Source organism: Carcharhinus amblyrhynchos, chromosome 22 (assembly GCF_965287045.1).
Source record: "Carcharhinus amblyrhynchos chromosome 22, sCarAmb.v2.hapA, whole genome shotgun sequence".
Classification (NCBI taxonomy): Eukaryota; Metazoa; Chordata; class Chondrichthyes; order Carcharhiniformes; family Carcharhinidae; genus Carcharhinus; species Carcharhinus amblyrhynchos.
In genome coordinates this window covers 41,118,435-41,262,613 of record NC_137345.1, presented here as the reverse complement: position 1 = coordinate 41,262,613, position 144,179 = coordinate 41,118,435, and the positions used below count along the sequence as shown (strand labels likewise).

Sequence of the window (144,179 nt, the reverse complement as noted above, 5' to 3'; positions counted from 1 at the left end):
TTAGAGTTTAGAAGAATGAGGGGAGATCTCATTGAGACGTATAAGATGATGAATGGGATGGATAGGATAGAGGTGGAAAGACTCTTCCCGCTCAAAAAAGACAGTAGGACTAGGGGGCACAGCCTCAAGATAAAGGGGGGGCGGTTCAGAACGGAGTTGAGGAGGAACTTCTTCACTCAATGGGTGGTGAATCTCTGGAATTCTCTGCCCGTTGAAGTGGTGGAGGCTGCCTCGCTAAATATTTTTAAGAAGCGGGTTGATGGGTTTTTGATAAGAGAGGGGATTAAGGGTTATGGGGAGAGGGCGGGAAAGTGGAACTGAGCCACGACAGATCAGCCATGATCTTATTGAATGGCGGGGCAGGCTCGAGGGGCCAGATGGCCTACTCCTGCTCCTATTTCTTATGTTCTTATGTTCTTATGTTACATTCTGCACTCTCTTTTGTGACATGAATCAATCAATTCATGTCACATGGATGGGCGTAAAAGCACAGAAACACACCAATTTGATTTATTATTGTCACTTGTATTCTGCCCTGACCATCAGTAATGGAGGAGGATGATAGTTTTGTCCCTTCATCCAAATAAAGACTGTTCCTTTAGGTGGACGTAGGGGGTTTGTTCCTCTGAAGAAGAAGCATTGATGTCCTTCACTGATTCTGCTCCGTCCCATACTCAAAGTGCCAAAGTGAAAAGGAACAGGGATGGTAAAGAGTGCAAATGGGATTGTGAAAAGGAGTTGGGGGAGCTTTGTTCCATCCCTGTGACTGTTCACGTACAGTATGAAGTCTCACAACACCAGGTTAAAGTCCAACAGGTTTATTTGGTAGCAAAATCCACTAGCTTTCAGAGCGCTGCCCCTCCTTCAGTTGAGTGGGAGTTCTATTCACAAACAGGGCAATATAAAGACACAAACTCAATTTACAGAATAATGGTTGGAATGCGAGTCTTTACAGATAATCAAGTCTTAAAGGTACAGACAATGTGGGTGGAGAGAGAGTATTAAGCACAGATTAAAGAGATGTGTATTGTCACCAGACAGGACAGTTAGTGAGATGTTGTAAGCCCAGGCAAGTCGTTATGGGGTTATAGATAGTGTGACATGAATCCAAGATCCCGGTTGAGGCCGTCCTCGTATGCAGAACTTGGCGGCCTTCACAACACACGACAGCGCTGAGTCGCTGAACAGAGACTGATAGCCAAGTTCCGCACAAATGATGACAGTCTCAACCGGGATCTTGGGTTCATGTCACACTATCTATAACCCCATAACAACTTGCCTGGGCTTGCAACATCTCACTAACTGTCCTGTCTGGACACAATACACACCTCTTTAACCTGTGCTTAATACTTTCTCCACTCACATTGTCTGTACCTTTAAGACTTGATTACCTGAAAAGACTCACATTCCAACCATTATTCTGTAAATTGAGTTTGTGTCTTTATATTGCCCTGTTTGTGAATAGAACTCCCATTCACCTTACAAAAGGGGCAGCGCTCCGAAAACGAGTGGCTTTTGCTACCAAATAAACCTGTTGGACTTTAACCTGGTGTTGTGAGACTTCTTACTGTGTTTACCCCAGTCTAACACCAGCATCTCCACATCATGGAATTGCAACACAGAATTCGTACACAGAAGACGTACATATCCAAGCTGCAACTTGATAAATCACACCACCATACGGAATGCGGTTTTTACAGCACAGGCCTGCTGAAAAATCGTTGGAAAGTGACACAACGTTTAGTTAACCGAGCAGAACCAGCACTTCAGTATCTCTACACAGGCCCCTTCGAACATGGGCAATCCCCTTGAGAACTGTCTGTTAAACACATCAATTAGAGTTAATTTGTGCACTGAAGCTATTTTCTCTTCTCTCAATTCTCTGAGAGATACAGCTTTTAGGGTAGGCCCATTACTCTGCTCTCTGAGGAAGTGGCTGAGACAGAGATTACAGAGCCATCCACAGAGCCTAATGGCTGTTTATTTTAACACAGGCTGCTGCTCCGGCCTGTAGCCTTGGTTCAGGATTTTCGAATCAGTCTGATCATTCTGACAGATCTCTGGTAAAAGCCTGATGGTTATGTGAGAAAGCCGGACAGTCAATCTGCTGAGTACAGGGGTACAGGAATTGTCGAGGCAGCAACTGCATCCACCTGACTGAGTAAAGCTAGTTTGGAACACACCAATTTGATTTATTATTGTCACTTGTATTGATATAGAGTGAAAAGTATTGTTTCTTGAACAATATACAGACAAAGCATACCGTTCATAGAGAGGGAAAGAAGAGGATGCAAAATGTACTGTAGGGATTGTATGCTTTCTATTTTATACCAATAATGTGAACTTTAGACCTTAGAATCTGTAGCACATTGAAAGACAGAGAGAATGAGAGTGTTGGGTGGAGACAGGGAGTAGCATATAACAATAGTCAAAGTCTATTTATTTATGAAAAATGTTTATCACTAACTTTGGTTGTTGCTAGAACTCTTGATGGTCCAATGAATAGCACAGGAACCCTGCTTTTTCTCAAAGATTCAGACAAATTATTTAATATATATCTTTACTTGGGGAGTGAATTTTCAATACTATTGTTTCAAATGATTAGAACTCAAACTCCTATCCCCACATCTCTGTTTCCCCACTTTGCTTTCCTCTTTAAAACACTCCTTTAAAACTATCGCGTTGACCAAGCCTTTGGTCATTCGACTTCATGATCGGAATTTTATCGTCCCGCCCGCCATGGGAATTGGAGCAGGGTAGAGTGGACTGTGGAGAGGTCCGTTGACCTCAGGTGGGATTTTATGGTTTTGGGAAGAGCAAGGCTGGAAAATTCTGTCCAATATCTCCTTATGTTGCTTTGCATCACACAAGCTCCTTTCAATGGCCTTCTCCAACAAGACAGAATCTAACCATCTCCTCTTGACATTCAAAGGCACTTTCATTGCTAAGTTCTACCACTATCTGCATTCTGTGGGTTACTACTGACCAGAAGCTGAACTAAACTAGCCACATAAACACTGTGGTTACAAGAACAGGTCAGAGGCTAAGGATCCTGAGTAACTCACCTCCTGACTCCCAAAAGTTTGTCTATCATCTACAAGGCACAAGTCAGGAGTGTGATGGAATACACCCCACTTGCTTGGATGGGTGCAGCTCCAACAACACTCAAGAAGCTCAACACCATCCAGGACAAAGCAGCCCGCTTGATCAGCATTCCATCGAAAAACATCCCTCCATCACTGATGCACAGTGTCAGCCATGTGTACCATCCACAAGATTCACTGTAATTCTTTGTATACAAATGACAAAAACAGCAGGAAATGTTGGGTAATAACATTAAAATAGATTCAACAGTTAAATTACTGGGGTGGTTGATACCATTTTGAAAAGGGGACACCACCCAGGTGCTTTAAAAAGTTAGTCATGGCACAAATCAATTCTTGCCTCCCAGACTGCTGGATCCACTACAGTTTGCCCATCACTGCAACAGCTCTACAGCAGATGCCCTGCGACTCATGTACGTTCCTTTGACAGTACCCCACAACTGTTACTATCTAGAAGATAGTCCCCAGAGCAGAAAAGCGACGACATCTTCTCTGGAGCCTTCAACATATCATTGATGGAGACGAACATCTCGTCAAGACAATCCCCACACCCCCACTTTTTGCCTTCAAACAACCGCACAACCTCAAACAGACCATTGTCCGCAGCAAACTACCCAGCCTTCAGAACAGTGACCATGACACCACACAACCCTGCCACAGCAACCTCTAAGGCGTGCCGGATCATCGACATGGATGCCATCATCTCACGTGAGAACATCATTCACCAGGTACATAGTACACACTGTGGTGATTTGGCCAATGTTGTCTATCTGATACGCTGCAGGAAAGGATGTCTCGAGGCACGGTACATTAGTGAGACCACACAGCCGCTACAACGGATGAATGAATGCTGCTCGACAATCACCAGACAGGAGCGTTTTCTTCCTGTTGGCAAACACTTCAGTGGTCACGGGCATTCAACCTCTGATCTTCGGGTAAGCCTTCTCCAAGGTGGCCTTCATGGCACATAACAACGCAGAGTCGCTGAGCAGAAACTGATAGCCAAGTTCCGCACACGAGGACAGCTTCAACCGGGATCTTGGGTTCATGTCACACTATTTGTAACCCCCATGACTTGCCTGGGCTTGCAAAATCTCACTAACTGTCCCAGCTGGAGACAATACACATACATCTCTTTAACCTGTGCTCAACCCTCTCTCCACTCACATTGTCTACACCTGTAAAGACTTGATTACCTGTTCAGACTCGCATTCCAACCTTGTAAATTGAGTCTGTGTCTATATCATGTTTGTGAACCCAATCCTGATGAAGGAGCAGCACTCTGAAAGCTCGTGCTACCCAAATAAACTTGTTGGACTTTAACCTGGTGTTGTGAGACTTCTTCCTGTTCTAACTTACAATAGCAATCGAGGTGCTACTTATATCACAGGACCCCCAGTTTCTACATACCAAGCGCCCCATTGTCTGAAATAAGTTTTGGAAACCAGGGTGGTGTCCTCTTTCAAAATGGTGCCAATCACCTCAGCCATTTTAACTGTGGAACTTATTTTAATATTATTACCCTGCTGTTTATGTAATTTGCAAAGAAAGAATTAGTGTTAAACCTGGATTGGAAGCACATTGCTTGTTGCTCAATCTATGGCTAACACATGCATACAGCTTTAGGGGCCAACGGGGCAGTTTGGGGGATTAATGTGTTTAAAGCAGGAATTAAAGGGAAGAGGCCAATTAAAGGGGAGTGTCAGAACAAGTGAATAAAATTCTGAAAGCCTTTGGAAATGGCCCGTTTGTAACTCTTTAGGATGATTTGTCAAGACTGATGAGAAAGTAGACTCAACATTGATGGACAAAAGATTTCGGAATGAGTTTGCAGACAAAAAGAACATCAACAGCAGCTTCATTTATATAGCGCCTTTGACATACAGACCGGAATTTTCCTATCCAGGCCCCCACAGGAATCGTAGTGGGTGAGGGGCGGACCATGCAAAGGTCCATTGATCTCTGGCAGGATTTTCCAGTTTTTGGGATTGCGCAGCTATAAAATCCCACCCCCAGAATGTCCCATGGCACTTCGCTGAAGAATTATTAGACAAAATATTATGAGCCGCAAAAGGAGTTCTTGGGACAGGTGACCAAAAGTTTAGTGAAAGAGGGAGATTTTAAAGAGCATCTTAAGGGAGCGATGGGGAGGCAGAAAGGCGTAGGAGGGAATTCCAGAGTTTAGGGGCCAGAGGAGATTAGAGATGGGGAGGGGTGAGGCCAGAGAGGGATCTGAAGGTCAAATCAGAGGCATCGCTGGTCAGGGAGCCAATGTGTGAACATGACAGTCAGGATCAAGGTAGCAAAGCTTTGAATAAAGGACCTTGGGAGTGCATATCCACAGATCCTTGAAGGTGGCAGCGTAGATAGATAATGTGGTTAAGAAGTCATATGGGATGCCTGGCTTTATTGGTTGAGGCCTAGAATACAAAAGCAGAGAGATCAGACTGAAACTGTATAAAGCACTGGTTAGGCCACAGCTAGAGCACTGTGTGCAGTTCTGGTCACCACATTATAGGAAGGATGTGTTTGCACTGGAGAGGATGCAGAGGAGATTTACCAGGACACTGTCTGCGCTAGAGGGTCTGAACTCTAAGGAAAGATTACATAGAGTATCATAGAGTCCCTACAATGCAGAAAGAGGCCATTCAGCCCATCGATCTTGCACCAACAATAATCCCACCCACCCATTTATTTATACTGCTAATTTCCCTGACACTAATTTAGCAAGGCCAACCAACCTAACTGGAGCACCCAGAGGAATCCTATGTAGGGGCAGTTGTCCTTGGGGAAGCAAAGGTTGGGAGGGGACCCTATAGAGGTATATAAGATTATGTGGGGCATAAATAGCATGGATAGAAAGGCACTTTTTCCATCACTGACCCATTTCCATGGGTCAATAACCAGGGGACAGAGATTGAAGGTGTTACGAGAGGCATGGACAGAATGGATAGTCAGAAACATTTTCCCCAGAGTGGAAGAGTCAGTTACCGGGAGCACAGGTTTAAGTTGCAAGGGGCAAGGTTTAAAGAAGATGTACAAGGCATGTTTTTTCCACAGAGAGAATGGTGGGTGGCTGGAACTCACTGCCGGAGAGATAGTGGAAGCTGATATGGTAGCGACTTTTAAGGGGCGTGTTGACAAATATATGAATAGGATGGGAATAGGAGGATAAGATCTTCGGAAGGGTAGGGACTTTAATTAATTTGGGCAGCATGTTCTGTTCAGGCTTGGAGGGCAGAAGGGTCTGTTCCTGTGCTGTAATTTTCTTTGTAAGAATAGAAGGCTAAAAGGAGAGTTGAGGAGAAATGCTTTCATCCAAAGGGCAGCAGGAGTCTAGAACTCACTGCCTGAAGGGATGGTTGGATCAGAAACTTGCCCAACATTGAAGTATGGAGATAGTCACTTGTGCTGCTATAACCTCCAGGGCTGTGGGCCAAGGCTGGGAAATGGGATTAATGTAATCAGATCTTTGTTGATCAGCATAGACATGACAGGGTCAATGAACGGTTAAGGTGTATTCATTAGCGTCACAAGTAGGCTTACGCTGCAATGAAGTTACTGTGAAAATCCCTGAGTCGCCACCCTCCGGTAACTGTTGAGGTACACTGAGAGAATTTAGCACGGCCAATACAGACAGGGGGAAAACACACAAGCTCCACACAGATGGTGACCCAAGCCATGAATGAACCCTGGTCTCTGGCACTGTGAGACAGCAGTGCTAACCACTGTGCCACCTTGCTTCTGTGTGGCATCCATGGGTGAATTTTCCCATTCTGCCCACCATGGGAATTGGTGAGGGCGAGGGGCAGACCATGGAAAGGTCCGCTGACCTCAGGTGGGATTTTCCACTTTCAGGGCAAGCCTGATGACTCTGGTTGTCAGAGCAACTCAGAGCACCTGATTATCTAAAATCTAATTCATTCATGGATGTGGGCGTCACTAACTAAGCCAACATTTGATGCCCATCCCTAATTGCTCTGGAGCAGATAGTGATGAGCTGCCTTCGTGAACCACTACCGTCCCTGTGGCATAGGTACACCCACACTGCTATTAGGGAGGGAGTTCCAGCGACAATGAAAGCGTGGTGATATATTTCCAAGTCAGGATAGTGAAGACTTGGAGGGGAACTTCCAGATGGTCATAGAATCGTAGAATCCCTAAAGTGCAGAAGGAGGCCTTTCAGCCCATCAAGTCTGTACTGAGCACAATCCCACCAAGGCCCTATTCCTGTAACCCCACATATTTACCCTGCTAGTGTCAACTTAGCATCAACCTAACCTGTACACCTTTGGACAGGTGATGGTGTTCCTATACATCAGAAAACTCATAGGGATATTAAAAAGTATTTTTTCTTATTTTCTTTGAACATTTCTCTTTACCAGATATAAAATATTGAAAATGGGAGGAAGGCTGATTGGCCGATAGTCAAGCATCATCCAATTGGATAATGAGTCTTTCTGCTTTTTGATTGGTTGCAGGAAGACATGACATCACAAGGATAGATTTGTTGGTTAAGAATGTGGGGGAGGGGGGCAGATCATAAAGAACATCACAGTAACAGGCCCTTCGGCCCTCCAAACCTGCACCCATCACCTTTACATATCTAACCAACTGCTTATATCCCCCGATTCACCGTTTGTTCATGTGTCTATCAAGATAAGTCTTAAATGTGACTAATGTAACTGCCTCAACCACCTCACTTGGCAGTGTATTCCAGGCCCCCACCACCCTCTGTGTAAAAAACTTCCCCCGCACGTCTCCACTGAACCTTCCCCCTTTATCCTGAACTTGCGCCCCCTTGTAATCGTCATTTCTGACCTGGCAAAAAGCTTCCAACTATTCACCCTATGTATGTTTCTCATAATTTTATAAACTTCTATCAGGTCACCCCTCATCCTCTATCTTTCCAGAGAGAACAATCCCAGTTTATTCAGTCTCTCCTCATAGCTAATACCCTCCACGTTCTTCTGGTGACCAGAATTGGACACAGTATTCCAAATGTGGCCTAACCAATGTTTTAAAGAACTGTAACATAACCTGCCAACTTTTATATTCGATGCCCCATCCAATGAAGGCAAGGGCGCCATATGCTTTCTTCACCACCTTTTCCACCTGTGCTGCCACTTTTAAGGATTTGTAGATCTGTACTCCCACATCTCTCTGTGTGTCTGCACTCCTGACTGTTCTGCCACTTATTTTATCACTCCCACCTGAATTGGATCTACCAAGATGCATCACCTCACACTTGTCCGGATTAAATTCCATCTGCCATTTCTCTGCCCGTGTGATGAAACTTCCAAGAATACATTAACCATTTGGCAACCCTACCTTTAAGCTGCAGTGCGTGCAGTGGGCCCAGTTGATGCTGATATCCTGAATTCTCCCCATTCACACCATGGCATGGATTCTGAGCATCTCACATTGCTCAACACTGACACCGAGCAGACATGTTTCCATAACATTAGCAGGGCTTTCAAAGCTGTTTTAAAGATATCGTAGGAAAAACAACCCGCAAATTTAGGGCGCAGACGGTATTATCCACAGACAGGCTGCTGCTGTTATCAGTGTACTGACCATCATTCACACATTGGGGTACATTCCCATGGGTTTCACAGTCACCGAAAGAAAAGAAGTGAAACAACTTGCATTAATGCAGGTCCTTTCACAGCCTCAGAATACAAATTGCAGCCAGTGAAGTACTTTTGAAGAGTTGTAGCTGTTGTAATATAAAATGCACAATGCAAATCACAAGACACTGAAAGATGAGAAAGGTCATTCAACACATCTTAATTGAACCATTCAAATGACCTCCCATTATTAACTAATTGTCTTTTAAATGCTTCCAGGCTTTAGTGTCCCTTCTATCACTCTCAGGCTGAAAAGCTTCCTGACATGACTCCTAAAATTACCATTTAATAGTTTTGACTTTGTCCGTCCTAATCTCACATTAAAGTACAGGAGTATTCTGGATTATCTATTTCCATTCAATTTACCGAGTTAACACTGGCCCGTCATGACCCCGACCACCCAGTCACTGCTGCTTCTCTCCTTTCTGCCTTGGGTCAGTGGGTAGCAGGACTGTTCAGGAAGTGGTTCTACAGGAACTGCACAACGTCACTCAGTCCAGTTAACCAAAACGGGTTAATTAACAAAGCAAACAAGTTGGGTTGCGCCTATGACTGGAAGCAACTGGTCTGTGGCGATTGTTTAAAAGAAACCCATGAGAGAATGAATACCTTTCTGCAGGGAGGAATAAGCACAGGGGTTAACAGACGCCACAAGAACTCAGTTTCTCCGGCTGCAGCAGTTTATCATCATACAATTCTTCTCGGGTCTTTAGTACAGACAGTTCAATCATGATGCACATGTTATTGTGTTAGCTCCCTAATCCGCTTTAACAGTGGTAAGCCAAGGGTGAGGAGGACGACTGTAATATCTTCACTATAAAAACTGGCTTCAAGTTCAGCACTGAACAGGGATCAAAGCTGGGCATTTACTGGGACCCCTCTGGATCAGGAGACTTCCTGGGGAAAATTGATGCTGTGAGACAGTCTGTTCAGACTATTGATACTTTCTACAGGTCTGCCAGAATGTGGATAACAAACTAAACTCCTTTGGCTGCAAGGTCGGATAATGAACATCACGGAATTGTCACATAAGGACAAGTCATTGTAGATCATTTCATAGGAAACGTGGTGTATATTTGTTGATGCCCATTATTCACTGTAATGCATACGGTATTTAGTGTGCACAACAAAATATTACAGGCGGCACCGTGGCACAGTAGTTATCACTGCTGTCTTACAACGCCAGGGACCTGGGTTCAGTTCCAGCTAGTGGGTCACTGACTGTACGGAGTTTGCACGTTCTTCCCGTGTCACTATAAGTTTCCTCAGGATGCTCTGGTTTCCTCCCGCAGTGCGAAAGACATACTGATTAGGTGCACTGGCCATGCTAAATTCTCCCTCAGTGTACCTGACCAGGCGCAGAAGTGTGGCGAACAAGGGATTTTCACAATAACTTCATTGCAGAGTTAATGTAAGCTTACTTGGGACACTAATAAATAAAACGAAACTATGCAGAGTGTAGCACTCACTGCAAGATATCGGCCGGAATTTTATTGCCCCTTGCCTGCCACAGGAATCGGAGCAGATGAGGGGAGGACCATGGCAAGGGCGTGGGATTTTACGGTTTCAGGGCAAGCGAGGCTGTAAAATCCTGCGTACTGAGTCTGTTATTCACTACAACATACGCGGGGCTGTTTATTTACTCTGATATCTACAGTGCCTAGAATCACCACAGGTCCTGTCACTGACACAATATTATATACATAGTCTGTTATTCACTGTAACATACAGAGAGTTTGTCAGTCACTGTAATATAGACACAGGTCCTGTCATTCACTATACAATATTAAGGAGGGACTGCCATTCACTGTTGCATAGACAGATTCTGTCACTCAGTGTAATATATATAGGGCTCCTTATAATATAATATACCCAAGGTAGATTATTCTTTATAACATCTATCTGTCATTCACTATAATATATATAAGGCCTAGCAAACACTTAAGTAAATACAGCGCCTATCACTCACTAGAATAGTAATGAGGTACTGTCACTCACTATAATAGTAAGGAGGTACTGTCACTCACTAGAATAGTAAGGAGGTACTGTCACTCACTAGAATAGTAAGGAGGTACTGTCACTCACTAGAATAGTAAGGAGGTACTGTCACTCACTAGAATAGTAAGGAGGTACTGTCACTCACTAGAATAGTAAGGAGGTACTGTCACTCACTAGAATAGTAAGGAGGTACTGTCACTCACTAGAATAGTAAGGAGGTACTGTCACTCACTAGAATAGTAAGGAGGTACTGTCACTCACTAGAATAGTAAGGAGGTACTGTCACTCACTAGAATAGTAAGGAGGTACTGTCACTCACTAGAATAGTAAGGAGGTACTGTCACTGTAGTATATACACGGCAGGTTATTCATCTTTATTTATACAAAGCCTGTTATTTCCTGCAAATGAAGCCTCTGATCTTTCAGTGTAACATCTATGAGAAACTGTTGTGTTGTGTAACATGATCAGCCCGATTTTGCCAAATTCATGTCAATTTGCAGAGCTGTGGATGGAGGAAGCAGCAGGAGCTGGAGGGAGCTGGCACGTGAACCAGCCCAATCAGTCCAAATGCCCATGACTGGCATAGCTGGGTATTATACAGACAGAGGCTGGTTTACTGACCTTTACACATTCCCAGCACAGATTAGGAAATAGCAGGCGCGCTGCTGACAGCTTCTCACCCACAGTGATCGCAGACTAGCCGCAGTTTCCAAAACGTATGGGCAAGGCTGCCAACTAGTATTGTGTGCTCAGAAAGTCAACTCAACGGTGACTCTGATGTAGAGTCATCCAAACTTGAACCTTTGGCTCTGTTCTCTCTCCACAGATGCTGTCAGACCTGCTGAGATTTTCCAGCATTTTCCATTTTGATCTCAGATTTCCAGCATCTGCAGTATTTTGCTTTCTCTGTGGCTCAGTGTGTGAATGTACCCTCAAAATGGAATATACAGCAGGAATGTACCACCCAGCATGGAATATATTTGCTGGAATTGGCTTAATTGCCCCAAGAACATCCATGTATTTAATCGTTTCAAATAAAGTTCTGCCATTTGTGTAAGGTGGCAGAATTCTCCTGCAGCAATCTCTGACTTTGACTTTGGTGGAAAACCCCAATTAATTCCAAGCATTAGACTGTTTTCTCTGGTGTACACGAGTCTGGAAAATGATGGTCAGTAAGAGACTGGCCAGCTTATCGAGCCTGCCCCACACTAATGTTAGCTGAAGCATCATGAAATAGACATGCCCCACAGTAACCTGCACAGATCCCTTTCTGAAGTTACAGTGTAAGATTAGAGATTGGGGCAGTGCAGTGGCACAGTGGTTAACATTGCTGCCTCACAGCACCAGGGACCCGTTGTGTGGAGTTTGCACATTCTCCCCATGTCTGCGTGGGTTTCCTCAACATGCTCTGGTTTCCTCTTACTGTCCAAAGATGTGTGGAATAGATTGATTGGCCATGCTAAATTGTTCCTTGGTGTCCCAAATGTAGGTTAGGGATTTTAGTGAGATAAATGAATGGGGTAATGGGGATAAGAGGTGTAGTGGGCCTGAATAAGATGCTCTGATGGAGAATCAGTGCAGATTTGATGGGCCAAATGGTTTCCTTCTGCACTCCATAAACAGTGCTTATTCAGATGGGTTCAGATTCCTGTTGAATCTGCGAATACTACAAAACTTCCAGTTCCCAGATACACAACCAGCTCCAAATACAAAATATCTGTTATTGTGCTTTTAATCGGGCCTACTGTCAGAATTCAGTTTATCCACATTCACTAGAATTTTGCAAACCTCATTAAAACTTGCCCATAATCTATAATCACTTACTTGTCATAGACAGAATGGAACAGAGATTCACCAGTCTGATTCCTGGGGTGGCAGGATTGTTCTGTGAGGAGGGATTGAGGATCTGGGCCTGTGTTCTCTCAAGTTCAGAAGAATGATCTCATTGAAGTTTACAGAATTCTTACAGATCTCCAGAGGGCAGGAGCAAGAAGGATGTTTTTCCCTGGCTGAGGGTAAGGGTCTAGTGCCAAGGGACACAGTCTCAGATTAAGGGGAAGTTTATTTAGGATTGAGATGAAGAGGAATTTCTTTAGTCAGAGGGCAGTCAAGCTTTGGAATTCTTTACCCTGGGGGACTGTGGAGGCTCAGTCATAAAGTATCTGGGAAGCAAAGGTATCGAGGGTGATGAGGATAGTGTGGGGAAAGGGCATTAAAATGAAAGGATCGGCCATGATCTTATTGAGTGGCAGATCAGGTTCGATGGGCCCTACTCCTATGTTCCTATGACCCAGGCTTAAATTTCCAGTGCAATACTGAGGGAGTGCTGAGTTGCCCATTTTAGGATGAGACATTAAATCAGAGCCTTATCTGCCTGCTCAGGGAAGATTCCACTTGGAAAGAGAACAGGGAAAGCTGGGGCAGGAGGAGGGGAGACAGTGCATCTGATGGGCACAAGAGACCCCCAAATAAGGTTCTGCACCCCTTGTCCAACACCAGCCCACCCAGTAAAAGCTGTCAGGCTATTTGCTTGGTTTAGGTCTCCCGCTGGACAGGTAAAGTAGCTCCAGGGGGAGCAAGGCGTCACTGAGGCCCAATAGCCCAAAGGCGAGTGTCATTAAATGGGAGACAGATAGTGACGGGCGGGTGGGGCAGCAGGCAAGCCACGGGCTGCATTTTATGAGCCACCTGCCCTCAAACCCTCTGGGGCGGTAAAATTTCACCCGCAGAGACTGACACAGTAAAATCCATTCAGCACGTTCAGCAGCCCAGAAACAGCAGACCCCGGTCAATCTGACCACTGCTGGCAGGACTCTCCAGCAAACAAGTGCCCACTGCCAGATCAAGGTAGGCAGGATTGTTCACTTCCAGTGCAGGCAGCACGGGGGGATTTTCACATCTACACCCACTGTCGGTGAGGCGCCCAATTGCCTTCTCTGATTTCACTTGTAATCATAGAATCCCTACAGTCCATTCAGCCCACCGAGTCTGCACCAGCTCTCCAAAGGAACAATTTACCCAAGCGCACACCCCACGCACCGTATCCCCGTAACCCTGCACATTTACCATGGCTACTCCCCCTAACCTATATCTTGGAACACTAAGGGGCAATTTAGCATGGCCAATCCACCTAACCTGCGCATCTTTGGACAGTGAGAGGAAACCCACACTGACATGGGGAGAACATACAAACTCCGCAGACAGTCACCCAAGGCTGTCACAGTCACCCAGGTCGCTGGCTAACTATTGAGCCAAACTATCACTGTGCCACCACGCCAGTTGAAATCATCTGTTGGGATGGAATAAAAGCAAGGCCCAGCTAGCTCTCCCTCCCATCGATACCAAATCGCCTGATAACTAACTGCCCCTGAATGGCTCTGCTGTGCATCCAGTAGTGCCAACTTGCCCCTCTCCCCTTGGCTCTGTCATTGACCTCCACTAACCTTTGCTTCCCTCAGACATAACATGGAAGCCAGACAGCTTCCCGCTGCTTTCCCAATGAATCAACAGAGGATACAGACTCTTGTACCAATTCCCAATAACACAGCATGTGGTTCAAACTGTCTCAGCACCCCGTGTTGCAGTGCATGTTTATATCTGTGACCAGGGTTGTATACGATCATTCAAACTGCACCTTCTCAACCCCGTCAAACATCTCATTAGAAAATTAGACATTCTAAAGCTATTTAGTATACTGGCCTTAGCCCTAGTAGAAATATTAAATGTGAAACCTTGTTCAGTCTGCATTCCAGTATATCTCCGACTGTGACGCTGTTTACTAAGAGCAGACTTCACGAATATTTGTCTTCTGCACTTACCAGTGTGTTGTGTGTCCAAAAGAGATTTCTTCCCAATTTCACACAGCCAGCCAGCTGACAGAGAGGAAGGTCTTACGCAGCTTGCTGGCCTCTGTATGGGGCTCTCTCTGTGTGTGTGTGTCTGGGTGACTGCAGGTGTTTCCGACTGTTCCACGCTGCTTACTGCCAGGAATCCTCGATGCAGCACTGAGAGTCCTAGGTTTCAGCCATGACCAGTGACAGACCTCACCACCCACCCCCCACTTATTCTGGGCGATCAACTCAGCCCTCCCTATTCTCTGCAGCAAGGTGGCTGCTTAGAAGCTGATAGTCAGTGAAAAGAGAACTATTTGAACTGATTGACTGCTGGGGCTGGGGCTGGGGCAGGGGTGGTTTGCTGGCTTTAAGCCAGTTGCACGCACTCAAACCAGTGACAGTAGTGGGTTGGCCCACAAGAGTAATTAGCAGGAATTACAGATTGAGAGTTCTCCCAACTGCAGCCTAAATAGAAAATCAATGGCCTTAACCCATTAAACAATCTGACGGTGCTTTAATCAGTAAAATGAGGAAGCTGTACTTGGCACATCCATTAACTCTTTCTGTACCGAACTTTTCTATCACATAATCTCAGGGGTAAAAAAAACCTTTCAACTAATATTGATATTAATGGGTGTACTTTGTTCATTATTTGGACATGAACCTCTTGAGTTAGCTGTGCCTGCTTGAGTCTCGGAGTCAGAAGGCTGTGGGTTCAAATCCAGTTACTTAAACACTAAACTTAGGCTGACTCTGCAGGGCAGTGCTGAGGGAGTGCTGCGCTGTAGAACAAGCTTCTTTCAAATGATAACCAGGCAGGAAAACAGAAAATGCTGGATAACTCCAGCACATTGGCGGAGAGAGAGAGAAAAACAAGAGTTTGAGTCGATATGACTCTTTTTCAGTCTCAAATTGTTAATGCTGTTCCTCTCTCCCCACAGATGCTGCCAGACCTGCTGAGATTACCCTGTAACTTCTGCTTTCATTTCAGATTTTCAGGATCTGCAGCATGTTGATTTGGTTTTAGTGTTAAATATAGATTCCATATCTGGAATATCTGGGTGGGATTTTTCATTTCATTTCCTTGAGTGGATATAAAACATCACTGGGGAGTCTGTGCCCCACCCCCCTGCCAGCTGCTGTGCTTTTATCAGGGGTGGGGTGGGTGCCATTGGCTGACAGTGGGATCTTCTGGTCTTCCCACTGTCGATGGGATTTTCCTTTGACCCCACCCCATGCCGATAGGAATCACACAGCGGGATTGCACCATCGTGGGACTCCTAGAGAGTTGGAAGATTGTGGCATTATGTGACCTCAAGAAGAAATTAGATACAGTGCCCAGAGCTAAAGAGTTCAGGGAAATGGAGAGAGGCGGGAACAGGATATTGAATTTGACGATCAGCTATGATCAAAATGAACGGCACAGCAGGCTCAAAGGGCCAAATGGCCCACTCCTGCTTCTATTTTCGATGTTTCTGTTAATGTCACTGCTTGAAGAGATGTAGTAGGTTTCTGCTCAACATCTATCCTTCAACTAAAATCATTAAAATTGATTATCGTATTACTGTGTACAAATTAGCCATCACATTTCCTACATTACAACAATCACTACACTTCAAAAGTACATCATGGTTGTAAAATTCTTTGAAACATTATGGATGAGATTTTCCAGTCCTGGACAGGATTTTCCAGTCCTGAACGGGATTATTCAGTCCCTGACGGTATTATTTAGCCCTGAGTGGGATTTTCCAATCCCAGATGGGATTATTCAGCCCCTGGTGGGCTTATTCAGTCCTGGTGGGGTTTTCCAGTACCGCTGGGATTTTCCAGTCCTGGGTGGGATTTTTTAGTACTGGTGGGAGTTTCTAGTCCTGGGTGGGATTTTCCAGTACCAGTGGGACTTTTCAATGCTGGGTGGGATTTTTCAGTCCCAGGCAGGATTTTTCAGTCCCAGTGCGATTTCCCAGCCCCAGTGGGATTTTCTAGTCCCAGTCAGGATTTTTCAGTCCCACCCATCCTGGGGCTAGAAACTCCCACCTGAGGTTAGTGGACGATTGGCTTGACCATCACATTTACCACCCTGCCCACAATGATTCCCAGGACCAGCGGGACTGGAAGATGAAGACTCATGAGTTTGAAAAAGGTTCCAAATATATAAATGCAAGCCTTTCTGTTTCATTTGTAAACACTCCTGTGCCCCTTTTGCCATCTTCTGACGAGAGTTGCCAGCCCTGCTAGATTCTCCTGAATTCTCCAGGAGTTGAAGATTTTCCTCCTGGGCAGCAGAAGATCATGAAAGATCATGAAGACATTTTTAATAAAGGAGCTTATTTCGTTTTCTTTAAACACTTTCATTGGTAATGTCCTGAATGGGTGGCAGAGGCAGAAGCCTTCAACTCCTTTAAAAGGTGTCGGGCTGTGTACCTGGATATGTAACCTGTGATGGGATTAGACTGAGGGGACTCTTTTTTAATTAATGTGGACACCATAGACCAAATGGCCTCTTTTCTGCTTAAACTTTCTATGATTATTGATTAGGAAGTATCAACGTTGAAGGAATTAAGACTGGTAGATAGGAACCATTCAATTGAAATATCTGTTTGGTTTCCTGATGATGATGATGCACTGGGAGGGGGATGATTTTTGGTTTCATTTGATTTATTATTGTCACGTGTTGGGATACATGTTTCTTGTGTGCTATACAGACAAAACATACTGTTCATAGAGTACAAAGGAGATAAGGAAAGGAGAGAGTAGGGTCACGGTCATAGCTAGGGTGTAGAGAAAGGTCAGCTTAATATATGGTAAGTCCATTCAAAAGTCTGATGGCAGCAGGGGAGAAGCTGTTCTTGAGTTGAGGACCCAGGGCAGAAGCGTGGGGTCGGAAGGGTTCGAGTTAATGTGATGAAACCTCACGGAATATGCCCAACCAGAGTTGCCATTCCTAGTTTTGACTTGAGATCCTGGTGACAGAAACTAAGACCACCGCCTGAGGAAATGGTTGTCACTTGGGGACTGAGGAGTTTGACCTTATAAACATGCCGTGGTTGGTGGACTTAATAATCACCCTTCTTCATTCCTCAACCAGGGGGTGTATGAGGTAAAAAAATCCCATGTGACAAGGTAAGATCGGGGATGTGGGTGAGCCATTCAGCCTCAGCTGGGGCCGAGGATCTCTATTCAGATGGATGGTGATTGAATTTCACCTTAATTCCATTTCCTCTGCCCCACAAACCAAAAGCAGAATATCACAGAAGCCAAACATCCGAAATAAAGACAGAAAATGCTGGAAACGCGAAGGAGAAATAGAGTTAACGTTTCAGATCTGTGACCTTCCTGCGTGACTGGGAAACCTTAACGCTGTTTCTGTCTCCACAGATGCAGAGTACCTGCAGCATTTGCTGTTTTTATATCTGCTCCAGATCATTCGGCACTCTAACCTAACAAAAATCTATCAATGTCATTCTTGAAAGCAGTAATTGTCCCTCCTGCGTCCACAGTCCTTTAGGAAAAGAGAATTCCGGAAATTTCTGCTGCCTTTTGTGGGGAAAATGTGTTTCCCAATTTTCCTCCTTACTCTAACTTTAAGATTACATGTCATAGAATCATACAGTGCCAGAGAGGCCCTTCAGCCCATCAAGGCTGCACCAGCACGAGAGAAATACCTGAACTCCCGCCTAATCCCATTTACCAGCACAGCCCTGAATGTTACAATGTGCCACGTGCTCATCCAGGTACTTTTTGAAGGGTGTGAGACATCCCGTCTCCACCACCTTCCCAGGCAGCGCGTTTCAGACTGCCACTACCCTCTGCTTAAAAAAGTTTCTTTTCCCTGCATTTGTGATTCCCTCACCAGAGGAAATAGTTTGTCTATAGCTACCTTATCAAACCACTTCATCATTTTAAAACATCTCAATCAGATCAGGCACAATCTTTTATACTCAAGGGAAAACAAGTCATTTCTATGTAACTTGGTCCTCATAATTTTACCCTTTTGGCACCAGGATCATTCTGGTCACAGAATCATAAAATACTACAATGGAGAGGCCCTTCGGCCCATCGAGTTTGCACTGACGCACAAAAGGCCTTGAGCTGTCCACCTGATCCCACTTGCCAGCACTTGGCCCATAACCTTGGTAAATCGGTACTGCTCCTCTTGAAATAGACATATTTATCCAGAACTCAGTGCAATAACCCAAATGGAATCTGACCAAGTCTCTGTGTAAGTTAAGCACCACTTACTTCCCCCTTTGTATTCCAGGGATTATCTTTGCAATCTGCTTTTTTCTGGAAATCCTTTGTGGAACTTGCTCAGTGGATCTCAAGTTGTTTTTCCTCTAATTTCCAAAATCTTTCCCAAATCTTCCATTGGATGGATAAACAAGCAGCGGTGGACACCACTCATGCAGGTCTCATTGAGCACTGACTTAAAGAATGTATCAGCGCTGAGCTGACCTCACTGGAGGCTAGTCTGAAAGCACCATTTGTGTCCTAAGATATTTGCAGTCCCCTCACTTCTGAAATGTTCTATGCACAATAAAGGTTAATGACCCCCATTTGCACCTTTTCAAATTCAAATTCCTCAATGATACATGTTAAAGAAAGGTTGTTAGAATGCCTCGCCTACCAAGAGGCACGGGTTAAATCCCACAGTCCAGGCAATGGAAAGGCTGAGTCAGTATTCACTTGTGCTGGCAGTAATGTTTGCTGACTGTTTCTCTGCTCTTGCTGCATCTTTGACTATCTTGTAGCAGTGACATTCTGTCCTCATACAGTTTCTTGCTGAGACCACAAGGAATCCTACAGCAAAGAAGAAGTCCATTCGGTCAGTTGTGCCTGTGCCAGCTCTTTGTAAGAGAGATCTAATTAATCCCACTCCCCCGTTCTTTCCTCAGAACACAACATTTATTGTTTTCCCTTTTTTAGGGATACAAGTACCTCTTTTGGAAGGATATTTCTATTTATGGGGAGAAAGCAGGATTAGGCTATTGAGTTGGACGATCAGCCGTGATCATAATGAATGGTGGAGCAGGCTCGAAGGGCCAAATGGCCTCCTCCTGCTCCTGTCTTCTGTATTTCTATGAAAATTAATATTGAATCAACTTTCACTACCTGTTCAGGGAACAGATTCCCACTGACAGAGTATTAAGAACATAAGAAATAGGAGCAGGAGTAGGCCATCTAGCCCTTCGAGCCTGCCCCGCCATTCAATAAGATCATGGCTGATCTGTCGTGTCTCAGTTCCACTTTCCCGCCCTCTCCCCATAACCCTTAATCCCCTCGCTTATCAAAAACCCATCAACCCGCGTCTTAAAAATATTTAGCGAGGCAGCCTCCACCACCTCAACGGGCAGAGAATTCCAGAGATTCACCACCCTTTGAGTGAAGAAGTTCCTCCTCAACTCCGTTCTAAACCACCCCCCCTTTATCTTGAGGCTGTGCCCCCTAGTCCTACTGTCCTTTCTGAGCGGGAAGAGCCTCTCCACCTCTATCCTATGCATCCCATTCATCATCTTATATGTCTCAATGAGATCTCCCCTCATTCTTCTAAACTCTTAACGAGTACAAGCCTAGTTTATTCAGCCTCTCCTCATAGCTCAACCCCCTCAACTCCGGCATCAGCCTAGTAAACCTCCTCTGCACTCCCTCCAAGGCCAAAATATCCTTGCGTAAGTACGGCGCCCAAAACTGCACACAGTACTCCAGCTGCGGCCTCACCAATGCCCTATACAGCCGCAGCAAGACCTCCCTACTTTTATATTCAATCCCCCTCGCTATGAAGGCCAGCATCCCATTCACCTTCCTGACCACCTGCTGCACCTGCAAGCTGGGTTTTTGCGACTCATGCACAAGGACCCCGAGGTCCCTCTGCACCGTCGCCTGCTGCAGTTTTTTGCCCCGTAAGAAATAATCCTTACTACCATTATTCCTACCAAAGTGGACCACCTCGCACTTGCCAACATTAAATTCCATTTGCCATTTCCTGGCCCATTCGCCCAGCCTATCTAGATCCTTCTGCAGACTCTCCACACCCTCCGCGCAAATCATAGAATCCAAACAGGGCAGAAGGAGGCCGTTCAGCCCATCAAGTCTGCACCAACTCTCTGACAAAGCATCTTACCCAGACCCACCCCTGCCCTATCCCCATAACCACACATATTTACCTCACTAATCCCCCTAACCTACACATCTTTGGACTCTAAGGTGAAATTTAGCATGACCAATCCACCTAACCTGTACATCTTTAAAATAGAGCACCCAGTGTACAAAGAGTACCTCCTTCATCCTTTGCTGCCCTGGAGACATTGTACCCAGCATTCAAAGCAGAGTGAGCTGTCCACAACTTCCAATGACCAGTTTTACCTTCCCCTTCAATGATGTGTCATCCATGAACAAGCTACTTAGCTCTGGAATATCCCACTTTGCAGTGCACCTGAATTATAAAATCATAGAATCCCTACAGTGCAGAAGGAGCCCATTCGGCCCATCGAGTCTGCACCTCTCCGACAGAGCATCCCACCCAGGCCCTTTCCTTGTAACCATGTGTTTTCACCCCTCCTAATCTAAGGCCCCGAACCTACACATCCTGGGTCACTAAGGGGCAATTTAATGCGGCCAATCCATCTAACCTGCACATCTTACGACTGTGGGAGGAAACCGGAGCACCCAGAGGGAACCCATGCAGAAATGGGGAGAATGCGCAAACTCCACAGGGAAAGTCACGCAAGGCTGGAATTGAACCCAGGTTCCTGGCACAGTGAGGCAGCAATGCTAACCATTGTGCCACTGTGATGAAGACAGAAACCACCTTGGGTGCAAAGGAGTCAAAGAGGGAACTTCAACAGTTGACTCATCACATCAAGCAGCTTTTTGAAGTGAAGATAGAGAGAAAAGAACCTGTATTTATACAGCAGCTTTCCTGATCTCCTGGTGTCTCATGACATTTTACAGCCAATAAAGTATAGTGTATTTGAAATGCGGTCATTGTTGTAATGATAAGTCAAGATCCCTTTTAAAATCAAAACTATAAATTTACAACCGAATGATTCAGGCCAGGAAAACCCATGCTGACTTAAACCCATTGCGATCCACAACTAGTCTCAGAGACCCCATCCTAGGGAGAGGGAAGATAAAACCTATTTAGTGGCTGATAACTGTTCAGAGATGCAGAAGCTGAGTGAGAACTTTGCCTGATTGTGATACACACTGCTGTCATAGTTATAAGCTGACACAGAATGTGCAGTGATTGTCCCTTTAAGAGCAACACAGCAGGGTAGGGTTGCCCTGGCCTGGGTGACCAATCGGGACTCAGAGTGGGGAATCACGCAAGGGGTGGAATTCTGTGTCGGGTGGCACAGTGGCACAGTGGTTAGCATTGCTGCCTCACAGCGCCAGGAACCTGGGCTCAATTCCGGCCTCAGGTCACTATCTGTGTGGAGTTTGCACATTCTCCCTATATCTGTGTGGGTTTCCTCCGGGTGCTCCAGTTTCCTCCCATAGTCTAAAGATGTGCTGGTTAGGTTGATTGACCATGCTAAATTAACTCTAGTTTCAGGGGTGTTAGCTGGGTAAATATGAGAGGTTACAGAAATAAGGTCTGGGTGGGATTGTGGTTGGTGCACACAATAGATTGAATAGCCTCCTTCTGCATTGTAGGATTTTGTGATTTTCTATTTACGGTGTGTTTGCTTTGTTACAAGAGTCAATTTGTCTGGAAACCATGCAGCTCAAATGCTGAAAATGCAGGATAATAACTGATTTTAGTGAGGGATGTGTTACTTTGGAGAGTTAGTGGATCTTTTGTTCATTTAGGTTCTCCTGAGATTTTAGGAGCCAGGTGGAAGAGAGTAAGTCTGGGGTGCACGGGGTCCTTGATTACGCTGGCTGTTTTTCCAAGGCAGTGGGAAGTGTAGACAGAGTCAATGGATGGGAAGCTGGTTTGCGTGATAGACTGGGCTACATTCACAACTTTTGTAGTTTCTTGAGGTCTTGATCAGAATAGGAACCATACCAAGCTGTGATACATCCGGAAAGGATGCTTTCTATAAAAATTGGTGAGAATCTTATTCATAATTCAGCAGTTAAGAATTGTGTCTTGTTATGTTTCAGTATTGTTCAATTGTTCAAAGTTAAGCTAATTCATTTGTTATAGTTAAACTGTGTTATTAAATAAAGTTTGTTTTGCTAAAAGCTCCCTAGTTTATTAGGCTTGCAGTGAAACATCTTCTCCTTACAGTAATACCAAAATACAATGTTGCTAGGGTCTAGTCTGACTTCATAAAATATCACAGGATTTTTGATCTGGTACCCTAACATAGGCAGAGACTTTCCAGAACTAGGTGCAGAAATGCTGCTGCTCTTATAGACCTTTTATTGAGTTTATTTATTAGAGTCATAAGGAGGCTCACATTAACACTGCAATGCAGTTACTAGTTGCCATACTCTGGTGCCTGTTCAAGTACACTGAGGGAGAAGTTAGCATGGCCAAAGCACCTAAGCAGCACATCTTTCAGACTGTGGGAGGAAACCACAGCATCTGGAGGAAACCCATGCAGACAAGGGGAGAACGTGCAGACTCAGCACAGACAGTGACCCAAGCCAGGAATTGAACCTGGGTTCCTGGTGCTGTGAGGCAGCAGTGCTAACCATTATGCTCCCTTCCCCCCACCTCCCATGAAGTCTCTGAAAGTGCATTGTTACTACTTAGTTAAGTGCAAAGGGGACTTGACTATGAAGTGAGCTTTGGATGATGCTGTTCTGTTAGATTCAGAGAATTAGCACAACTCCTACACGTCAAAGTGCATTGTCCCCTTAAACTGAAGCAACAAATATTAGGAGACGCGTGATTCTTGTTTCAAGAAAAAGAGCTATAATTAACCTTCCATCATTTCCAATTTGAAAATATATTAACAGCTTGCATAATTAAATAAGAGATACTGTATAATGTTGACAGTCAGAATTCTAATTTAAGAAAACACTATGAGATCTCAATGATTAATGTGAGAAAGTTTTCCAGCACAATGCTGTTGTGTTCATTAGCGAATCATTACTCATGCTGAACAGAAATGGCACTTAACTTGTAATTAGTCATTAAGGAGCTACTTGAACAACGATTCATGTCTTTCTTGAGGTAATGAATGAAAATTAATGACCATAATTTGACATCGCTGTGAATTGAAAAACTCCCCAGCTGAGCACTGTCAAGCTGTTTACATCAAGCTGCCATCGTCAACCAGTTTAAAAACTCTTCCAGCAGAATCAGATCCGATGGTTAATCAGGTTGTCTGTGTGAATATTAGGACTTTCTTCCTGGGGCCTTCTTTCTTCCCCTGCTCTGTCCTCCATCTCCACCCCAAGAGCAATAGTGGGCTAGAGTTCTTCAGATGCACTCCCACACTTAGTTGAGTTACTTTTTATATTCATTTGTGGGACATGGGCATTGCTGACTGGCCAGCATTTATTGCCCATCCCTAGTTGTCCTTGGAGGGCATTTGAGAACCAACCACGCTGCCTTGGCTCCTCAGTCACATGTAGGCCAGACCATGTATTCTTATTTATTCTTTAGTGTTACAAATAGGCTTACATCAACACTACAATGAAGTAACTGTGAAAATCCCCCAGTCGCCACACTCCTGCGCCTATCTGGGGGAATTTAGCATGGCCAATGCACCTAACCAGCGCGTCTTTCGGACTGTGGGAGGAAACAGGAGCACCCGGAGGAAACCCACGCAGACACGGGGAGAACTTACAGACTCCACAAAGAGAGTGACCCAAGCTGGGAATCAAACCTGGGTCCTGGCACTGTGAGGCAGGTGCGCTAACAACCGTGCCACTGTGTAAGGATGGAAGATTTCCTTACTGACTTACCTTCAGCTTCTGGGAACTGCATCTGCAAAAAGTTATATTGGCCAGGGAATGAGCTCAAACATAGATTCATCAGAATGTTACCGGGTTCTGAAGCGAGATTACACAAAGTACATTTATATTCTTTGAAATTTAGGAAAGCCAAGGTCCGATTTGACTGAGGTTTATCTGCTTTTGAAAGGAATGGATAGGGTAGAGTGAGGAACATTTTCTGCTTCTGGGGGTGGCCAAGACAAGAGGAAATAACCTTAAAATCAGTGTCTGGTCACCCAGCAAAGAAGTGAAGAAACATTTTGTCACATGGAAGGTGTTAAAAGTGTGGAACTCTCTCAGAGTGAAACTGTAATTTAATTCATACTTGTATATTGATAGAATTTTTTTTGCCATCCAAGGGTATTAAGAACCAGTAGGTGGGATTTTATGTCCTCACTCATCCTGAAACAATGAAATCCCACCCAAGGTCAACGGACCTTTCCATGTTCCATCCCTTACCCAATCCCTGTGACGGGCGGGATGGTAAAATTCCGACCATGTAGGCAAGATAAGTAGATAGAGTTAGGATGCATAATCTTGATGAATAATGGAACAATTCTGAGGGCTGAAGGCTTGACTACAGCTCCTATGTCCCTGTGTTTCTAACATTACCGTCCAGCTTCCTGCCTCTATTCCAGCCAAGTCTAATCCTGTCCTTAGGGTCAACTGCACTTACCACTTTGGGTTAATGGAGTCCTGGTTGACTTTTCTCTTCCTCTCCCAGGGGAACCATTCTACCTCAGTGGATGCACCAGCTAGGATTTGCTATCACTGCCTGAACTGGAGGGGGTGGTTGGGGGTGGGGGTTGATTCTACAATCTCCAGAGTGAGTATGGCTCATGGAGGTGGGCCTTTCCTTCCTTGAAGGAATCAAAAACTGGTGCTTTTAACCCACCTACAGGAAAATATTTCCAAATTGCAAAGCTGGCTGCATTAGAAAATCTCATGAAATCTACAATATCAGCTACAGGAGCGGTGTCAACAGCACAGACCAAAGTTTGAAGGAAAGGCCACCCAGTTTATGCTATTAATGTGAGACTTGCATTCTAATCAGTAATCTGTAAACTGTCTGTGCTGTTATATGCTCTGTCTGAGGCCAGAACTCTCCATTCACCTGACGAAGGGACAAACCCCGAAAGCTTGTGAGTTTACTATCAAATAAATCAGTTGGACTTAAACCTGGTGTTGTCAGACTTTTTACTGTATTAATGTGAGATCCATTTAGTCACAAGGGAATTCGCTAAACCCTGTGTTTTGATTGCACCTACACTGATTTCAAGAAGAAATTAGTTCTAGCTCTTGGGGCTAAAGGGATTAGGAGAATAAAGGGGAGGAGGAGCGAGGAGATCAGGATATTGAAGCCGATGATCAGCCTTGAATGGCTGTGCAGGCTCGAAGGACCAAATGGCCTACTCCTGCTTCTAGTTTCTATGCTTCTATGACTCTCTTCAAATATCAGCTTGGCCACATTCATAAGAACATAAGAACACTCCTTCTCTGTCTGGTCCGACCATTCCCTAAGAGTTAAATGTTCCTCCTATTCTGCACTCCTGTGCTCCTCCACCTTCCATTCCTCCGCTATGGCCCTAGTTTCTTTCCTAAACCTCTTCCCCTGCTATTCCGCCTCCCCTGTTCCTTTAAGCCAGTGCTCAAAACTTACTGCTCTGACCAGGCATTTGACCAATGGTTTCATTCAGTATCAATTTTTGTCTCATTAGCATTCTGCAAAAGTATCACAGGACCTTTCACCATGTTTGGGGACTATATAAATGCAAAATTATTGACAGCTCTCTGATCCCATGGCGGACAGTACTCCCATTGTTTTGCCAATAAATTGCTGGGCAAATCTAGCTTGTTGGTTCTGAATAAGATAAGACAGAGTTTAATAAATAATATTTTAAAAATAAGATGGAGTTTAATTCGGACAATGTATGTAGGAATTATACAGTAAATGGTAGAAGTCTTAGGAGCATTGACAGGCAGAGAGATCTGGGCATACATGACCACTGATCGCTGAAAGTGGCAATACAGGTAGATAAGGTAGTCAAGAAGGCATATGGCATGCTTATCTTCATCGGTCGGGGCATTGAGTATAAAAATTGGCAGGCCATGTTGCAAATGTACAGAACCTTGGTTAGACCTCATTTGGAATATTGTGTACAATTTTGGTCGCCACACTACCAGAAGGATGTGGATGCTTTAGAGAGGGTACAGTAAAGGTTTACCAGAATGTTGCCTTGTCTGGAGGGTATTAGCTATGAGGAGAGGTTGGATAAATTTGGTTTGTTCTCACTGGAACAACGGAGGTTGAGGGGTGACCTGATGGAAGTTTACAAGATTATGAGTGGCATGGGCAGAGTGGATAATCAGATGCTCTTTCCTAGGGTAAAAAAATCAAGTACTAGGCGATGTAGCTTTAAGGGGTATGGGGAAAATTTAGAGGAAACGTGTGAGGCAAGCTTTTAGACCGAAGGTGGTGAATGTCTGGAATGTGCTGTCCGGGGAGGTGGTGGGAGCAGATACAATAATAGCATTTAAGGGGAATCTAGACAAATACATGAGTAGGATGGGAGTGGAAGGATACGGACTCTGTAAGTGCATAAGGTTTTAGTTTAGGCAGACATCATGATCTGCACAGTCTTGGAGGGCCGAAGGGCCTGCTCCTGTGCTGGAATGTTCTCTGGCCAAACTGCACTGCAGGTGGGCGAACCAATCACCACAACATTGTCTATGGCTTCCTCCCTCCATCCCAGAAAGACTTATTCATTCTTGCATTACCTCAAGAATTGACTGCCTTCCTCACTGGCCACTCCAACTCAAAGAACAATACAGCAAAGGAAACAGGCCCTTCGGCCCATTTAGTTATTTAGAATTCCTGTTTCAACCAAGGCCCTGCTCCCCCCATTTCCTTATTTCCCTCAGTAGCCAAGCCGGGGAGCACTGAAAAGGCATATTATAGAGCTCCTATCTTTTCTTCCACTGAGGTGCAGCTCGCTGTAGGTAGGACCAAGATGGCACATGTACCTCCTGAGGCAATGTGGTGAGGGTGGGGGGTGCGGGGGTGGGTCGGGAGGAACTGGCCTTTTGAAAGTACCTACAAATTAAACAGGATAATGGCATAAGCAAGTGAAGTATTACTCATCTGGTCCATCAGGGTGGGACACAAACAGGATGCAATATTGCCCAGACGCAAGGAAGTCCCACATTAGTGCTAATTACTCTGTGATCCGGTGCTAGCTAGAGACATTGTTGATCTTTGCAATGGGAAAATACTGTAATGGAGAGGTCAGTAAAGGTTAACATTAGTCCCCACTCCCTTCACTCTTTCAACACAAACCGGTGGCTTTTTTTTGGTTTGGAAAGTTAAAAAAAATACTTAGAATTCAAAAATAAGGCAATTATTTCTGATTCATCGCCCATCTCCGAAGCCATCAAGCTGTGTTTCCAAGTCCCAAAGGGAAGGAGTATATGTCTGAAGAGAGAGTGATCTCTTTGAGCAGTGGAGGACTGCAGTCATTCAGCCCATGAGCGATGTAACAGCAAACTACGGCATCTCATAGGTGTTGAAATTTGACTTGAGGCCATTTTATGCCAGCCTAAAATAGTTGCTACTGTTTCACGTATGGCGGCACGATGGCACAGTGATTAGCACTGCTGCCTCACAGCACCAGGGACCCGGTTTCAATTCCAGCCTCGGCCACTGACTGTGCGGAGTCTGTAAGTTCTCCCCATGTCTGTGTGGGTTTCCTCTGGGTGTTCCGGTTTCCTCCCATAATCCGAAAGACATGATGGTTGGGTGCATTGGCCATGCTAAATTCTCCTTCAGTGTACCTGAACAGGTGCCGGAGTGTGGTGACCAGGGGATTTTCATCGTAACTTCATTGCAGTGTTAATGTAAGCCTGCTTGTGACACTAATAAATAAGATGTATATTTGCCTCCACCACCCTTGTGGGCTGTATATCCCAGATCATTATAACTGGCTGCATGAAAACCTCCTCAATTCCCCTCTGTTTCTTTCACTAACAATTCTAAATCTGTGTCTCTGGTTACTCAGGGTCCTGCAAGTGGAAATAGATTTTCATTATTTGCTCTATCAAAGTCATTTCCGAACCCCTCTATAAAATCCCACCCCCCCACCACTATCCCTTAAAGCTCTCTGCAGTAAGGAGATAATTCTGCTTTCTCTAATCTCTCCACTTAACTAACGACTCTTGGAGAACTTTGAAGACTCAGAATCAGCTTGGTACGTATGGTTCCTGCTCTGATCAAGACCGCAAGAAACTACAAAGGGTCATATATGAAGCCCAGTCCTTCACACAAACCATCCTCCCATCCATTGACATTGTCTATACTTCCCACTGCCTCGGCAAAGCAGCCAAGGGCTGCTCTTGGATGTTTCGAGTGTAGCCTAGTACTTCACGTCGTTTGTGTATGCTTAAAACTGGACCAGCAGATGGGCACCACGACAGCTCAGTGACTATCACTGTTTGCTGCGCAGATACATGGATTTGGGCCAGTGTCTGTGGGAGTTTGCGCATTCTCCCTGTGGTTGCGTGGGTTTCCTCCGGGTGCTCCGGTTTCCTCCCACACCCCAAAGATGTGCTGTTAGGCTGATTGGTGTAACAAATTGTCCCTAAATTATTCTCCCCTTAATCTGGTTTCCAATGGGGGAACCATAAGCATAGACATGGGTCAAGGGGGAAAAACACATTGTTAAGATGACGGCGCGGGCTCGTTGGGCCGAAGGGCCTGTTTCCTGCGCTGTGTTGTTCTTTGTTCTTTAAAAGTCTGAGGTCACATACCAACTGACTCAAGAACAGCTTCTTCCCTGCTGCCATCAGACTTTTGAATGGACCTACACCTACCTTGCATTACGTTGATCTTTCTCTACACGCAGGCTATGACTGTAACATTACATTCTGTACCCTGGCCTTTCCTTTTCTTTGAACGGTATGTTTTGTCTGTATAGTATGCAAGAAACAATACTTTTCACTGTGTGCTAATACATGTGACAATAATAAATCAAATCAAATCTAATCAAGACTCTTCATCCTTGACATAAATCTAGTAAAACCCCTCTCCAAGACCTTGGCATCACTCCCAAAGTATGGCACCAGAATGGAACAGCCGTCTCCAGCTATGACCCAACAGATGAAGTTTAGTTCCTTGCTTTTGTTCTCTATTTTTTTCTGTCCCTTGCTAAGGAACATTGACCGTATCTCACAACTAACCAGCGAAAGTCAGCTAACTCAGCAATTGGATCTAATTCTACATTTACAGGGTAGCCCATCAGAAAGCCTCTGTAAAGTCACAGCTGAATCAACTCTCTTGTGCTTCCTAACGGCCTCTATCGCTCCATCCATATTCTTGCACTGGAATACAAAATCATAGAATCCCTACAGTGCAGAAGGGGGCTATTCGCGCCAATAAGCCTGTACTGATAACAATCCCACCCAGGCCCTATCCCTATAATCCCATATATTTACCCTGCTAGTTCCCCCGATATTAATGATCAATTCAGCATGGCCAATCAACCTAACCTGCATATCTTTGGAATGTGAGAGGAAGCTAGAGCATGCAGACATGGGGAGAACACGCAAAGTCCATGCAGGCAGTGATCTGAGGCCGGAATTGAACCTGGGTCCTTGGCACTGTGAGGCAGCAGTGCTAACCACTATTGCACTGGGCTACAGATGCAATTGGAAAGAATAGATAGCAATGCCGCTGCTGTGAATTTACCCTACTCCTTGTTACACTCAAGCCAGGGCTCCAGCTATCTAGGCAGAAAAGACCTTCCAGACCTCCCACAAACACCATAAAACATTCTGTGACCAGAAATAAGAGTCAGATTGACTGTTTTATAAACACAGAATAAAGCAATGGCCTTCCAACACTTAAAAGCAAAATACTGCAAAGGCTGGACACATCAAATGTAAACATCTTCCGTCTTATTCACCATCTTGGGGGAAACAGTTGGCTTGGTGTTTATTTTGCTGCACTAATAATCCAGAAACACACATGGGATCAAATCCCACAACGCCAGCGGGTGGAATGTGAATTCAGTTGATAAAAGCCGAAGTTGAAAAGCTAGTCTCAGTAATGGTGACCATGATACCATCACTGATCGTTATAAAAACCCCACTGCTTCACAAGTGTCCTTCCGAGAGGGAAATCTGCCATCCCCACCTGGCCTGGCCTACATCCAACTTCAGACCCATAACAATGTGGTTGACCCTTGACTGCTGTCTGAAATGGCCCAGCAAGGTCAGTTCATGGGCAATAAATGGGCTGACCTTGTCATTGATGCCCACATCTCGTGAATTAATCCAATCACTCAATGTGAACTACTCTGAACTCACAGGATTCCATTCGACACAAACATTATTATTAAACCTGCTGACAAGAGTTGCATTGTTGGCAAACCGATCTCCAAAGTTGGGGGTTTGAGCAGCTCTGACATCTCATTCAATTCCTCGTGCCTTTAACCCTATCACAGACATTCCCTTGCTCAACACTTTCCCTCTTCCTGCCTCTAATAGTTTCTTAAGATCTGTTGCAGCCCTATTTTTTTCTAGTTCTGATGAAATATTGTTGATTTGAAACCTTTACCTCTGCTTCTCTCTCTGTAAATGCTGCCAGACCCGCTGAGTATTTGCAACGTTTTCTATTTGGACGTCAAATACTTGTCTGAAAGAAACTGTAGCATATTAATATGTCAGTCTGAAACAGTGAAGATAGGAGCAGGAGGAGGCCATTTGGCCCTTCGAGCCTGCTCTGTCGTTCAAATTAATACTTGTAATTCCGATTTTGAAGAATTTCACCAAGAATTCATTACTCTAAAGCACAGTCTCTTCTGATATGTTGTTAAATTCAACTGTTCTGTGCACTGCAATGTCCCTGAGCAGGAGCGTGGTGAATGACCAGCTGGGTCAGAATGATTCGGTCAATGGTGCTCACTGTTAACTATACACAAATGCCACAGCAACTTCAGATGAGGGGCAGATGTGGAGTTACATGTGTACATTCAAAGTTGGCTGCACAGATTACACTGCCCCACTACTAGCTTCACAGAAACGGCATCCAGCTGACTGCCCATGCCTTGGGCAGCATGAGACTCCTGTATGTAGACAATGGACAAGAGTTAAACTCACTATCAGAAATTAGAACTTGTTCATTTCAGTCTAAGTTGTCTTTTTGCAACATTGCAATACTCTGAGGCCAGTTCAGAGAATCCCTACAGTGCAGAAGGAAGCCATTCAGCCCATTGAGCCTGCACTAACATCAGTTCCACCCAGACTCGAACCCTGTAACCCCGTGTATTCATCCCTATAATATCCTTGGCACAAAGAGGCAATTTAGCATTTTCAATTCACCTAACCTGACATCTTTGTCTTTCTTTGGACTGTGGGAGGAAACCCACGCAGACACAGGGGGAAGGTGCAAACTCCACACAGGCACTCACCCAAAATTGAACATTGTGCAATCATCAGCAAACATCCCACTTCTGAGCTCATGATGGAGGGAAGGTCATTGATGAAGCAGCTTTGTGGTTGTGCCTAGCACTCTATCCTGAGGTATGGATGTCTTAGGGTTGACCTCCAACCACATTCCTTTGAGCTAAGTATGACTCCAACCAGCATGGAGCTTTCTCCTTGATTCCCATTGGCTCCAGTTTTGTCACGGCGCCGTGATATCATATTCATTAAATGCTTAATCTCACGGGCAGTCTCTCTCTCTCTCTCTCTCTCTCACTATTGTCCACTGGCTTATATCTTAGTGTCTTTGAGGCAGTGATGATGCTTGCGAAAGGTCACTTTGAGCCCCTAATCTTTTATTTTTCAATGTTAGTTAAATCGGGTATCAGATTGGCTCATTGAAGGGAATCCCACTTCTGAACCAGGAGCTTGTAGGTTCAAACCCCAGTTACCTTATCATCTAGGCTGATTCTCTAGTGCAGTGTTGGAGTGCTGCATTGTCAGATGTCCTGTATTTTGGATAACTTGTTCCTGGATTCCTTGTCTGTCCTCACAGGAGAACATAAAGAAAGATATAAAAGAAGGAAGGAGAGAAGGGGAGATCACTGCCTCACATCTATCCCTGAAAACAACATCCCTAAATCAGACCATTAATGCATTGTCTTTTGTAGGATCTTGATTTGCATAAAATTAGCTGCCACATTTTCTGTATTACAACAGTTACATTGACTGGCAGCCTGAAAAGCGCAATAAAAATGTAATTTTTTTTTGTCACCAACACAGGCTTAGTCTCTTTAGCTTTTGGTATCTTTGAGACAGGAGTGGCACTTGCCGGGGGGAATGCAAAGGTTTGGATCGGGGTCTTTGCGTTTTTGTCAGACAATGATACTAAATTCTACCTCCATGAGCTGCTGTCAAAACCACGCGTATGATCGCGAGAAAGAAATGCTTAAAATAAGTCACATTAAAGTAGTGTCCTTTCTCTCTAGATCCCTGGCTGGCTCATGCCCCAGTGCAATGCGATTGGTGACACAAACCTGATGCCGTCTCAGCACTGGGACAGAAGAAGTTTGTCAGCGAGGAGCGGCCCTGAGACAGCAGTCTTCAGTTTTGACTCTGTCGGTTCTGAGTATTGTCAGGGACTGTTGATGACATACAAGCGGGAGTTCAGGAAGCCGATTTTAGTTTTTTTTTGTGTGTTTGGATTGCCAATGTGGAGCTTCTTTGTCGGAGGTGAGCGTCACGGGTGGGAGCTGATGGGTGGGAACGAGTCTCTCACTCTGTCCATGAGGATGCTTTACGTCCCCTCCCAGGACGCTGAGATCTTTGATGCAGTGTTCAATGGCAAGGCTGCGGCTTTGAGCTGTTTTGCTGAGGTTATGAGAGCGTGACGGGGGTCAACTTTCTCATCAAGTGTGACAGGTTTGACAGGCAGCTCTCTCTGGCAGGCAGCCTCCTGCTTCCTTCTCGCCTCTCTCTGGGGTACCTGGTATTCAATCAACCAGTCTGCGATTTTCTCCACTGACAGGCTAACCAGATCAGACGCTCAGCTGAATTTTACACTGACTTTAAACCATGGAAATTCCATCCGAAATGTCGGAGGATAACATTGGCAAAGTGTGGACCTGATCTCCACCTGCCCTAACGCACTGTGTGGGTCACACCCCAAAAACTCATCACAATAACAGCAGCAGGACTTCCCAAACCCATGGTCCCTGCTATCGAGGCGGGCGAGGACAGCAATGTCGTGGGAAAGCTACCACCTCCAAGTCACACAGCAGGCTGACCTGAGACCATCTCAGCAGCAACAATGCTGGAAAGACTGAAGAAGGAGGTCCACCAATCCCCCCTGGGGGCTGATATTAATAATTACAACCTTGCCAACACCACCACATCCTGGGGCACAAATAACGAGGAACAATTCTGTCCCATTGTGTTAAGCATCAGCCTAGGTCAGTTGGTAGCCTCTGAGCCAGAAGGTTGTGGTTTCAAGAGAACACAAAAAAAATCCTATGAGGCTATTTAGAGAGTAGGCCAGGCTGACATTACTCCCTCATCTAGCAGCATCCAAACCAAATTATATGGGCCAGCCATATAAGTACTGTGGCTACAGGACTAATTAGAGACTGGTTATTCTGCAGCAAGTAACTCACCTCCTGACTCCCCAAAGCCTGTCCACCATTTACAAGGCACAGTATGATGGAATTCTCTCCAGTTGCCTGGATGGGTGCAACTCCAACAGCACTCAAGAAGTTCAACACCATCCAGGATAAAGCAGCTGTTTGACAAGCACCCAACCCAACATCTTCATTAGTCATTCCCTCCACCACTGATACACACAGTGGCAGTAGTGTGTTCCAGCTACAAGATATATTGCAGCAAATTGACAAGCCTGCCTTGACAGCATCTGCCAAAATCTGTGACTGCTACCATCTGGAAGAACAAGGGCAGCAAATACATGGGAACGTTACTACCCGGAAATTCTCTTCCAAGTCACTCACCATCCTAGCTTGGGAATATATCACTGTTCCTTCACTGACACTGGGCTAAAATCCTGGAATGCCCTAACAGCGCAGCGAGGGTGTACCTATACCTCAGGAACTGCAGTGGTTCAACAAGGCAGCTCACCACCATCTTCTCAAGGGCAATTAATGCTGCTCTAGCCAGTGACCCCCATTTCCCATCTAAAAAATAGTAATTGTTGCTCTGTGGGCCCTTGTTGTGTGGAAAGTATCTGTGAAAATTTCCTACTTAACAATCACTGTGCTCCAAAATTAATCCACCTGTTTCATAGAATCCTTATAGTGCAAAAGGAGGCCATTCGGCCCATACTGGCAGGTCTTGGCAATAACACATTACTCATCCTGTTTAGGAAGGTTCAATCCTAAGGGAACTCTGACAAAGGGTCATCTAGACTCGAAATGTTGGCTCAATTCTCTCTCCGCAGCTGCTTTCAAACCTGCTGAGATTTTGCAGCGTTTTCTGTTTTTGTTTTAGATTCCAGCGTCTGCAGTAATTTGCTTTATCCAAAGCCTGTGCCGGGTTACCCACTCTCAGTCAGATTGACTTGGATTCAGTTTCCCACAAGTAAGAAGAAAAAATGACAAGGAGAAAAGGAAAACACTTCAATTACATTTCTAAGATGTGAAACACGCTTTTCATTCTGTATCTCCAGTGTACACTATTGTCTCTGCACCATGTACATCCCACACACAGTACTGCAACATACAATAGTGGACATTGAGGCTGTGCTGGGGCTGATTTCAATGGTACAAAACTAAGTTTCTATGTGCTCCTGTTCCCCCATTTTTGTTACTTAGTAGGCTAGCTGGTAGGCGTAGCATAAATTTGTGTATCCTAGCAGCAGTGCAGTGCCCATTGGCTGACCACCCTGTAGGTATTTTACCAACAACTGGCAGGAGTGGAACTTGTGGAACAGGAATGGGACAGGAATTTGGCAACCTGCTTTCCCATGGGCCAATTGCAATCTTAACGACCTCTTCCATCTACTACTGAGATTTTACCCATACCAATCTGTGCCAGGGCCAAGTACCATGGGCTCTTGTACCCATCAGAGGTGCTGACAAGCTACCATTTCCCCCCTTGCCCCTCCCCAGTATTGTGTGTACCCCTGAACAAAGCCGCCCCACTCCATCGATCCCCTTGCCAGCGCCTGCCAACCCGGCCCCCCTGTGAAACCTTGCACTTACCTCCACGCTTGATGGTTCCTCATCGTTGTCTGTGATCCCAGTTGTGGCCACGACTTCCCGTGGTGCCCGCTGGGACTAGAATGTTGCCGGTGATCCAGCAATGCAGAGGTGGCCTCACACCTGATCCGCCAGCTGGGTGGCAGCAACAGTATCTCTGCTTAAAGTTCCTCTCAATGAGCCTCAAATGTGATGGAAGCAGCAATGGTGAGATGCTCTATTGGAAAGTCAGCACCTCAACTCATCTCTTAACTCCACCCAGCAGCTGAGAGACTTTTACATGTTTATCGGCCGTTTATGTTTGCAAGCCAAAAAGCTCAACATCATCCAATGTAAACCAGCCTGTGTGATTAGCCCCTCATCCAGCACCTTATACATTCACCCCCTCCACCACTGAAGTCTTGTGACTACATGGTGCTCCACCCACAATATGCACTGCAGCAACTCTCCAACTCTTCAACACCACTTCCCAAATCTGTGACCTCTAGCACCTAGGAGGACAAAGGGCAACAGACACATGAGAACACCAACGCCACATGCAAGGTGTCCTCCAAACCACACACCATCCTAACTTGGGATTTGCTGCAGCATTACTGGGCCAACGGCCTGCAAATCCTTCCCTAGCAACACGGTGGGACCAACTCCACCACAAGAGTTGCAGTGATTCAAAGGCACAGAGAACAAGCAATAAATACTGGTCTCCCAGCAACATTCGCAAGGAATCACGGAACGCCTACAATGCAGAAAGAGGCCATTTGACCCATCAAGTCTGTACAGACTCTTCAACAAAGCATCTTACCCAGGCCCATCTTCCCCATCCTAGTAACCCCACGCATTTACCTCGCTACTCTATCTAATTTACACATCTTGATACAACAAGGGGCAATTTAGCATGACCAATCCACCTAAACTGCACATTTTTGTAGTCTGGGAGGAAACCAGAGCACCCGGAAAAAACCCACACAGACACAAGGAGAATGTGCAAACTTCACACAGACAGTTACCCAAGGATGGAATTGAACCCGGGTCCCTGATGCTGTGAGGCAGCAGTGTTATCCACTGTGCCACCGTGCTGCCCAGATAGCAAAGAACAAGCAATAAATACTGGCCTCGCAGCAATATTCACATCTTAGGAATTTGAAAACATGCACATTTGCCACTTTCTTAACAAAAGAGGCCTCAATCCATGAGAGAACTGCGTGTCCTCTGCCTGTTACCCACCACCTTAATGACTACAGCACTGTGGGATGGTTGTGGCCCAAGTGTGGCTCTTTGAGGGCCACTAGCGTTGCCAACCCTGGTTGGTGGCATCCTTGGAGGGTTCATCAAGTTGGCAATGGATCAGTTGGCATCTGATCATGTGACACACACCTGTCGTTTGGCCATGTTATTGCTCCTACCTTGCGAGGATTGAGTTTGTTGCTGCTGAGAATTCCACACTAGCAGCTGTTGCTTGAGCAGGGCTAAGAACCAGGAAGCCACCGGTGAACAAGTGTAGAGAGTGCACGGACGTGTGCTGCAGATTTGCTCACCGGGTCCCCTATTCCACTATTCCAGAGGAGCTTGCAATCTTGCTTCCAGATATTTGTAAAGCAGTTACGACAACATTGCAGAGTTGCCTGGATGGTGAGGGTTGGTTTCCAAGGTTGACGAGCTATTTTTGGCCGATAGGTCAGAGGTTCGACACCATGGAGCGACGTCAAACAAATCTGAATTTCCAACCATGAGCTCCCGTGGTAATGAAAAGTTTACACTCAATCACATAATGACACAAACACATTTCTCCTCTATGCTGACGAGGTATTCTCTGTTATGGCAAGGTCCACTCATTATCTCTGCTCTTTGTTTTAATAACAATACTGCCCTGCTGTATTCTGTTGCTCCTTTAGCTGTTTCTATATTGCTGCGGGTGTGTGATGTTTGTGCATCATATTTACTGCGTTCCTTTATCTCCACAGCACGGGATTAGCAATTCCCCAGGAGCTACACTAAGTGGTGCAGCGATGGCCAATCTACTGCTTGGTGTGAGCACTGGGACTGCTTCAACAACAACAACTTGCATTTCTATGGCACCTTCAACGTTGGAAGATTTACCCACGGTGAAATGGAATCAGATAAAAAAGCCAAAGAAGGAGATATTATGGGTGGAATTTTCCCATCCCGCCTACCACAGGAATCGTGGGGGCGGGTTGGGGGTGGGGGCGAACCATGCAAAGGGCAATTGACCTCAGACGGGATTTTCCGACTGGAAAATCCCACCCATTGGGAGGGTGACCAGAACAACAGCTGAGGCAAAATCCTGGAACTCCCCCTCTAACAGCACTGTGAGTTTATCTACACAGTAAGAAGTCTCACAACACCAGGTTTAAGTCCAACCAGTTTATCAGAAGTCAGTGAGACTTCTTACTGTGTTTACCCCAGTCCGGCGCCGACATCTCTATATCAGTGTATCTCCACCACAGAGCAGTTCAAGAAGGCAGCTCACCACCACCTACTCAAGGGTAATTAGGGATGGGCAATATGTGCTGGCCCAGACAGCAACACCCACACCCCAGAAATGATATTCAAAAGTAACTTTGAGGGAGGATGTTAAAGGCAGAGAGAGACTTGGAGAGGCAAGAGGGCTTAGAAAGGGAGATTCAAAACTTGGGCCTCAATGACTGAAGCCCTTGGCCAGCAGTAGTTGGGGAAACAAAGTGGTGACTGCACAAGAGGATAGAATGTTGTAAATCTAGAGAAGGCCACAGAACTAGGGAGGGATGAGGCCATTAAAGTGTTTGAGGCTGATGGTTTTAAAGTTCAAGGTGTTTGTCTCTTTACCATATGGAAAAATAGTTACAGTATTGCTTCAATTGATGGCATTTTTGTTTTGGTGTCAATGAAACATAGAAAATAGAAGCAGGAGGAGGCCATTCAGCCCTCTGAGCCTGCTCCACCATTCATTATGATCATGGCTGATCATCCAACTCAGTAACCTGATCCCACCTCCTCTCCATATTCATTGATCCCCTTCGCTTCAAGTGCTATATCTAATTGCATCTTGAAAACATTCAATGTTTTGGCCTCAACTGCTTTCTGTGATACTGAATTCCACAGGCTCACCTCTCTCTGGGTGAAGAATCATCTCCTCATCTCTGTCCTAAACAGTCTGTATCCTCAGATTGTGACCTCTGGTTCTGCACACCCCCACCATTGGGAACATCCTTCTTGCATCTACCTTGTCTAGTCCTGTTAGAGTTTTATAAGCGTCTCTGAGTGTCCGATGGTTAAGAATTCAAGTTCTAGACTAGGGTCTAGAACTTGGTGGTTATTTTCCAGACGTCGCTGGATTCCGGGGAAATGCCGGAAGATTGGAAAACGGCTAATGTTACACCGTTGTTTAAGAAGGGTGCCAGGCAAAAGGCAGGGAATTATAGGCCGGTTAGTTTAACGTCTGTGGTAGGTAAAATGTTAGAATCCGTCATCAAGGAGGAAATAGCGAGGCATCTTGAGGGGAATTGCTTGATAGAGCAGACGCAGCACGGTTTCGTTAAGGGGAAGTCGTGTCTGACAAATTTACTTGAGTTCTATGAGGATGTGTCTAGGGCGGTGGATAGAGGAGAGCTGGTGGATGTGGTCTTCCTTGATTTTCAGAAGGCATTTGACAAGGTACCTCACAAGAGGTTATTGCAGAATGTCAGGGGACATGGAGTTGGGGGTAGGGTGTTAGCGTGGATAGAGGACTGGTTGTCAAATAGGAGGCAGAGAGTGGGGGTCAATGGGTGCTATTCGGATTGGCGGATGGTGACTAGTGGAGTGCCCCAGGGGTCGGTGCTGGGGCATCAGCTATTTACCATTTATATAGATGATCTGGAGGAGGGAACCGAGTGTATGGTGTCGAAATTTGCTGATGACACCAAGATTGGTGGAAAGGCAAATTGTGCGGAGGGTGTGGAGAGTCTGCAGAAGGATCTAGATAGGCTGGGCGAATGGGCCAGGAACTGGCAAATGGAATTTAATGTTGGCAAGTGCAAGGTGGTACACTTTGGTAGGAAGAATGGTAGGAAGGATTATTAATTACGTGCAGAAAAACTGCAGCAGGCGACGGTGCAGAGGGACCTCGGGGTCCTTGTGCATGAGTCGCAAAAACCCAGCTTGCAGGTGCAGCAGGTGGTCAGGAAGGCGAATGGGATGCTGGCCTTCACAGCGAGGGGGATTGAATATAAAAGTAGGGAGGTCTTGCTGCGGCTATATAGGGCATTGTTGAGGCCGCAGCTGGAGTACTGTGTGCAGTTTTGGGCGCCGTACTTATGCAAGGATATTTTGGCCTTGGAGGGAGTGCAGAGGAGGTTCACTAGGCTGATGCCGGAGTTGAGGGGGTTGAGCTATGAGGAGAGGCTGAATAAACTAGGCTTGTACTCGTTAGAGTTTAGAAGAATGAGAGGAGATCTCATTGAGACGTATAAGATGATGAATGGGATGGATAGGATAGAGGTGGAGAGACTCTTCCCGCTCAGAAAGGACAGTAGGACTAGGGGGCACAGCCTCAAGATAAAGGGGGGGTGGTTTAGAACGGAGTTGAGGAGGAACTTCTTCACTCAAAGGGTGGTGAATCTCTGGAATTCTCTGCCCGTTGAAGTGGTGGAGGCTGCCTCGCTAAATATTTTTAAGAAGCGGGTTGATGGATTTTTGATAAGAGAGGGGATTAAGGGTTATGGGGAGAGGGCGGGAATGTGGAACTGAGACACGACAGATCAGCCATGATCTTATTGAATGGCGGGGCAGGCTCGAAGGGCCAGATGGCCTACTTCTGCTCCTATTTCTTATGTTCTTATGTTTTGAGTACTTAATCTTGGAAGACTTTTCAGTATGGGACTGAGGGAGAATTAAACTGCTGGATGATGTCTTTGGGTTGAAATGAAGACTTCCCAGTTGTATTTAAAAGATCTCAAGGCAGCGTTCCAAGAGGAGAAGGGGAATTCTCTTGTTCCCTGAGCAACATTCATTCCTCAACAAACACCATTAAAGCAGCTAACCTGGTCATTACTGTTTGTGTCAACCAGCTATGTGTAAATGGTCTGATTCACTTTCAAAGTTCTTCATTGGGTGTGAGGTGCTTTGGGACATCCTGAAGGCATAGAAAAAACAATTGTTTGTTGGATGGATTAACACAATCTCCTCTGAGCCAGGTGGGAGCACTCCACCTTCCCACTAGGGAAGCTTTCAATTCCAGGATGATAGTAAAGTGGTCAGAGGTTTGAGTGTCCAGCTCTTTTTCTCTTAACCCTGAGCAGAGGAAGCTCGGCCTGTATGATTCAGCGTCATTTTCTGAAACAGTTTTCAATGGGGTTGAGTGAAAGAAATGGACAATGTGAACCTAGGTGAGCTTTACAGGTAGACAAGTTTGCAATAGTCCTCAAAGACCCAGATTAAACCTGCAAGCCTCTAGATATTATTTGTGTTAATCCAGGAAAAATAGATCAAAAATCATCCATTACTTATTTGACTCTGGGGAAAATACCTAGAAGAAAAGAACTTACATTTATATAGCACCTTTCACATTCTCACAGATGCTTCAAAGTCAGTGAATTAGAATTATAGAATCCTGCAGTGCAGAAGGAAGCCATTCAACCCTTCGAGTCAGTGCTGAGCACAATCCCACCCAGGCCCTATCCCATAACCCCACGTATTTACACTGCTTACCCATTGACAGTAAGGGGTAATTTAGCTTGGCCAATCAAACTAACCCACACATTTTTGGATTATGGGAGGAAACCGAAGCACCCAGAGGAAACCCACGCAGACATGGGGAGAATGTGCAGACTCCATACAGAGAGTGACCCAAGCCGGGGATTGAACCCGGATCCCTGGCGCTATGAGACAGTAGCTAACCACTGTGCCACCATGCTGCCCTCAAATTGCTCTGGAAAGTCAGGCACGGCCACTATCTAGGCAAACAGAGCAGTCAGTTTGTGCACAGCAAGATCCCACAATCTTTAGAACCCATAGAACTCCTACAGTGCAGAAGGAGGCCATTCGGCCCATCAAGCCCGCACAGACAACAATCCCACTCAGGTCCTGTCCCTGTAACCCCACATATTTACCCTGCTAATCCCCCTGACAATAATGGACAACTTAGCATGGTCAATTTACATAACCTGCACACGTTTGGACTGTGGGAAGAAACCGGAGCATCTGAAGGAAACCCACGCAGACCTTGGGGAGAACATGCAGACTCTGCACAGACAGTGACCCAAGCTGGGAATTGAACCTGTGTCCCTGGCGCTGTGAAGCAGCAATGCTAACCACTGTGCCAAGTGCCCTGTTTGAATGAAGCATTGAACCCTCCTGCTCCTCAATCCTAATCCCAAAAACTATTGCCAGTAAATTGCCTCAGCCTCTGAACTTTGTTGTTGCCTCTGCGAGCACCATTGTTCCTGGAAACTTAAACGCATTGCTGCAGCCCTCTCCTAGATAGCTGCCAATCAAAATGCCAGATCAGTGGTGGGCCTGGGGCCATTTGCAGCTTATCTGGGTTCTGAGCGCAGTCCATGGGACAATTTGTTGACCATTGACCATGTGCAGGTTTGCCACATTCCATTGATTCCTGTCCTGGGCCTCGGCTCCTCTCTGTGCAACTGGATCCTAGACTTTCCAATCCACAGACCGTAATCAGTAAGGATAGGCAGCAACACCTCCTCCACAATCATCCTCAACACTGGTGACCCACAAGGCTGTGTTCTCAGCCCCCGACGATACTCCTTACGCACCAATGACGGTGTGGCCAAATTCCCCTCCAACTCAATTTTCAAGTTTGCTGATGACACCACCATAATGGGTCGGATCTCAAATAATGACGAGACGGAGTACAGGAATGAGATAGAAAATCTGGCGAACTGGTGTGGCAACAATAGCCTCTCCCACAATATCAACAAAGCGAAGGAGATAGCATCAGCTTAGGAATTGTAGGAGAGGCCATGTCCCTGTCTACAGCAATGGAGTGAAAAGTCTGACAACACCAGGTTTTAGTCCAACCTATTTATTTGATAATATACTCACAAGCTTTTACAGGCTTGTACTCGTTAGAGTTTAGAAGAATGAGGGGAGATCTCATTGAGACATATAAGATGATGAATGGGATGGATAGGATAGAGGTGGAGAGACTCTTCCCGCTCAAAAAAGACAGTAGGACTAGGGGGCACAGCCTCAAGATAAGGGGGAGGCGGTTTAGAACGGAGTTGAGGAGGAACTTCTTCACTCAAAGGGTGGTGAATCTCTGGAATTCTCTGCCCGTTGAAGTGGTGGAGGCTGCCTCGCTAAATATTTTTAAGAAGCGGGTTGATGGGTTCTTGATAAGAGAGGGGATTAAGGGTTATGGGGAGAGGGCGGGAAAGTGGAACTGAGCCACGACAGATCAGCCATGATCTTATTGAATGGCGGGGCAGGCTCGAAGGGCTAGATGGCCTACTCCTGCTCCTATTTCTTATGTTCTTATGTTCTTAAGCTTTCGGGGTTAGCCCCTTCGTCAGGTGAATGGAGAGTTCTCCATTCACCTGACGAAGGGGCTAACCCCGAAAGCTTGTGAGTATATTATCAAATAAATAGGTTGGACTAAAACCTGGTGTTGTCAGACTTTTCACTGTGTTTACGCCAGTCCAACGCCGGCATACCCACGTCATGACTACAGCAATGGATACAAAGTAGAAAAGGTTGAGAGCTTCAAGTTTCTAGCTGTCCAGGTCACCAACAACCTGTTCTGGTCCCTCCATGCCGATGCTATAGTTATGAAAGCCCGCCAATGCCTCTGCTTTCTCAGAAGAAAGAGGAAATTTGGCAAGTCTGCTGTGCCTGTCACCAACTTTTACAGAGGCACCATAGGAAGCATCCTTTCTGGATATACCACAGCTTGGTGTAGCTCCTGTCATGCCAAGACTACAAGAAATGACACAAGGTCGTGAATGTAGCCCAGTCCATGACACAAACCAGCCTCCCATCCATTGACTTTGTCTATACTTCCTATTCCCATTCGGAAAAGCAGCCAGCATAATTAATGACCCCACACACCAAGACATACTCTCTTCCACCTTCTTCCGTCAGGAAAAAGACACAAAAGTCTGAGGTCACGTACCAACCGACTCAAAAACAGCTTCTTTCCTGGTGCCATTGGACTTTAGAATGGACCTACCTTGCATTAAGTTGATATTTCTCTACACCCTAGCTATGACTGTAACACTACATTCTACACTCTCTCCTTTCCTTTTCTATAAATGGCATGCTTTGTCTGTATAGCGCACAAGAAACAATATTTTTTCACTCTACATCAATACATGTGATAACAATGAATCAAATCACAGTGGTCAGAGGCACAATGGTTAGCATTGCTGTCTCACAGCATCAGGGGCCCAAGTTCGATTCCTGGCTTGGGTCACTGAAGTTTGCACATTTGCATGTGCTAAATTCTCCCTTAGTGTATCCAGACAGGTGCCAGAGTGTGGCGACTGGGGGATTTTCACAGTGATTTAATTGCTGTGTAAATGTAAGCCTACTTGTGACACTAATAAGTAAATAAAATAATTAATTGGCGATACTCTGTGAGATTGCCTATTACTGAATACAATATAGAAATCTGTAATGGGACTCTCTGTTCTCAGTCTCTCCTTACACTGATATTTAACAGCTAATTGACTCTCATTCAGCACATTGCTGTGACAGTTTAACTGTTCTGCTGTAACAATAAATTGGCCACCACTGATTGCTATTGAGCGACAAGCCTGATTACCATTCCCCACCCTTGCCTAGTGGTCTGTGGGGGACAATGAAAAGATCAGTCTGCAAATGGTCTGACTCCAAGAATTACCTTATCAATAGTCTTCATTGGTAGCAGATTAGATAGGTAGATTGATAGCAGGAGCCTCTCATTACATCTCTCCCCTCAAAGGATTTGGGTATGAATATACAGATCCAATGGAAACGAAACTCGTTCCCTTTATGTGGTCTGATCTTGTTGCAAGACAGCTTGGGAACATCAGAGCCTTGTGTATGTGTGTGTGTCAGTGTGTGTGTGTGTGTGTGTGTGTGTGTGTGTGTGTCTGTGTCTGTGTGTGTGTGTGTGTATCAGTGTGTGTGTGTATCAGTGTGTGTGTGTCAGTGTGTGTGTGTGTATCAGTGTGTGTGTGTCAGTGTGTGTGTGTGTGTGTGTATCAGTGTGTGTGTGTCAGTGTGTGTGTGTGTGTGTGTGTGTCTGTGTGTGTGTGTGTGTGTGTGTATCAGTGTGCGTGTGTATCAGTGTGTGTGTGTATCAGTGTGTGTGTGTCAGTGTGTGTGTGTGTGTGTGTCAGTGTGTGTTTGGAGTTAAGAGAACATTTATATTCAGTCTGTTCATGACCCTTCCAGGGTAATACTAGCAAAATGATATCATCTGTGGTCTGAGAGGTTTGATGACCTCTGCAGCCGAATGTACTCATGGTGGTCAGAGGTGCTACCTACACTAGCTCTGATTTTAGCCGATATTCCTGTGTAGTACCGAGGGAGTGCTGCTTTTTTGGAAATGCCATCATTCTTAAACCAAATCTCCGTCTGCCCTCGGGGGACGGGGGGGACGGCGGGGAGGGCAGGGGGGTAAATAAATCACAGGGCACAATTTTGAAGAATGACAGGGAGTTATCTACAATGGCCTGGCCAATGTTAATCCTCAAGCAACTGCAAGAAAACAGATCAGCTGGTCATCATCACAGCATTGCTTGTGGGATCTTGCTGTGTGCTGATCAGGGGCAATGTTTCTTACATTAGAATGGTGGCTACACCTTGAAAGTACTACATTGGCTGTGAAGAGCTTTGGGACAAGCGGAGGTTGTGAAAGTTGCTAAAGAAATGCAAATCCTTCTTCCTTTCATAACCAAAGTCAGGAAGCAGCACAATACCTCAACTCAATAAGCACAGGCTGGATGATTTGCTCTTGTGTGTGCCTTAGTACTTACAACACCACCCCATCTGTATGGAATCCTACTGTGCAGAAAGAGGCCATTCGGCCCAACGAGTCTACACCGACCACAATTCCCATATCTCCGTGCATTTACCCTAGCTAGTCCCCCTTTCACTAAGGGTCAATTTAGCATGGCAATCCACTTAACCCACACATCTTTGGACTGTGGGAGGAAATGGAGTGCCCGGAGGGAACCCACATAGACATGGGGAGAATATGCAAACCCCACACAGACTGTGACCCAAGCTTGTTAGGCCACAGCTAGAGTACCGTGTGCAGTTGTGAACACCACGTTATAGGAAGGATGTGTTTGCAATAGAAAGGGTGCAGAGGAGCTTCACCAGGATGTTGCCTGGGTTAGAGTGTTTCAGCTATGAAGAGAGGCTGGTTGGGCTGGTGTTATTCTCCTTAGAGCAGAGAAGGATGATGGTGGACCTGATTGAAGTGTACAAAATTATGAGGGACATAGATAGGGTAGATAAGAACAAACTTTTACCCTTAGTAAAGAGGTCAATAACCAGAGGCATAGATTTAAGGTTGAGACAGAACATTTAAGGGGATTTGAGGAAAAACACCTTTCCGCTCAGGAGGTAGTGGGAATCTGGAACCCACTGAACATAAGAACATAACATAAGAAATAGGAGCAGGAGTCGGCCATCTAGCCCTTCGAGCCTGCCCCGCCATTCAATAAGATCATGGCTGATCTGTCGTGGCTCAGTTCCACTTTCCCGCCCTCTCCCCATAACCCTTAATCCCCTCTCTTATCAAGAACCCATCAACCCGCTTCTTAAAAATATTTAGCGAGGCAGCCTCCACCACTTCAACGGGCAGAGAATTCCAGAGATTCACCACCCTTTGAGTGAAGAAGTTCCTCCTCAACTCCGTTCTAAACCGCCTCCCCTTTATCTTGAGGCTGTGCCCCCTAGTCCTACTGTCTTTTTTGAGCGGGAAGAGTCTCTCCACCTCTATCCTATCCATCCCATTCATCATCTTATACGTCTCAATGAGATCTCCCCTCATTCTTCTAAACTCTAACGAGTACAAGCCTAGTTTATTCAGCCTCTCCTCATAGCTCAACCCCCTCAACTCCGGTATCAGCCTAGTAAACCTCCTCTGCACTCCCTCCAAGGCCAAAATATCCTTGCGCAGGTGCGGCGCCCAAAACTGCACACAGTACTCCAGCTGCGGCCTCACCAATGCCTTATACAGCTCCAGCAAGACCTCCCTACTTTTATATTCAATCCCCCTCGCTATGAAGGCCAGCATCCCATTCGCCTTCCTGACCACCTGCTGCACCTGCAAGCTGGGTTTTTGCGACTCATGCACAAGGACCCCGAGGTCCCTCTGCACCGTCGCCTGCTGCAGTTTTTCGCCGCGTAAGTAATAGTCCTTCCTACCATTCTTCCTACCAAAGTGGACCACCTCACACTTGCCAACATTAAATTCCATTTGCCATTTCCTGGCCCATTCGCCCAGCCTATCTAGATCCTTCTGCAGACTCTCCACACCCTCCGCACAATTTGCCTTTCCCCAATCTTGGTGTCATCAGCAAATTTCGACACCCTACACTCGGTTCCCTCCTCCAGATCATCTATATAAATGATAAATAGCTGAGGCCCCAGCACCGACCCCTGGGGCACCCCACTAGTCACCAACCGCCAATCCGAATAGCACCCATTGACCCCCACTCTCTGCCTCCTATTTGACAACCAATCCTCTATCCACGCTAACACCCTACCCCCAACTCCATGTCCCCTGACCTTCTGCAATAACCTCTTGTGAGGTACCTTGTCAAACGCCTTCTGAAAATCAAGGAAGACCACATCCACCGGCTCTCCTCTATCCACCGCCCTAGACACATCCTCATAGAACTCAAGTAAATTTGTCAGACACGACTTCCCCTTAATGAAACCGTGCTGCGTCTGCTCTATCAAGCAATTCCCTTCAAGATGCCTTGCAATTTCCTCCTTAATGACGGATTCTAACATTTTACCTACCACAGACGTTAAACTAACCGGCCTATAATTCCCCGCCTTTTGCCTGGCACCCTTCTTAAACAACGGCGTAACATTAGCCGTTTTCCAATCTTCCGGCACTTCCCCGGAATCCAGCGACGTCTGGAAAATAACCACTAAGGCATCCACTATAACCTCCGCCATTTCTTTCAGAACCCTCAGATGCATTCCATCCAGTCCTGGGGACTTGTCCACAATCAGCCCCTCCAGTCTGTTGAGCACCACCTCTGTAGTAACAGTAATGTCATTAAGACCCTCCAGTCCTACCACCTTTCCATCGCTAACACCCGGCAAATTATTCACGTCCTCCTCCGTGAAGACAGAAACAAAAAAGTTATTCAAGACCTTAGCCATATCCCCATCCCCAACCACTAGGTCCCCTTTCTCATCCTCTAAAGGACCAACGTGCACCCTAGCCAGCCTCTTCCTTTTTATATATTTATAAAAACTCTTGCTATCCTTTTTTATATTAAGTGCTAGCCCAGCTTCGTAGCTTCTCCTACCCTCCTTTATCAACTTCTTTGTCAATCTTTGTTGACATTTAAACCTTGCCCAATCCTCTTCTCGCCCACTGCTCTTAGCTACTCTAAATTCCTCCGCCTAAATTCCACTGCCTAAAGGATGGTAGAGATGGGAACCATAGACTGCCCTACAGTGCAGGAGGAGGCCATTTGGCCCACTGAGTCTGTACCGACTCCCCGATTCTATGTCTCTATAACTCTCCATCTTTTTGTCAACTGAACCATGAGAGTTCTGGTTAAATATCTTTCTTGTAGTAGTTTACAGCTAGTGACACCCTATGAAGACAGCGTTGGGGGGTGTAAATGCTTGGATAGCTCATTTAAAAGGCCAGTTCGGGCATGATGGGATGAAAGGCCTCTTTCTGTGCTGTAGTTTTTTATGGCCAGCTGAAATGTGCTTTTGGATGCAGTATATCGATAGGGTGAATTTTCAAAGCTGTTTAAATTTGGGCTGGATCATACCTTACATTGCAGGCAATTTATGTCCACATTTTGTGAGGCCAGTAACATGCTCTCTGCTATAAAGCTGCTAGTTTGAGCCAAGTGCCTTCAGACCAGCCCTAACGTGACTTCCTCTGAATTCTGACCTCTTCCTTCATTTCTCCTTTCCCGACTCCACTGATTTTGCTTGGGCTTCTCTTCCATAGTCACAGAATGATATTCAGCAGCAGAAACCCTGGCTAAATGCCCTCATATTTGCTGGCCTTGGGTGCTGCCACACTGAGGACATTGATTTAACCCAACAGCTTCTTTGTAGCACGGATTGTGTTCTGGGTTTAGGCAATATGGGCTGAGGTTTGCTGCAGTGTATCTTGTAGATGGTGCACTCTGCTGCTACTGAGCATCGGTGGTGGAGGGATTGAATATTTGTAAATGTGATGCCAATCAAGTGGGCTGCTTTGTCCTGGATGGTGCCAAGCTTCCGGAGTGTTGTTGGAGCTGCACTCATCCAGGCAAGTGGGGAGTATTCCATCACACTCCCAACTTGTGCCTTGTAGATGGTGGACAGGTTTCAGGGAGTCAGGTGGTGAGTTACTTGCCGCAATATTCCTAGCCTCTGACCTGCTCTGGTAGCCACTGCGTATATGTGTGAGTTCATTGAGTTTCTGGTCACTGGTAACCTCAGAATGTTGACAGTCGGGGATTCAGTGATGGTAATACCACTGAATGTTAAGGGGCCTTAGTTAGAATGTCTCTTATTGGTGATGGTGGTCATTGCCTGGCATTTGTGTGGCGCAAATGTAATTTGCCACCTGTCAGCCCAAGCCTGGATATTGTCCAGATCTTGTTGCATTTGAACTTGGACTGCTTCGGTGTCTGAGGAAATGGTGCTGAACATTGTGCAATCATCTGAGAACATCCCCACTTCTGACCTTATGATGGAAGGAAGGTCATTGATGAAGCAGCTGAAGATGGTTGGGCCTAGGATTCTATCCTGAGGTACAGATGTCCTGGAGTTGAGATGACTGACCCTCCACAACCACAATCAAAACCATCTTCCTATGTACCAGGTATGACTCCAATCAGTGGAGAGCTTGTCCCATTGATACCCATTGATTCCAGTTTTGCCAGTAACAACCAGTTCTGTATAGCTGTGTATAGTTATGTTCATCCAATAAACCTATCATAGTTCAGACGCTAATTGTGACAGCTGTTATTCCTTAGCCAGCCATAACCAACATACAACATTGTGGCAGCAACGAAGGACCCAAAAATCTCCAGAAATCAGCTTTAAAACCGTTTGCAAGCCTGCCCTGAAAAAAGCCACTAAATCTGAAGACTTTGGGAAGACACTTGAAAATTGCCACAAGCAGGCAGCACTGAGCAATTTCCATTTTTAGTGAGTGTGGATTTTGACGTCCAGGTTCGAGATGAGTGCCATTGTACATGGTACCTGTCTACGGGGCAAAATGTTCAAACATGACTTCCCACCAGGAGTGAACAGAGCTTAATAGAAACTTCCAGTAATTGGTTTAAATCTCTGCAAAGTCTATTAAAGAAAGGTTAGCGGCCACAGCAGTCTGTCAACCCAACAAAACTCCATCACTGCAGCAGTACTTTAAACCTCTTGAAAGCTTAAAACAGCCGTGGATTTGAAATTCAGATTGTCTGAATGGTTAAGGGAGATGGAAACACCAAAGCAAACACAGAATTCGGCACAATATGGAGGAAGAGAATTTTAAGTTTCCAAATTGCCTCCTGATTGGATAATAGGTCTGAGGCTGAAAAGGTCAATATATTGGAGCAATTGCAAATGATTTTATAGCAAGGCAAGCTATTAATGAAACATCAAATCAATTTAAAGAAAACTTAAAAGCTTTTGATAAAGATTTTAATTTCTGGAGTAACAAGATATTAGAATGAGCCAAGTTTAACGACAGGGTCCAGAATCCAGGTGGATTAATAGATGCCTTTATCAATGGCCTGTATTGACTGGCTGAAGGTTGTGAATATAATGATTTTAAGATTGAGCTAATACAACACCACACTGTAGTTGACGTTACTGATGATACCCTATCTGACCTACTGCAATCCAAAGAAGACTTAACCTTGAAGAAGATGATAGAATTATTGAGACAAACAAAGGTCTGCAATCAAAATCGAGCAGTTCTCACAAAAGAATTTTTTAAAATTTGATTTGATTTATTATTGTCTCGTGTATTAGTATACAATGAAAAGCATTGTTTCTTGCACGCTATCCAGACAAAGCACATAGTTCATAGACAAAGAAAGGAGAGAGTGCAGAATGTAGTGTTACAGTCAAAGTTGTGGAGAACTAAAACCTCTAGATTTACAGCGGACAATGAGAGGATATTGATACACAAGCGCATCAATGAAATTGAGGAATCTCAACAAGATCAGGGACACTCATGTTTTCCCATTGAGATCAAAGATCTCAGATGAACATTGTAAAATGCAGATATTTGTGTTATTAAACATGTCACTAATTTCAAATTTGATACAGGAGCAAGTGTAATGGTCTAATCAGGCAAAAAGCTATGGTTAGTCACCAACTAATGTGGAGAACTAAAACACAGGTTTATGGTCCATGAAGGAACAAGCTACACGTCACAAACAAACATTGCAATACAAGTACAACAGATGCTTGGGAACATTATATTCCCTTAGTAACCAGCAGTTCTCTCCTCTGAGCTCAAACACCTGTATAGACCTCTACCTCATAAAGGCAGCCGAAGAGGTCAATTAACAAACACTCGATGAGGAGACCAAAGTGGAGCCCCTCAAATTCTCCAACTACACTGAAGATCTGGATTGGGACTTTGGTGCTGATGTACTGACACTTAAAAGGGCTGATAATCCCATCGTTTCCCAGCAAGATGCCAAGAGGGAGAATGCTCATGGCTTAGACTGTGTAACACCTAGTCATTGAGTCATAGGGTGACAGAGGTTTACAGCATGGAAACAGGCCCTTTGGCCCAACTTCTCCATGCTGCCCTTTTTTAACCCCTAAGCTAATCGCAATTGCCCACATTTGGCGCATATCCGTCTTAACCTATCTTACCCATGTAACTGTCTAAATGCTTTTTAAGAAAAAAATTGTACCTGCTTTTACTGCTACCTCTGGCAGCTTGTTCCAGACACTCACCACTCTCTGTGTGAGAAAGTTCCCCTCTGGACCCTTTTGTATCTCTCCCCTCTCACCTTAAACTTATGCCCTCTAGTTTTAGACTCCCTACCTTTGGGAAAACACATTGACTATCTAGCTGACTTGTGCCCCTCATTATTTTATAGACCTCTATAAGATCACTCCTCAGCCTCCTACGCTCCAGAGAGGAAAGTCCCAGTCTATTCAGCCTCTCCTTATAACTCAAACCATCAAGTCCTGGTAGCATCCTTGTAAATCTTTTCTGCACTCTTTCTACTTTAATAATATCCTTTCTATAATAGGGTGACCAGAACTGTACACAGTATTCCAAGTGAGGCCTTACCAATGTCTTGTACAACTTCAACAAGACATCCCAACTCCTGTATTTAACGTTTTGACCAATGAAACAAAGCATGACGAATGCCTTCTTTACCACTCTGTCCATCTGTGACTCCAAGGAGCTGTGAACCTATACCCTAGATCTCTTTGTTGTATAACTCTCCCCAATGCCCTACCATTCACTAAGTACAATCGACCAAAATGCATCATGTCGCATTTATCTAAATTAAACTCCATCTGCCATTCATCACCCATTGGCCCAATTGATCTAGATCCTGTTGCAATCCTAAATAACCTTCTTCACTGTCCACTATGCCACCAATCTTGGTGTCATCTGCAAACTTACTAACCACACCTACTAATTTCTCATCCAAATCTTTGATATAAATAACAAATAACAGTGGGCCCAGCACTGATCCCTGAGGCACATCACTGGTCACAATTTGAAAATCAACCCTCTACAACCAAGCTCTGTCTTCTGTCATCAAGCCAATTTTGTATCCATTTGGCTACGTCACCCTGGATCCCGTGAGATTTAATCTTATGCAACAACCTACCATGTGGTACCTTGTCAAAGACCATGCTAAAGTCTATGTAGACAACATTAACTGCACTGCCCCCATCTATCTACCTTCTTGGTTACGCTTTCAAAAAACTCAATCAAATTTTTGAGACATAATTTTCCACTCACCAAGCCATGCTGACTGTCCCTAATCTTTAAATGCCTGTAGATCCTGTCTCTCAAGATACCTTCCAACCATTTATCCACTACAGATGTGAGGCTCACCAGCCTATAGTTCCCAGGCTTTTCCCTGCAGCCCTTTTTAAACAAAGCACAACATTTGCCACTCTCCAATCTTCAGGCACCTCACGTGACTATCAATGATTCAAATATCTCGGCTTGGGGACCTGTAACTTCCTCCCACAGTGTCCTAGGATACACTTCATTAGGTTCCAGGGATTTACCTACCTTGATGTGCTTTAAGTCTTCCAGCACCACCTTCTCTGTAACATGTACACTCCTCAAGATGTCACTATTTATCTCCCCAAGTTCCCTAACATCCATGCTTCTCTCATTTAGGGTCTCAGCCATCCTTTATGGATCTGCACATAGATGACGTGTTGATCCTTAAGAGGTCCTACTCTCTCCCTATTTACTCTTTGTCCTTTATGTATTTGTAGAAGCTCTTTGGAGTCTCTTTGTCTTATCTGCTAAAACAATCTTGCGTCCTCTTTTTGCCCCCCTGATTTCTCTCTTAACCTATACCTCTCTTCACGGGATCCATTTGATCCCAGCTGCCTAAGCATGTCATGTGACTCCTTCTTCTTCTTGACCAGGGCCTCAATATCCCAAGTCATCCAGAGTTCCCTACTGCTACCAGCCTTGCCCGTCACTCTAAGAGGAATGTGCTTACCCTGAACCTTGGTTTCTTATGTATCTGTATATAATTATGTTCATCCAATAAAACTGTCATTGTTCAGACATTCCCATGTCTCAGCAATCATTCCTTAGCCATTCACAACCAACACACAGCGGGTGAGTTTCTCCGGCCTCCCAGCTGCGCGTTTCCCGCCAGTGGGAGGTGGCTGGTTGTTTACACGGCGGGATCCTCTGATCCTGCTGCTGTCAATGGGAATTCACCTTGATGACACCTCACACTGGCGGGAAACCTGTGGGCGGGGGCACGCTGCCAGCGGGACTGGAAAATCGCACTGGTGTGAACGGCTGGAAGATTCCAGCCAACAGTTTTCTCACTTGAGGATGGGAGAGGGATGGCCTGTGATTGGACAAACTTCTTCCTGGATCTTCCACTTCACCTTCTGATATTTTGATTCCAGTGGGCTGGATAGAGAGGAGCTGGTAGGCTGATGGTGGAAGAGTGGCTATAGGAGGGACAAGCCTGATATAAAAGGACTTTCGGCACTATGTGGCCCGGGAATCAGTCCCAGTGTCCAGGCCAATATTTGTCCCTCCATCAACATTACTGGCTACCCAGTAATCCCTGACTACTCTACAACCCTGATTCCTCCATCTACCTTCCTATCCCATTCACCCACTTACCTTACACACTTATCTTCTCTCTGCAGATTCTCAAAGTGGTTTTGCGACAGTTAGACTTACCAGGGTATGGGAGCTAAATGCTCTAAGGGGGGAAATGGCTTGGCATCTCATGGTGATCCTGCACTGCACAGAACCACTCGCGGTATCAGTGCCCTCCACATTTCTGGAGAGGTCTGGTTAGGAAGCCTGGGCGGGAGATGCAGAGCCTCAGTGAAAGGTAAGTAAATGGGAGCAGAGTAATAATCCAGCAGTGAGTACCACTCCTCAGACAATTTAGCACATTGTATGTTTACCCAGTGCGACCATCACCCACACACCCCGGACATTCTCTCTTTCATCTTCTTCCGTTGGGAGAAAGATACCAAAGTCTGAGGTCACATACCAACCGATTCAAGAACAGCTTCTTCCCTGCTGCTGTCAGACTTTTGAATGGACCTACCTTGCATTAAGTTGATCTTTCTCTACATCGTAGTTATGACTGTAACACAGTGGGTGGGATTTTACAGCCTCACTTCTCCCAAAACCATAAAGTCCCACCCAAAGTCAACGGATATTTCCATGGTCTGCTCCGATTCCCGTGGTGGGTGGAACGGTAAAATTCCAGCCTATATTCGGCAGACTCTCCTTCCCCTATGTACTCTATGAACAGTATGTTTTGTCTATATAGCGTGCAAGAAACAATATTTTACACTGTAAAGCAATACATGTGACAATATATCAAATCAAATCAAGGCGATTTCATCGTCTTTCTTTTCAGACAGCTAGGAAATCTCAGTAGTAGTGAGAGACTGTGGCTGGTATAAAGCCTGAATGAATAAATAGAAAGGGTCAGGATTACTCAGCAGGTCAGGTAGGATCTGTGAAGAGAGTTAACTTCTGGTTAACTTCTGGTTAATGAACAGACATCCATCAGATGAAATCTCACTGATCTGCAGCATTAATTCTGTTTGTCTCTCTCCACATTCCAGCATTTTCTCTTTCTAGTTCAGATTTTGGGGGCATGCAGCGCTTTCCTATGTATTAAACTGGGATTAAATGGGGTTAACTATTTTAATTGCGGTCACTAATGCAATGAGGCTGAACTGAATGTTAAGTGGAGACACAACACCATTCTGAATATAAAACACAACATGCTGGTATTAACATGATTTTTTTTCTGATGGGAGCAGCCAGGATTCAGAGCAGCTCGATTATTCTGCTGAGTTCCATCACTAATCACTAAATCAGACCCTCTCACCCAGTCAGTGTTGCCTCATAGAATCATGCAGTGCATCCCAGAGGCCATTTGATCCATTGTGTCTGTGCTAGCTCTTTGAGATAGATCTGTCAGATTAGTTCCGCTTCATTCCCACCTTTTCCCCATGGTCCTCCCAGATATTCCTTTGCAAGTGTTGATCCAATTCCCCCACTTACTATTGGACCTGCTCCCACTACCCCTCAGAGCCAACACATTCCCACTCAGAGCTCACTGCATGGGAAAGATTCTCCTAGTCTCTCATGCATGTTATGAGGAAGATATAAGGAGGAAAATTTTCCCATTCTGTCCATCACGGGAATCCTAGCAGGAAGGGAGCAGTCCAGGCAAAGGTCCGTTGATATTGGGTGGGATTTCCTGGTTTTGGGGTGATGCAGCCAGAAGATCCCACCCAAGGCGTCTGCAGAAGGATATCAGCAGGTTAAACAGATGGTATACTTTTTCCTTTATTCTACCAAAGAGATGGTGGAACACAAAATTGGTTACTTGTGGCTTTCTTATCAGGAGGTCATGTTACTGTACTGGTGAACTTGGAATAGGAACCAAGCTAGGAGACTTACATATAAACATATGAATTGGGAGTAGGAGCCACTTGGTCCCTCGAGCCTGCTCTGCCGTTAACATGACCGATCAGACTGCAACCTCCCGCCTTACCCCTTGTAATGGGGAATTTCTTTTAAAAAAGTGGCCAATGTCTAAAAACTTAGACACTATTCAAAAAACACGCAAAAGGCAAAGTCTCTGTTCAAAAGACGTAACAAAATTTATTTAAAACACAAAAGTCAAACAGGACAAACAATACATTAATGTACGGCTGTTTGGAGTTCTTCACAGGGTTAGACAGCTCAGGTTCAGGGCTGTGAAACCCCTCCAAAGATCTGAGGCACTCGGTCAAAATAAAGAACAATTAAAGCTTTTGTTATCGAAGACACACATCTTCATTAGTTTAAAATTAATTTCATTTAGTGTTAACATGTCAGTCCAATTGCAATCTGCTACTCAGTACAATGATATCTCACTGGTCCATTCAATCCAGTTTGGCTAAACCCATTTCTTTGTTGCTATGTGACCACGGATGCTTCCCATAGATGAACTTTTCCTACTGGCACATTGCCAAGACAGAAAGATAAGCAGGATGTGATTCTCCCATTGCCACCTGCAAATTTCCTGGCGGACCGGGTCGGCAGACGTGCATGTTGGCCACTTCGCGGGATTCGTGTGAGCGTTCCCGACACAAACACATCTCCCACAGCCAGAGAACAGGCGCAGTCGGGACCGTGCTGGAAACCAGCGGGAAGGGAGATAAGTGATTTTAATCTGTCTTAAATATATTTTTAATCTATTTTAAATGTCATGGAACTTGCCGGGCCCGATAGCATCTCCCACCCCTCCAGGAGTATTCCACTCTGACAGGGTTTAGAGTAGCTCCCCGTGTTTGAGGAACTGGCGAGAGGCCCCACTGGAGTGGGATAATCGGGCCCCCCCCCCCCAGGGGGGTCGGGTGGTGGGGGTGGTGCCCCCTGGGCATGGGCACCCTGACAGTGCCAGTCTGTGCCCCCCCTATGGGGGGGCCTGGAGATTGGGGTTCTCCTGGATGGGCTGGCCTGGGAATTGTCGTGGGGGCTGTGATTGGGCTGTGGTGGTATCAGGAGGGGAAAGCACTGCGGGGGTCCCGGGCTGGCCAGTGACGGGCAGAGTTCTGGAGCTGTCAGCCTCTGGCGTGTATAGGGCCCCGCTCTGCCCCCCCCCCCAACCCCCCACCAAGGTGTTTAATGATATTCACGATTGGGACCTCTGCATTGCACAGAGTGCAGGGATTCAAGTCTAAAGTTTCACTGAAAGAACACTTGTGTTCTAGACCAATTTTCCCACCAATTCAGCACTTTTGGGAGAATCACCCCCCTGATTCCTGAGCCCTGGAAATACATTATCTTCTGTCTGGAGAATGTATGCCACTAAAATGTTACAACATTTCTCCCAAAAATTGAAACTTTCTAATGTTTGCTTTTGCTGAAGAATAGATTCCCAGCTCTAATCTTCTGACCATTTACATTTTGCTCCTTTGAACAATACATTTTATATTAAAATACATTCAATACTTTGATATATATCCATTAAAATCATATTCATTTGATTTAATACTGTTATTACATTCTCATGTGAGCAAACTGTCCACATTAACTTGTTTTAAAGAATCATTCTCGCTATTCTGTCTCCTAAAAAGACTACACCTGTCTGAATCTCGCTGGCTGTTTTCAAATTACCTTCCACGCCCCTATAACCTTTCACCTCCTGGTTTATCAAGAATCTACCCACCACTGCCTGGAAAACAGTCAAAGGGCTGAATTTTCTGGCCTCGCCTGCAGATGGCATTTTCCAGTCCCGCTGCAGTGAACGGAGACTTGGCTAAGTGTCAACCTCTCCATTCTCGCTGGCAGCAGTGGTGACCGTGAACAGCTGGAAAATTCCCGCTAAAGACCCTGCTTCCATTGGCTTTTGAGGAAAGGAGTTCCAAAAACTCACTATCCTCTGAGAGAAAAACATCTTCTCATCTCTGTCTTAAATGGGCGACGTCTTATTTTTAAACAGAGACTCCTAGATTCTCCCACAAGCCTCTCCACATCCACCCTGCCCCAAACCCCAGGATCTTCAAGGTTTCAATCCATCCACCTCTTACTCTTCTAAATTCCAATGGATACAAACCTGGCCTGTTCAACCTTTCCTCATAAAACATTTCGCCCATTCCTGGTATTAGTCTGGCAAACCTTCTCTGAACTGCTTCCAAAGTATTTATATCTTTCCTTGAATGACTCATCTGATGAAGGAGCGGCGCTCTGAAAGCTCGTGCTACCAAATAAACCTGTTGGACTTTAACCTGATGTTGTGAGACTTCTTACTGTTCTTCAAATAAGGAGACCAACACTGTACACAATACTCCAGATATAGTCTCACCAATGTCCTGTACAACTGAAGCTGAACCTCCCTAATTCCGTGTTCAATTCTCTTCACAATAAACGATAACATTTCCTAATTACTCGCTGTATCTGTGTACCCGCCTCTTGTACACTAGGTCCCTCTGAATCTCAGAGCTCTGCAATCTCTCAACGTGCTTTGTTTCCTTTTTACTCTTCCTGTCAAAATGGACAATTTCACATACTGGTATTCTATTTGCCAGATTTTTGCCCACTCCCTTACCCTATCGATGTCCCCTCGTAACCTCCTTACGCCCTCTTCACAACTTACTTTCCTTTTTTAAATTTATTCATGGGGCATGGGCATCGCTGGCTGGGCCAGCATTTATTGCCCATCCCTAGTTACCCGACAGCAGTTGAGAGTCAACCACGTTGCTGTGGCTCTGGAGTCACATGTAGGCCAGACCGGGTTAGGATGGCAGATTTCCTTCCCAAAAGGGACATTAGTGAACCAAATGGTTTTTTCCAACAATCGGCAATGGTTTCATCGTCACCTGTAGATGAAATTCCAGATATTTTTTATTGAACTTTGCCACGCATTTGCCCACTCACTCAACTTGTCCAAATCACGCTGGATCAACTCTGCATCCTCCTCACAGCTCACCCTCCCACCCAGCTTTGTGTCATCTGCTTTTGGCGATATTACATTTAGTTCCCCCATCTAAATTATTAGTATACATTGTGAATAGCTGGGGTCCCATTCTGGAAAAATTCCTAGAAATTGGGTGATCCCAGAGTGGCACGGTGGCACAGTGGTTAGCACTGCTGCCTTACAGCTCCTGGGCCGAATGGCCACCTTCTACACTGTAGGGATTCTGTGGTTTCTATACTTTCTCTCATGACAAGAAAACATTGAAGAATATAGAAATGGTGTTAACTGCTTCTCTCTCTTGCTGAGATTATCCAGCATTTTCTGTTTTTCAGAAGGCTTTCAACAAATCCCACATAAGAAATTAGAGTATCAAATTAAAACACATGGGATTAGGGGGAATGTGTGAGATGATAGAAAACTGACTGGCAGACAGGAAACAAAGAGTAGGGACCCGGGTTCGATTCCTGGCTCGGGTCACTGTCTGTGTGGAGTTTGCATGTCCTCCCCATGTCTGTGCGAGTTTCCTCCGGGTGCTCCGGTTTATGCCCACACTCCAGAGATGTGCAGATTTAGGTGCATTGGCCATGCTGAATTGCCCCTTAGTGTCCTGGGGAGTGTAGATTAGAGGGTACTGCTCTAGTCACTGTCTGCCATTCCGGTAAAGACCTGTTTATTCCTACTCTTCGTAGCCTTCTGAAAAACAGAAAATGCTGGATAAACTTAGCAACATCTGTGGAGAGAGAAGCAGTTAACACCAATTCTATATTCTTCAATGTCTTCTTGTCATGAGAGAAAGCATAGAAACTATAGAATCCCTACAGTGCAGAAGGAGGCCATTTGGCCCATTGAGTCTGTGCCAACAACAATCTCACCCTATCCCTGTAACCCCATATATTTATCCTGCTAATCTCTCTAACCTAAGCACCCCAAAACACTAAGGGACAATTTAGCATGGCCAATGCACCTTACCCCACACACCTTTGGACTGTGGGAGGAAACTGGTGCACCTGGAGACATGGGGAGAATGTGCAAACTCCACACAGACAGTGACCCAAGACAGGAATCAAACCCAGGTCCCTGGAGCTGTGAGGCAGCAGTCCTAACCCACTGTGCCGCCCTGGGATCACCCAATTTCTGGTAAATCATTCCAGGTATCCAGCATCCGTAGTGTTCTGCTTTCATTTTAGCTTTGTGGCATATCTGAAAGTCTCAGGACAAAAATTAAGCTCAGCTGATTTACTCTATCACTTTTTAATTGTGACACACTTTATATCCCTTCATTTTGCTTTTAATCATTTCATCAGAACATAAGAACTAGGAGCAGGGGTAGGCTGTCTGGCCCCTCAAGCCTGCTCCGCCATTCAATAATCTCATGGCTGATCTTTTTGTGGACTCAGCTCCACTTATCCACCTGCTCACCATAACCCTTAATTCCTTTACTACTCAAAAATGTATCTATCCTTGCCTTAAAAACATTCAATGAGGTAGCCTCAACTGCTTCACTGGGCAGGGAATTCCACAGATTCACAACCCTTTGTGTGAAGAAGTTCCTCCTCAACTCAGTGCTAAATCTGCTTCCCCTTATTTTGAGGCCATGACCCCCTAGTTCTGGTTTCACCCACCAGTGGAAACAACTTCCCCGTTCTAACTTATCGATTCCCCTCATAATTTTATATGTTTCTATAAGATCTCCCCTCATTCTTCTGAATTCCAATGAGTATAGCCCCAGTCTACTCAGTCTCTCCTCATAAGTCAACCCTCTCAACCCCAGAATCAACCGAGTGAACCTCCTCTCTCCCCCCTCCAGTGCCAGTCTATCCTTTCCCAGTTCAGGAAACCAGTCTCTTTTTCCCTGCTGTGATCTGGGAGACAAGAATTCTCTCCGTGAGATGGCACATTAGCTCCCCTTGCTGGTCAGGCTCTAGTACAGCAGGGTATTGCAGCTGCGAATGGAGCAAAGTGTCTGAGGTGCTTTATCCAGGGGTTGCAGAGTAGTATTTGTCAGGTGCACAGTTGTCTGCTCCCCTGATCAGTCAGTGTAAAAGTTAAGTCATTGGCTGCGACCAAATTAGCCACATGTGCAAATTCCCCCAATGGCCACTAAATCTTTGGGTAAGCCTTCTCCAAGGCTGCCTTCAAGACACACGACGCAGAATTGCCAAGCAGAAACTGATAGCCAAGTTCTGCACATGTGAAGATGGCCTCAACTGGGATCTTGGGTTCATGTCACACTATCTGTAACCCCCACCATTTGGCCTGGCTTGCAAATTCTCACTAACGATCCTGGCTTGAGACAATACACACCTCTTTAACCTGTGAGTCTCCCTCTCATGATGTGGGTATGCCGGCGTTGGACTGGCGTAAACACAGTAAAAAGTCTGACAACACCAGGTTTTAGTCCAACCTATTTATTTGATAATATACTCACAAGCTTTCGGGGTTACCCCCTTCGTCAGGTGAATGGAGAGTTCTGGCCTCAGACAGAGCATATAAAGCACAGACAGTTTAGAGATTACTGATTAAAATGCGAATCCTTACACCTAACCTGCTGTTCAAGACCTGAAGTGGCTGATAATGTGAGTGGAAGAAGCACTGATCACAGTTTAAAGAGATGTGTATTGTCTCCAGACAGTACAGTAAGTGAGGTTTTGCAAACCCAGGCAAGTCACGGGGGTTACAGATAGTGCGACATGAACCCAAGATCCCTGTTGAGACCGTCCTCATGTGTGCGGAACTTGGCTATCAGTCTCTGCTCAGCGACTCTGCGCTGTCGTGTGTTGTGAAGGCCGCCTTGGAGAATGCTTACCCGAAGGTCAGAGGCTGAATGCCCGTGACCACTGAAGTGTTCGCCAACAGGAAGGGAACAGTCTTGCCTGGTGACTGTCGAGCGATGTTCATTCATCCGTTGTCGTAGCGTCTGCATGGTCTCCCCAATGTACCACGCTTCGGGACATCCTTTCTTGCAACGTATCAGGTAGACAATGTTGGCCGAGTTGCAAGAGTATTTACCATGTACCTGGTGGATGGTATTCTCACATGTGATGATGGTATCCATGTCGATGATCCGGCATGTCTTGCAGAGGTTGCTGTGGCAGGGTTGTGTGGTATTGTGGTCACTGTTCTCCTGAAGGCTGGGTAGTTTGCTGCGAACAATGGTCTGTTTGAGGTTGTGGGGTTGTCTGAAAGCAAGAAGTGGGGGTGTGGGGATAGCCCTGGCGAGATGTTCGTCTTCATCAATGATATGTTGAAGACTCCGGAGAAGATGTCGTAGCTTCTCCGCTCCGGGGAAGTACTGGACGACGAAGGGTACTCTGTCCACTGTGTCCTGTGTTTGCCTTCTGAGGAGATCGGTGCGGTTTTTCGCTGTGGCGCATCGGAACTGCCGATCTATGAGTCGAGCACCATATCCTGTTCTTATGAGGGCATCTTTCAGGGTCTGGAGGTGTCTGTCACGATCCTCCTCATCTGAGCAAATCCTGTGTATATGGAGGGCTTGTCCATAGGGAATGGCTTCTTTAACATGTTTAGGGTGGAAACTGGAGAAGTGGAGCATTGTGAGATTGTCTGTGGGCTTGCGGTACAGTGAGGTGCTGAGGTGACCTCAGCCTAAGAGGAAGGAATCCAATTGGACTCCTCCGGAAGGCCGCTGCCCTCGACTGGACTTGTATGCCCAAACCATCAGGAGGTGCGTTAACACCAGATTCATCAGCCGCACTCACAAGACAGCCCCGAACATCACCCAAGCACAACGCAACGCCATCCACGCTCTCAAGACAAACCGCAACATTGTCATCAAACCAGCAGACAGAGGAGGGGCCATCGTCATACTGAACAGAACGGATTACTGTAAAGAAGTGTACCGACAACTAAACAATGAGGAACACTACAGACAATTACCCACAGATCCGACCAAAGAACACACTCGTCAACTCAACAATCTGATCAAGACCTTTGATCCGGACCTTCAGAGCACCTTCCGTGCTCTCATTCCACGTACTCCCCGCATTGGAGATCTCTACTGCCTCCCAAAGATACACAAGGCAAACACACCTGGCCGTCCCATTGTATCGGGCAATGGGACTCTGTGTGAGAACCTCTCCGGCTACGTCGAGGGCATCCTGAAACCCATTGTACAAAGAACCCCCAGCTTTTGTCGCGACACTACGGACTTCCTACTGAAACTCAGCACACACGGAGCAGTTGAACCAGGGACACTCCTCGTCACAATGGATGTCTCAGCGCTCTACACCAACATCCCCCACAACGATGGCATTGCTGCGACTGCCTCAGTACTCAATGCTGACAACTGCCAGTTTCCAGATGCAATTTTACAACTCATCCGCTTTACCCTGGACCACAATGTCTTCACCTTCAACAACCAGTTTTTCATCCAGACACACGGAATAGCCATGGGGACCAAATTTGCACCTCAATATGCCAACATCTTCATGCACAGGTTCGAACAAGACTTCTTCACTGCACAGAATCTTCAACCGATGCTATACACTAGATACATCGATGACATTTTCTTCCTTTGGCCTCATGGTGAACAATCACTGAAACAACTATATGATGATATCAACAAATTCCACCCCACCATCAGACTCACCATGGACTATTCCCCAGAATCAGTTGCATTCTTGGTCACACGCATCTCCATTAAGGACGGTCACCTCAGCACCTCACTGTACCGCAAGCCCACAGACAATCTCACAATGCTCCACTTCTCCAGTTTCCACCCTAAACATGTTAAAGAAGCCATTCCCTATGGACAAGCCCTCCATATACACAGGATTTGCTCAGATGAGGAGGATCGTGACAGACACCTCCAGACCCTGAAAGATGCCCTCATAAGAACAGGATATGGTGCTCGACTCATAGATCGGCAGTTCCGATGTGCCACAGCGAAAAACCACACCGATCTCCTCAGAAGGCAAACACAGGACACAGTGGACAGAGTACCCTTCGTCGTCCAGTACTTCCCCGGAGCGGAGAAGCTACGACATCTTCTCCGGAGTCTTCAACATATCATTGTTGAAGACGAACATCTCGCCAGGGCCATCCCCACACCCCCACTTCTTGCTTTCAGACAACCCCACAACCTCAAACAGACCATTGTTCGCAGCAAACTACCCAGCCTTCAGGAGAACAGTGACCACAATACCACACAACCCTGTCACAGCAACCTCTGCAAGACATGCCGGATCATCGACATGGATACCATCATCACACATGAGAATACCATCCACCAGGTACATGGTAAATACTCTTGCAACTCGACCAACATTGTCTGCCTGATACGTTGCAAGAAAGGATGTCCCGAAGCATGGTACATTGGGGAGACCATGCAGACGCTACGACAACGGATGAATGAACATCGCTCGACAGTCACCAGGCAAGACTGTTCCCTTCCTGTTGGCGAACACTTCAGTGGTCACGGGCATTCAGCCTCTGACCTTCGGGTAAGCATTCTCCAAGGCGGCCTTCACGACACACGACAGCGCAGAGTCGCTGAACAGAGACTGATAGCCAAGTTCCGCACACATGAGGACGGTCTCAACAGGGATCTTGGGTTCATGTCGCACTATCTGTAACCCCCGTGACTTGCCTGGGTTTGCAAAACCTCACTTACTGTACTGTCTGGAGACAATACACATCTCTTTAAACTGTGATCAGTGCTTCTTCCACTCACATTATCAGCCACTTCAGGTCTTGAACAGCAGGTTAGGTGTAAGGATTCGCATTTTAATCAGTAATCTCTAAACTGTCTGTGCTTTATATGCTCTGTCTGAGGCCAGAACTCTCCATTCACCTGACGAAGGGGGTAACCCCGAAAGCTAGTGAGTATATTATCAAATAAATAGGTTGGACTAAAACCTGGTGTTGTCAGACTTTTTACAGTCTCCCTCTCTCCACTTGCATTGTCTATACCTGTAAAGACTTGATTACCTGAAAAGACTCGCATTCCAACTATTGTCTTGCAACTGAGCCTTTGTCCATATATGTCGTGTTTGTGAACCCACCTCTCCACTCACCTGGTGAAAGAGCAGTGCTCCAGAAGCTTGTGCTATCAAATAAGAATATAAGAACGTAAGCATTTGACATGTAGACAAAGGGGTAATGTAGAAAGACAGCAGACAAGTCATGTCAACTTCAAATTTTTAGACGTCCAAATCACCAAATAATTGGACTTTAACCTGATGTTGTGAGACTGCTTACCATTCCCACTCCAGTCCAACGCCGGCATCTCCACATCATCGCTAAATCTCACGAAAGACCCAGAATGGAATTTGCGCAGTGAGATTTTGGTTATCTTCCCCTCCCCCACTCCGAGGAAGCGATCAGATTCATGTCCAGGAAGGGTGCGGGCCTGATTTAGAGTATTTTATAATCATATATTTGCATGTAGTTATAGGGCTTAATGCTGCTACTTCCGCCCTCTCTGTATCGTCCCATCCAGCTGGCATGATCTCACGCCAACATGGATCACTATTGGTTTTCAAAAATGAAAACGAGTTCTGATAACCATACTGGGGGTGCTCAGGTAAATATAGCCCCCTCCTGGTGAGGACCATAGTCAGGCAGTGCCAGCTATGAGCCCTCTGGGGAGCTCCACTGGGAGGATTCCATGTAAGGGAGTTGGGGGAACACACCGCAATGCCTGTGAGTTGAATGCCCTGACACTTGCCTTGTGGGGTGGGGAGATGTAGTGCCCAGGTACCTTTGTGGTGGGGGAGAGCTACCCCAGTACATGCGTGGGTCGGTGTCACCCTGATGCTTGTGGATGGTAGGGGTCCGCTGTGTGTGTGTGTGTGTGTGTGTGTGTGTGTGTGTGTGTGTGTGTGTGTGTGTGTGTGTGTGGAGGTGGCGAGGGGAGTTTACTTCAATGCAGATCAGCTATAGTGTGCCCCAATCTCTGTGGGACCGGCCTTGCCACCTCTATCAGTCCGTGTCCCACCAGAGTCTCAGTGCAAACTACAATCCCAGGAAATCTGGGGTAAAAACTCAGCTGTGCATCTGGAGGGGGACAGTGTGAACCTGACACCCCCAGATTTTGGGAAAATTCCTCCCACCTTCAATACTGCAATCATATTCTCCTTCACTACGTACTCTCCACACTTGCAACTCCACTAACCTCCCTTCTCTTGGTCCTCAAACACTAACTCTCATTCCTCAGCCACTCTCTTCCCCTTCTCCCAACTATGCTGTCTTACTCATGGAAGTTAAAAAGAGGAAAGGCTTGTATTTATTTTACATGTCGTATGACTACTAGACATCTCAAAGTAATAAACAGCCAATTATGTACTTTTGACATGTAGACAGTGTGGCAATGTAGAAAGATAGCAGACAAATCATGTCAACTTCAAATTTTTAGATGTCCAAATCACTAACAACGTGGCCTGGTTCCCCCCATGCTGACACTATAGTTAGGAAAGCCCACCAATGCCTCTACTTTTTCAGAAGACGAAGGAAATTTGGCATGTCCGCTACGACTCTCACCAACTTTTACAGATGCATCAGAGAGAGCATTCTTTCTGGTTGTATCACAGCTCGGTATGGCTCCTGCTCTGCCCGAGACTGCAAGGAACTACAAAGGATTGTGAATGAAGCCCAGTCCATCACGCCAACCAGCCTCTCATCTATTGACTCTGTCTACACGTGAGAATACCATCCACCAGGTACATGGTAAATACTCTTGCAACTCGGCCAACATTGTCTACCTGATACGTTGCAAGAAAGGATGTCCCGAAGCATGGTACATTGGGGAGACCATGCAGACGCTACGACAACGGATGAATGAACATCGCTCGACAGTCACCAGGCAAGACTGTTCCCTTCCTGTTGGCGAACACTTCAGTGGTCACGGGCATTCAGCCTCTGACCTTCGGGTAAGCATTCTCCAAGGCGGCCTTCACGACACACGACAGCGCAGAGTCGCTGAACAGAGACTGATAGCCAAGTTCCGCACACATGAGGACGGTCTCAACAGGGATCTTGAGTTCATGTCGCACTATCTGTAACCCCCGTGACTTGCCTGGGTTTGCAAAACCTCACTTACTGTACTGTCTGGAGACAATACACATCTCTTTAAACTGTGATCAGTGCTCCTTCCACTCACATTATCAGCCACTTCAGGTCTTGAACAGCAGGTTAGGTGTAAGGATTCGCATTTTAATCAGTAATCTCTAAACTGTCTGTGCTTTATATGCTCTGTCTGAGGCCAGAACTCTCCATTCACCTGACGAAGGGGGTAACCCCGAAAGCTTGTGAGTATATTATCAAATAAATAGGTTGGACTAAAACCTGGTGTTGTCAGACTTTTTACTCTGTCTACACCCCCAGCCTTGGAAAAGCAGCCAGCAAAATTAAAGACCTTACACAACCCGGACATTCTCTCTTCCACCTTCTATCGTCGGGAATAAGATACAAAAGCCTGAGATCACATACCAACCGACTCAAGAACAGCTTCTTCCCTGCTGCTGTCAGACTTTTGAATAGACCTACCTCACATTAAATTGATCTTTCTCTACACCCCAGCTATATCTGTAATACTACATTCTGCACGCTCTCCTTTCCTTCTCTGTGAATGGTATGTTTTGTCTGTATAGCGTGCAAGAAACAATACTTTTCATTGCATTCCAATACAGGTATCAATAATAAATCAAATCAAATCAAATCAACAAACTCCCACAAACAGCGTAGTGATAATGTCCAGATAATCTGTATTCATGATGTTGATTGAGGGACTTTTTTTTATGGATTGTGGGTGAAACTGGTGAGGACGGCATTTATTGCCCATCTCTAATTCCCCTGGAGAAGATGGTGCTGAGCTGCCTTATTGAACCGCTGCAGTCCGTGTGGTGTAGGTACACCCACAGTGCTGTTAAGGAAGGGAGTCCCTGGATTTTGACCCAATGATGGCAAGTAGCTTGGATGGAACCTCCAGGTGATGGTGTTTCCAAGAATCTGCTGCTCTTGTCCTTCTAGATGGCAATGGTCATGGGTTTGGAAGGTGGCCAGAGCACCAGGGACAAACCTCCAGTTTGGGAAATAACCCTCTACAACCAATCTTCTGTTGTCAAGGCAATTTTATATCCAGCTGGCTACCTTATCCTGGATTCTGTGGGATTTAACCTTATGCAACAACGTACCACGTGGAACCTTGTCAAAGGCCTTGCTAATGTCCATGTCGACAACGTTGGCTTCACCACCTTCATCTATCTTCTTTGCTGCCCCTTCAAAAAATCGAATCAAATATGTGAGACATGATTTTCCACTCACAAAGCCCTTACCTCTCTAAATGCTGTAGATCGTGTCTCTCAGAATATCTTCCAACAACCTGCCCACTACAGATGTGAGGCCCACCGGCCTGTAGTTCCTAGGCTTTTCCCTATAATCCTTCTTAAATAAAGGCACAATATTTGCCACCCTCCAATCTTCAGGCACCTCACCTGTGGCGGAAGCTAAGCTACGACACCCTTTCTATGGCAGCAGCTGCTGTGTTTTGTAGAATTTTCATTTAGTTACAAAGCTTTAGGACATTTAAAGAGCCTTTCACTCTGTTACTGAATGAGTGTGAGTGAGGTCAGTGTGCAAGTGAGTAGGGTGGTGGGTGACAGGCTGCATTGGGTGGCAGGGTGAATAGAGTGGTGAGGTGAGTTTAGTGGGACTGTCAGGGGTGTGGGCTGGAGAGTCGGGGGATGGAAGGTTGGGGGCATTGTTGAGAGTCAGGGGAGAAGTGCAGTGAGTGGGTCAGTGGGGTGCCAGAGTGTCAGGGGCGGCATTATCTGTGGGACTGTCAGCTATATATTTACCCATGGGTTAGGTTTGATTTTTTTCCAGTCTAACCTTTTCCTGATAACTATTCAGGTCAGTGAATTAGAACATTCCTCAATCTCTGACTGTAATTCAGAGTTGGAGGCGTTTGCAAAGGATTCAGTCACAGGAGAATAACCCACCCGAAGCTGAAACTTCCTGAGAAATTGCTGTAGAGTGTTTGCGTTGGATCTTTCAGACACATCCTCTGGTGATATCTCTGGTGTACGACCAGAAAATCTGGGTCACAGATACATATATGTATGTACTGTAAAATGTGCCTGTGCACATGCCAAGGCCATACACACAAAATACACACATACTTGCACCCAAACAGACAGAGACATGTGTGTGAATGCACATGTAGACACAATGGGTGGAAATTTCCCATCCACCCGCCACAGTAATTGTAGTGCGTTGACACGGGGAGGAGGGTGGAGAGGGGTAGTTGGGGGGAACCATGCAAAGGTGCGTTGACCGTTCACCTCTGGCAAGATCTTCCAGTCCTGGGGCCACTGCGGCCACATAGTCCCACCCTATCACAGGTGCACGTGCCCACATTCAATGTGGAGTATAACGTTAGCAAATGTGAGGTTATCCACTTTGGTAGAAATAATAGTAGGAGGGATTATTATTTAAAAGGCGAAAAACTGCAGCATGCTGCAGTGCAGAGGGACCTGGGGGTCCTTGTGCACGAATCGCAAAATCCCAGTCTGCAGGTGCAGCAGGTGACCAAGAAGGCAAGGGGGATAGAATATAAAAGCAGGGAGGTCTTGTTGCAATTGTACAGGGCACTGGTGAGGCTGCAGCTGGAGTACTGTGTGCAGTTTTGGTCCCCGTATTTGCGAAAGGATATATTGGCCTTGGAGGGAGTACAGAGAAGGTTCACCAGACTGATACCTGAGATGAGGGGGTTAGCTTATGAGGAGAGATTAAATAGACCGGGCCTGTACTTGTTGGAGTTTAGAAGGCTGAGGGGGGATCTTATAGAGACTTACAAGATAATGAAGGGGCTAGATAGGGTAGAGGTAGAGAGATTCTTCCCGCTTAGAAAGGAAACCAGAACTAGAGGGCACAGCCTCAAAATAAGGGAGACAGTTTAGATCAGAGTTGAGGAGGAACTTCTTCACTCGAAGGGTGGTGAATCTCTGGAATTCTCTGCCCATTGAAGTGGTGGAGGCTACCTCGTTGAATATATTTAAGACACGGGTAGATAGATTTCTGATCGATCAGGGAATTAAGGGTTATGGGGAGAAAGCGGGAAAGTGGAAGTGATCCACTTCAGATCAGCCATGATCTTATTGAATGGCGGGGCAGGCTCGAAGGGCTAGATGGCCTACTCCTGCTCCTATTTCTTATGTTCTTATGTAATGGTGATTCCCGTACAGCGTTCAGGAGCAGACTGAAAGGCTAACCATTGCAATCCTCCTGCAGCCCAGATTGAGACTCTGCCTGGGCTCAGCGATCAGTCCTAGCCTCTACCTGATGGGTATGTTCCAGATACCCACACAGGCATTGTCAGTGTCCAGACAGACTGGCGCACTGTGAGAAAGATGAGTTACTGCCTGCAATTTCCTTTCAGATCCATCTGCCCATCTCCTGTACGGGAAGCTGCTGGCTACAGGCCAGAAGTTAATGACAACTGTTTTCCAAAATGCATTGACTCTACATTCTGCAACATTAGAAATCCCTTAACTGCAGAATTCTAATTGATGAATTCGAACTCTTACAGATTGCTTGATACTTGCTGAAGTTGGATGCCATTTGTCACGTATCTGCCCAAGTGTTAATCGATGATACTCAGCATCTAGTCACGCTCTCTCTCTCTCTCATGTACAGTATTAATTGATTCTGTCTCCTGAAGGTCATTAAAAATATGAATAGCAGAGTCCAGCCCCTGTACCCAGCCTGTGGAAGCCCCCAGAAGGCCAACATTGAACTTTTAAAAAGTATATTCGCTTTTGAGGCTAAAGGGGTCAAGGGATATGAGAGGAACGGGGATCAGGATATTGAATTCAAAGATCAGCCATGATCACAATGAATGGATAGCAGGACAAAGGGCTGAATGGCCTATTCCTGCTTCTAGTTTCTACGCATGTGATGTGTCTCACCGGCTAGGCCAGAATTTATTGCCCATAAAAAGGGCAATTTGTCTGCAGCATCTAAATAAAATTTTTAAAAATGAGTGTGCCTTTTAACCCAATGTGATGCTTCCTTGCATGTTTCCAATTCGTTTTATTACGTGGTGCAGTACAATCACCGACTGAGACCTTTCGTACCAATCATTCGTGCTCTGAAAGATGAGCAGTTCTTCCAGTACCTAGGAGACTGCTCCCGTCACGTGTGTTTTGCCCCATTTACTCAGCTCCTCCACCTCCTACTGCTCCATTTGCTCCTTTATCCCCTCCAGGGGTTGGGAGGGGGAGGGAAAAAGGAAGTCCTAAATTCCCTTTCCCCTCCCCACCTCCGGGTCACTGGCCCGTAGCATCGCTGAGGTTGCACCAGAGTCGGATTGCCACTACGCCCTTACTTACTGGAGACGAACCCTCTCCTTCATTGTCCCAACTTTCCGCCCTCCCAGGCTGGGCAAGAGTAACGCAGGCCCGCGGGTTTCTGAGGCCTTATGTTGAGTGCAGCTGAGGCGGGGCCAAGCTCCTGACTTTACAGCACTAGCGGGTCCACCTGGTGCTCAGGACTTCAATAATCGGGCTCTGATTTGATGTCAGAACTCCAACTGACTATGGTAGCACAGTGGTTAGCATTGCTGCCTCACCGCGCCAGGGACTCAGGTTCGATTCCGGCCTCGGCTCACCAGCTGTGTGGAGTTTGTACATTCTCCCCGTGTCTGCTTGGGTTTCCCCTGGTTTCCTTCCCACTGTCCAAAGATGTGTGGGTTAGGTAGATTGGCCATGCTAAATTGCCTCTTAGTGTCAGGGGGACTAGCTAGGGTAAAATGAATGGGGTTATGGGGATAAGGCCTGGATGGGATTGTGCAGACTCAATGGGCTGAATGGCCTCCTTCTGCACTGCAGGATTCTATGATATTGCAGTCAAAAAAGAACAACTTACATTTATATAGCACTTTTAATGTAATGAAGTATCCCAAAGCACCTCACAGGAACATTATAAACAAAGATTGTGCTGTAAAATACAGTGGCCTGGGGTCTTGACTTTAATTCTTTCACAGAGTGAGTGTTGTTGGCAGATCCCTAATTGCCCTTGAGAATGTGATGGTGAGCTAGCAGCACAGTGGCATAGCAGCTAGCACTGCTGCCTCACAGTGCCACGGATCCAGGTTCAATTCCTGACTTGTGTGACTGTGCAGAGTCTGCACATTTTCCCTGTGTCTGCGTGGGTTTTCCCCGGGTGCTCCACTTTCCCCTCAGAGTCCAAAAATGCGCAGGTTAGATGGATTGGCCATGCTAAATGCACGGAGTTAAGGGGTAGGGCGGGACGGCGAAAGGGGGAAGGGGAGTGGTGGGCTTGGGTAAGATGCTCTTTCGAAGAGTCGATGCAGACTCAATGGGCCGAATGGCCTCATTCTGCACTGTAGAGATTTATGGTTCTATGGTTTAACTCCCATACAGTCTGCACACAAACCAAATACATACTAGCCTCCTGCATCCTTTATGTCCAAACCCTCAGGCCACGAACAGACCTCATCTGGGACACTCCAACTGGACTGGGAGTGTCTCAAATCTGCAAGCAAATGCTTAGACACAGCAGGAAGAAAAATGATTTTTCCTTGTCTCTTAGTTTATCAGGAGCTTTTTTTTAACTTGATCTTATTCTCAAAGACCTGTGCTACATTTTCAAGGCATTTTTCAGGCAAAGTATAAACCACATTAAAAGTTGACAAATGTCTTTGATGGCAAGTTCTGAAATATGCTGTGAACCGTGTGCGTGAGTGACGATGGAAAGACTCAAAGAATATACAGGTGCGGGTTTGCTGTTTTCTAGAAACTGGATTGTTCACATTAATTTACGCCAATGTTAAATTCATGAGATTAACGGTTAGCACTGCTGCCTCACAGCGCCAGGGACCCAGGTTCAATTCCAGCCTGGGGTCACTGTCTGTGTGGTGTCTGCACTTTCTCCCCATGTCTCTGTGGGTTTCCTCCCACACTCCAAAGATGTGCGGGTTAGGCGGAGCGGCCATGCTAAATTGCCCCATAGTGTCAGGGGGAATTAGTGGAGCAAATAATGTGGGGTCATGGGGATTGGAACTGGCTGGGATTGTAGACTCGATGGGCCGAATGGCCTCCTTCTGCACAGTAAGGATTCTATGATCCTACGAGATTAGGGGGATAATTGAGGTAACCCGACATTGGCCAAATCAGTCAACACCGGTCGCAACTTCAGGTCCAAATTGCGTCTGGGGGAGAAATTCCACTGACAGCGTAATGTGGAACATCTGAGATTTCTCCACGGGACATAGCCGATATCTAGCCAGCAAATCAGGTCCAACAGTCCCCCAGTTCTGACGGCAAGCTATAAATCTTTAGATCCTAATGCGAAGACGATGAGTGGGACTTTTACAGCCTCACTCCTCCCAAAACCATAGAATCCTGCTCGAGGTCAACGGACCTTTCCATGCCCTGCCCCTCACTCGCTCCAATTCCCGTGGCGGGTGGAATGGTAAAATTCTAGCCTATGATGTCCCTGCAGAGAAATGACATTTGTTGTGCTATAAGACTGGGTCAAAATAAATGTGCTATTAGCAGAAGCAGCTCTGACACCTGCTACAGATCCTGCTTAGGCTGCAGTTTCTCCAGAAACAAGGGTGAGACTTTGCTGCGGAGCCTCAAGTCCTTTTGCAGCCCCTCAGAGGAGTCTTTTAAGGGTCATAAAGAAAATGAACTTTAACCTTTCAATGGCCAGTTCGTGGTGGCCATAAGAACACAAGCGAGACTCATTTTGAAATTTGAACTGGGTAGGGAGTGCTGCAGGGTAAGCGCTGGCCCTGTTAACCAGCAAGTTGACAAGAGTGCGAGTCACGAGGTTGTTTGGCACACAGCTCACTCATCTCTGCCCGGTTAGGGCACGTTCCAGAGCTGCCTGTCTCTCACACTCGCTCCCTCACTCACCTGGGGTCAGGTCAGGTCAAGCCCCCGAGGTTTACCTGTCACTCACTCAGCCTCGCTCGCCCCGGCCTACTGCAGGCTGAGCTCTCAGGTTAGGCTAGCTGTCACTCAGGCCTAGCGTCAGACAGTCCAAATCATTTCTGGGCTGTCTCCTGAGACTGAGACTGAGATGGGGGCGACAAGGGGGGAATCAGACATGAATCTATCAGCTGTGGAGCGAGCTGAATTCATTTCCCAGTGAAAAAGCAGGAATAAACAACTGTCAAATCACTCATGATGTGGATGTGTTTTTATTTTAGTTGCCAAACTGCAGTCTTCAGTAACTGGGATGCAACTGGGAGTGTCACTCAGTCAGCCTTTCTCAGTTCGGCCTACTGCAGGCTCAGACTCAGCTGCTGTTCTTTTTTTAACGACCAGTTTTCAATTTCCATCGACTTAGAAAATACTGCCAAGGTTTTTTATTTCAAGTCAAATAAAAGTGACATTGGAGCCAGATAACAAGTCCCTAGAAAAGGTTTGAGCCATCACTCTGTGACCTTCAGTGGGTTGAAGATCGAGGTGAGTGAATAATCAGCGCTTGCTTTGTTGTTTAAAGTTTATTTATTACTGTCACAGATAAGCTTTACATTAACACTGCAATGAAGTTATTGGAGAAAATCCCCGCGATTTTGTACAAACTACTGTTGCCAGCAATAGAACAATTAGAAAAAGAATTTGTATTTATCTCGCACTTTTCACCACCTCAGGACACTACAAAGTGTTCTGGAGCCAATGACATAAGAACATAAGAACATAAGAAATAGGAGCAGGAGTAGGCCATCTAGCCCTTCGAGCCTGCCCCGCCATTCAATAAGATCATGGCTGATCTGTTGTAGCTCAGTTCCACTTTCCCGCCTTCTCCCCACAACCCTTAATCCCCTCTCTCATCAAGAACCCATCAACCCGCTTCTTAAAAATATTTAGCGAGGCAGCCTCCACCACTTCAACGGGCAGAGAATTCCAGAGATTCACCACCCTTTGAGTGAAGAAGTTCCTCCTCAACTCCGTTCTAAACCGCCTCCCCTTTATCTTGAGGCTGTGCCCCCTAGTCCTACTGTCTTTTTTGAGCGGGAAGAGTCTCTCCACCTCTATCCTATCCATCCCATTCATCATCTTATACGTCTCAATGAGATCTCCCCTCATTCTTCTAAACTCTAACGAGTACAAGCCTAGTTTATTCAGCCTCTCCTCATAGCTCAATCCCCTCAACTCCGGTATCAGCCTAGTAAACCTCCTCTGCACTCCCTCCAGGGCCAAAATATCCTTGCGCAGGTGCGGCGCCCAAAACTGCACACAGTACTCCAGCTGCGGCCTCACCAATGCCCTATACAGCTGCAGCAAGACCTCCCTACTTTTATATTCAATCCCCCTCGCTATGAAGGCCAGCATCCCATTTGCCTTCCTGACCACCTGCTGCACCTGCAAGCTGGGTTTTTGCGACTCATGCACAAGGACCCCGAGGTCCCTCTGCACCGTCGCCTGCTGCAGTTTTTCACCACGTAAGTAATAGTCCTTCCTACCATTCTTCCTACCAAAGTGGACCACCTCACACTTGCCAACATTAAATTCCATTTGCCATTTCCTGGCCCATTCGCCCAGCCTATCTAGATCCTTCCGCAGACTCTCCACACCCTCCGCACAATTTGCCTTTCCCCCAATCTTGGTGTCATCAGCAAATTTCGACACCCTGCACTCGGTTCCCTCCTCCAGATCATCTATATAAATGGTAAATAGCTGAGGCCCCAGCACCGACCCCTGGGGCACCCCACTAGTCACCAACCGCCAATCCGAATAGCACCCATTGACCCCCACTCTCTGCCTCCTATTTGACAAGGAACTAAGTCACTGTTATGAAATGGGAAACATGGCTGTCAATTTAGGCACAGAAAGATCCCATAAACAGCAATGCAATACTGAGTAGATAGTGATGCTGCTTGAGGTATTGGCAGTATTCAGAGTACCTTCCTCTTCGAAGTAGCACCACTTGACATCTGGTTAGGAAGCGAAGAGTTGGCATAAATGGGTATTTTTCCAATTAGCACACAGTGACTAGTGGGGTTCTGCAGGGATCTGTGCTAATTACTTATTAATTATGTGAATGAGGGCACTAAATGTATTATCTCCAAATTTCCAGATGATACAAAGCTAGATGGGAGGGTGAGCTGTGAGGAGGATGCAGAGATGCTTCAACAGACTGAGTGAATGGGAAAAGGCAGATGCAGTATAATGTGGATAAATTATAAGGTTATTCACTAGGAAGACAGATTATTACTTGAATGGATGTAAATTGAGAGAGGTGGATACTCAGCGAAATCTTAGTATCTTCATGCATCACTCACTGAAAGTAAGCATGCAGGTATAGCAGGCAGTAAAGAAGGCAAATGGTATGTTGGCGTTCACAGTGAGGGGATTTGAATATAGGAATAGGGATGTGTTACTGCAATTGTACAGTGTCTTTGTGACACTGGAGTATTGTATGCAGTTGTAGTGTACCTATCTGAGGAAGGAGTCCCTGCTATAGATGGAGTACAGCAGAGGTTTATCAGGCTGACTCCTGGGATGGCAGGTCTATCATATGAGGAGAGATTAAGTTGGTTAGGATTGTATTCATTGGACTTTAGAAGAGTGAGGGGGGATTTCATAGAAACTTATTCAGATTAGACATGGTAGATATAGAAAGAATGTTCCCAATGGTGGGGCAGTCAGAACTAGAGATCACCATTTGAGGATAAGGGATAAACCTTTTAGGACTGAGGTGAGGAGAAATTTCTTTACCCATACTTTCAGATCTGGTGTTGCAAGGTTGGATGTTCCATTCCATTTGCTCCTCTTCAACTATGTGCCTCTCAAACAGACATCTTCAAGATCCATACCAGTCAGTCTCTGAGCACAGGTAGCCTAAAGTGATAGACTCATGGTATGAGCTTGAGTGAACCAATAGCCTGAGACACCACATGGGACCCTCAAGGTCTACAGTCTGAGGAGATGGCCATCCCATTGAAGTACTCAGGGCGAAGGGTTGGCATTTAAATCACCGTGATGCATGGCAGACTCTGTCCCCACATCACAAAGTACTCAAACATTTTTATAATTGGACACACACAGACTACCATCTTCTGTTACATCAGGCAAACAGTATATAAATGCCAGAAATTAACCATTAGATGTAAATAGAACAGTAGCTCCCAGTTGGTGGAATCTCATCTAAACTTTCTGGTAACAGCTTTAAACCCACTGCGCTCTGTCCTTACAGCTTTTTCTGGTCTTCCTCATTCTTGTAATCAATGCCAAAAATATTGGATGGGTTTTTTTATTCATTTGTGGGCCATGGGCGTCGCTGGCTGGCCAGCATTTATTGCCCACCCCTAGCTATCTTTGTTCAGAGGGCAGTTGAGAGTCAATCTCTTTGCTGTAGCTGTGAAGTCACATGTAGACCAGATCGGGTAAGGACAGCAGATTTCCTCCCCCTAAAGGACATGGGGGAACCAGATGGGTTTTTCTGACAATCGACAATGGTTTCATGCTCATCAGTAGGTTCTTAATTCCAGATATTTTTTATTGAATTCAAATTCCACCATGTGCCGTGATGGGATTCGAACCCGGGTCACCAGGATATTAGCTGAGTTTCTGGATTAATAGTCTTGCAGTTGTACCACCAGGACATCACCTAGTCTTCCGGTCTTCTAATCCTGCCAATGGTAACAGGTTCCTGAACGACAGAGGATGTGAATAACATTGACTGCAGCAGGGCTGGGTGATCTCACCACCAGCCAACGGCGGGCTACTTTCGCTGCTGTGAAACATGCGGCGGGGGGGGGGGGGGGGGGGGGCGGCGGGGGGGCAGTGGGAGGGGATGGGGGGAGAATCCCACCCATTATTCTTTTTCACTAATCTCTGAGCCTTCACTCCTTCTTCAGTCACCGCTCCTCACAGACGTACATGTTCACAAGTGGCAATCTGTCATAGGTATCTCATGGACAATTATTCTTTGCATCGGGGCAGGAGAAGCCTCTTGACATGGTCTCTATAGGCCCTACAAAGCCTTTGGGCCTAGTTGACAGAAAGAGTCTTCTCCAGTTACTGGAGAGAATTGGTTGGCCACCCACCCCCACACCTGTCAACATCCCACTCTGCAATGCACCTCAGTGTGATTCAATCCTTCCAGTGAACAATCTGATAAATCCCAAGCGATGTCAAGCAGGGATGTATTTTGGTGCCAATACTTTTTGTACATTCCAACACTACTTTCTACTCTACCCAGTGCCAAAGATGGATTAGTCCAGCCCAGACCTTCAAATGTGGCATTTATGGAGCAGAAAGGAATTTCATTGATGAGAGAATTTCTCTTCACCATTGACCGAGTGACAAGGAACTTTATTTTTTCACTAGCTTATGATGAATTTGGACTAAGCATTAGTTTAAAGAAAACAATGATTGGGGCACAAATTGTATTGAAGGCATTAGGAGTTTCAATGGTTAACACCAGGGCAGAAATTGTACACAAGTTCTCTTATCACAGAACAACTGTTTTGGATGATTTTTTTTTAAACTCCCACATAGAAAGGCAGCAAACACCTTCAGTTGATTAAGGATCTAAGGAAATTATCAAAGAGTGCCAAGATACAGATTTGGAATTGACTGTGACAAATTGCATTGAAATCTGGACCACCTACAGCAGTGTTCGAGAAGATGAAACTCCTTCTACACCCATTGTCTCTGCTGCATTCTGTACATTAGGTGGGGTTTAAGGAAAACTTCCTGATTCTGAAATACTTGAGTGAACCAAGTTGTCAGGTCTATTACCCTCCTTCAAAACACTGATGACCTGATCATCTTGATCAGATGGGTGAGGAGCCTGTTGCAAAAGGATGTTAATCTTGCAGATTTAAGCTCAGGTTTCACAACAAGGAACTTAAAAATTTTTAATACCGATACAACAAGCAGGGAAGATGTGGCTTGCAGCAAGCTACACTAAGGAGACAATGAGGCGAATGAGAGGAGTGAGGAGAGATCAAGAAAGAAAACACAGCAAGATTCAAGAGTTACGATCTGGAATCAATCTGATTTTTATCCTTTGCTCAAGAATTGTATCACTCCAAAGTGGGTGGAAAGGTGGCCCAGTGGTTAGCACTGATGCCTTTCAGCACCAGGGACATGGGTTCGATTCCAGCCTCGGGTAACCAAACCTGTGCAGAGTCTGCCTGTTCTCCCCGGGTGCTCCAGTTCCTCCCACAATTTAAATGACGTACCGGTTAGGTGCATTGGCCATGCTAAATTCTCCCTCAGTGTACCCGAACAGGCACCAGAATGTGGCAACTAGGGGATTTTCATAGCAATGTTAATATAAGCCTACTTGTGACACAAATAAAGTAACTAGATTGCTTTGGTGTTTACCCCATTAGCTTCTGAGTAAAAAGGTTGCCATATATTTAAAACTTGATCAGCTCTGCTGGACAGGTGACATTATCACACGATACTGTGATGCAGGGTGTTACAGCACTCTGATTAGAGTTCTTTTTCACTCTCTGCCCTGTCTGTATTCAGGTTCCTGATGCCAGTATTCCATACTGACTGCCAGCTGCATCCAGCTATGGGCGCAGCACAAACAAATTTGGCATCCTAAGTAAATGTTTTTATTTATATGATGGCGCTGAGCTAAATATTCCTACCAGAGCGGTGACTGACTCATGAGCCCGGCTACACCCCATCTACAAGTGAAGAGTTGCCACCTTTTATTAATATTGTTGTATTTCTTCTCAGCCGTTTTCTGTAATTCCTACACCTTCTTTTCACCTGTATTATATGTGGTCCAAAGCAAAACAGTGACCTCCATTACCTTCACTGATTGTCCCTGTGCTCAGGCTGTGATTACCAGTCAGCTATTCAGCCGGGAGAGCATTACTACCAAGACATGTCCTGACGTGCATGCATACCCACTTCAGTGCAGGGGTAACTGGCTAATAGTCAGGGATCTTCCCCCTCAGCATCCCAGAAAAACTGAGGTCAATTACACTTTCCTTATTGCCCTCTTAGACGGAAGGATAGAAGTTGGTACCATCGCAGGCAGATTACTCGACAAGCACAGTGTGACACTCTTCCCTCATTAGAGAACAACAGTGTGGGTTGCTGGATCTCGTTGAAGAATGTTGTTGGATCACTTGTTCAAAAGCTGATTCTGTTCTTCAAATGCCCATCAAAATAAGGAATTACCACAACAAAATGGCTGAGCAAACGCTCCACTCTGAACTTGTCTCTAACTTTTTTTTTCTTCATTGGTGGGGCACGGGCGTCATTGGCTGGCCATCATTTGTTGCCTGTCCTTGGTTTGCCTTTCTAGGTCATTTTAAGAAGGCAGTTGAGAGTCAACTACATTGCTGTGGCTCTGGAGTAGGCCAGACCGGGTAAGACAGATTTCCTTCCCTAAAGGACATTAGTGAACTAGATGGGTTTTTCCAACAATTGGCAATGGTTTCATGGTCATCAGTAGATTCTTAATTCCAGATATTTTTTATTGAATTCAAATTCCCCCATCTTCCTTGGCGGGATTCGAAGCCGATTTCCAGAACAGTAGCCGAGCTTCTGGATTAACTGTGTAGTGATAATGTCATGAGCCCATCGCCTCCCTTCCTCTACTACACTTGTAACGATAAAGAGGCTGGGCTCAGTGAAGGGAAGTTGACAGAAAGACAACATTGTACTGAAGAGGCTGCCCTACAGTAAGAGGGTTTCTATCTGAATGACAGCGGCTGCTTGTTAGAGGCAACACGGAAACAGCTGGGAGTTCCAGGTCAGACTGGAACAATCCTTAATAAGACTGAACTGAAAACAAAAGAACTTAAACTCATGATATTACTTTAGATCCAATGATTGCACATTGGAGGAAGGTAGAAACGTTCATACAACTGGAAAGTATGAGCTGATCCTCCAGCCTGTGGATCCATGCTCAGGAGACACATTTCCTCATAGCTTACCCACTTTCACAGGGAGTGATCTGCCATTGGCACGCGTGACATTTCACACTAATCACTAGCAATTTTCCCAAAATGTTGCCACTTGGCTCATTAAGATGCTCCTGCTCTCTCTGGAGACCTGAGCAGCTAGAACTACAGGGGTAGCTTTCAGAGCTAATGGTGGATTAACCCACATCACCAGTTTTCCACTGATGTGGCAGCAGTGACTTTACTCCAGATCTTTCAGGCCCTCCCTGATCAGGTTCAGTTCGTAGCAGAGTGTTTCATAGCGATAGGCCATCCGTATCTGAGCCACGTTCGTCTTCTCAATGCAATTGCCGGCGGGGCCTTCCTGACGGTAGTTGTGTCCCAGGAAATGGGCTTTCTCCTGCAGAGTAAGGTTAAACAAATGTCTGAGTCACACCGAAAATTCAAACAGAAATGAGAAATCTTTGGTGCTGTGTGAGACAATGAAACAAAATGGCAAGGAAGATTCTTTCACAGCACGTGGGCATCACTAACTAGGCCAGCATTTATTGTCTACCCCTAATTGCCCCTGAGAAGGTAGTGGTGAGCTGTCATCTTGAACCTCTGCAGTCTATGTAGGTACACTCACATGCTGTTAGGGAAGGAATTTCAGGATTTTGACCCAATGACAGTGAAGGACCGACGATATATTTCCAAGTAAGGATGGGAGGGGAACTGGCAGGTAGTAGTGTTCCCATGCGTCTGCTGTCCTTCTCCTTTTAGGTGGCACAGGCTGAGAGTTTGGAAGGCTCTGTGAAAGGATAGTTGAAGGGTTCAAACAGGAAATGATTAAGGTACAAATTCCACAGGCAAGTTTTTCCTTGCAGGCTTTTGTCAAGCCCAAATGTGGACTAGATGATTTATACCAGAGCGATCAATTAATGACAAAGCAAGGAACGGGAGTCTCTAAGCTTGCCTGGAGCACTTGCTATCTGGCCAGACGACCACCTCCAGGCAGTTAAAGAAGCCCCCCCTGCCTCCTTTGAGAACCTGGACTGTACAGTCCACTGGACCATCACAGTCATTCTCCATTAACAGGTAATAACCAGGCTTCCAGCTGGATCAATTGGTTAACCGTCACTTGCAAATGGGTCAGCCTTTCAATGCCATTAGGTGGTACAAATTGTGGGTTTGGGAGATGCTGTCAAAGAAGGTATGTTGAGTTACTGCAGTGCATATTGTATGGTACACACTGTTCCCTTTATGCATCAGTGGTGGAGGGACTGAATGTTTGGTGTAGTGGAAAGGGTAGCAATCAAGTGGGCTGCTTTGTCCTGGATGGTGTTGAGCTCCTTGAGTGTTGTCGGAGCTGCACCCATCCAGGCAAATGGGAGTATACCATTACAATCCTGACTTGTGCCTTGTAGATGGTGGACAGGCTTTGGGGAGTCAGGAGGTGGGTACTCGCTGCAGGATTCCTAGCCCCTGACCTGCTCTTGTAATCACAGTATTTATATGGCTGATCCGGTTCAATTTCTGATCAATGGTAATCCCCAGTGATAGAAATTCAGTGATAGGAATCCCTTGAATGTCAAGGGTTGATGAACTGATCTATCTTTTGGAGATGGCCAGCCTAAACCTAGATACTGTCCAGTTTTGCTGCATTTGAACTGGACTGCTTCCATATCTGAGGAGATATGAATGATACTGAACATTGTGTAATCATCAGCGAACATCCCAACTTCTGATCTTATGATGGAAGGAAGGTTACTGATGATGCAGCTGAAGGTAGCTGGGCCTCAGACACTTGCTATGCACCTTGAATTTTATTTCTCAGTGAGCCACCTTGATGTTGCTAGAATCAGAGAATCTTACAGCAACTGATGGAGACTATCTGGCTCTTGGAAAGAACTCTCCAATTAGTCTCACTGCCCCATTCTTTCCTCCAGATCTTTTCCCCTTCAAGTATAGATATTCAATTCTCTTTTGAAAGTTATTGTTGAATTAACTCCCATCATCCTTTTAGGCCATACATTACAGATCATAAAATCCTGCTGCATAAAAATATTTTCCTCATCTTCCTCCAATTAGTTCTTTTGCTAGTTATCTCAAGACTATGCGTTCTGGTTAACAACACATCCAGCACCGTTTCTCCTCATTTACTCTACAAAACCCAACATTAATTTGAACTGCTCCATTAATTCCCTATTAAAATCCATATGCAGTCCATAAGATCAATGAAGAGGTATATGAAATCGCAAAACAAAAACAACTCTTAAAAAGTCACATCCAGAAAAGAAAATGCCAGCATTTCGGTTATTTGATCAGAGACAAATATCTACTGAAACCTCTCCTAGAAGGTAAAGTAGAGGGGGGCAGAACGAGGCGTAGTTGGATGATGGATGTCACAGATGTCAGCCCTGGTACCATTCTGCTAAATCTAAAATTGTGGAGATTTCAAATAGTTGTGCCCAGAATTGATCACAATACTCCAGCTGAGGACTAACTAGTGATTTATTGAAGTTTAGCATAACATTCTTGTGTTTATAAAGAACAAAGAATAAAGGGAAGTACTGCACAGGAACAGGTTCTTGGGCCCTCCAAGCCTGCGCCAATCATGATGCCTGCCTAAACTAAAACCATATGCACACAGAGTGCGTATCTTTCCATTCCCATCCTGGTCATGTATTTGTCTAGATTCCCCTTAAATGCCGCTCTTGTACCTGCTCCCACCACCTCCCTGGGCAGTGTGTTCCAGACATTCACTACCCTCTGTGTAAAGAAACTTGCCTCACACATCTCCTCTAAACTTTTCCCCACGTATCTTAAACCTATGTCCCCTAGTGCTTGATTTTTCTACCCTAGGAAAGAGCATCTGACTATCCACTCCGTCCATGCTATTCATTATGTTTGATGTAAAGACTCGTGTCTTTATTTATAAAATGTGTAACTTGTATTAACCTAGTTTGATTACATTATGTGAACAGGCTGAACTTTCACCTTGAGGGAGAGAAAGGAACTTTACCATCAAAAATTAAAGGTGTGATCAGACTAGAATGTAAAGATGATGAAGAATTTTTTTTTGTTTAAACGGGTTTTGGAACACTCACGATGCACGTTTCAGTAATCCCAAGCCGGGTCACCTACCTGTTCGGAGAAGCCGCTCTGCAGGACACTGTTCCGTGCTATCTCACACATGTCACAGGTACTCAGCTTGAAGACCTGAGCAGCAATGGCATATTCTTCCATCAGCGGCTCCTGTCAAAAGTGACACACAAATGAAGGACATGATAATAGTCTATTCTATACTGACATTTGGCAACACAGTGGAAGACTGGGATATGGTTCATGCAGTGAGCATGGGCTAATAATTCATCATAGAATCCTACAGTGCAGGAAGAGGCCCTTCGGCCCATTGAGTCTACACTGAACACAATCCCAGGCCCTACCCCTATAACCCTACATATTATACCCACTAATCCCGTCTAACCCATGCATCTCTGAACATTAAGGGGCAATTTCTTAGCATGGCCAATCAACCTAACCCGCACATCTTTGGACTGTGGGAGGAAACCGGAGTACCCGGAGGAAATCCACACAGACACGAGGAGAATGCGCAAACTCCGCTCAGACAGTGACTCAAGCCGGGAATCGAACTCAGAACCCTGGAGCTGTGAAGCAGCAGTGCTAACCATGGTGCTATCATGCCACCCAAATTCAGAGCTAATGGAGAACATAGAACATAGAAAAACTACAGCACAAACAGGCCCTTCGGCCCACAAGCTGCGCCGATGATATCCATACCCTCAATTCTATTAAGTTCCATGTACTCATCCAGAAGAGAATGAGTTCATAATCCCATTCTGGTGGTTTGTGAATTTAAAGTCTGTTTTAAAGCCAACTGGATAAATTCAGAATAAAAAGCTGGCATCAGTAAACGTAACCTTGAATTTGTCAGATTGTCACAAATACACAAGTGGCGGTGGGAGGACTCAGAAAGAGGTCCTGTTAAGGGGGCATGAGCAGCTAATGACTAAATTAAAAAGCAGAAGCACACATGTAGTAATCTCCCCGTCACTGCCCAAGCCATGAAAAAACAGGGATAGAATAAATGAGGTCAGGGAGTTGGATGTGTGGTTGAATGAGTGGCGTGGAAAGAATGGGTTTTGATTCATTGGGCAATAGCATTGGGAGCTGTGTCGTTGGGGCAGTCTTCACTTGAAGTGCCCTGTGGATGGTGTAAAGGCTAATCAGGGCCTCAGAGGGAGCCTTAAATAAATAGTTTAGTGAGGTGGAGAAGAGGGGGTGAGGGGGGAGGGATCATATGAGGAAGATTTCGAAACTTAAAGAGAAAGGACAAGGCAACAGTGCAGAGTTGTGATATGGGGAATGATAACCAGAGCGTGACAAGAAGGGTCAGAGTAGAAATTTCCTTCATATTATTCAAAAGACAGCAAAGGGGTTATCTTCACTTTGTTGTTTGTGAAATGCCTTTGAGACGTCTGAGGCTGTGAAAGGTGCTTTGTAAATGTATGTTCCTTATTTTGTTGATTCTAGAAGAGGAATATGGGAGAATGAGAATCCTTGCTGAGTATTGTGATTGATTGAGGAATCCTTGCTATTGCCTGGTGGAGAGCAGTTATCTCAGTACTGTCCATGCTGCATAATCTACTGCCATGCCAGGCAATGCGTTTACCCCGATGAGCCATGGAAATTGCTTCCAGCCACTATACTTGCAATGGGACACTAGGCAGTGCTGCACTCTGCTTGCTAAGCAATCTGATTCTCACCTTGGTGTAGTGAAATTGCATGGGATCATCAGTGGACAGTGAGATCATCAGGCCCTTCCTCAGGAATTCAGGAAGTGGGTTCTTGGCGTACTCCAGGAAGAGGCTGTTGTTGCTGAGCGGAGACAAGGCGATGGGAATCTGAGTCAGAAAGTACAGGTACTGCAGCACCGGGCTCTGAAAGAAGAAGAGGACCTCTCAATGTCAGCTTTATAACCTTCAGCCCCACGCAGTGTGTGTGACTGAAGCAGTGTGCTCAAACTGCTACCCTCCTAACATCTCATGAAATAGCAATGGACACACAGCTACTTCTATAAAAACAAAATACTACAGATTCCGGGAACGTGGAACAAAAACAAAAGATGCTGGAAAATCTCAGCAGCTCTGACAACATCTGGGGGGAGAGAGTAAAGCCAATGTTTCGAGTTAGGATTATCGTTCGTCAGTGCTAAAGACAAGAAAATAGGGCAAAATTTAAAGGGTGAGGGGATTGGAGGTGGGCTGTAAGGAAGGGCATTGAGTTTCTTAACACTGTCATTGTCATTGGTTCAACAGACACCAGTTCATTCAACAACCTGTCCTCATTCACCAGGATTGTCAAAAAACAAAGAACAAAGAAAATTACAGTACTGCAACTGGCCTTTAGGCCCTCCAAGCCTTCACCGACTATGTTGCTCAACTAAACTAAAACTCCCTACCCTTCTGGGAACCATATCCCTCTATTTCCATCCTATTCATGTATTTGTCAAGATGCCTGTTAAAACTCACTATCGTATCTGCTTCCACTACCTCCCCTGGCAGCGAGTTCCAAGGACCCACCACCCTCTGTGTAAAAAATCTGCCTTCCCCGTTCCCTCACTCTGTCTTGTGTACTGACCTTTTTCAGGTTGAGTCCGTGCGAGATGTTATCCGCTGTCATGAATGCTGTCAGTAGATGTGTCACAGCGCCAGCCTCACCACAGTGTGGACGGAATAAGAATGTGTTCATACCTCTCTCCCTGGAAGAATGAGAGAAGATACAAAAGTATGAATATTAACACACCCCATTCACACAGTTAAAATCTCACCCAATCACTTGTCTGAATGTATAAGGGACATGTATGCATATCCCTTTAGTCTGTCCTGTCCTGTCCTTTTGACCATGCAGTGCGGTGTTGATAATTCAAACATATTCCTGTGCGCTGCTCCAACTCAGACCACAGGTTAGATCTTTATTCATCTGTGTGACACGGGTGTCGCTGGCTGGCAGCATTTACTGCCCATCCTTAGTTGCCTGAGGCAACCACATTGCTATGGCTCTGGAGTCACATGTAGGCCAGACCAGGTAAGGACGGCAGATTTCCTTTCTTCATGGACATTAGTGAGCCAGGTGGGTTTTTCTGACAATAGTTTCATGTTCATCAATAGATTCTTAATTTGAGAATTTTTTTATTGAATTCAAATTCCACTGTCTGCTATGGTGGGATTCGAACCCAGGTCCCTAGAACATTAGCTGAGTTTCTGGATTAATAGTCTCGTGATAATACCAGTAGGCCATCGCCTCCCCTACGTTCTTCTACATTTCTCTTCTAGAGGGGACACCAGCAACCTGGGGCTGGACACCTGCAGTTTAAAAGTTAATTCGTCAAATCAAAGTGAGAAGGCAAATGGGTAAATCCCTTACTCAATTTTACTTTTCCAATGCCCTTCCAAAAATCATTCCACTTAATGTAGCTTGACAAGGTACAAATGGGCAGGCTGATGGATGCTATTAAATGTTACCATTATATATTTGGGAGAAAAATACATTCTTTGTAACTGCTAACCTATAAATGGCTGTTAATCTGAGAGGTTTCTTTTACAGACATTTATTCTGATCTAGTTTAAAGTTTATTTATTATTGTCATAAGTAGGTTTACATTAACACTGCAATGAAGTTACAGTGAAAATCCCCTAGTCACCATACTCTGGCGCCTGTTCGGGTACAATGAAGGAGAATTTAGCACGGCCAATCCATCCAACCACATCTTTCAGACTGCAGGAGGAAACTGGAGCAAGGGAAAAAACAAAGTCTCTCATTGGACAGGAACCCATGAGTGATTGTCTAATCAGAGCAAAGTCTGACTCCAAATACTGCAAAGACATGGCTGTGGTAATATCAAATACAAGAGTGAAAGGCTAGCTGACTTTTGCCTACACAATAATTGCCACCTGAACTACAATTTCCCCTCACAAAGTCATTCATAAGCTATCAGATCCCCAGATGTTCACTCTGTCAGATTGACCGCATCATCCTGAACAGCAAATGGAGGAGTTCTCTACTGGATGTCAAAGCCCATCATGGGGTAAAAGTCAACAGTAGCCAACATCTGGGGATAGTTAAAAAGTTGCAGGCCCTAATACCAACAGCAAGAATTGGACATTGCTAAGCTTAGATCTCCTGATGTAAAGAAGGGCTTTATCACTGAAGTCAGGAATAACTTTAGCCTACTAGTCAAAGCAGATGAAGAAGATCCTGAAACAGTTGAAAAGAAGTGAGGCAACATCAAAGAAGCATCTACTGAAGATGATCATCCACAGGCAATTCGGTCCGCCTTGTTGGCCAACAAGGGGCATACACGTGGTGGGTCATGCGAGGGTTGCTCTTGGATGTTGCTACGAGAGTTGCCTAGTGCTTCACGTCCGTTAGTGTACGCTTAAACTGGACCAACTGACGGGCAACACGTCAGCTCAGTGACTATCACTGTCTGCTGTGCAGTGACAGGGACCCGGGTGAGATCTCCAGCTTGGATCAATGTCTGTGGGAGTTTGCACGTTCTCCCCATGCTTGCATGGGTTTTCTCTGGGTGCTCCAGTTTCCTCCCACATCCCAAAAATGTGCTTTTTAGGCTGATTGGTGTCAATAAATTGTCCCTGATTTGGATGTCCCTTAATCTGGCGCACATACAATTCCCTAAATTTGCACCCTTTTATTGTGGAGTCCACTAGAGGTAGACTAGAACATCGACGATCGATGACAGACTTGAATAAGGCACTCACTGAGTGTTAAAATGAGCGGCGCGGGCTTGTAGGGCCGAAGGGCCTGTTTCCTGTGCTATGCTGTTCTTTGTTCTCAATGGATTCAATCAAAGGGTGGACAAGAAGTGTTTCAGAATAGAGGCATGGAAGAAGACTGAGAGAGAAGAAGACTTAAGGAAAAGCAGCTAACACTAAATCACCCAGACTGGCAGAACAGCCTAAAGAACAATATAAAACCAAAGACAAAGAAGTGAAGAAGAATGTTAGAAGAGACAAGAGAGGCAGAAGCAGCTGCAGAAAGAGAACTCAGCATCACTAAAACATCACTAAACAACTCAATGTATAAAACACGAATCACACCATGTCAATCAAAGGCAAATTACAGAGGGAGAGCAAGCTGCAAGATGGGTTCAGCCCTTTGAAAAAGTTCCTAACTAGCCTGAGCCGATGGTCCAGCAAATCTGCCAGTTTCTGAAGACATTGTTGGTATTAACCCCAGCCCATACATTGGAATGGAAATGCAAGAAGTCATCAAAGCCATGAAAAATGGCAAAGCCCTTGGAATTGACTCTCTGCAGACAGATGTGAACACGGCTGCCTGGGTGCTTACTGATCTTTTCTGCATGATGTGAGAAAATAAAAGTCATACCAGAAGACTGGAGTGAAGACCTCATCTTCAAACTGCCAAAGAAAGGGCGTCTGCAACCATGACAACCGGCGAGGAATTAGATTCCTTTCCATCTCCCGCAGAATCCTCCATAGGATTCTCCTCAAGTGGATTGACAAGGCCATTGATGATGAGTTTAGGTAAGATCAAGCTGGGTCCCACAAGGGCAGAGGATGTAAAGGCCAGAGATTTGCTCATAGAGTAAATCTCATAGAGCAATGCCTTTAACGGAATGCAGCCTTCTACATCAACTTCATAGACTTTAAGAAGGTGGTTGACAATGTTCACCATGAGAGCCTGAGGAAGATTCTCTGAACCTACGGAATTCTGCTTCAGACTGTCAATCTCATTGGGATGTTCAATGAGAATCAAATGCTGTATCATCCTTGGCAATACACTGAATGGTTTGAGGTGGAGTTCAGAGTGCAGGGGGCTACACTCTCCTATCGGCCAAAGTCCTCCCTCCTCATTTGTGACTGGGATTTTCTGGTGCCACTGAGAACGAATGGAGTTTTGACTGGAATGCCAAATTTCCATTCCAGCTCACAACGCATCCCCAGAATGGAGAATTCTGCCCAGTGTATTTCTCATCACCATGTGCCAAATATCAGACTGTCCCAGAGGTACTCAATGCACCTTCTCTTACACTTGGAGGACCTCAACTTTGTCATCTCCAGGAGAAGTCTGATAGACTCAGCAGGACAGGTCATAAATAAACTTAGACCTATAAATTGATTAGAATTGGGGGTGTAGAGGAGTGCAGATATCTCCCAAGGTTGGAGGACTGGAGGAGATCGCAGAAATGAGCGTGGACAAAATCACAGACAGATTATAGAACAAGAATGAGAAATTGAAGTGAGGCATCGTTCAATTGGGAGCCGCTCTATGTCATTGAACACAGCAATTGGTGAACGGGGCAGTGCTAGTTAGGATATGGGTAGCAGCAAAGTTTTGGATGAGCTTAGGAAGGTGGATGATGCAAAGGTAGCCAGGGTGGCACAGTGGTTAGCACTGCTGCCTCACAGCGCCAAGGACCTGGGTTCGATTCCCGGCTTGGGTCACTGTATGTGTGGAGTCTGCATGGGTTTCCTCTGAGTAGTCCAGTTTCCTCCCATACTCCAATAATGTGCAGGTTAGGTTGATTGGCCATGCTAAACTGACCCTAGCAGGGTAAATACTTGGGGTTGTGGAGATGCAGCGTGGTGGGATCGTGGTTAGTGCAGACTCAATGGACCAAATGGCCTCCTTCTGCACCGTTGGATTCTATGATTCTATGACTGGTCGGCATATCAACAAGCAGAAAACACAAGTCGGGGCATCCATCCACCAGCAGTGCCTCCAATTACCATTGATGGTGAAGTGCTAGAGTATGTTGAGGACTTCATTTACCTTGAGCCTTATCAGTAACGGTAATGGTGTGAAGAATGACATTAAGGTCCAGCTGAATAAAGCTAGAGGTGCATTTAGCAAACTTCAAACCATCTGGAAGTCCAAATAATGCAGCCTTAAAACCAAACTCAGATTCTACAACAGTAATGTAAAGTCAGTCCTGCTATAAGGATCTGAATGCTGGAGGGTGGTGAAGACAGACATGGACAAGGTCTATGTCTTTCATAACAGTAACCAATGTAAAATCTCTAATGTCTACTGGCTAAATAAGATTGCCATTGAGGGTCTGTGGAAGGAGGCTGGCTGCTACATCAATGTCCTTGAGATTAAGAAGCACCGGACATGATGTTTTGAACATGTGCTAAGGATGTCCCAGGAGTAAACACCATTGGTTACTCAAGGATGGACACCAGCTGTGAAGTGTATATGGACAAACGATAAACAGCCTGGCACAGGGCTGTGGTGACTGAACCAGAAGAGATGGGGCTCATGTGGAGCCACAGCACAAAATAGCACCCAATGGAGGAGAATTGTTGTGGCCTTATGTCCCAGTGGGACTAGGAGGATAATTAACTAAAAGGTGTCACTGACAATGAACCCAAGTAGCTTATCTAGGACATGTGGTGGGTAGTGCAATCTATTCTTCATTATCCACATCAGCAAAGGGTGGCACCTCTAACAATGCAGCACCTGAACATTTCCTCAGTCAGGGTGCAGAGAGGGATCATGTTGTAAATTAGTAAAGTGAATCTCAGTTCTCAATGTACAGGTCCTCAGAGCTCCAGCATTCTGTTTCACTTTGTCACTGCACTGTAATATATCCATTTCAGCAAAATATATACTCAACTTTAAATCTGGAAAGTCAAATTGAAACAAGCTTTGTCTTGTGTCATAGTGACTGAATACAACAAAATATCAGCATGGAAGTCAGCTGGAAGAAATTCCCAGGTGATAATATTCTAACACTTTCAACCTGGGAATATAATAATTCTCTCATATAGTACCCATCACTCAAAGAGGTGTCATGGGACTTGAAAAACAATGGGGAAGCCTTAAATTTTATGATGATCACTATGTGCTTTTTGGGGAGATAATCTTTACTTTATGTTAGAGAAGGTTCCTTTAAGAATTATATTTTTCCAGGAGTTGATTCCTATAAAGCACTTGACTTCCAGTAAATGATCGTGTGACCAAGTCACCTTGGAGACTAAAAATAGAATTAAAAAGAAGGTAATCATAGGGCTGAGTAGGTTATGACCATGGATTTGGTCTCACGAAGGGTTTTTACAACAATCTGATTGCAGAGCAAGGAATATGTCCTTCCAGCAGAGTTAATTTGAAATTTGGTATCGGTGCTAAAAAAGTTAAAATCTCTTGTTAACTGTAAGATTCTAAACAGTAAGTTAGACTTCTGGGAAAGCAAAGCTGAAAAGAGAGAGAGAGAGAGAGTTCTAGATAGAAGACTCCAAAGCTAAAGATTAGAACCAGGGAAGTTCTGACTCAAGTCAGTCAAGTCTCTAGCTATGCTCCTGCTGAACTGCAAGTCCACAACTGTGCGATATTTGAAGGTGATTGAAGGGAAACCTTTGCAAGATTTGGAAAGTCCAAGGGGTCTCAACCCTGATACAAATCTATGGAGTAGTGCTCAGGGGAAGTTATTAATTCTCTGATCTTTGATAAGTATCTGACCTGTGTTTTGGGAGTGTAAGTCAAATGAATGTAGAAGGAAGTTTAAGTTAAGAAGCTTGGTTTTGAAAATAAGTAACTGAGTTTATTGTACCTTTAATTGCTGGAATTTTACTGTCTCGCCCATCTCAGAATCGGGGCAGGCGAGGCTCGTAGAACAGCATTCTTCATTGGCCTCAGGCAGGATCTAACGCACCTCGGGTGGGCGAGGTGGTAAAATTCCGGCAAATATCTTTAACATCACTGATCAGTTGAGACTCGGGGTATTAATTAAAATTCCTGTTTTTTGATTTCAAGGCAGTCTTTTTCTTAAACCATGAGAATTGTGGCTTGATTCTTTTAGTAAATACTTGTGCTTTGGATTCTAAAAATAAATCGACACATTACTGGCCTCTACGGAGACCATTGCACTGTAGCTAGCATCCAGAGGGATCATTTCCTTGGTTTTAAGGGGCTGTCACAGATGAGGGTTAAAGGATTCAGAGAAATAAATGAGAGTAAAACTCTTTTTAGATGTTTGAGTGTTTTAGATGAGAAGAGCTACGTAAGGAAAGGTGATCAAAAATTTGGTCAGAGGTAGGTTGAAGGAGCGACTTAAATGAGGGAGGCGAGGAGTCTTAAAGCTTACACAGCTGATGTCATTGCAACCAGTGATGGAACGATGCAAATCAGAGATGAAGAACAAAACAAAGAACAAGGTACAGTACAGCACGGGAATAAGCCCTTCGTCCCACCAAGCCTGCTCCAACACATGGTGCCTTTCTCAACTAAAGACATTTTGCTTCTGCACAGTCTGTATCCCTCTACTCCGTGCCTATTTGTGTATCAGTCACGATGTCTCTTAAACATTGCTATTGTATCTGCTTCTACCACCTCCTCTGGCAGCGCATTCCAGGCACTTACCATCCTCTGTGTAAAACAATGTGCCTCTCACATCTTCTTTAAATTTTCCCTCTTTTACCTTAAACCTATATCCCCCAGTAATTGACATTTCTACCCTGCTTAAGACGCTCAAGAGACCAGAACTGGAGGTGTGCAGTGATCTCAAAATAAGAACATAAGAACATAAGAAATAGGAGCAGGAGTAGGCCATCCAACCCTTCGAGCCTGCCCCGCCATTCAATAAGATCATGGCTGATCTGTCGCTGCTCAGTTCCACTTTCCCGCCCTCTCCCCATAACCCTTAATCCCCTCTCCTATCAAAAACCCATCAACCCGCGTCTTAAAAATATTTAGCGAGGCAGCCTCCACCACCTCAACGGGCAGAGAATTCCAGAGATTCACCACCCTTTGAGTGAAGAAATTCCTCCTCAGCTCCGTTCTAAACCGCCCCCCACTTTATCTTGAGGCTGTGCCCCCTAGTCCTACTGTCCTTTCTGAGTGGGAAGAGTGTCTCCACCTCTATTCTATCCATCCCATTCATCATCTTATATGTCTCAATGAGATCTCCCCTCATTCTTCTAAATTCTAACGAGTACAAGCCTAGTTTATTCAGCCTCTCCTCATAGTTCAACCCCCTCAACTCCGGTATCAGCCTAGTAGACCTCCTCTGCACTCCCTCCAAGGCCAAAATATCCTTGCATAAGTACGGCGACCAAAACTGCACACAGTACTCCAGCTGCGGCCTCACCAATGCCCTATACAGCCGCAGCAAGACCTCCCTACTTTTATATTCAATCCCCCTCGCTATGAAGGCCAGCATCCCATTAGCCTTGCTGACCACCTGCTGTACCTGCAGGCTGGTTAGAGATGCAATAATCCTACACTGATATGAGAAATTTATCATCCTGTACATGTGAATGGGTCAACAAACATAGCAGCAAATTTCACAACTTCAAACTCCAGCTCTCCATTGATGAAAGGGCTTTACCTTCTGAGATTGTTGAGGACCATGATGTTGGCATACATATAACAGAGGTAGTAGGAGTATGAAGGGTTCTTTGGTATGTTCCATTCCTCGGGTTTGGGGCTCTTTGTGCAGAACATGTGGCCACTGTGCTTGGACTCATCATCCACGCTATCAAAACCGGTGATCTGGGTCACGAGAAGATGCAACTCATTAGACAAACTAAAATTGTCATTAATCATGCAGAATCACCAATAAAGACTCGCATTTCTATAGCGCCCTGTCACCATCCCTCCAAAATACCCCAAATCACTTCCTGTAAAATCAGCTAATCCAAAGTAAAGAAAGCAAAACTTGCACTTATAAAGCACCTTGCATAGGCTCAGCTCCTTTATGCCAGTCAAATACTTTGTGAAGTGTTGTTACTGTCAGAATATTTGTACAGCAAGGTCGTCGACGCAGCAAAGTAATAATAACCCAATAATTGACTTTAGTGATGGTTTCTGGTCACAAAACATGGGGATCACTCCCCTACCTTCCCTCATAATAGTGACCTGGGATCTTCCTCATCCACCTGAGAGGGAAAACGGAGGCCTTGGTTTAAGATTTCATGCAAAACTCAGTGTCTTGAGCAGCACCCCCTCAGCACTGAACTTTCACAGCTGAATTTATTGGCTGTGAAGGTGGATCTATCCAGTGGCTGGAAAACCGAGGACAATCTGCCACGGCTATTTCTGGAAGACCTGACACAGTGTCACATCTATCAGGCTGTTACCTGCCTGGCATCGGGGCTTCTGTCCCTTTCAGGTTGAAGATTCTGCCTCCAAGAGTGACAGCCGACGGGACGGCCTGCTGCCCTCCAGTCCCAGCACTCTGACAGGGAGCAGTGGACAACCAGCCTGGGCCGCCAGCAATAGGGGTGGCCATGGAACAGAGAGTGTAGTGCTCACTGAGGCCAGCCAGAGAAGACCCATTGAAGGTTGGGGGAGTTGTTTAAAGGAAAGAAGGTGACCCTTGCTACTGTGGACACCCTCTGTGGTACACAAGGTGCCCAACTAGGCAGGCCTCCAAACTCTCCATTAGCTCCCCAGAGGGGTTTCAAGATTTTGCTGGTACTCTCTCCATGTTGTGCAATCCACCCCACCCCACAACACCATCCTCCCATCCACTGCTGCTGGTAGAAGTGGTTAATATATTAATTATTCAATTAGTTACTTAAAGGCCTCAATGGAGTTCTGGGTGGGAAGGCTGTCCATGGCTGATTCTCCCCTCCCCCGCCCTCCGCCTAGGGTCTGGAGACTCCAGGAATCGAAGATCAAATCGCTAGCACACTGCTGAGTGCAACCCAGGATGTTAAAAAAGATTATTTTCTTTGTCACTTTTTATGAGCATTTCTCCTTAACACATAAAAACTAGTGAAAATGGGGGTAAAGAAGGCCATTTGACAGAGAATCAAACGTCATGCAGTTGGGTAATTAAACTTTTTGTCTTCCAATTGGTGTAGGACGGCAGAATGTCACAGGAATGGTTGTGTTGACTGACAAATGGATGGAGTATGGGACTAGGTCATGTGGCAAAACCTCCAGGAGCAAGTTTAATCACAGTTAGCAACTGCACCCTACCCCCCCTCCCAAGCCAGCCCCAATTTCATATTGAGTGTCAGCATGGGATCTGAATTGGACTTAAGCTCTGATCTTCTCACTCAGAAGTGATGTGCTACCCACTAAACTGCTCTGCAGTAGTGCGATGGCTGCTGTTATACAAACAAACCCAGGTGGCCAAATCCCTTAAACAGCAATGAAACGAATGACCCAGACTGGTTCGATTAAGGCATGTTCTCGTGGCGCTCTGGGAGGTTTGAGACCAACTGAAGGGAAGACAGCACTGCCATTGCCCAGCACTCCTTCACTGGACATACTGAACTAACGGCCAATGCCACATTATGTGGAAAAGACTTTAGAATTGCGAACAAAAAGTCAGGATATGATAAATAGCCTCAGACACAATGGGTGGGATTCTCCTGCCCTCCACCCGCCCAGGACATGTTTTCTGGCAGTAGAAACTGCTCCCCATTGACTGCCAATGGGATCTTCCATTCCTCCGACGCGTATGGCATTTTGTGTTTCTCTTGCCGTAGTGATTGCCACTGCGCTGGGAATGGAAGATCCCTATGGTGGGGGGGATCAGAAAATCCCACCCAATGTAGTACACGCCAAAGGCTCCCGGGTAATTTTGACTTTGTACAACATTGCCAGGCATGCGATTGGGAAATGAGAACCACTTCAACATTCCTCCTGGTTTCCATGCTGTCCGATGAAAGGGGCCATTCACTCCCTATCGATCATGTTACTCCACCACCCAAAGGTGACACATCAGGCACATGATACATAAAGCTGTGTAACGAGGACGCAGGTCGGCTGTTAAATCTCCTGACTCACGTGTTTGAGGAAGATGCTGAGTCTGATATTAGCCTGAGGGTTCACCGTTGCTTCAAAGATTGGCATGAAGATATTTTCCAGCATCTTTCCGAAGTGTGGGATGAAGTTCTGGGCTCTGAAAATATCACTGAATGACAAGATTTAAACAGAAGCCATCAGAAATAAAGCAAAGAACATTTGGCAACAGAAATGAAAATACGTTTATATAAGAAATGTCAGCTTTTAAGAAGTGTTAGAGGAAGTTAGCACCTCCTTCAGCATGTTTCTCACTTTCAACCTGATCCTGTGTTGCAATATAAGTGAGCTGGAGCTTTCACTGAATCCCTACAGTGCAGAAGGAAGCCATTCAGCCCATTGAGTCTGCACAGACCAGCCAGGCTCTATCCCCATAACTCTACTTATTTACCCTACGAACCCCTTGACTCTAAGGGGCAATTTTTGCCACAGATCTTTGTACTGTGGGAAGAAACTGGAGCACCCAGAGGAAACCACGCAGGCATGGGGAGAATGTGCAAACTCCACTCAGGAATCAAACCTGGATCCCTGGTGCTGTGAGGCAGCAGTGATAACCGCTGTGCCACCCCTAGCTGGTGGCGATCATTCAAACATTGTTACACAGATTCCTTATTGTGGGGAGGAACCTCTTTGTAAGTGTCTGCTCCTGCCCCATGCATGTTCCCCCAGCATCTCTTCCAATGGGCTAATGAAAGGGATGTAACTGTGAGGTTAACTCAGCCGCTCTTCCCACTTTCTTTTTGTTTGTTCTGTATGAATTAGAGTCACAGAGGTTTACAGCATGGAAACAGGCCATTCGGCCTAACTTGTCCATGCCACCCTTTTCTTTAAATTCCTAAGCTAATCCCAATTGCCTGCATTTGGCCCATATCCCTTATACCCATCGTACCCATGTAACTATCTAAATGCTTTTTAAAAGATAAAATTGGACCTGCCTCTACTACTACCTCTGGCAGCTTGTTCCAGATACTCACCACCCTCTGTGTGAAAAAAATTGCCCCTCTTCACACTTTTGTATCTCTCCCCTCTCACCTTAAACCTATGTCATCTAGTTTTAGACTCCCCTACCTTTGGGAAAAGATATTGACTATCCACCTTGTCTATGCCCCTCATTATTTTATAGACCTCTATAACGTCATCCCTCAGCCTCCTATGCTCCAGAGAGAAAAGTCCCAGACTATCCAGCATGTCTTTATAACTCAATCCATCAAGTCCTGGTAGCATCCTAGTAAATCTTTTCTGCACTCTTTCAGTTTAATAATATCCTTTCGATAATAGGGTGACCAGAATTGCACACAGTATTCCAAGCATGGCCTTACCAATGTCTTGTACAACTTCAACAAGACATCCCACTTCCTGCATTCAATATTCTGACCAATGAAACCAAGCATGCCAAATGCCTTCTTCGCCACTCTGTCCTCCTGTGATTCCACTTTCAAGGAGCTACGAACATGTACCCCTAGATCTCTTTGTTCTGTAACTCTCCCCAGTGCCCTTTCATTAACTAAGTAAGTCCTGCCCTGTTTAATCTACCAAAATGCATCACCTCGCATTTGTCTAAATTAAACTCCATCTGTCATTCGTCCACCCATTGGCCCAATTGATCAAGATCCCATTGCAATTGGAGATAGCTTTCTTCACTGTCCACTATGCCACCAATCTTGGTGTCATCTGCAAACTTACTAACCATGCCTCCTATATTCTCATCCAAATCATTATTATAAATGACAAATAACAGTGGACCCAGCACTGATCCCTGAGGCACACCTTTTGCAGGTGGAAATCCCTATGCCTCACTGCCTCACCTGCAGAATCATTTTCAGTACTAAACTCGGCCTCGATCTGCCTAACGTTCCATGTTTAGAATCCCCGGATGGTGTCTGAAAGTCCGTACTACACCACTATGAGAATGAATGTTATTTTAAAATATGATTTAGTTAAGTTGTGGGGGGGGATTATTAGAGCCAGGTTGCCTGGAAGGCATGGTGGCACAGTGGTTAGCACTGCTGCCTCACAGCACTAAGGACCCACCTTCAGTCACGGATTCCAGCCTTGGGTGACTATCTGTGTGGAGTCTGCACGTTCTCCCCATGACTGTGTGGGTTTCCTCCAGGTACTCCAGTTTCCTTCCATCATCCAAAGATGTGTGGATTAGGTGGATTGGCCATGCTAAATCATCCTTTCGGTTAGACAGATTAGCCACGGGAAAGACATGGTGTTACAGAGATAGTCATGATGTGGAGATGTTAAACCTGGTGTTGTCAGACTTCTTACTGTGTTACAGGGATAGGGCAGGGGAGAGGACATGGGTAAGATACTCTTTAGAGGGTTGGTGCAGACCTAATAGGCCGAATGGCTTCTTCTTCACAGTAGACATTCTATAATTCTATGACAGAGGTGTTAGGCTCAGGCACTTATAATGAGATATTATGGTGGGTTTGAGGTACAAGTAAGTATGTTAGATCTACCATTTATATTTTTAGATAAATTGACACCTTGTTTGAAAATCAAGTGGAAGTAGAAGGTAACAAGAAGTAGTTTACATCTTCCATGGGTAAACAGAAAAGGGTGTAATACATTTTATTTGACCCTAAAGTTGGGTCTATAGAAAACCATGAAAGATATTTATAATTTGTAAAAGTTAGTTTGACGAACTGCTGAGGATGACGGAGTCATAGATGACAGGAGAAAAAGGCTATTTATGGAGGGATGTTGAATTGGTTTGACTGTACAGGGAAACAGTCCTACAAACAGCTCTGGGCTGGGAGAAGATACAGCTTGAATTAGCCATCTAATCAAGCCAAAAAAGTATTGCACTGCAAAAAGCGATCTTTGATCTGAAGTTCTTGAATTTCCACAGCAGAGTGGAAAGGTGTTTGCAAGATCATGTGGTGAACCTTATTAAAAGCATTGGCAGCTTTGCCTTGGGTAATATTACTGGATTTTTAATTAGACATCGATAAAGGAGTGTTGTCCAGAAGTTCAGGCTTATGGCTTGACCAAACAGTGAGTCTTTTAGGGGAATCTTTTGTCAGACTAATTTTAACAGTTATAACTGTAATCTTGTGTGCTTAAGTTGTCTTTTCTTCTTGTTAGCAAACCTTTTATGTGTAATTTTTAAAATCCCAGCAGTGATACTGGGCATCTTGCTGCAGGAATTAGTATGTTTTCTTCTCAGATAACAAAATCAGAATATAAAAGAAAGAGTTGTGGCTCGTAAACCACATACCCGTATGGGGCTCGTTTACTCAGCAATTAACATCTGCTGTGGTTGTAACACCATGCTCCCACTCTCCTCCCTTCCTTGAACTTACATTCAAGTTATGGGGAATGGATTGCTATGAGAGGAAATGTTCCTGACTCTGGCTGAGATTAAATGAAGCTGAGAGTGTCCATGGCCAAGAACATGGTATTTAAATAAACTCCACCATTGAAATTCCAAACAGAACTTCTGTTCCAGGGTCTATGTTTGGTGGTGGGCGTGACAGTGGGGATGATTTCTGTTGGGGGTGGGAGTGGTGCGTGCGTAAGATGGCTAACCATACGTGATTTTGCACTGTTATTCTCAATAAATATACATCTGCGAAGACTTCACCAATTTTCACAATGGGAACAAATACAAAATCACAGTCCCCAGTGTTACCTCATGGGCTCGAAGGTCTGAGCACCTCAGTTAAAGGGTTTCTGGACAGCTTGCAATATCCCAGCCACTGCTCCACTCTTCCTCGCTAACCCTTCCTCCTTGGTCATCTGCCACGCAACTTGTATTGTCACCCCCAGGTCTCAAACATAGACTGGTATTGATAGACACTGGACACCGGACAAGGCAATACAGTGGTAACTCACCACTGATTATAGAGGAAGTTTACCTCACCAGGTGAACACCAGTTGTAAAAGTTAACATCCTAATTTCTTGCTGGTGGAGAAATTCATTTGGTGGGGGGGGCGGGGTTTTGTCCCAGTGAGGTAGCCTTTTAATGAACATGTATGACTTGCTAATGAAGGCAAAAGGGCTTCCTGACATTGGTTGTCAGGCAGTTTAACCCATTTTTAAAGTCCCCAGAATTTAATTCATAGAATCATAGAATCCGTACAGTGCAGAAGGTGGCCATTTGGCCCATCAAATCTGCACCAACCCACAATCCCACCCAGGCTCTATTCCCGTGACCCCGCAAATGTACCCTGCCAATCCCCCTGACACTGGGGTCAATTTATCATGGCCAATCAACTTAACCTGCACATCTTTGGACTGTGGAAGGAAGCCGGAACACCCAGAGGAAACCCGGAGGAAATCCCTTAAGTTCATTCCCATAATCCCATGCATTTACCATGGCAAATCCACCAAACCGATGCACCTTGTCCCTTTCATGTCATAGGCTTTAACATTGCTGACAAGCCTGTGAAATGCCACCCAGAGGAAACCCACGCAGACACGGGGAGAATGTGCAAACTTCACACAGACAGTGACCCAAGGTCAGAATTGAACCCGGGTCCCTGGCACTGTGAGGCAGCAGGGTTAACCACTGTGCCAATGTCAGGAAGCCCTTTTGCCCTTGCTACCCCATTGGTGGAGAGCGAAACAGGATTAACGTTTTCAGTCCAGTACAGACTCAAAACGTCACCTCTATTCCTTTCTCCACAGATACTGCCACATCTGCTGAATGTTTCCAGCATTTTCCGATTTTATTTCAGATTTCCGGCAACGATAGCATTTTGCTTTTATCCTTGTTCGTGTTGCAGCTTCTGACTTACTAGATCCGGGGGACCTGAATCATCCATTTCATATTGGGGGAGTAGACTCTGTGCTTAATGAACCAAGATGCCAGCTTATTCCACTCCTCCGGTGACCGTCCGTAAATAGACAAACGCGGCTCTGCATGCTGGTACTTTGCATCATCCAAATCTGACGCCACTTCCTGCCACAAGACAGAGAAATGTTAGTATCACTGACAGCCATTGTTATGTTCCAACAGTTCAGCCTAAACACAGACAGCCTACAGTACACTGGTCAGGGATTTAACAAGTAACACCCACTGTCATATAGTGCTGAATTTTCCCATCCTGCTCGCGGGAATCGTAGTGGGAGGGACACGGACCATGCAAAGATCTGTTGACCTTGGATGGGATTTTCTGGGTTTGGCACGAGCGCAGCTGGAAAGGCCCGCTCACTGTGTGCTGGAAGTTGGGCTTACATGAATGTTTCTCCCATTCAATGCCTCCAGTGGCCACCAGTTCCACTGCAAGGAGAAAACAAAATTATTGACAGCACTTTGAACCTAACTCTCCCAGTAGGAATCCTGTAATGACGTACTGTTAGAAACTTCCAAAAACAAAATGTTCGCAACTCGCTCTACCTGAGGAGATCTCCCTGAGTCCTGATTGGCCACCTAGGCCAGGTCACCCTGTGTTGCCCACAAAGGGACAATCGCCTCAGAAACCATCGCAATCAGGATCCACTTGTTTATACACTGCTTGAATATGTTAATGGAGAGCAACCTTTGCAGAGTTTAAAATATGCCCAGAAGACACAGAATCGAGGACAGTCCTCCCATCCAGCCAGCCCTGCCTGTAGTTAGGACCTCAGAGTCTGAAATGAACACTGCATTTGAAGTCACATCTACTCCTCTGCCGCCCTAGTAAGAGGGTGAACTAGAACTCTGGCGCTCACGTCATAAGAGACAGGTGCCTGTTAGACATACCCCTCTCTCATTGGACACCAGGTTGGAGGATGTGGACCCAACGCTGAAACAACCCATGAGCACAGAAACCAGAGATTACTTGTACTTGGGTGGGGAGGGGTGTAATCACTTCTACGACGCACGTGGGGTCGGCCTCTTGGTGTATGAGCTCACTAATTGAGGTCAGATTTACCTGTCTGATTAGGGAGCTGCCTGTACATAAAAGTGGAGCGTCAGGTCTCCTGGAACTCTAGATTCTGACTATGTATCTGAAACATTCTAGGAATGGAATAGAGTTTGCTAATGAAGAGAAGCTGGTGAAGGATCACTGGCCTCTGAGGAGTTATTTCACGAAAGGAGGCTATTTGGCTGACAGTCACAGTCATCCAATTTGGTATTGAGTGTTCTTGCTTTTGGTGTAGGAAGGCGTCATGATGTGTAGGAACACATCACGACGTGTTCACTGGTTAATAGCTGCAGTGTGGTGAAACCTCCGGCAATACATTTACTCACAGTGGCAACCCTAGCTCAGCAGCATCTGAGGAAACTTCTTAGTGACACAGACCTGAGCGACAACAAACAAGTTCATGTTCATTTATTAGCGTCACAAATAGGCTTACATTTACACTGCAATGAAGTTACTGTGAAGATCCCCTAGTCGCCACACTCTGGCACCTGTTCGGGTACACTGAGGGAGAATTTAGCATGGCCAAAGCACCTAAGCAGCACATCTTTGTTCTGTGGGAGGAAACTGGAGCACTCAGAGGAATCCCACACAGACACAGGGAGAATGTGCAAACTCTGCAAACTCTGGTAACTAGAGCACCCGGAGGAAACCCACGCTGACACGGGGAGAATGTGCAGACTCTGCACAGAGAGTGGCCCGAAACCGGAAATTGAATCCAGGTCCCTGGCATTGTGAGGCAGAAGTGCCACCTGCAGTGCCACTGTGCCGCCCAAAAGAAGTCACTGTCATTCTAAGAGGATGTGTCTGGGAATCACAGGTGAGGAATTCCAACGTGCTGAGCGAGGCAGAGCATCGACGGAATGTGGGACTGCCTTGTGATTCAGACTCAGTAAAATGCCTCAGGGAGGAGCCAATTGGGCACATTTGGTACCCTTCTGGGGGACCCCTCTCCTGCCCTCTGGAATGGGCATGGGTCACTGCTTTTTGAGTCCTGTGTCCTCGGAGCACCTAGTTGGTTTAGTTAAGGGATGTGCCCTTGATTCTACTTCAGAATGGAGTCAGCGGCGGAGGTGAACAGCACCCAGATTTCTGACTGAAAAGTTCACAGATTTTTGATCCATTTGTGTCGACCTCAAACAATACCATGGTTCATTAAAGATTTATGGGACGATGAAGAAAATACTTGCATTTATTTAATGCCATACTGCAATCTTCAAAAACCGTTTCAAAGTGTTTTGCTTGCCACAAATTACTTCGAGGTGCGTTGTCACTATGCATGTTAATGCAGCGGTCATTTTGCAAACAATAAGATTCCATGAACAGCAACAAGACAAACGAGCAGTTAACCTGTTTCTGATAGTATTGGCTGAGAGAAATGGGGGCGATTCTCCCATTCCGAAGTGCACGTTTTTTGGCAGGTCGGGATGGGAGAATCGCTGGTTGGCCATTTTGCCGGATTCAGCAGTGCGTTCCCAACACACGCTGGAGAGCAGACAAGGTTGAGATTGTGCTGGAAACCAGCGGGAAAAGGGGTAAGTAATTTAAATCTGTTTGTCATGTAGTTTAAATGTGATTATCGGACTTGGCACGGACTTCTCCGGACCTGACAGCATCTCCCACCCACCAGGGGTATTTTACTCCGGCAGGGTATAGAGCAGCTCCCCACCTGCACGGAACTAGTGGGAGACCCTGCCGGAGTGAAAGGGATCAATCGGAGTCCCCCAGGGATGTTGGACGGCTGGGGGGGTAGGCGGTGCCCTCTGGCACACACACCCTGGTAGTACCAGCCTGTGCCCCTGGCACTGCCCAAGCAGTAAAGTGGCCATGCCCAGGAGGCACCCTGGCACTGCCCACTGGACACCGTTCAGTGTCAAGGGGACAGGGCCAAGGGAGCATGGCCTGGAGGAAGGGGGCACGGCCAAGGGGTTGGGACCTAGTGGCAGGGCCTGGGTCAATGGGGGTGGGGTGTATTGTGGGCAGGGCCTCACGGCGATTGGTGGGGGTGTGGGGTCCTGCTGCCTTTCTGCATTGGGATTGGAGGGAGGCCAGAGATCTGGGTGGGCTGGAGGGGAGGGGTGGTCTGCCGAGGTGCGGGGAGAAGGTGGGGGGGGGAGGAGGGTGTGCCAGAGGGGCGTCTGCTTCTGGGGGGGGTGGGGTTGGTCTGATAGGGTGGGTTGGGGGTGAGGGTGGGGGGAATTGCCACTGCCATGTGCTGGCTGGGGATCGGAGGGAAGCAGAGGTCTCCGGGGTGGGGAGCAGGATTAGGGCTGGCCAGGAATGCTTGTGTGGGCTGCAATCAGGCTGTGTGTGTGTTTGGGGGGGGGGGGGGGGGGGGGGTGGTGGTGGCACAGACATCTGTGTGGAACCAAATGCACTAAGTAAAGGTTTCACATTACCTTGATAATATGAGCAAAGTATTCTCCTTCTATAGCATTCTCTGTCTTCAGATAAAGGTCACGGAGTTCACTGGCACCCACTGGATTGTACTTGGCATTAAACTTATCAAAGCGTTGGAAAGTCTGACGACCCTGAGTAAAAAATTTCGAATTTGTTAGTTTCTGCATTGTATATTCCTTGTTTGTATTTTTATACATTGTCTCCATGAGGACATAGCTGAGCAGACCAGCACTCATCACTCAGCAGTTAGTTCCCCTGTCTGAGTATACTCCAAAGCTACTTTACAGGGCGGGGGGGTGTTTAAAATCTAGTGTTGAGACTAGAGTCACAGGTGGACCAGTCTGGGTAAAGTCTCCCACCCATTGACATTGCCTACACTTCCCACTGCCTCGGAAAAGCAGCCAGCTTAATCAAAGACCCCACGCACATTCTCTCTTCCACCTTCTTCCGTCGAGAAAAAAATATTAAAGTCTGAGGTCACGTACCAACCAACTCAAGAACAGCTTCTTCCCTGCTGCTGTCAGACTTTTGAATGGATGCACATTATATTCGGTTGATCTTTCTTTACACCCTAGCTATGACTGTTACACTATATTCTGCACTCCCTCCTTCCTTTTTCCCCTATGTACTCTATGAACAGTATGCTTTGCCTGCATAGCGCGCAAGAAGCAATATTTTTCATTGCATCCCAATAATGTGATATAATAAATCAAATCAAATCACCAACATTGAACTGTTCTGACTAAAAGCTTTCGGATGGGTATTTCAAGGTGTGAAGATTCTTTCCTCATTTTGCACATACTTGTGGAACCAGAAGGAACTTTCAAATAAAGTTGTCAGGAACAAAGGTAGTTTTTTTCAACTTTTCATCAGATTCTTTTTAAAAGTTCAAAAAGATTTAACAAGATTTATCCGTCTTCGCAAGTTGATGTATATAATGATGTATATAACCTTTAATCATGACTTTTCAGATCTTCAAAAGGATTTAATAAGATTTATTTGATTTATATGTTTTACTGTAAATACTGTTTTAAACAATTTGATTAGACTTTTTATATATTTTAATGCACATGGCTTTTTAAAAATTATTTATATGGCTTTAAAATATGCATAAATTGATGATTTTGGAAAATGATTCTGATCAAATTAATCTGATTTGATCTTTGATTTCAAGACTTAAACATGACAAACCCTGGAACGGCTTGGTTAGGGCAGAGTCTTTGGGCATGGCTTCCAATCATTGCAGCACATGATCTGTCCTTGCCTCTCACACAGACCATACTACAGGTCCATACCACAAGGGAATGCTTTCTCCTTGGAGGTGAAATTCTTTTTTAAGTTTATTTAGTAGTGTCACTTACATTAACACTGCAATGAAGTTAATGTGAAAGTTCTCTAGTCATCACACTCTGGTGCCTGTTTAGGTACACTGAGGGAGAATTTAGCATGGCCAATGCACCTAACCAGCACGTCTTTTGCTTCTGGGAGGAAACTGGAGCACCCAGAGGAAATCCATGCAGACACTGGGAGAACATACAGACTCCACACAGGCAGTGACCCAAGCCAGGAATCAAATCCGGGCCCCGGTGCTGGGAGGCAGCAGTGCTAACCACTGCGCCACGCTTATTTTCAAGCCACTATTGCATTAGTTAGGTTTGTAGTTTAGTTCAAGGTCAGTGACAAATGCCACTGACTGCAGAATTCTGGTCAATGCGGATTAAACCAGAGTTTGTCTTGGTCACATCAGTGGCCCTGATAACATGCTATAATAACTCCATTGTTATACCAGAGTGCTATTGTGTTATAACATATTGTCTGCTCACAGTGAACTGCATCCTTGGGAGATATTTGAAATATCCTGACAATACTGTGACATTTGACACAATTCAATTGTCAAACTTTTGTGACGGTTGTCTGACAAAAAAAATCTCAATTACATGGTGCTTTTCGTGGCTACCAGACATCGCAAAGCGATTTTCAGCCAATGAAGTATTTTTGAATCGCGGGATGGAATTATGTGACCTTGTATTGGCATGAGCGAGATGGGAAAATTGGAGAGCAGCAAAAGTGTCAACTGACTTTTGGCCGTTCTCCAAATGACCTCATCAGCGATGCCTGTGGAAAATCCCGCCCACAGTCACTGTGCAGCAGCCAATTGGTGCACAGAAAGCTCCCACAAACAGTAATGTAATAATAACCAGGAGGAAACCCACACAGACACGGGGAGAAAGTGCAAACAGACAGTGATCCAAGGCCGGCATTGAACCCACTAATTGCTCACCACTGTGCCACCGTGCTGCCGTTTAACTCAATCCATTTTAGCCGATTGGTTTCCTATTGACTTTGGTCTTCACCGGAGTTAAACTCCTTTTCCGGGTTAATTTGGGTGGGAATTATTCACAAATCTTCCCCAGCAGTGCCAGGCCGGAGGTGCCATTTGTTTTAATCCATTCCGGAATTGGTTGGTGTTAGATGCGAGTGAGAAATGATTTTGATATATTTCACGCACTCCACAAATTTAGTGACAAGTTGGGAAACCTGTTTAAAAACCCCGCAGAGCTGCTATGTTGCATGGAGCGTCACGTTAACACATACTGATCTGTTTCTCTTTTGGCCAAAGCCGTTTTGACTAATTCTGCCTTCGGTTGTTGCTAATGTGTATCACCCGCATTGCACACAACACTTAAAATCATTTTAAATGCATTCCGAGAAAGCTCCCTGAAACAAGCATTTCAGCTTCCAAGTAGAAAATAAAGGGTTGAGTTTTCAAAGTCAGCTCCCACCGGGAGCTACCCTGGAAAAGTTAAAACAGACTTCACTAACTGAACATTCAGTACACTCCACTGTAAATTATTGAACTGGGAGTGCAACCTATTGCAGATCCACCTATAGTAGTGTCAGAGCACCAAAGTTTCATGCTCTCATCATGATATGGGGTGGCACAGTGTCAGACCATAAAAGATAGATCTGCATTGACATTGCGTTTTTCGTGACTACCAGGCATCACAAAGCGATTTTCAGCGTATTAAGTATTTTTGAACTGTGGGGTGGGATTACCTGACCTTGCATTGGCATTGGCACTGCTGCCTCACAGCGCCAGGCACCCAGGTTCAATTCCAGCCTCAGGTCTGCAGCTGTGTGGAGCTTGCATGTTCTCCCCATGTCTGCGCTGAGTTTCCTCCGGGTGCTCCGATTTCCTCCCACACTCCAAAGGTTAGGTGGATTGGCCATGCTAAATTGCCCCTTAGAGTCAGGGGGATTAGCAAGGTAAATACATAGCATTGCGAGGATAGGATCTGAGTGGGATTGTAATCAATGCAGGCTCGATGGGTCGAATGCTTTCCTTTTGTGCTATAGGGATTCTATGAATAGATCAGTGCAGTGCATCACAATGAAATAGTGCAGACCACAATATATATTTAGCACGTTAGAGTGCGTATCATTGCCAGGAAATGTGCCCTGCTCAGTGTAGATTGTTACTGGCAATCACCACAGTGAACGACACCATTGTTTCCACTGAATTTGAAGTATCTAATCCAACCAAAGTATTTTTCCCAATCCTTGCTTTACAAATGCTGCATTTGGCCATATTTTAGAATACCAGTTGCAGTTGTAAAATGGTATAATTGCACTAAAGTGCCATTTTAAAAGCATTACCCCATGCTATATAATGGATTTAGCAACTTTCTGTTCCATTGGCCTAATAGCCTTATAAACCACAACATCTGATATATGCCATTTGGGCCAATCGTACCTGCATTGTCCCTTTGAAAGAAGTGAACAGTTAGCCCGACTCTCCACACTTTCCCCATAAACCTGGAAATGTTTCCCAGGCTAGGTTTTTGTGAGCTGATATTAAGCGAACAATGAAGCATTCATGTCTCTCTCACTTATAGTCCTTTCTCTCATCTTCCATTATCTCTCTCTCTCTCTCCACCATCTGCCCCTCTCTATCTTCCAGGTTCCCTACTTGTTTCTGCAATTATATGTTTAATTTAAAATATAGTGATAAACTGCAACGAAATAAGCTGTTAATTTAAGAGGTGGAGGCTGGATGAAGGGTTGAACCCCACCTCCCTCTTGCTACATCCAATGCCATGTCTTCATGTTGCTGTGGGAGGAATTAGCTGTTTGACTGGGTCCTGTTCTTGTCAGCGAGCGCATGTGCAGACCCTGTGAGTGTTCTCTGCTTTGAGATGTTAATCCTGCAGTAATGCTCATCCCCCTGGTATTCTGATAACCCATGGATAATATTACTGAAACAGTCTGATCTGAAAATATAATTGTGGTTGCCTGGAGAAGCCTGCCCCGTGCAATTTGCCTGCGACATTTGTTACAAATAGAAGGGTGATAATGTTTTAAATATAACTTCTGAGTAATAAAGCTGCAGTTGGACAGTGGCATAAATCTGTGAGTGAAAGCAGACGCACCATTTTGTTTCTGCTATAATATTATTTGGTACCTGGTGGGTGTGAGAGTGGGGGAAGAAGACTGTGATAGTGTGAGTGGGGGAGGGGTAGGTTGTGGGGGTGTGAGTGGGGGCTTGTGGGGGGCGGGTGAATGTGAGAGTGCAATGGTGTGGGGGTATGCATGGGGGGAGTATTGGGGGCGAGTGGGGGATGTGGGGGTGAGTGGAGGTGTGAATGAGGGGTGTGAGTGAGGGGTGTGAATGAGGCGTGGAGGGCTGTGAGTGAGGGGGTGTGGGGGTATGTGGGGGTGTGAGTGGGGGCTTGTGGGGGGTGGTTGAATGTGTGAGTGCAATGGTGTGGGGGTGTGAATGGGGGAAGTATTGGGGTGTGGGGGACGTGGGGGTGAGTGGAGGTGGTGAGTAAGGGGTGTGAGTGAGGGGTGGGGGGCTGTGAGTGAGGGGGTGTGGAGGTATGAATGGGGGGGATGTGGGGGTGTGAGTGGGGGGCTGTGAGTGGAGGGGTGTGGGGGTGTGAGTGGGTGGGTGAGTGCAGGGGGATTGTGGGAAGTGCGAACAAAGTCCATCACTCAAACCAGCCTCCCATCCATTGACACTGTCCACACTTCCTGCTGCCTTGGAAAATCAGCCAGCATATTCAAGGACTCCACACACCCCAACTTCTCTCTTCCACCTTCTTCCATCAGGAAAAAGATACAGAAGTCTGAGGTCATGGACCAACAGACTCAAGAACAACTTCTTCCTTGTTGCTGTCAGACATTTGAATGAACCTACCTTGCATGAAGCTGATCCTTCTCTACACCCTAGCTATGACTGTAACAATACATTCTGCACTCTCTCCTTTCCTTCTCTATGTACATATGCTTTGTCTGTATAGCGCAAAAGAAACATTACTTCTCAATGTACCCCTACACATTTGATAACAATAATCAAATCAAATCAAGTCTGTGAGCATCATCAGGCTTGAAATATTAATGCTGCAGTAATGCACATCACTGATCCATGGATCCCCTCCAGGTAATATCAGAGTCATTGAGTCATACAGGTTTACAGCATGGAAACAGGCCTTTTGGCCCAACTTGTTCAAGCTGCCCAGTTTTTATTACTAAGTTAGTCCCAATTGTCCAAATTTGGCCCAAATCCCTCTGTGTCCATCTTACCCATGTAACTGTGTAAACGCTTTTTAAAAGGCAAAACTGTACCCATTTCTACTACTACCTCTGGCAGCTTGTTCACCACCCTCTGAGTGAAAAAAAATCGCCCCTCTGGGCACTTCTGTATCTCTCCCCTCTCACTTTAAAACTATGCCCTTTAGTTTTAGACTCCCCTACCTTTGAGAAAAGATATTGACTATCTAGCTGATCTGTGCCCCTCATTATTTTATAGACCTCTATAAGATCACTCTTCTCCACTCCAGGGATAAAAGTCCCATTCTATCCAGCCTCTCCTTATAACTCAAACCATCAAGTCTCAATAGCATCCTGGTAAATCTTTTCTGCACTCTTTCTAGTTACTGAAAAGGTTTTACCTGAATATCTTTTCATGGGTTGTTTGTGGGAAGTTATTTGGTGCATTTTCCCTGTTGCATTTGCTACATGATAACGCTGAGCCTGGTGAAGTGTGTGGAGGGACAGTGTGGGTTTTAGGTACATGGGGGCTCTGAGGAGTTGGGAGATCTATTCACCCTGGCTGCGCCCATCTCTCTCTCGCTCTCACACACTCTATATTTTTAAATGAATGTTTAAGTGTACAAATGTCAATAACAAAATGAGATATGTTAATTTAATCAGGGGAAATGCGTTAAAGAGTGAACTCAGTTTGCATCCGGATTCTTGCAGCCCTGTCTGTGAGCTTTGATATGAGCCGCAGTGGGGGTCTCGTGACTGGGACTTTTTACTGTCAGAGAGAGCAGTCAATAGCCTGTGAGTAGTGTCAGCTTCTTAGAGCCCAATACAGCAATAATGTTCCTCTCTCTGACCTCCTGGGCAATGTATGCATTCTAGACAATATATCTATAAATTTAAGCTGAAAAGCCTGTGCTATAGCTGGTTGCGAATTGTACTGATTCACAAACTGTTTATTTCCCGTGAATTAAACCCCGTGATGAAACCATCATGAAAAGAAACAAGAACATATTTCATTACTTAGTTGTAACCCTTGGCGGAGGGGCATGATGTCATGGTGGGATGGGGGGCGGGGGAGTCCAGAAATGAAGGTGAGCATGGGGCCCCACAGACTGTAAGTCCACCCCTGGAGTTAAGGCTTATTTTAGTTGCCATCTTGTGCTTAACCTTAACCTTCTGTGCCTCTGCCTGAGTACTTGTTCCCAATAATACCAATATTGGGTGGATTCAGCACCCTAATGCTTCCACAAGAGATTTACACTCAAAAGGAGATTGGGCCAAGAGGTACAGTCTCAAAGCCTCAATTGCAGCCCACATTTCCCGCAGACACAGATGGGTCTTAAATGTGACCGAGTCCACTTACCGCGTGGACATCCAATGAATCAACCGTCAGATCGTAGGCATTCAGTTTCAGCTTATCAAAGAGCTCTTTCAGAGTTAGCTTCTGATCCTTGGAGATCGAGACAACACGATCGGAGTCAAGCTTTGTGGATTTCTTTATAAAGCGCAGGAGATGTTTCTGATTCATGCAGGCTGCTGCGTGGATGTGTGTGTCAACCTGAGAAGAGAGAAAATGGAGATGGACATTACTTGGAGTTCCTCGAGTGTGTTAAAGTCCAAAGCTCACAGTGTAGGACGTCACCGAGGTTTAAAGGAGCAAGGAAATGGATGAGATTAATCTAGAAAATAGACGGCACCAACCTTGGTCTTCCACACACCTGATGAAGGAACACCATTTCCGAAAGCTTGTGGGATTACTATCAAATAAACTAGTTGGACTTAAATCTGTGCTGTGAAACTTCTTACTGTGTTTACTCCAGTCCAACGCCGGCATCTCTACATCTTTCAAAACTTCACATTGACAGATACAGGCAAGAAAGTTTGGAAGCCCTGATGAAACATGAGTTGTGTAGCACAAGGTGTAAGCAACGTTTTTGGAGCAGCAATATTGCCTTCTGCATCACAGCAAGTAGACATCAATAAGTTGTTCTGACGTCAGGTAGACTCATGCTGCCCAGTCTACCTGGTGTGTTGGGCTGGAGTAGTGCACTGAGGTTGCAGGCAGCTTGGTTCAGGCTTAGCCAGCGGATGGGGTAAAGGGTGAGATCGGAGGCAAAGAAAAGGAGCTTAGCATGGGGGCAATGACAATGGCTGACTCATATTCAACTGGAGGAGATAGCAACTGTTTTGAGAATGTGGAATTCCTGACAAGCAGCCTAAGACACAGAGGCCTTGGATGGATTGTGAGAGGTGATGGAATGAAGCAGCTGGGAGTTATCAGTACACATGAGCAAACCGAGCCATCAACGGACAGCAACTTGGAGATGAAGAAAACGAAGGGCCAAGGATGGAGGTGACAGAGTCTCTCGGGCACTACGGAGGTATGAATGATAGGATGGGACAAATAAAAATTGCTGGAGGTACTCTAGTTACAATCAGATTTGTAAATGTGGAACCACTGCACTCGACATTTGAGGGGAGGTTTTGGGGGAGAATGGATGGCCAATCAAAGGCCACAGAGAGGCAGAAGGCAAGGAGGGATAATGTCACAATTACTGAAGATAGAATCTGTGCCCTTGATTATGACTATTAAAAATTTAAAGTTTATTTATTAGTGTGACAAGTAGGCTTATATTAACACTGCAATGAAATTACTGTGAAAACCTACTAATCGGCATACTTCGGCATCTGTTCAGGTACACCGAGGGCGAATTTAACATGGCCAATGTATCTAACCAGCACATCTTTCAGGCTGTAGGAGGAAATCAGCGCAGACACAGGGAGCACATGCAGACTCTGCACGGACAGTGACCCAAGCTGGGAATCAAACCCAGGTCCCTGGCACTGTGAGGCAGCAATGCTAATCACTGTGCTGCCCATTACGGTTACAGTACTGAAACAGCAGAAGAAACCTGGTTATTTTACAGGAAAGATCAGCATTGATTTGAGAGTTGACAACATGTTCAAAGGCTTTGAAGAGGAAAAGGGCATTAATGATAGAGCAGTACTTAGGAGCACAGTGTGACTAAAGTGGACATTTTCAGGAAAGGTATGATGACAGTGGAAGACACCCATTTACAAAGTCAGTTACCAAGGGGATCAGGAAGGAAACTTGGATAATCAGCCACTTAGTGAGGACAGAGTTAAGGAAGAGGGAAGAAGCTGGTTGATGAGATTAGTCACCAGTTAGAGCACTATTTGGGAAGTTCAGCAAGATGGGAGGGTTGGGGATTTAGGATTGCTGCTTGCGAACAGGCAACATTGGAAGTGTTGATGGGCTTTTCAGAGACAACCAAGAATGGCAGAGAGAATAGTTATAGGTGTCATCCAGGAATTCTAGCCTGGAATGACTGCTGGAAAATAGAAAGACTGAATGTAATGAGGGGTTAGGATAGCATTAGCACTGTGGTGGGCAACATTCCTGAGCAGAGATAAATGAAACATGGAAATGAAACAGAAGGCAGGAGAGAGGGGGCCAAGAGGAAACAAAGGCTGTGTATTTACAAAGCTATTATCCCTAGGAGCTGTATACATAGAGGAAAAGGCTGTATCATGGCTAGCCTATCTGTCCCTTTCTGCCTTCACTTTCATCCCTCTCTTTCTCTCTTCATTTTTCCGTCTGTCTCTTTCCCCCCTCACTCTCTTGCCACTTTTGTCTTCATCTTATACGTCTCAATGAGATCTCCCCTCATTCTTCTAAACTCTAACGAGTACAAGCCTAGTTTATTCAGCCTCTCCTCATAGCTCAATCCCCTCAACTCCGGTATCAGCCTAGTAAACCTCCTCTGCACTCCCTCCAGGGCCAAAATATCCTTGCGCAGGTGCGGCGCCCAAAACTGCACACAGTACTCCAGCTGCGGCCTCACCAATGCCCTATACAGCTGCAGCAAGACCTCCCTACTTTTATATTCAATCCCCCTCGCTATGAAGGCCAGCATCCCATTCGCCTTCCTGACCACCTGCTGCACCTGCAAGCTGGGTTTTTGCGACTCATGCACAAGGACCCCGAGGTCCCTCTGCACCGTCGCCTGCTGCAGTTTTTCGCCACGTATAAGATGATGAATGGGATGGATAGGATAGAGGTGGAGAGACTCTTCCCGCTCAAAAAAGACAGTAGGACTAGGGGGCACAGCCTCAAGATAAAGGGGAGGCGGTTTAGAACGGAGTTGAGGAGGAACTTCTTCACTCAAAGGGTGGTGAATCTCTGGAATTCTCTGCCCGTTGAAGTGGTGGAGGCTGCCTCGCTAAATATTTTTAAGAAGCGGGTTGATGGGTTCTTGATAAGAGAGGGGATTAAGGGTTATGGGGAGAGGGCGGGAAAGTGGAACTGAGCCACAACAGATCAGCCATGATCTTATTGAATGGCGGGGCAGGCTCGAAGGGCTAGATGGCCTACTCCTGCTCCTATTTCTTATGTTCTTATGTTCTTTCCGTCACCTTCATTTCTGATGTCTACCCATTTCTCTCTCTCTTTGACTTTGTCCTTTTTCTCTTCCAGTTCTGTCACTCTCTTACTTCTTCTTCATTCTACTCTATCTCCTATGTTCTTCTCTCCCTTTCACATCTGTCTATCTCCCTTGTTCTCCTTTTTGTTTCTTTCTCTCTCATTGCACTTCTATTTACTTTCACTTTTGCTTTTATGCCTTCTTTTTAACTCACTGAGGCCAGGAAGTATGGAGTGCATCAATTTGATTATAGGGATAGGGATGTTTTGCTGCAATTGTTGGTGAGGCCACACCTGGAGTACTATGTGGAGTTCTGGTGTCCTTATTTGAGGAAGGATACTCTTGCTATAGAGGGAGTGCAGTGAAGGTTTATCAAGCTGATTCCTGGGATGGCATCTCTGTCATATGAGGAGAAACTAAGTCAGTTAGGATTATATTCACTGGCGTTTAGAAGAATGAGAGGGAATCTCATAGAAACTTATAAAATTCTAAGCGGAAGAGACAGGATAGATTCAGAAAGAATGTTCCTGATGGTGGGGAAGTCCACAACTAGGGGCCACAGTTTGAGGATAAGGCCTTTTAGAACTGAGGCGAGGAAAAATTTCTTCACCCAAAGGGTGGTGAATGTGTGGAATGTACCATGGAATGTAATTGAGGCCAAAATATTGTGTGATTTTAAGAAGAAATTAGATATAACTCTTGGGGCTAAAGGGATCAAGGGATATGGGGAAAGGGGGGAACCAGGATATTGAATTTGATGATCAGCCATGATGAAAATGAATGGTGGAGCAGGTTTGAAGGGGCAAGTGGCCTTCTCCTGCTATGTTTCTATCAGTGAGTGATGGCTGAGAATTTCAGGAGAATGCAGAAAATGTAATTCAGAGACTGCAGTGGGGTAAGGCCCGTGTGTTCACTGCTGCATTGTATACCAAGCCTCTACCTTTCTGACATTGTAGAAATCTCGATGAGGATTACTCTTCACTTCCTTCATCTCTTCCAAATCATTCAGCATTTCGTGTAGGTTGAACTTAGAGTTAAGAAACTTCAAGCGTCGGTGGGCGTACGTTTTCCTAAACCAAGGAACCAAAAAAGGAAATCAATCCCATTTCAAAACAAAATAGAACTTTGTTCTCATCTGCAAAGCTGATTATTCTATTGAACGTAATAGGGGAGGATCACACAGAAAATAGATAAAACACTTCTGCCTTTATCTTGAAGGTTATAGGTTTAAATCCCGTTCCTGAAATTGCGCGTGTGCGGGTATCTTTATCCTCCCGAGCCCAACAGGGCACTGACCGGATTGACTGTCCGTTTCATGCCAAACTTGATGCTGCTATTGTTTCCCATTGGCTGAGTTTGGTTAAGGTTATTCCCAAAATTTAACACTGACACTTTGGTGCAGTGATTCATGCATCGGTGCAGACAAGATGGGCCGAAGGGCCTCTTCTGCACTGTAGTATTCTGTGATTCTGCATTGTGTTTATGATGAGTTTGTAAACCTAGGGCTGTAAAAGGGCATGTGGCAATATTTAAAGAAACAGAGAGATCTGGGCATTGATTCCACCAACAAAACATATTGTGGCCTTGATTATTCGTGACCTCTTTGAGACACCTTGCTGTTAGCATTTAGCTGCCATTCTTCTATACTTCACTGCGACTACACTCCAAAGTAACTCCAATAACAGTAACACTGCAGCATGATAGGGTAAAATGTAAATGCAAGTTTTGGCTTTTTATGTTGGTGGGGAGCAACTGGAGAGAGAAATCAGCCCCTGGCCTCTGGGAACATGAGAACAGGAGGAGGCCACTTAATCCCTCAAACCTGTTCGGCCATTCAATGAGATCATGGTCGGGATTCTCCAGCCTCGCCCGCGCCTGGGATTCTCCAGTCCTACTGCAGTGAACGGAGATCTGGCTGAGCACCAAAATCTCCATTCTCGCTGGCAGTGGTGACATGTCGTGGGACACCAGAGAATTCCGCCCCATGGTGAATCTGCCACCTAACTCCTTTGCCCTATATCCCTTTGGTGAACAGAAATCAATCAATTTCAGTTTCAAAATTAGCAACTGGTCCAACTGGATTGGAACAGAGTTCCAAACTTGTACCATCCTTTGTGTGTCAAAGTGTTTCCTAATTTTACTGCTGAAAGTTCTGGCACTAATCTTTTGACTAATCTTTACGATAGTAGGGAAATATTTCTTATTTCCCTACTATCATAAATAGGTTCTCCCTGTCTTCACTTCCCTTCAATACCTTGATAACATCAATCCAACCTTTGTGCCATCAGCAATTTTGATGTGGCTTTTTTTGCCATTATCTAAGACATTAACCAGTACAGCGTGCGGTTGTGGTTCCAACTCAGACAAGGGTGAACTCTAGCCACATTGCGTCAATTAGAGTACTTGCCCATTATCCTTACTCTGTTTCCTCCTGCTCAGCTAATTCCTAACCAGGTCAGTAATTTTCTTTCAATTCTATGAGCTTCAACTTTAGCTAACAAGTGGTTAACACTGCTGCCTCACAGCACCTGGGACCCAAGCTCAATTCCCGACTTGGGTCGTCGTCTATGGATTCTCCTCCTGTCCGCGTGGGTTTTCTCCAGGTGCTCCAATTTCCTCTCACAGTCCAAAAGACGTGCTGGTTGGGTGCATCGGCCATGCTAAATTCTCCCTCACTGTACCTGAGCGGGCGACTGGGGGATTTTTACAGTAACTTTGTTGCAGCATTAATGTAAGCTTACTTAATAAACTTAAACCTTCAGAAAGTCCATATAAACAACAGCCATCGACATTCCCCTGTCCATTACATTAGTCCCTGCTAATGAGTTCATAAATCAATCTTGGGCATTCACAAATCTAAGCTGACTCTCTCTGGACAGCTGAAACTTTTCAAAGTGTTCGGTCACTCTATCCTTAAGATTGACTCTACTACTTTCCCAATAACAGACAGTGGGCTAGCTGGTCTTTCATTCACCAGTTTCCCTCTCTCGAACAGTGGAGTGACGTGCACAGTTGTCCATTCTAAAGGAACAGTTCCCAGGAACAGGGGTATTGTGAATTAGCCATGTTACATTCAGTGGATTAACCCTCATATCGCAGTGTTCTGTTTTAAATAAAGCAGCTCTCCTGAGATTGAACATTTGGAGAAGTAGGCATGTCTCATTCCATTTTCACGTACAATCCTTCATATTTTAAAATAAATCAGTCAAGGTTTGCTTTGCTGTAATTGCAGAGCGGTAAAACCATCTTTAAATATTCCATACTAATGAATAAATTATATTCAGAGCAGAAAACCATAGGGTAAGGTGTTAACCCACTGAATGTCATATAGAGTTCATCTTATATAGATAATGTCACATAGTTAGAATATAAGAACTAAGGGCAGAAGTAAGCCATCTGGTGCCCCACGCCTGCTCCGCCATTCAATAAGATCATGGCTGATCTTCTCGCGCACTCAGCTCCACTTACCCACCCTTAATTCATTTACTATTCAAAAATCCATCTATCCTTTCCTTAAAAACATTCAATGAGACAGCCTCGACTGCTTCACTGGGCAGGGAATTCCACAGATTTACATAGTTAACATCATAGTTATAATCAAATATAATAATCATGGTTAATGGGTAGAATTTTCCAGCCATTTGTGCTGGCAGGATCTTCCAGTCCATCCCCATCGTAGTTTTCCCAGCAGCGAGGGTTATATTCAATGGGAAACCCCATTGACAGTGGCGGGATCAGAAGATCCTGCCACCAGCCAATGATGAGCCACATTCTGCCACCGCCAAACACATGTTGCATGGAGAATTCCTCCCGTTGATAGGTTAAGTTTATTTATTACTGTCACAAGTAGGCTTACATTAACACTGCAATGAAGTTACAATGAAAATCCCCTAGTCCCACACTCTGGCACCTGTTCAGGTACACTGAGGGAGAAGTTAGCACGGCCCAATGCACCTAACCAGCACATAAGAGTATAAGAAATTGGGGCAGGAGTAGGCCATCTAGCCCTTCGAGCCTGCCCCGCCATTCAATAAGATCATGGCTGATCTGTCGTGGCTCAGTTCCACATTCCCGCCCTCCCCCCATAACCCTTAATCCCCTCTCTTATCAAAAACCCATCAACCCGTGTCTTAAAAATATTTAGCGAGGCAGCCTCCACCACTTCAACGGGCAGAGAATTCCAGAGATTCACCACCCTTTGAGTGAAGAAGTTCCTCCTCAACTCCGTTCTAAGCCGCCCCCCCTTTATCTTGAGGCTGTGCCCCCTAGTCCTACTGTCCTTTCTGAGCAGGAAGAGTCTCTCCACCTCTATCCTATCCATCCCATTCATCATCTCATATGTCTCAATGAGATCTCCCCTCATTCTTCTAAACTCTAACGAGTACAAGCCTAGTTTATTCAGCCTCTCCTCATAGCTCAACCCCCTCAACTCCGGCATCAGCCTAGTAAACCTCCTCTGCACTCCCTCCAAGGCCAAAATATCCTTGCGTAAGTGCGGCGACCAAAACTGCACACAGTACTCCAGCTGCGGCCTCACCAGTGCCCTATACAGCCGCAGCAAGACCTCCCTACTTTTATATTCAATCCCCCTCGCTATGAAGGCCAGCATCTCATTCACCTTCCTGACCACCTGCTGCACCTGCAGGCTGGGTTTTTGCGACTCATGCACAAGAACCCCGAGGTCCCTCTGCACCGTCGCCTGCTGCAGTTTTTCGCCATGTAAGTAATAGTCCTTCCTACCATTCTTCCTACCAAAGTGGACCACCTCGCACTTGCCAACATTAAATTCCATTTGCCATTTCCTGGCCCATTCGCCCAGCCTATCTAGATCCTTCTGCAGACTCTCTTCACCCTCTGCGCAATTTGCCGTTCCACCAATCTTGGTGTCATCAGCAAATTTCAACACCATACACTCGGTTCCCTCCTCCAGATCATCTATATAAATGGTAAATAGCTGAGGCCCCAGCACCGACCCCTGGGGCACTCCACTAGTCACCAACTGCCAATCCGAATAGCACCCATTGACCCCCACTCTCTGCCTCCTATTTGACAGCCAATCCTCTATCCACGCTAACACCCTACCCCCAACTCCATGCCCCCTTACCCTCTGCAATAACCTCTTGTGAGGTACCTTGTCAAATGCCTTCTGAAAATCAAGAAAGACCACATCCACCGGCTCTCCTCTATCCACCGCCCTAGACACATCCTCATAGAGCTCCAGTAAATTTGTCAGACACAACTTCCCCTTAACGAAACCGTGCTGCGTTTGCTCTATCAAGCAATTCCCCTCAAGATGCCTCGCTATTTCCTCCTTGATGACGGATTCTAACATTTTACTTACAACAGACGTTAAACTAACCGGCCTATAATTCCCTGCCTTTTGCCTGCCACCCTTCTTAAACAACGGCGTAACATTAGCCGTTTTCGTCTTTCAGGATGTGGGAGGAAACTGGAGCATCCAGAGGAAACCCACACAGACATGGGGAGAACGTGCAAACTCTACACAGACATTGACCTAAGCCGGGGATCGAACCCGGATCCCTGGCGCTGTGAGGCAGCACGCTAATCACTGTGCCATCATGTCATGTGGGGCTAATTCCTCCCTGAGGTGAACATCACTATATATAGGGTGGGATTTTCCACCCAACCCACCATGCAAAGGGTGCAGAGGGTAGCTTGTCTTGGACAGTGGCTTGCCGTTGGACAGCGACAGATCTTCTGGTCCTGTCCGTATCAACAGGGTTTCTCGCTGAATGCACCCCTCGCCATCGCAAAACCCACAGTGGGGCAGCACTGTCAGCCGGACTGGGAGATTCTCCCAGTGTGAAAATCCCACCCTATGTGTGAGTATGAGAAGTGATCCATGAGAAGAGCAAGGAAAGAATTACAGCTGACCTGAACTTGTCCTTAGTAAGCATTAATAATACACATACACACGTTATTCAGAACAAGTCTCGGGCTTTTTCCCATCTAAGACTAGAGACCTGGTGGACAATTGCTTTCATGTTATCTTGGCAAAGACTAATGTACCAATATAAATCCTGGGAGCTTCCTGATCTGCTATAGTGCATTGATTTAATGGACTCTTTGGAAAGCTTAATTTCCAATGTTTTTAATTGACAATTGAAAGAATTAGGTCTAAAGTATCTTTTCCAGTGAGATGCTGACTTACACAGGCCCCTGAGCGATCAAGGCGATTAGAAAATTCATGTCGTCGATGAAGGTGGGCAGATCTGGGTAGGGTAGGTCTTTGGGCTCATTCCTCTTGACTGATTCATTATTGGCATAAACAAAGATCACGCCATCTTTCATCTTGCAGATATAGTCGAGATTTTCAGGTAGATTTTTTGTCTCAAAAGGGTCCTCTCCATGCTTACAGTAGGTAAATACTGAAATAAAAAGAATGATATTTCTTATTCCAGACATAAGCAGAAGTAGATACCAGGTACAAGACAATGGTTGCATGAGAAGAAATCAATCTTTCCTTCTCTGCCAGCTGTCCAACCCTTTGCCTTAACCTTTTGTTAATGTTATTGTGGTAATTTTTCCTCTGAGCTTTCATACAATGGTTCCCCTATAACAATGTAATTGGAATTATATTGTCCTCCACCAACTTCCACCTCCCTGTATCTAAATCAAGAGTCAGCGTGCCATTTGCAATAATTCTTCCCCCAAATCTCAATCCTAAGAATTTCCTTCTTATAATCCCTATATTTTATTCTTCCTTTTGCAAGCATCAGTGGGAAGGCCAACATTTGTTGCCAATCCCTGATTTCTCTTTAGCTGGGTGACTTTCTTCGCCATTTCAGTGCGTAGTTAAGACCATTGCTGTGCTTCTGGAGTCACACATGAGCCAGACTAGCTAAAGGACACCAGATTTCCTTCTCTCATTGGCATTAGTGAACCAGATAAGGTTTTTAAACAAACAATTGATGTTCACCTAGTTTTACAGGTCCAGATTCTATTAATTGAATATTAAATTCCAATCGCAGATGTGATGGGATTTGAACACATGTCTCACAGCATGGGCTCGGCTTTTGAAGTGCTACACCAATGACAGTGTCGCTGCACCTCCACCTCCCCCTGTGACAACAGGGAAAATTCTCAGAGCTAGGGGAAAATTGGGACTAATTGGATAGCTGTTTGAAAAACAGGGATAAGAACTATGGTCTGAGTGACCTGCTTCTCTGCTGTATGATTTTCCAATTCTATGTCTGAGGATGCCTTCAAAACATATTCCATGCAAAGCAGTCCATTACTAAAATAGATGGGGTACTTAAACGCAAATATTGTCTTTTATTTTTGCTGTAAAAAGGGAGGTTTCTTTGGTGTATTTTGGTGCCATTGTCAATCCATATAACTGGGGAGGGTTCGGAGCAGGAAGGGCATGTAAAGCCAGCTTAAGTTCAGAAAAAAAATGCTCTGGGTTGGAGTTTAAGCTTAAAAAAAGGTGGCTTCACCATAACTCCCACCTGAACTAGCTGCATTTGAACATTTGCAAACTAATGTGATAATGGAAAATAACGTAAAGGCAGCTGTGATAAAATGGATGCCAACCAAATGAGATATTAAGTGACGTGACCATAGTTAAAGTATGGGTAATTGTAAGGTTGGATGAGATTTGATTATGACAAGGGGATATACCCATACAGAAACTTTAGATTGTGTTGGAACATTTGGTGCTAATATAAAGCTGGAAATATTCAACAGGTCTGGTAGCATCTAACAAGGGAAGTGGTCAACATTTCAGAGCTGTAACCTTTCATCGGAGCTTTGGGTCTTAATCCCTCCATCACATGGAATAATTAATCTCCTATCTGTGTCTGGAACGTGCTGCCAGAGGTGGTGGTGCAGTCAGATACAATAAGGGTGTTTAAGGGGCTTTTAGATAAGAAATAGGTTCGAGCCTGCCCCGCCATTCAATAAGATCATGGCTGATCTGTCGTGGCTCAGTTCCACATTCCTGCCCTCTCCCCATAACCCTTAATCCCCTCTCTTATCAAAAACCCATCAACCCGCGTCTTAAAAATATTTAGCGAGGCAGCCTCCACCACTTCAACGGGCAGAGAATTCCAGAGATTCACCACCCTTTGAGTGAAGAAGTTCTTCCTCAACTCCGTTCTAAACTGCCCGCCCCTTTATCTTAAGGCTGTGCCCCCTAGTCCTACTGTCCTTTCTGAGCGGGAAGAGTCTCTCCACCTCTATCCTATCCACCCCATTCATCATCTTATACGTCTCAATGAGGTCTCCCCTCATTCTTCTAAACTCTAACGAGTACAAGCCTAGTTTATGTGCTTAGATAAGCACATGAATGTGCAGGGAATAGAAGGATCTGGTCCAAGGGCAGGCAGAAGGGTTTAATTTGGTGGCATGTTCAGCACAACATCATGGGCTGAAGGGCCTGTTCCTGTGCTGCATTATTCTATGTAAATTCCTCAAATAATGAATGGGGATGGAGAGTGTGATCAATCAGCATTCCAGTGACCCCAATGTTGCCTGGTAAAGGCTGAAAAAGAAACAGAGAAGAGCAGAGCTGAGGACAGACCTGGGCGAATCAATGAGGAACATGACACTTTATCTAGTCCCCACAGCAAGCTCTTAGAAAGCAGACAACACAGACAAGTTTGACCATATCACTTTCCCCACTCTTCTAAGAACATAAGAACTAGGAGCAGGAGTAGGCCATCTAGCCCTTCGAGCCTGCCCCGCCATTCAATAAGATCATGGCTGATCTGTCGTGGCTCAGTTCCACTTTCCCGCCCTCTCCCCATAACCCTTAATCCCCTCTCTTATCAAGAACCCATCAACCCGCTTCTTAAAAATATTTAGCGAGGCAGCCTCCACCACTTCAACGGGCAGAGAATTCCAGAGATTCACCACCCTTTGAGTGAAGAAGTTCCTCCTCAACTCCGTTCTAAACCACCTCCCCTTTATCTTGAGGCTGTGCCCCCTAGTCCTACTGTCTTTTTTGAGCGGGAAGAGTCTCTCCACCTCTATCCTATCCATCCCATTCATCATCTTATACGTCTCAATGAGATCTCCCCTCATTCTTCTAAACTCTAACGAGTACAAGCCTAGTTTATTCAGCCTCTCCTCATAGCTCAACCCCCTCAACTCCGGTATCAGCCTAGTAAACCTCCTCTGCACTCCCTCCAAGGCCAAAATATCCTTGCCTCGCTGATAGTTTGACCTCCTGCCCAAAGTTCCAGATCTAACAGAAATGTCCCAGGAAGTATCTTAATTCCCTACATTACTTTCCACAGTTGAATCAGCTAATAACTGTGTCAAGGTTTGACATTACAAATACAGATAAAAAGGCAATTCCACATTTGGAAAGCTGAAATAACAATGGGTGTCATGGGAATGTTCCGACATTCGCCAACAGAAATCAACACAAGCAATTTCAGTTGATAGGCAATAGTGGACTGGCATTCAGTTGCATTCCACACATTCCTGTAAGTAGCACTGTCACTGAGGCATTGATTTCTCTATTGACTTAAAGACCATAGTAAATCACAACTCATTTCAGCCTCCTTGGCACCCCTCACCACACATAAAGCATTTGTCTCATTGTGACCACGTGGTTACAAAATAGGGCAATGGACTGCATGGTAGCACAGTGGTTAGCACTCTTGCCTCACAGCATCAGGAACCTGTGCTTGATTCCCGGCTGGGTCACTGTCTGTGTGCAGTCTGCACATTCTCCCCGTGTCTGCGTGGGTTTGCCGGGTACTCCTGTTTCCTCCCACAGTCCGAAAGATGTGCTGGTTAGTTGCATTGGCCATGATAAATTCTCCCTCAGTATACCCAAACAGGCGCTGGAGCGTGGCAACTAGGGAATTTTCACATTAACTTCATTGCAGTGTTAATGTAAGCCTACTTGTGACAATAATAAATAAACTTTAAACATTGGACCCTCAAGTCAGGTGACCCACTTCTGCTGTAGCACCTTAAGGAGATAGACACCACATATCCAGCAACATGGAAGGAGACATAATGGACAAAATTATCATAGTGAAGTTGGAGAGTATGGCTCTTGGTTAAAGATGATAGATATGATATAGGACACTTTGCAGAATTCTAGCTCTCACAGACATTCATTCACTTCACTGATGAGGTCCTTTTCTGGTTGAACCCCCATACTCCCAATTGTTATATCCAGCCCTACCAATTGATAATACAAATAACCCTCACACACAGTTAGGTTAGCAGAATAAACCAGTGGCAGATGGAATTGAACATAGAGAAACATGAGGTGATGCTTTTCAGCAGTCGGGACAGGAGAAGCCATATGGGCTTATTGACACAATTTTAAAGAGTGTGCAGGATTGGAGCGACCTGGGTATTTATGGACATCTTTGATGTTGGCAGGACACTGTTGAAAATATGGGATCTTGGGCATCATGAATATTGAGTACAAAAGTGGGAAAGCTCTGCTGACCCTTCATAAAGCTCTGGTTACGCCACAACTGCACCCAGTTCTGGCCACCACACTTTAGGAAGGATGTGAGTCAGGGTCCTTAAGAAGGTTCAGAGGAGATTTATCAGAATAGTTCCCGGATAAGGTCAGGTTGGAGAAGCTGGCCTTATTCTCCTTTGATCAAAGAAATTCAAGGGGAGATCTAATAGAAGGGCGGAGGATTATTTACAGGTCTATTTAAGGTAGACATGGCAAAATAGTTCCCATCAGCTACAGGTGTAGGGACAAGGGGACTTGGGTTTAAAGATTTGGGCAAGAAATCTGGGTGCAGAGTTGCGGGGTGAGGAAGAACCTTTTCTTAACGCAGTGAGTGCTAATGAGCTGGAATTCGCTGCCTATGAGGAATGTGGAAGTAGGAAAGTTAATTGGATAGGCACTTGTAGGGCTATGAGGATGGGGGTATAGTTAGATTATTTATTAAATAAAACACCATCCAACTCTAGCCAATTCTTTCCCAAAGTTGTACCTTCCCTTTATCTTCCTCAGCCATCCCTCCTCTGACAATCTGGACAACTAATCAATAATTCTTGATGACCCACCTTTCTCCCATAACTTTCAGCCATACAATCATAGAATCCCTCCAGTGCAGAAGGAGACCACTTAAGCACATCGACTCTCCAACACCACATCCTATCTAGGCTCAAGTATTTACCCCACTAATTCCCCTAACCTGCACATCTTTGGGCTGTGGGAGGAAACCCATGCAGACACAGGGAGAATGTGCAAACTCCACACCGTCATCCAAAGCTGGAATTGAACCTGTGTCCCTGGCACTGCGAGGCAGTAGAGCTAACCACTGTGCCACTGTGCTATCCTTCATCCAGGCTTTGTAGTTTAAGAATGTAACAAGCACTGACTCAGATAATCAATGGGAAAGCAATTCAGTTCTATTCCGTATCTAAGAGCAGTGTAATTTAGCTTTAGCATAGATGAAAATGTTTGGATCAGAATGTGAAACAGGACTGACCACTGGGGTGGGTGAGATGGATTTAATCTTTCCTCACATTTCTATATCCTTACCTGGGTGCATTTCATCCTCCTCTTTCCAATGCTCAGAACCCATGGTCCGCAGGAAGTGGGAAGTGGTTCTGCAGAATCTCTGAAATGACAGCCGCATGTATTTCTCCCGAATGGTCAGAGCTCTATACAGACCCTTGCAGGCAACTTCAAAATCTTCCACGGTTACCTATTCATAAAGAGTAAGTCGTCAATCTCATGGTGGATCCAGCCTCTTGAATTTCCTCCAATGTTCAATTGTTCCTAAGTCAGCACGGTCATCTTGGCATTACAGCGGTAATGTCACTGATTTAGACACCTGATTAATGATCTGGGGATCAAGGGGCAGCAATGGTAGCACAGTGGTTAACACTGCTGGCTCACAGTGCCAGGGACCAGTGTTCAATTCTGGCCTTGGGTCACTGTGGATTTGCACATTCTCCCCATGTCTGTGTGGGTTTCTTCCAGGTACTCCAGTTTCCTCCCACAGTCCAAAGACATGCAGGTTAGGCTAACTGGCCACACTAAATTGACTCTAGTGTAAGGGAGATTAACAGGGGAAATATATGGGGTTATGGGAAAAGGGTCTGGGTAGGAATGTGGTTAGTGCAAATTTGATGTGCCAAATGGCCTCCTTCTGCACTGTAGGGATTGTATGATCCTATATGAGTTCAAATCCCAACATGGCAGCTGGTGGAATTTAAATTCCATTCATAAAATCTGCAACATAAAACTAGTATCAGTAAAATACCACAAAGCTATCAGTAGAGGAAGCATCTGGTTCACTAATGTCCTTTAGAGTAAAAGATCCCCTAGGAAATAGTGATCATAACGAGATAAAATTTAATATTCAGTTTGAGAGTGAGAAACCTGGGTCAGAAACAATTGTGTTTGACTTAAATAAAGTGAACTACAATGAAATGAGGATAGAGTTAGCTAAAGTGGACTGGGCAGATAGATGAGCAGGAAAGACCGTAAACAAGCAGGGGGAGACATTTAAGGAGGTAATTTATGACTCTCAACAAAAATATATGCCAGTAAGGAGGAAAGATTCTAAGAGATGACTAACCAAGGAAGTTAAGGAGAGTATTAAGAGAAAGAAAGAGCACATAAGGAGGCAAAAGTCAGCGATAGCCCTGAAGAATGTGATGAATCCAGCAAAGGAGGACTAAAAAGACTAAGCAAGAGAAAATAAATGAGTGTAACTAAACTAAATATAAAAACTGACAATAAGATCTCCTTTAAGTATATAAAAAGGAAGAGAAAGATCAAAGTGAATATAGTCCCCTTAGAAAATGAATCTGGGAAGATAGTTATGGACAGCAAAGAAATAGCAGAGGAGTTAAACAGATATTTTGCATCAGTCTTTATGGTGGAAGATACTTTGAACATTTCCATTAATACTAAAGAATACGGGGAGAATTAAGTACCATCACCATCATTAGAGAAATAATATTAGACAAGTAATGGGGCAGATAAGTTCCCTGGCCCTGATGGCTTGTGTCCTAGGATCTGAAAAGAAGTAGCTACAGAGATAGTGGATACATTGGCTGTAATTCACCTTATCTGTGCGTCTTTGGATTGTGGAGCACCTGGAGGAAACCCACTGAGATATGGGAAGAATGTGCAGACTTCACATAGACATAGATGATGGCCCAAGCTGGGAATTAAACCCGGGTCCCTAGCCTTACGAGGCAGCAGTGTTAACCACTGTGCCACAGTGCTGCCCCCTGGATAGTTGGATAATTCTTTCAAATGCAATCTGCCAAATATTATTCTGATTCTATTCTATTCTGAGAGTGGTAGTGCATTAAGTGAATGTGCAGTTTCACTCCTGTTGTTGGGTCCTTTCTGCTTAGAAACTTGGTTTGTTAGCGCCATTCATGCTAGTTACTTCAATCATATCATGTTTATGGCCCTAGCTGACTCTTTAACAAACTCACAATATATCAGTAACTTGCATGGATCAGTTACGTCGGTGGTTAAAGTTAGCTTTGATTTTCATTTCCTTTAGACTTATCTCAAGCAATGATCTCAGTCTTATGTTTGCGAAGAAGGAAGAAGGAACTTGTTGCTCACAGTAAGAGTGAGTTATAGTTACTTGGTGAAGGCCTTAAGGTTCAATCAGTGACACCCCAGCCTGTGAGCCAAGAGCTCTGTGTTCAAGCCCAGCTCTAGGGCTTGTCGACCATGAACACAACAGATTAACTCATCAACCTAATGATCCTTCCAACACTTCTCTGCTATTCCTCGAAGGGGCAGAAGTGTGCACAAGGATATGAAATAAACAAACAATTCCGCGCACTTCCCTTTCAGAATTGCTGACAGTAAATCTGCATTATAAGACAATATAATTTCTGAGTAGAATACTTTGAATTCAGAGTTGCTTAATTCAAATTATTTGAGAATTCGTTTTGCACTAAATTCCCACATTGAGTTATCATAGAATCTACAGTGGAGAAGGAGGCTATTCAGCCCAGTGAGCCTGCACCGACAACAATCCCACCCAGGTCCTATCCCCATAACCCCATGTATTTACCCTGCTAATCTCCCTGATACCAAGCAGCAATTTAGCACAGCCAATCAACCTAACCCGCACATCTTTGGACTGTGGGAAGAACCCGGAGGAAACCCACACAGACATGGGGAGAATGTGCAAACTCCACACAGACAGTCATCCGAGGATGGAATTGAAGCTGATGCTGTGAGGCAGCAGTGTCACCGTGCTGTCCCTGCCCTGATTTAAAATATTTAGAATGGTTATTTTGAAATATTTGGGAATACATTTTTTCTTCAGTGCAGAAGGAACGCTGAATGATTAAGACTGGGCTACGGGCACTGAAAGTGTATGTGCAGGTCCCATGATTTCAAGGTATAGTATGACTGACAGTGACAAATGTCCCATTGTAGCTGGATGGGTCTAATGTCAATTGCTTTATCACTTACCATTTTGTCAATTATTTTTATGTGACCTATTGCAATCATGTCTTGTATGTGCACAGTCTTGATATCAAATTAAGAAGATTTATTTAGTATTATGATCTAGTGGAACATAGGAGCAAAAATGTTCCTGATGACAGAAGCTCCTACACAAAGGAAGGACAATGGAACCATCTGTAGACTTATAGTAGGTGGCAAGCCATAGCCAGATCCAGTTACAGTTATGCTGCCGGAGTCAGCTGAGTGGTGCTGAGGTTTCCATATCGATCAGATGTGACTATTCCAGTCCCAGAATATCCAATATAAAAAGGCCAGCTGCTCTCAGAGTCACAGTAACAGCGCCGTTACTTTTAGTAAGTGATAATTCAACCTTCATCTGGCAGTTTCCACTTCAGTTTGTCAATGGGAATAGAATCACAGAATCCCTAGAGTCCAGAAGGAGGCCACTTGGCCCATAGGGTCTGCACTGACTCTCTGAAAAAGCATCCCACCCAGGCCCTATCCCTGCAACTCCATGTATTAATCCCACTAACCGACGCATCTTGGGGCACTAAGGGGCAATTTAGCATGGCAAATCCACCTAACCTGCACCTCTTTGAAATATGGGAGGGAACTGGAGCACCCAGAGGAACCCATGCAAACACAGGGAGAATGTGCAAACTCTACACAGTCACCCAAGGCCAGAATTGAACTCAGGGTCTCTGGCACTGTGAGGCAGCAGTGCTAACCATTGTGCCACTGTGCTACCCTAAAAACAGGGCCTGGGAAAGCTCAAGTACCCATTTCAAACCGCCGACGGTTTTCACATCTCCACCAAAGGGATTGGTTAAATTGTGGAACAGGTTTATCAATTTCCAAAATTTCTATTTGCTTCAATGCAGAAGTGCTCAATACATTTCCCCTTGTCTGTGTGGGTTTCCTCTGGGTGCTCCGGTTTCTTCCCACAGTCCAAAGATGTGCAGGTTAGGTTGATTGGCTGTGCTAAATTGCTGCTGGGTGTCGGGAGGATTAGCAGAGTAAATACATGGGGTTAAGGGGATAGGGCCTGTGTGGGAATTGTTGTCGGTGCAGGCTTGATGGGCCGAATGGCCTCCTTCTGCACTGCAGGATTCTATGATAAGTCAATGTAGGAATTTAGTGCAAAATGAGTTCTCAAATAATTTGAATTAAGCAACTCTGAATTCGAAGTATTCTACTCAAAAATTATGTTCTCTTATAATGCAGATTTATTGTCAGCAATTCTGAAAGGGAAATGCGTGGAATTGTTTGTTTATTTCATATGTCAGGGCATTCTTCAAACCATCTTCCAGATACACTAAAGGAAAAGCCATTGAAGTACTAGAGTGGGCCAGGATTAGATATTGTGGTAGTGAACCTCTTCAAGGGGCGAGGCTTCTGAGGGTCATGTAACCCATTCAGCCAATTGGGCCAAAGCGTGCAAATCCTGGGGCTTTCCCAGGCAATAAAGAGACTGAATCGAAACAATCGGTAGCATCTTGCTCACTCTCGGTGTATAGTTATTCCTGTCCCTAAATTGTTCTTCAGTTACTCCCTTTGGAAGTCACCACTCTTTCCAAAATATTACAGAAACGTTAATCAAGTGAGATGGAGGAGTGTGGAACTAGACTTGTGTGGAACATAAACACCAACAGGAATTATTTGGGTTGATTGGTTTCAGTTATAAATTTGATATAATTCTATGCAACTTATATAAACCGCTCTTCTTCAGGCTTTGTTTTTGCTCTGAGCAGGCTGGGTCAACTCAGCCCTATTGGTGATGGACCTTCAGGTCCCCCCCATAGTACATTCTGTGTCCTTGCCACCCTCACCGCTTCTTCCCAAGTGGTGTTCAACATGGAGGGGTACTGATTCAGCCGTGAGTGTGGGTGGTAGATGGTAATCAGCAGGATTGCCCATATTTGACCTGAGGCCTTCATGGGATTCAGAATCAATGCTGCAGACTCACTGGGCCACCTCCTAAGGTGGGTTTTACGACCACACTCCTGGAATTCCTACCCAAGATCAACAGATATTTTCGTTGTCCACCAGCTGCGAGTCATGGCGGGTGAGGCAGTAGAATTCCGATGCTAATGCCTATGTCAGGGTAGGTCTGTCCTGCCAGTGGGGCTGGGAAGTGTCCAGGATGGTGATGAAGGAGCCATTGAGTGCCACGTCTGATTTATCGAGTGTATCAATGTCAAGCTGTTGGACATGTATGTAGGACACAATTTTGACACAAGGCCCCAAATGTTAGAGGACTTTGTAGGGTCAACAAGCTGTGCTTTTACAGTTCAAATTGGACACCTAGGTCATAGCTGTTGTGTGGCCTGTTTGGTTTTACACCACTTTTTGTAGCGTTTGGCAAAACTGAGGCTGTTTCAGACAACAAGTAAGTGTGGTGTGGGATTGGAGTCAGCAATAGGTCAGACCCATGAAGGATAAAAGATCTATTTCTCTAAAACACATTGGGTAAACTGTTGAGTTTTTGCAACAACTTGACAATTTTTTGGTGAGCTCTAGCCAATGGAACGGATAATCGGACACTACACTTATTGCAAACCCAATCCCATAGGCCCTGTTTGGCTACACCAGTTTATCATTGCAAAACCCCATGTTTCTCTCTTACTTTGTCCTCTGGTTCTCTCCATGCTTGGAAAAACTCTTCTACTCTTACCAAAGTTTCCCTGACCCCACTCTTCCCCAGATTCTGCCCGTTTTATGACTCAGGTGGGTGGGAGACCTCTCCCTGTAGACGGGAAGGGATGACATGAGGAATAAAGCTCAATTCAATCAAGCAAGAGTTAACTTACCCCTGACGCATAGTCTCCAGAAATAGTGACTCTCTGGAACTCTGGTACATTTGCATATGAAGGCTGCACCATCTGAATGACAGATCCTGTGCGGTGTGTGGCTTCAGGGACTTGGGGAACCGGCACTGAAGCAGCAATTTCCTTTGCTCTCATTATTATCTTCAACCTGATAGGGGGACACATTTCAAGAGTCAATCCAATGTTATTTAAAGGAAAGATTGAGACGTGGACTTGGAACACATGTTATCACCACCAAAATCGCTTAGTTAGCAAATTTTTAAAATTCTTACATGGGATGTGGACATCATTGGCATTTACAGTCCATCCCTAATTGTGTTTGGTCTGAGTGGTTTGCAGGACCAGTTCAGAGGGCAGTCATGATTGAACCACATTGCTGTGGGTCTGGAGTCACATGTAGGCCTGACCAGATAAGGAACACAGGTAGAACATAGAACTCTACAGTGCAGAAACAGGCCCTTCGGCCCATCGAGTCTGCACCGAACACAATCCCACCCAGGCCCTACCCCCATATCCCTACATATTATACCCACTAATCCCTCTAACCTACGCATTCCTAGACACTAAGGGGCAATTTCTTATCATGGCCAATCAACCTAACCCGCACATCTTTGGACTGTGGGAGGAAACCGGAGCACCCGGAGGAAACCCATGCAGACACAAGGAGAATGTGCAAACTCCACACAGACAGCGACCCGAGCCAGGAATCGAACCCAGGACCCTGGAGCTGTGAAGCAGCAGTGCTGACCACTGTGCTACCATGCCACCCACTTCCTTCCCTAAAGGATTGTAGTAAACCAGATGGGTTCTTACAACAATTGACAATGGTTTTGTGGCTATCATTAGGCTTTTAATTCTAGATTTTTATTGAATTAAAATTTCACCATCTGCCATGGTCCCCACAGCATTACCCTGGGTCTCTGGATTACTAGTCCAGTGGCAATGCTACTACTTCACTGCCTTCTGATGTACTGAGCGATGAGATAAGTGTTACTTAATGTCAGACCCTGTTCTTTGCTGAGGAACCATGCAATCATTACAATTGGACACACTGCCCAGATCAATGGGTAATAGACCCTCATCCAGTTTTAAAGTTTATTTATTAGTGTCACAAGTAGGTTTACATTAACACTGCAATGAAGTTAAAATTCCCTAGTCATCACACTCCAGGTACACTGAGGGAGAATGTAGCATGGTCAATGCACCTAACAAACATGTCTTTCAGACCATAGGAGGAAAGTGGAGCACCCGGAGGAAACCCACATAGACAGGGGGAGAATGTGCAGACTCCGCATGTGACTCAACCCAGGTCCCTGGCGCTCTGAGACAGCAGTGCTAGCCATGTGCACCATACCACCCAGTCACCTCTGCTGGGAAATGCGGGATGGGTCTTAGACAAAGACAGAATTTGGTTTAACAGTCATGACTGAGTGACCTCTCAGATGTGGAGAACAGTACCTGGAGCAAGTTACTGTAGGATGCTGACTACTGGAGAACTTTACCTCAGTGTGAGGTTGCAGTCTATGGTTTGTGGGGGTGTGGTGTTGGGGTGAAATATTCATCTACTTCAGACTGTGATAACTGCAGTATTAGTTATCTCTCAGTCATTGATGGAGAGTGCAATGACAGAGCACATTATTGTCAGGGTGTTTGTCGTAGATTCCACTATTCAAAGTGAAGTAGGGGAAAAAGCTGTTGTCAAACACTCATATCTCAACCAACACACAAACAGGTGAATTGGACATTTATCCCAGTTGCCACTTGTGGGGTACTTATGCAAGTTGGTTGTCAAATTTGTCTTCATAACAGCAGAGAGTTTCTTCCAAACAAAGTTCATTGGCTCTGAAAGTACCTTGGGATACCCCAAGGATGTGAAAGGTGTTGAATGAATGCAAGATTTTTCTTCTTTATTTTCTGATGTTCTACAAGGGCTGCATGGTGGCACAGTGGTTAGGATTGCTGCCTCACAGCATCTGGGACCCAGTTCAATCCTGGCCTCCACACTATCTGTGTGAAGTTTGTACATTCTCCCTGTGTCTGCATGAGTTTCCTCCAGTTTCCTCTCACTGTCTAAAGATGTGTGGGTTAGGTGGATTGGCCGTGCTAAATTGACCCTTAGTGTCAGGGTGATTAGCAGGGCCAATACGTGGGGTTATGTGGATAGGGCCTGGATGGGATTGTTGTTGGTGCAGTGGGCCGAATGCCCTCCTTCTGCACTGTAGGGACTCTATGACAATAGGAAGACATCAATAACTTGTGATTCCCTCCTCAAAGGGGAGAGCTGTGTATTATTCTACAATAAAGGAAGTGATACTCCAATTAAGTCTCATTGGCTCACAGAATTCAGATCAAAGTCCATGCTAGAAGTTGAATAGTTAGCATCTCAACTGCTTTGATTTCACTTTTTGAAGTTAATTTAATCTGACTTTGGAGAGAAGGAGAAACAAATGATTAAATAATAAATTATTAATAATCAAATACATAAAGGCTGGAATTCTCTGATCTTGTACTACCACTGCCAGCGAGAACAGAGAATTTGTCGCTCAGTCAAAATTCCATTCATTGCAGCGGGACTGGAAAATCCCAGCCACAGCCAAGGTTAGAGAATTCCGGCTAAAATCTCCACGTGAAATTGATAGAATATTCAATAATGTCAATTATGGGTAATAGCTGGCATTGTACATCAAATTTTATCTCCCCCACAGGCATCTTACACTTCACTGCAACATTTTGATCCAGCTCTGACATTGGGTAGACTTTCTCCTATCCTATGAACACCACATATAGACTCCCCACTACCACTCCTAGCACCTCCACAAGCCACAGAGTATTGCCCTAACACTGGGTAAACCAAAGCCAACATTTTTAGTCCCCATTACAAATGTCGTTTCCATAAACACCATTTCCATCCTTCCTCCTGGCAACTGTCTGATGTTGTGTCTGAGCCCAAGGTGAGCTTCTGACCACAGCCATCAAGTCTATTTCCTGCTTCATAACATTGCCCAGCTCCACCCCTGCCTCAGATCACCTGCTGCTGAAACTTGTCCACATTTTTGTAACTTTTAGACTTGGCGATTCCAATGCTTGGCTGGCTAGCCTCCTACCCTCTACCAACTTAAACTTGTGCTCATCCAAATCTCTGCTCACTGGAACCAGCACCAGACCCTGTTCACCCAACACACTTCTGCCCTCTAACCTACATTGGCTCCCAGTCTCCATAGAATGGGTAGAGTACAGAAACAGGTTGCTCAGCCTGACCAGTCCATGTCTGTGTTGATGTTCCCTCCTCTCATACTTGCGTGTCTATTTTCCCCTTAATTACATCCATTGCTTCAACCACTTCCTGGTGGCGAGTTCCACATTATTGCCACTTTTCTTCCAAATTCCCTGTTGGACTTCTTGTTCACTAACATTGAATGCCTCGAGTTGTGCTCTTCTGAATAGAGGAAATATTGGTGGAATACTCCATTTTTTCTTCTAAGTGCTGGCAGTGCCTGGGGGTGGCTGGGGGAGTGATAGTTCTGGGGCAGAGCTAGAGGAAGTGCGGAATGTCAGGGGGCACAGTCCAGGGCAGTGTTGGGAGCGGTGCCAGGGGAAGTGCCAGGAGCCAATGCCAATTGGCAGAGCTAGAAGCAGTGCCAGGGTACAGTGTCAGGAGGCAGAGCTGGGGCAGAGTCAGGGGGTAGAGCTGGGGGCAGTGCCAAGGGACAATACAGGTGGAACTGTGGCGAGCAGTGCAGGGAGCAATGCCGGGGGAACCCAAAGGAAAATGCTGGGTTGGTGATAGGGGGTGGTGCCAGTGGACTGCCTGGGCATGTCTTTGTACCCTCCCTGGGGCTATACCTTATCGTGCGCTGCTGGCACGGTTTCGTTGCCTGTATCACGTTGTTTCAAACCTACTGTGTGCCCCACCAAAGTGAGCGGGGCAATTTTCCCATCCCGCCCACTACGGGAATCGTAGTGAGCGTGGGGGGGTACCATGCAAAGGTCCACTGATCTCGGGTGGGATTTTCCAGTTTTGGGACAAGCGCGGCTGGAAAATCCTGTCCATGGTCTCTGTATCTACTCCAAAAAAAAATCCTAAAGCCACCTATGAGGTCACCCTTCAGCCTTATTTTTTCAAGAGAAAAGAGACCCAGCCTATCAATCTTTTCCTGATTTGTAAACCCAGACATTTATCATCCTTGCTAATCTTCTCAGCACTCTCTCCAATGTCTCTATATCTCTTCCATAATATGGTGACTGGAACTGCACACAGTAATCTAACTGTGGTCTAACCAAGCTTCAATACAGGTTAAGCTTATATTCCTTACTTTTCAGTTCTATCCTTCTATATGCCTAACGTTTGATTTGCTTTTTCTAATGGACTTGTGAAGCTTTGGCACAACAGCTTAATTCTTGTTTTCATATCCTCCCATGGCCTTGCCGCTCCCCAGCCAGGATTTACCGTCCACCTTACAGTGGGTTTACTGGTAGGGGAGGTGGCTCACCATTGGCCGCTGGCAAGATCCTCAGGTCCTGTCAAAGTCAATGGCCATTTCAAGTGTTCGCCAACCATGCAGTGAGGAACCTGCCAGCTAATGGAACGTGGAAAATCTGCTATTGGGAAGAGGAGAGTTTACCAAGCCCCAATCTATTTAACTTCCCCCAACCCTGCAGGCCTTCTAGGTCTATGCACCTCTAGCTGTTTTGGCTCAAAGTTTTGGAATTTCCTCCATAAACTTCTCTCCCCTCCTTTAAGTTGCTTCTTAGAAGCTATGACCACATTTTTGGTTGTCTAACCTAACATTGCCTCTGTGGCTTGGTCAATTTTGCAATGTTTCTGTTAAACATCTTGGAATAGGTGAGATATATAAATGAAAGTTGTTGTAGTTCAAGTTTTTATGCTTTTGGTACCTTTTTTTGGTTGATTCCTTTGATTTTCTGTCCATAAAATTGTGCTGCATCTCAATTTGTCCAATTGGACAATCATCTGCCACGTCGAATGGCGAGATCTCGTCTCTTTCATCTTCCTCTTTAGCATCATGAGCGAAGACTTTCTCAGCCAAGATCCGTGATTCTTCATCAAGCTCTATAAAGGATAGTCAAGTGATTACTTCAAATGACAAGAAAGGTCATTCGATCAGCATTAAAATATTAGCAGTGGGAACTCGCAGAGTGTCTACCAGATACGAGGGTTAAACGCGAGACATTTCTATATTACAGGACAATATATACTACAACTGGACTGAGACAACTTTTAAACAAAGGGCAAGTCTTCTTGTAGAACTACAATACTTCTAAAATTAAATTTTTTTTAGAATTAATACAGTGGTTTTAGAGTCATAGAGATTTACAGCATGGAAACAGGCCTTTCAACCCAATTTGTTCATGCCAGCCTTTTTTTTATGAAGTTAGTCCCAATTGCCCATGTTTGGCCCAAATTCCTCTATACCCATCTTACCCATGTAACTGTCTAAATGCTTTTTAAAAGACAAAATTGTACCTATCTCTGCTACTACCTCTGGCAGCTTTTTTCAGACACTAACCACCCTTTGTGTGAAAAAATTGCCCCTATGGATGGACCCTTTTGTATCTCTCCCTCTTCACCTTAAACCCTCTGGTTTTAGACTCCCCTTTAGGAAAAGATTGACTATCTAACTGATCTATGCCCCTCATTATTTTACAGACCTCTAGAAGATCACCCCTAAGCTTCCTATTCTCCAGGGAAACAAGTCTCAGTCTATCCATCTTTTCCTTATAACTCAAATCATCAAGTCCCAGTAGATCCTAATAAATCTTCTCTGCACTCATTCTAGTTTCATAATATCCTTTCTATAATAGGGTGACCAGAATTGCACACAGTATTCCAAGTGTGGCCATACTAATGTACAACTTTAAAGATTTTAATACAGCAAAACATAGGAACATCCTGTCAATGAGGTGGATAGGGCATCAAGCGGGGTAGAGAGAGGAATTCATGAGAAGTGACTACAGATATGGTCTAAACAAACAGTCATGATGTGGGTATGCCGGCGTTGGACTGGGGTAAACACAGTAAAAAGTCTGACAACACCAGGTTTTAGTCCAACCTATTTATTTGATAATATATATATTATCAAATATATTTTTATATATATATATTTGATAATATATATATTATCAAATAAATAGGTTAGACTAAAACCTGGTGTTGTCAGACTTTTTACTAAACAAACAGATCGGCCATGATCTTATTGAATGGCGGGGCAGGCTCGAAGGGCTAGTTGGCCTACTCCTGCTCCTATTTCTTATGTTCTTATTATGTTCTTATGAAACTTTTCAAATTAGGAGTGTTGCAACAAGGTTGGAGAGGTAGCACTGATCCAGATTCAGAAATGAAGATGGTATAGGCTCGGGTACACAACTGAAGGAAGGTGTGGAAATAGAAGAGCTTCATGGATAAGAGCAAGATTTATAATTGGGGAGTTGAGGTGCCAAGCTCCTCATCTTTGATATGCTATTTTCAACTTCCGACTGCTTCTACATACATGAATCCAATAAAATGCAAGACTTTGGAAAGCCAATGTTTGCAGAAACAAATCAATTTTCACATTTAGACTACTAAGGTACAATAGAACATTATGGAACCTACACCTGCAGACATGGATCGCTTAAGGGAAGTGTCAACCCAGGCAATGAGGAGTGTTTGCCACTGTATAAAGTTGTAATGTCCTAACTCTGTTGGGGATTGTAGGTTGTAAGAAAAAGTACAAATGTGGTTTGCATACTTAGATTCTAACTAACAACAACAGATTCATTGAAGGAACTCTTGCCTGTACAGAGGACAAACTAAAAGTAAAACAGCAGCCCCTGCAGCCTAATGACATCACTATCAAAACGTGATCAGTTTTTAAAGCACCATGGGGCAGTACGGTGGCACAGCAGTTAGAACAGTTCCAGGGAATCGAGTTTGACTCCCAGTTTGGATCACTATCTGTGTGGAGTCTGCACATTCTCCCCTTGTCTGCGTGGGTTTCCTCTGGGTGCTCCGGTTTTCTCCCACAGTCCAAAGATGTGCGGGTTAGGTTGATTGACAATGCTAAATTGTCCCTTAGTGTCCCTGGACCATTTCTTCTGATTCATACACAGCAATTATGAATCAATAAGGTTCAAGACATTGGAAAGCCAATTTATCCAAACACAAACCAGTTCTCACTGTCAGACAACAGAACCTAGACTGACGCTCATGGATTGCTTGGTTATGCATCCAATATCATGGTCTAAGCCTCTTTGTCTTATCAGGATTATTTCACTATATTCTAAGTTTCTAAAAGGAATCACCAACCCATAATGCATTATGCAGGAAACTATAATTACATTTCCATATACTATAGAAAGCTGGATTAAAATTGAGATTCCTTAAGGTACAATCTATATATACAGTATTGATGTTCTCAACAGGGATCAGTTACTGAGGAGTAATGGTCTTATAGCTCATTAGCGAGCACCCCCCCTTAGGGGTACTCCCTAATGAGCCAGAAGTTCTGGGTTCAAGTCCCACACCTGCACTTGTTCATAGTGTGTTTGGAGGTAGGTAGTGCCCTTATAGTTGGACTCCCTTGGACAGTGGGTAGTCCACTTACAGTTGGACCAGAAGCTCAGGGTTCGAGTCCAACACCAAGACTTGTTGGCCATGGAAGGAGCATTCACAACGCGGTTCAATAGGCTGCTAATCAGCTTGAGAATCCTTCCACTATTCTCCCTGTTCCCCAAAGGGTAAAAAAAAGTATGGCTGTGAAGATACGTAAGAAAGAGGGATGATGTGGTTCAAACAAGATGAAAATTAAGCTGCTAATCTTTCTGACTCTCGCTCCAAGGGAAGGAAAAAGTGAGTGAAGAGGTCAAGTAAACAGTGAAAGATAATGTCAATCAAACCTGCCCAGCAGAAACATTGAAATAGGATGGAATTGGTTTTAACTCTCTGGCAAATACCCACTTCTGATCAACGCATGGATGCCAACCACACATACAGCAACCAAACTGGATTCCTAACTTAGCAAGTCATGTTAAAGGTTCTCCTTTACGCATCTGCAAACTGGCACAGCTCAACGCAAACATTTGTTTATATCAGACAGTGGTGTGGATGAACTCACAGTACTTGGAAAGGTTTTGTACCTGGCTTCTTGGCTTTAGACATCTTGGCTTAATCGTAGTTTTCAGAGATTTCCCTGCCTGGGGTGGAACACAGCAGTGGTTGAGTGTTGATTTGAGTCTCACACAGAGCTTTGATTGCTGCGTGATCTCGTCTGACCTGCTCCTATAAAAGGCTGGAAGTATTTATACACGGAGCTATTTCTGGAGGAGTGTCTTCGTGTGTGAATGTTGTGCGTTAGATACTGGGTTACCATCCTGAAGTTAGAATATATTTTTATTAGACTTTCTCCATCATTGGCACATCATATAAACTGATGCTGGTTAAAGGAATTTCATCTCATCCCATCAGAACCAGGATTTGAGCGCACCAGCCAGTCTGACACTTACGGTGGCAGGGGGTGGGGGGGGGGAGGAACCTGCAAAAAGGGGAGTGTGTGTTGGCACATGGATGGGGTTAAAGAAGGAATATATCTTCTCATGTTGTGAACCTGACTTCTTCTGATGCCCTCTGACTTCCACCTTTAACCTGTGCACATTTTGAGATGTCGGGAAAACCCCTTGGGGGAAAACGGGCTGTTGCTGATTCAAAGATGCAAAAAGGACGGCACGGTGGCACAGAGGTTAGCACTGCAACCTCTCAGTGCCAGGGGCCTGGGTTCAATTCCTGGCTTGGGTCACTGTGCGGAGTTTGCACGTGAGTTTCCTCTGGGTGCTCCAGTTTCCTCCCAAAGTCTGAAAGATGTGCCGATTATGTTAGGAATGGGTTAACTGCAATCATCCACTTTAGACCTTATTTCTATGTTAATTGTTTAATAGTATTCACCGGGATATATAAAGGGGCTACAGCTGGCGTTGGCTGTTGGGTGTGTATATGTGGAATTGCAAAAGAGAATAAAGTGAGTTTGTGAAGAAGCTGGATTTGCATCGTCTTTTATTACTGAACTACAACTGAGAGGCTTAACAAGTTAGGTACATTGGTTATGCTAAATTCTCCCTCAGTGTGCTCAACAGGCACCAGAGTGTAGTGACTAGAGAATTTTTCACAATAACTTCATTGAAGTGTGAGTGTAAGCCTACTTTAAGGCAATAACTGAGGATTCAACTCAGCTTTCTGGCTTTAACTGCTAACATATGGATTTCCTGAGATGTTTGAAACCCGGCGGGGGTCAGCAAGGCGAAAGGGCAGAGAGGATTGATGGCTGGCAGGCTGAGAAAGTTTTAAATAGTGACCCAAGACAGCTGCTTCCCTGCTTGCTCACTGGGTAGCTGACAGAAGATCAGCTTTCTGGCACAGCAACAGATGAGGTTTTCTGGGCAAGTTTTAATACTGACATCTCCAACCCTCTGTAATAAACCTTCCTGTCCCCAGTTCAGCAAGTGGCCACTCCCTGTCAGGGGTCATTGTGTACACCACACCCCTGAACCCTTTCACGTCTGAGTGCTGAACCATCCTGAACTTAGAAAATATTTTTATTAGACTTTCTCCATCATTGGCACATCAATCCTGCTGGTGACATCAGCAGGATTTCACAACCTGCTCTGGACAAGTGCGTCTTCCAGTTTACTGATGCCATATCCACTGCACATCCACATTGCAAATTGAGATGGTAGGGCAGAATTGCCAGATTACCACAATCCAGGCAATCAGAGATTGCCCCCATTTTTATTATTCGTTCGTGGGACATGGGTGTTGCTGGCTGGCCAGCATTTATTGCCTATCCCTAGTTACCTTTGAGTAGGTGGTGGTGTTACAACTGATTAGGCCATTTCAGAGGGCAGTTGAAAGTCAACCACATTGCTGTGGCTCTAGAATCACATGTAGGCCAGACCAGGTAAGGAGGGCAGATTTCCTTCTCTAAAGGACATTAGTGAATCAGGTGGGTTTTTCCCGACAATCAGCAATGGTTTCATGTCATCAGTAGATTCTTAATTCCAGGCTTTCTTTTATTGATTTCAAATTCTACCATTTGCCGTGGCAGGATTCGAACACAGGTCCCCAGAACATTATCTAAACGTTAGTGATAATATCACTAGGTCACTGCCTCCCCATGTGGCAATTGAAATGCCATCAGATCACCCAGGAGTATTCATCTACAAAAAGAGATTCTGCTCCATTAATGTGCAACAGGTTTGTAACCAGCAGAAGATTATCGTGTGTCTACACAAGATATCCAGGGAACCACTATGGTGCCTTCATTCTGAGCCCCTTAGATCTTCCAAACTGTGAGTTGACTCAGTGGATGGCTCCTTGGAGGCAACAGATGCCCTCTGAAGATGTGATTAATGGGACTCTGAGAGGGGGCAGCCGAGGGGCTTCTGAAGAGTCTTCACTTCCATGTGTATTTTCTGTATTTTTTCTCTCTCAGCTCGCCAGCACCTCCCTGCTACCCATGAACTGCTGAGCAGTTTGCTGCACTTCTGTGGGGCACTGGAGCCTTTTCTTCAGCCCATGTAAACTGACAGACTCAGTGTGCAGCCATTTAGAGAAAGTAAGTGTATAGATGAGGGCAATGCAAGGACTTCAGCAAAGCTTTTGACAAGGTCTCACATATCATAGATTCATAAAATCTCTATAGTGCAGAAGGAGGCCATTTGGCCCATCAAGCCTGTACCAACCACAACCCCACCAGACTCTATCCCTGTAACCCCACATATTTATTCTACGAAACCCCAGACATAGGATCAATTTAGCAAAGCCAATCAATCTAACCTGCACATCTTTGGACTGTGGGAGGAAATTGGAGTACACGGAGGAAACCCACACAGACACGGAGAGAAAGTGCAAACTCCACAGTCACCCGAGACCAGAACTGAACCCGGACCCCTGACATTGTGAGGCAGCAGTGCTAACCACTGTGCCTATGTACATAGGAGACAGATCACAAAAGTGTTTGTGAGATCATGGACAATTTGGCAAATTAGATCCAAAATTAGCTTAGTGGCAGAGGGTGATGGCCGAAGGTTGTTTTTGTGACTGGAAGCCTGCACACCAGTGCAGGAAATGGTTCAAAACATAGCAGAATATTTTCTTTGCCCCGCAGACTTTTCTCCTGAGTTTCTCATAACAGTGCGCCAGGAGATTATTTTTTAATTCCTCAAATTTCTGGAGGAGGGAGCAGGCCTGGCTCCAGCAGGTAGATCTGCTGGAGAGAACTGTGAGGCATTGTGGACTGGAGATTACCCAAGAATAATTGTACAGGGGTCCATGTGTTTGCATGTGTGCGCACGTGCACGTTTGCATTTGTGTGTGTTTACATGTGCTTGTGTGTGCACATCTGTGTGTCTGTGTGCGCATGTGCATTTGTTTATGTTTGTGCCTTTTTGTACGTGTTTGAGTGTGTGTTTGAGTATATATATATGTTTGCATGTGCGTGTGTGCGTGTGTGTGTGTGTGCGTGCGCACGCATATGTGTGTGTGCACTGAACCCAATCAAAAATGAACCTGGATCAATGGCAGAAGTAATTGGATATTACAAAGGCAATTTGAATTTAGAAACTATCTTTTCCATAGTGAAACATCCCAAGTGTTTCACAAGAATGTTATCGGGAAACATTTGACACTGAACCCCATAAGACATTAGGGCAGTTAATGTTTGGTTAAAGAAATCTGCTTCAAGCAGTGACTTAAAGGAACAGAGTGAGAGTGAGAAACTTAAGGTGGTGATTTTACAATTTTGGCCCTGGAGCAATAGAGGCTAGCACAGTAATCTTTGTCAGAAAGGACTTACTAGTGGGCACAACTCTGCAAGTACTAACTGTCAGCATATGATATAACAATTGGCAGGTACACATTTCCTAGGTCCTGACACACTTAGGATAGTGAGAGAAGAGGGACTTAGCCCTTTAGACACTGGTTGTAAAGGGTTTAGCACTCACTCGCCCGTATCTGTTGATTCATGTAAATCGCTAAGT

General features: G+C 45.3%; 1 protein-coding gene across 1 annotated transcript; it reads right to left on the bottom strand.

Annotated features, from left to right (window-relative positions):
- Positions 1-77,753: 77,753 nt before the first annotated feature.
- Positions 77,754-140,413, bottom strand: ampd1 (adenosine monophosphate deaminase 1 (isoform M)). The gene is made up of 15 exons (XM_080210200.1): positions 140,289-140,413; positions 137,049-137,223; positions 132,135-132,300; positions 126,409-126,574; positions 121,081-121,297; positions 115,849-115,978; positions 111,827-112,021; positions 104,913-105,044; positions 101,404-101,567; positions 96,637-96,763; positions 94,223-94,386; positions 86,491-86,611; positions 85,617-85,790; positions 83,974-84,084; positions 77,754-81,247 (listed from the first exon to the last, which is right to left on the bottom strand). Exons 1-15 carry the CDS (start codon positions 140,308-140,310, stop codon positions 81,089-81,091), a joined length of 2,223 nt encoding a protein of 740 aa, XP_080066326.1. The 5' UTR covers positions 140,311-140,413; the 3' UTR covers positions 77,754-81,088.
- Between the last annotated feature and the right edge of the window lie 3,766 nt (positions 140,414-144,179).

Excerpts from the sequence above, each read along its gene's own strand:
- ampd1 (XM_080210200.1), bottom strand. The coding sequence starts at position 140,310 with ATGTCTAAAGCCAAGAAGCCAG. Across the intron at positions 86,612-94,222 it reads GTCCTCAACAATCTCAGAAG|GGAGAGAGGTATGAACACAT; the intron begins GTAAAGCCCTTT and ends TCATTCTTCCAG. Across the intron at positions 81,248-83,973 it reads AGAGCGGCTTCTCCGAACAG|GAGAAAGCCCATTTCCTGGG; the intron begins GTAGGTGACCCG and ends CTTACTCTGCAG.